The sequence below is a fragment of the Schistocerca americana genome, chromosome 8, assembly GCF_021461395.2.
Source record: "Schistocerca americana isolate TAMUIC-IGC-003095 chromosome 8, iqSchAmer2.1, whole genome shotgun sequence".
Lineage (NCBI taxonomy): Eukaryota > Metazoa > Arthropoda > Insecta > Orthoptera > Acrididae > Schistocerca > Schistocerca americana.
Genome location: NC_060126.1, coordinates 449,165,153 through 449,309,331, shown reverse-complemented (window position 1 = coordinate 449,309,331; position 144,179 = coordinate 449,165,153). Strand labels below are relative to the sequence as shown.

Sequence of the window (144,179 nt, the reverse complement as noted above, 5' to 3'; positions counted from 1 at the left end):
TCAAATACACTTGGAAAACAAAGGTCACAAGTCCATAAGATCTTAATGGTCCCCTGATCGATAGGACAGTAATGAAATAAGCAAGGGAAAACCGCTCAAGGATTAGAAATATAAAACCTTTTATCAGTAACAACTGTGCCCTGTACACTCTTACCATGTATTAGGTATGTAACGACGCACAATTAATTAGTGTTACTCACTTACACGCGATCTCTGACTTTGATAAATCTTTCTATTGTAAGATTTGCCATCATACACATCAAAATGTTAAGGATTTTATACGAAAGCGAGACTCGAGAGCCGTGGCGCTTGTTAACTGGCGCGCCAGTCTCTTGGATGTCCATTATCGATCCTTCGATGTTTGTTATCTTTGCTTGCCTTGTTGTTTTCCGCATTCGCGGGGCGAGTGGCAGTTGACGTTTGCTCGGGCTACCTGCTGAGACGCCGCGAGGTACGAGGTGGAAGCAACCAACCACGATATGTGGAGTTGGTTGTACGCGGTCTGCCGGTTCAGCATGGAGCACATGTGTTGGCTGACTGCCTGTCTGCTCTCCTGATTTTGCTCGCCGTGCCTTGCGACCGCCTAGCTTGGGTTGCTGCCTGGTGTATCCTACATGAACCATGCCGGACGTCCGGCAGAAGTTAAGCAGCCTTGAGTTTCTTTAAAGAAAAGGAGCAAATGTATAAGACCGTTAGTAACCAATTTTGGTGGCCTCTTAAAGTGTGGCCTTCGCGTTTACACTGCCTTTGGGGAGAGCTAATTCTTTTTAATTAGTTGGGGGTTCCCTGTCCTTTATAATCTGTTGGGGGTTTTATTTGAATTTTCTCTTTGGGGTTCCTTCCTTGCGCTTGGTTAAATGTTTACTTGTATAGCGGGAAGTGACTCCTGGTTAAAACTCGGGGAAGGTGTTCGATGTTACTGCTGATTCCGGAAATTGTCTTTTCAATTTAGTGCTGTCATCCCTTAGAGTGACCTGGTTTTAGATTAGGTTAGATTAGATTAGTTTACGTTCCATAGATCCGTGCTGAGGAGATCCTCGTGGATGTGGAACATGTCAATTTTTTTTTTTAAAGCTGAAATAACAATACTAATAGTATGAATATATACAATACATCATTTGTTTCTATTAAAAAATTCGTCAATGGAGTAGAAGGAGTTGGCCACTAGTAAGTCTTTCAGGCTCCTTTTAAACTGATCTTTATTTGTAACTAAATTTTTTATGTTTACTGGCAAATTATGGAAGATGAGTGTTCCTGAGTAGTGGACCCCTTTTTGAACTAAAGTAAGTGCTTTTAAGTCCCTGTGCAGATCATTTTTGTTCCTGGTATTGTATGTATCAACTGAGCTGTTTGTTGGAAAAAGAGATATATTATTTAACTCCTCGTTAATTAATGCTGGTTTATGTGTACTTAATTTTGAATTTTCCATTTTAATTAATATTTTGGAGCGCAGTATAGCACTAAGGCAACCTCATTGTATGTCACCTTGTACCTCGTTTTAGTACCTTAATTTTCAGTGGCATGAGTTAGCTTCACTACCGATTTTACTGATGTGCTCCCTTCAAAATTTTGTCTTGTATAAGTTTGCCCCATGTGCGTCTGGGAACACAGAGATGAGCTTTAGTGTGACTTCAGTGCCAGTCAGTTAATGGAATCTTCATTTTGGCTTGGTTTCCACTGAAGAGTTTGAGTGGAGCGTAGTGTGTTTGATTTGTTATTCATTTAATTACTGTAAGTTTGCTTGTTTAATGGGGAGCAAGAGATTTAAAGACTGTTGATATGAACTCCCCTAGTTCCGGGATGCTGCTAATTCGTTCCAAATGACCTACTACTTATTCAATGGCAAGGCTGTTGATTAGTTGGTTCCTGCGAGTACAAACTCACGCTATTTATTTGTTACCAAAATTGTTGAAGTGTCTGTGTCGTGATTCAATCACTAGCTACGTGTTTGAGCTAAATTGATACAAACCTTAAAATTTGTTGCCAGCAGAAACCCTTAAGACAACTAAGTTTTGTCACTGCTTATGTTAACCTTTACTGGGAGCAATATTTCATGTAGTTAAATTATGCTTTCAAATGTGTATTTCTCTGATGTAATAAACGAGTGATAAAAGAAAAAACCAAAGGGGCCTGGTCCTTCCCATTGTGTCTGGTTTGTAACGCGTATTAACTCGTTTTGGGGACTAAATGTTTTTGATTACGGAAAATCCGACTCCATGCTTTAGTTTCCACAACCAACCCACTAACGAAAGTACTTAATGTGGACATAGTAAACAAACAACAATAAATAGCCTACACCTAGTTACCTTCGCTCGCTCTTTATTGTTTACACGAATTACTAATCGCACGCACCTCGGCGTAGCCATAGTCATACATCTACACGACCCGGACTTGTCAGAGCATGATTTCGTTGGGCGCCACGGCGTCATTTCTGTCATAAATAGTAGATACGTAATTAACAGTTAACCGACTGAAAGAAATTCAAAAATGGTTCAAATGGCCCTGAGCACTATGGGACTTAACAACTGTGGTCATCAGTCCCCTAGAACTTAGAACTACTTAAACCTAACTAGATTAGATTAGTTTTTCGTTCCATAGATCCATGCTGAGGAGATCCTCGTGGATGTGGAACATGTCAACCTTTTTTTTTTTTTACCTGAAATAACAATACTAAAAGTATGAATATATACATCATTTTTTCTGTTAATAAATTCATCAATGGAGTAGAAGGAGTTGGCCACTAGTAAGTCTTTCAGGCTTCTTTTAAATTGATCTTTATTTGTAACTAAGTTTTTTATGTTTGCTGTCAAATTATTGAAGATGAGTGCTCCTGAGTAGTGGACCCCTTTTTGAACTAAAGTGCTTTTAAGTCTTTGTGCAGATCATTTTTGTTCCTGGTATTGTATGTATGAACTGAGCTGTTTGTTGGAAAAGACAACAAATTTCATTAAGGAGTAAATATACTGAGAGGCAGTGGTTAGTATACCCTGTTCTTTGAAGAGGTTTCTGCATGACGTCCGTGAATTTACTCCACAAATAATACGTATTACATGCTTTTGGACTCTGAAAACTTTTGTTTGACTTGAAGAGTTACCCCAAAATATTATACCATATGACATTATAGAATGAAAGTAGGCAAAGTATGCAAGGTTTTTCATTTTTATGTCGCCTATGTATGCTAACACTCGAACTGCAAATACAGATTTGTTAAGGCGTTTCTGCAGTTCTGTGGTTTGCTCCTCCCAACTGAATTTATTATCAAGTTGTAATCGCAGGAATTTAAGACTGTCAACCTCTTCTATTTGCTCTTCTTCATACTTTATGCATATGCTGGGTGGAAACCTCTTACAGGTTCTGAATTGCGTGTAGTGAGTCTTTTTAAAGTTTAATGTCAATGAGTTGGCTTTAAACCATTTATTAATATCCATGAAAATATCATTAGCAGAGATTTCTAGAACTACACTCGAGATACTATTGCAATACTTGTGTCATCTGCAAACAAAACGAACTCTGCTTCTGGCAGTGTAACTGATGAGAGATCATTAATGTACACAAGAAAAAGCAATGGCCCTAAGATGGATCCTTGTGGGACACCAAATGTAATTTCTTCCCATTCTGATGATGACTGATGACTTAATTCACTAGTCCCTTTTACTGACACCCTTTGTTTCCTGTTAGCTAGGTATGACTTGAACCAATTTGCAGCACTGCCTGTGACACCATAGAATTCTAATTTATTTAAAAGGATGTTGTGGTTCACACAATCAAATGCCTTTGACAAATCACAGAAAATACCTGCTGCTTGTAATTTGTTATTTAATGAATTAAGTACATTTTCACTGTAGGTGTAAATAGCCTTCACGGTATCAGAACCCTTCAGAAATCCAAACTGTGTTCTTGATAATACGTTATTTGTGGTCAGATGGTTGAGAAGCTGCCTGTACATTACTTTTTCTAAAATTTTTGAGAATGCTGGCAAAAGTGAAATCGATCTGTAGTTTGATGGTATCTCTTTATCCCCTTTCTTGAATAGAGGCTTAACATCTGCATACTTTAGCCAGTCAGGAAATGTCCCAGTTATAATTGACTGGTTACACAAGTAACTTACAATTGTACTAAACTCACAAGAACACGTCTTAATTAACTTTGTTGATATTTCATCGTAGCCGGCCGCGGTGGTCTCGTGGTTCTAGGCGCGCAGTTCGGAACCGTGCGACTGCTACGGTCGCAGGTTCGAATCCTGCCTCGGGCATGGATGTGTGTGATGTCCTTAGGTTGGTTAGGTTTAAGTAGTTCTAAGTTCTAGGGGACTGAAGACCACAGCTGTTAAGTCCCATAGTGCTCAGAGCCATTTGAACTATTTTTTTATTTCATTGTAACCACTAGAATGCTTTGTTTTCGAAGATTTTATTATGGAAGTTATTTCTTTTGGTGAAGTGAGTGACATATTCATGTAGCTGAAGCTATTTGTAAAAGCTAGTTTCAGATATTCAAGGGCATTATTTACTAATCCTGACAATCCCATTCTATCAGTAACGGATATAAAGTACTTGTTAAATAGATTTGTCACACTATGCCCATCGGTTACTAATGTCATCTACCCTTAATGCTATTTGCTCCTGTTCCTTTCTGGTTCTACCAGTCTCCTCTTTCACTATATCCCATATTGTTTTTATTTTGTTCCCTGACATTGCTATCTTCTTCTCATAGTGCATTTGTTTGGATGTCTGAACTACTTTTTTTTAATATTTTGCAGTATTCCTTGTATTTAGCTAAGTCATCAGTATTGGAGCTATTCTTGGTCGACAGATACATTTTCCTTTGTGTCTTACAGGAAATCTTTATTCCTTGTGTAATCCATGGTTTTATTATAGACTTCTGCTTAATTTGAGTAACTTTTAGAGGAAAACAGTTTTCAAACATGGTACTGACGTTGTTCATGAATGTATTATATTTTTCATTCATGTCATGGGTACTATAAACATCTTTCCAGTTCAGATCTTTGAGCAGTTTTCTAAAACACTCAATTTTTGGTTGACTGACTACTCTCCTGTACTCAGACTTAAGTCTTGATAATCTGCTCAGAATTTACATCTAAAACAAGGAGCTGCATGTCATGATCTGATAGTCCATTTATTACAGGTTTTATGGTATGATTTTGTTCCTTTGATTTGTCTATAAAAATGTTATCAATGGCTGACCTTGAGGATTTAGTGATCCTAGTTGGAAAGTTTACAGTGTGAATTAGATTGAAAGACAACATTACTAGCTACAGTAAATGTTTACTGGAAGATTGCATTAGAAATTCTGTATTAAAGTCACCAGCAATCAAAATTTCTTTGTTTCTTCCTGTTAAATAACCCAAACGAGCTTCTAGATGATTTATGAATAGATTATAATTTCCTGCAGGTGCTCGGTAAATAGTTACAATTATATAGGATCTGTTATGGAACTCTACTTCTGTTGCACATGCTTCTAGATGCTGGTCTAAACAGAATTTATTAATGTCAATGTTCTTGATTTTATGGCAGTTTTTAATAAATGTGGCAGCTCCTCCTCCATCCATATCTACTCTGCAGAAGTAGTAAGCTAGCTTAAATCCTGAAATGTCTAACATATATATGCCAGTGGTCACTTGATGTTCAGAGAGGCAGATTATGTCAATTTGGTTAGATGAATTCATTTCATCAACACAAATGAGTAATTCATCAATTTTATTTCTGAGTCCCAGAATGTTCTGGTGTAATAAAGATAACTGATACTGCAAACTAATGGGATTATAACTGCTTTGGCGAAGATGTACTGGCAGTTTCTGATTACTTTCTGTTAAACATTGTTTCAATGGAATCCGTATGCTAAAATCTGACTCTTGTTCATCTGTTTTCTCAAACTGAGTGCGTCTGCCAATATCTCTTAACTCATTTTCTTTCCCCCTTCCCTATAGTAAAAAAGGCATACCTCTGACATCTGTGACCACTGGTATTTTACCACTTGTGACAGTGGCCCCCCTTACATTTTCTGCAATCAACCCAGACAGTTTTCCCTTCCCTTTCCTATTGAGGTGAAGGCCATGCCTAGTGTAGTCCCACCTATCGATAGCATCCACAGGAATCAAACCAATATGGGACCCTATATCCGTCCTAAGCAGCCACTCCAAGTTCACCCTCCTGACGGAAGAGTTCAAATGAGGCCGATCATGGCGTCTCAACACAGACAGAAATCCCAAACTTGTATGCTTCGTGGCTGATGCTATCTTCACCAGGTCACTCTCTATGGAATATTCAGTCTCTATCAATGCTATTTCCTGGACCACCCACTATAACCATGGTATCCTCCTTCGTGAAATCTTTGCATAAAGAACCTACATCCTCTGTTATCTGATCCAGATCTGAACTAGGCTTGAAAAACTTTTTGACCTGGTACTCTGGACCTAGATTTTCCTGCAGTAGTTGGCCAACACCTCTACCACGGGAGCTACCTAACAACAGAACTTTCTTTTTCATTACAAATTTCCCTACCTTTTTCAAGTCCTTGAAAGCTTGTTGTGCCCTTTCTACAGCTTCCATGCCCGACCGTAGCAGTCGCGCGGTTCCGCACTGAGCGCCTAGAACCGCTAGACCACCGCGGCCGCCTCTGAAGGAAATTCAACCAATGTTGAAGAGTCTGTTATTACAGTTTTTAAAATTAACTTAAAAATTAATCAGTTTCTTAAATTTCAACTTCGTTAATTAACGATTAACGGTCTTGTGCACAGCTATGGTGGTTGTTTACTTAAGTCTCTAAGTCTCCCAACCGAAGTAACTAACTTTATGGTAGGGTTGCCTTACTTAGCTGGGAATTCGTCGGAACACTCTTAGATGGGGCTGCAGAAATGAAGTTAAAAATTTATTTAATATACTTTCTACCTGGGTCACAATTTCATGGAACTTGTTGCGACAGAAATAGTTGGAACACCATAATTTTCGGAGGATTTCACTTTTTTCAGCAAGTCTTCTTTCCGTTTTACGTGTTTGTAAAACTCCATGCAAGTCAGCCTGTAGTAAAACTGGCACTGTAAAATTGATTCCACTGTCCCTGGCAGCAGTCGATTTCCTTCATCAGTTCACTGTACCGACATCAGCGAAAATGCTCGTTCCACAATGGCGTTGGGTATGAGAATAGAAAACAAATACTCGCATAATTTTAGCAGTTGGTATTTACTTGCAGGATTTCCGGTTTTCTTAAGAAAGTAAACCTACTAGTAAACCCACCTCTTTCCCATGGAGAGTTTAGACTTTCATTCTTCCGAGTCATGCTTAGATTCTAAAAAAAATGTTCAGATACATAAATTCCTGAAAATAATTGTCGCCTGAAATCCTTTCATTGTTTTTAGACAGTTATGTAATAGTGTTTTCAGTCATTACCTAGTCCGGGGTTTCAGATAGCGTCATCCAATCAAATAGTTGATATTTATTAAAAGAAATAGCCAATTTCTCTAAGTAAGCGAATTCTGTGGGGTAGAAATCCATTGTCTCTTCCTCAGATTTCCAAATCAAATGAATTATATCTTGGTTAAGGTTCATATTCTTTAATTTTTGCTACTCCATCTTGGTTTGCATGCCAATAAAATTGATTCAGACATTTTTTACTGTCGAATAAGATATTTCTTATTTCAATTATCGAGACTTCATTGTTCTCCACGCCTTTTATACATATTTTTTAAAGCAAAGGATAGTTTGACTGTAGAAATATGAAAATATCTGTTATTATTCTAGGTGGGCTGTCTTCCGAGTTAAAAAATTGTTTCAATGGAATCCAAAGCTTAAGAATTCTGTCAACTGCGGACATTAACGACAGCCATCTTGTTTCCGACTGAGATAACAGTCCGGTGATTGACATCAACGTATATGCAGAACTCTTTCAGCTTCTCAGTTCTTACTTAGTGTATTGAATAATAATTAACTTCAATGTCAATTACGTCTACAGCAGGGCTTGATATAGTATTGTCGAGAATATGGGCAGGGCATTCAATTCCTTAACATTTTTCCTAGTTCTTTAATTTGGTGAAACACATTCCGCTGACCACATCAGTGAAGACCTTCGACGCTGGTATTGGTATTGTCTCCAAAAAAACGATTAATTTATCTAACGGAATTTGCAGTTGTCTTAAAGCGTCTAGACAAAACTTTGCAGTTGTCTCCCATGTCTCGTTATTCAGCGAATCAAACTTCAACACCTTATGCTGGGTTCCGTCAGTTTCAGTGAAGTATTGAACAACTGAAGGAAACATATTTTCAGCCTTGTGATTCGATGCGTCGGTACCTATGCCTTAAAATGAAATAAAATGTAACGTCTTGCAATTGTTTTATACATTCGGAGACGGAGTGTGGTGTGAGAATATTTTTAACAATCGCTGTAGATTTGTTCCTGGCTGTAGACTGCTTTTCGGCAACTTTGGAGTTAGGATGCATTGCGGCATTCAGTTTTACGGTACAGTCAAGACACCTGAAGGAATGGTGATGCTTGACAACTTTATACGTTGTTAGTTCTGTAGCGGCAACGAACAATTGTTCCTGGGCATCTTCTTTAATCACGATTGTAGAAATAGGTTTTGATGCCGATGCTACTGCGAATCAATTAGTATGATTCTTCGTAGAAATGTGATGCCTCACATTTGCCTTACTTTCGTGAGTTACTCAAATGAAAAAGCTACAGATCTCACACAACGCTTCCTGATCCGTACGTCCTTCCTTGAAAAAATACCACTCCTTTGTGTAATCAACCGAAAAGTGATAATTTCTTTCTCCATCCTTAGGCAGTTCCTAAGCTATGATAACTTTAATAGTTTGTAAAAAGTCGACCATAACACTTCAGCCATCGAAATACACGTCACTATACACTTCACGCCCTAGATATCAGCAGTAAACACTTCAAACTTGCGCAAGTTGTTCGTATTACGATTGGAAAGAATCGTCTTATCAGATCACTATTCAGGTGGGAACTGCCCGATTCTTTGGTATGGAGCTACTTACATAGTTTCAGCCCGGAGAAGTCTGGTATTTTCTCGAATGATAGCGCTGGATCTAGAAGGTGCCTGCATCATCGTTACGGGATTGGAAACATGTGACGCCATCTGTGAGACAAACTTTTCAACCTAAACTTATTGACATAAATAAAACCGAGGCTGCTTTTACAAGTTGCGCTAACAGATGGCGTTACTTAGTACTTGAGCTAAGCTCGTAGCAGAATATTGCAACATGGGAACAAAATTGGGTCACGTCGGGATAAGAACGTGCATAATGATGGCAGCCCTGCCTCGTGCTCATGGCGTCCTGCTTCATCTGAAAGAACCTATCTACAATCCCATAATTTTTTCTGAAAATTAATAATTTCAAGTTATATAAAAATTATCATCCAAGGACACTTCCGTACCTATTGAAAATGTACTAATTCCCATATCTCTAACGTCTCGGAACAGATAAAAAATCCTGAAGTATATTTATACTCTGTTTAATTAGAAGCCGCTCGGGATAGCCGCGTGGTTTGAGGCGCCTTGCCACGATTCGCGTGGCTCACCGCGTCGGAGGTTCGAGTCCTCCCTCGGGCGTGGGTGGGTGTGTTTGTCCTTAGTGTAAGTAAGGTTTTTTTTTTTGGTCATCAGTCTACTGACTGTTTTGAATTCCTTTCCTGTGCTAACCTCTTCATCTCAGAGTAGCACTTGCAACCTACGTCCTAAATTATTTGCTTGACGTATTCCAATCTCTGTCTTCCTCTACAGTTTTTGCCCTCTACAGCTCCCTCTAGTACCATGGAAGTCATTCCCTCATGTCTTAGCAGATGTCCTATCATCCTGTCCCTTCTCCTTATCAGTGTTTTCCACATATTCCTTTCCTCTCCGATTCTCCGTAGAACCTCCTCATTCCTTACCTTACCAGTCCACCTAATTTTCAACATCCATCTATAGCACCACATCTCAAATGCTTCGATTCTCTTCTGTTCCGGTTTTCCCACAGTCCATGTTTCACTACCATACAATGCTGTACTCCAGACGTACATCCTCAGAAATTTATTCCTCAAATTAAGGCCGGTATTTGATATTAGTAGACTTCTCTTGGCCAGAAATGCCTTTTTTGCCATAGCGAGTCTGCTTTTGATGTACTCCTTGGTCCGTCCGTCATTGGTTATTTTACTGCCTAGGTAGCAGAATTCCTTAACTTCATTGACTTCGTGACCATCAATCCTGATGTTAAGTTTCTTGCTGTTCTCATTTCTACTACTTCTCATTACCTTCGCCTTTCTCCGATTTACTCTCAAACCATACTGTGTGCTCATTAGACTGTTCATTCCGTTCAGCAGATCATTTAATTCTTCTTCACTTTCACACAGGATAGCAATGTCATCAGCGAATCGTATCATTGATATCCTTTCACCTTGTATTTTGATTCCACTTCTGAACCTTTCTTTTATTTCCATCATTGCTTCCTCGATGTACAGCTTGAAGAGTAGGGGCGAAAGGCTACAGCCTTGTCTTACACCCTTCTTAATACGAGCACTTCGTTCTTGATCGTCCACTCTTATTATTCCCTCTTGGTTGTTGTACATATTGTATATGACCCGTCTCTCCCTATAGCTTACCCCTACTTTTTTCAGAATCTCGAACAGCTTGCACCATTTTATATTGTCGAACGCTTTTTCCAGGTCGACAAATACTATAAAAGAGTCTTGATTTTTCTTTAGCCTTGCTTTCATTATTAGCCGTAACGTCAGAATTGCCTCTCTCGTCCCTTTACTTTTCCTAAAGCCAAACTGATCGCCACCTAGCGCATTCTCATTTTTCTTTTCCGTTCTTCTGTATATTATTCTTGTAAGCAGCTTCGATGCATGAGCTGTTAAGCTGATTGTGCGATAATTCTCGCACTTGTCAGCTCTTGCCGTCTTCGGAATTGTGTGGATGATGCCTTTCCGAAAGTCAGATGGTATATCGCCACTCATATATTCTACACACCAACGTGAATAGTCGTTTTGTTGCCACTTCCCCCAATGATTTTAGAAATTCTGATGGAATGTTATCCATCCCTTCTGCCTTATTTGACCATAAGTCCTCCAAAGCTCTTTTAATTTCCGATTCTAATACTGGGTCCCCTATCTCTTCTAAATCGACTCCTGTTTCTTCTTCTCACATCAGACAAATCTTCACCCTCATAGAGGCTTTCACTGTATTCTTTCCACCTATCTGCTCTCTCCTCTGCAGTTATCAGTGGAATTCCCGTTGCACTCTTAATGTTACCACCGTTGCTTTTAATGTCACCAAAGGTTGTTTTGACTTTCCTGTATGCTGAGTCTGTCGTTCCGACAATCATACCTTTTTCGATGTCTTCACATTTTTCCTGCAGCCATTTCGTCTTAGCTTCCCTGCACTTCCTATTTATTTCATTCCTCAGCGACTTGTATTTCTGTATTCCTGATTTTCCCGGAACATGTTTGTACTTCCTCCTTTCATCAATCAACTGAAGTATTTCTTCTGTTACCCATGGTTTCTTCGCAGCTACCTTCTTTGTACCTATGTTTTCCTTCCCAACTTCTGTGATGGGCCTTTTTAGAGATGTCCATTCCTCTTCAACTGTACTGCCTACTGCGCTATTCCTTATTGCTGTATCTATAGCGTTAGAGAACTTCAAACGTATCTCGTCATTCCTTAGTACTTCCGTATCCCACTTCTTTGCGTATTGATTCTTCCTGTCTAATGTCTTGAACTTCAGCCTACTCTTCATCACTACTATATTGTGATCTGAGTCTATAACTGCTCCTGGGTACGCCTTACAATCCAGTATCTGATTTCGGAATCTCTGTCTGACCATGATGTAATCTAATTGAAATCTCCCCGTATCTCCCGGCCTTTTCCAAGTATACCTCCTCCTCTTGTGATTATTGAATAGGGTATTAGCTATTACTAGCTGAAACTTGTTATAGAACTCAATTAGTCTTTCTCCTCTTTCATTCCTTGTCCCAAGCCCATATTCTCCTGTAACCTTTTCTTCTACTCCTCCCCTACAACTGCATTCCAGTCGCCCATGACTATTAGATTTTCGTCCCCCTTTACATACTGCATTACCCTTTCAATATCCTCATACACTTTCTCTATCTGTTCATCTTCAGCTTGCGATGTCGGCATGTATACCTGACATATCGCTGTCGGTGTTGATCGGCTGTCGATTCTGATTAGAACAGCCCGGTCACTGAACTGTTCACAGTAACACACCCTCTGCCCTACCTTCCTATTCATAACGAATCCTACACCTGTTATACCATTTTCTGCTGCTGTTGATATTACCCGATACTCATCTGACCAGAAATCCTTGTCTTCCTTCCACTTCACTTCACTGATCCCTACTATATCTAGATTGAGCCTTTTCATTTCCCTTTTCAGATTTTCTAGTTTCCCTACCACGTTCAAGCTTCTGACATTCCACGCCCCGACTCGTAGAACGTTATCCTTCCGTTGATTATTCAATCTTTTTCTCATGGTAACCTCCCCCTCGGCAGTCCCCTCCCTGAGATCCGAATGGGGGACTATTCCGGAATCTACTGCCAATGGAGAGATCATCATGACACTTCTTCAAATACAGGCCACATGTCCTGTGGATACACGTTACGTGCCTTTAATGCAGTGGATTCCATTGCCTTCTGCTTCCTCATGTCGTTGGTCATTGCTGATTCTTCCGCCTTTAGGGGCAATTTCACACCCCTAGGACAATAGTGTCCTGAACCTCTATCCGCTACTCCGCCCTCTTTGACAAGGCCGTTGGCAGAATGAGGCTGACTTCTTATGCCGGAAGTCTTCGGCCGCCAATGCTGATTATTTTTTTAAATTTAGGCAGTGGCGGGGATCGAACACGTTTTGATTATGAATCAAAGACGCTACCCCTAGACCACGGGTTCCTAAATAAGTTTAATTTAGATTAAGAAATGTGTAAGCCGGGGGGCAGATGACCTCAGCAGTTCGGTCCCATAGGAACTTACCACGATTTTCCGAAATTTAATTGAAAACGTATTCACTAAACCAAATATTCTATGATTTTATAAGTCTGTTTCAGTTTTAACCTTACCATTATAGGTCTTTTAATACCTGTGGCGCACTGGAAAGCTGCGCTACACAGTTTTAATACGGTCTTTCAGGATATTATCTATTTTGCGCTGTAGTACGTATTTAATGGAGTAACCAGACTGTTATGTCATAACACGAGGGATAACTACCTTATTCTTTATAAGGATAAATGCATCGTCGACTCTGCAGCCAAATCTCACTGACGATCACGGACAAGAATTGCTGTTTACTCACATATTTAGTTTAGTAAGATGGCAGCATTCATTTAAGTCGGTACACATTTTTAGCGATAATTCGTTAAGTTTTTTCAAGGTAGAAAGTTCTCTGAAGTTATCAGAGTTTTCGTAAGGCTTAATGCAAATATCCCTCTAAATTGCTTGTTCTATTTTAACTTTCTTTTGGTTACTGTTTTCAGGCTATTTACACTGATTTACATCTGTTATTTTTGCTTTACAGTGATTCTACTTTGATTTTGTCGACTCCACGAGGCAGTCTACTAGATTGTGAAGAGGACTTTGGCAGGAAGAAGAGTAACTATCATTCACCTGGCAACCACTGCAACGCATGCATGCTGCCTGCACAAAGTATATGAAAGGAATTGTACAATGTTTAAGAGTTGAAATATCTTATTCTCGAATTTGTGAAAAATAAATATATGTTGCCACAATACTTCGTATTTCGTACACAGCTCATTTACCTTTCCATGTTCTTCGGTAACGACATCAGTCGTAACTGAAGAACTTGTAATAATGTTTTACTGTAACAAGACACTGACACAGAAAAATGTTTTTCCCCTTAAAAAATAATACAATGATTCCTCATCACCATGTTCCAGCTTCAGCAAACTACCTGCATTTCCTAACTCGACACGATGTCTATCAAAAGCAGGTCTTCTTGTGGACAATTAAGTGAAATGATTGTTTTTTCACCAGACGGCTGAGATACGTTGCCCGATTAATTGCTTAAAGGATTTCGTCAAACATGCTGTTTTAGGACACATTACAGTACAATTTAAAATCGAGGCACAATGTGCCTAAATACACTCCTGGAAATGGAAAAAAGAACACATTGACACCGGTGTGTCAGACCCACCATACTTGCTCCGGACACTGCGAGAGGGCTGTACAAGCAATGATCACACGCACGGCTCAGCGGACACACCAGGAACCGCGGTGTTGGCCGTCGAATGGCGCTAGCTGCGCGGCATTTGTGCACCGCCGCCGTCAGTGTCAGCAAGTTTGCCGTGGCATACGGAGCTCCATCGCAGTCTTTAACACTGGTAGCATGCCGCGACAGCGTGGACGTGAACCGTATGTGCAGTTGACGGACTTTGAGCGAGGGCGTATAGTGGGCATGCGGGAGGCCGGGTGGACGTACCGCCGAATTGCTCAACACGTGGGGCGTGAGGTCTCCACAGTACATCGATGTTGTCGCCAGTGGTCGGCGGAAGCTGCACCGGACCGCAGCGACGCACGGATGCACGCCAAGACCGTAGGATCCTACGCAGTGCCGTAGGGGACCGCACCGCCACTTCCCAGCAAATTAGGGACACTGTTGCTCCAGGGGGTATCGGCGAGGACCATTCGCAACCGTCTCCATGAAGCTGGGCTACGGTCCCGCACACCGTTAGGCCGTCTTCCGCTCACGCCCCAACATCGTGCAGCCTGCCTCCAGTGGTGTCGCGACAGGCGTGAATGGAGGGACGAATGGAGACGTGTCGTCTTCAGCGATGAGAGTCGCTTCTGCCTTGGTGCCAATGATGGTCGTATGCGTGTTTGGCGCCGTGCAGGTGAGCGCCACAATCAGGACTGCATACGACCGAGGCACACAGGGCCAACACCCGGCATCATGGTGTGGGGAGCGATCTCCTACACTGGCCGTACACCACCGGTGATCGTCGAGGGGACACTGAATAGTGCACAGTACATCCAAACCGTCATCGAACCCATAGTTCTACCATTCCTAGACCGGCAAGGGAACTTGCTGTTCCAACAGGACAATGCACGTCCGCATGTATCCCGTGCCACCCAACGTGCTCTAGAAGGTGTAAGTCAACTACCCTGGCCAGCAAGATCTCCGGATCTGTCCCCCATTGAGCATGTTTGGGACTGGATGAAGCGTCGTCTCACGCGGTCTGCACGTCCAGCACGAACGCTGGTCCAACTGAGGCGCCAGGTGGAAATGGCATGGCAAGCCGTTCCACAGGACTACATCCAGCATCTCTACGATCGTCTCCATGGGAGAATAGCAGCCTTCATTGCTGCGAAAGGTGGATATACACTGTACTAGTGCCGACATTGTGCATGCTCTGTTGCCTGTGTCTATGTGCCTGTGGTTCTGTCAGTGTGATCATGTGATGTATCTGACCCCAGGAATGTGTCAATAAAGTTTCCCCTTCCTGGGACAATGAATTCACGGTGTTCTTATTTCAATTTCCAGGAGTGTATTTGACATCGTCACAGTTCATAATGATTTATACCAAGACAAATCAGAATATCTTGAGAAGGGTATTCATGTTTGTTGTATTCAATGAAGCAAGTCTAACGCCAAACACACAATGTAGCATTGAGCGAACCGCTTACACAAAAAAAGCGTTTGTGAACAAGGTAGCTGGCATGCACACTTGCAACCAATCTACTCACAAGTAATACGGGCAATGCAATGTGAAACATGCAAGAGATATTTATTAATAGACTGTGTACATAATACACAGATTTGACAGCCTAGTGCGTGGCACTATGTGCAAGTCCTATTATCTAACTCAGCTAACACCAATGAAAGTTAACTATGGTATCTAATCTACAGAGGGTTTGTTCAGTCTGCTGTCTGTGACATTTATCAAGTACAGTCTTCGAATATTTCGGTAGATACTCGGTGTTTAACTCTCCAACGATCACTCGTATACAGCGTTTGCTATTACGATAGCTTATTGTTATGTATCCTCTGATATCTGGGATGTCCTGGGGTAATGAGGTAATTATGAATCTCCGGAGATCCAGTAGTCTTTATCTGTAGACTACTTAGCCGTACCTTAGTAACTTTCCCGTGGGTATACCACCATTAACATCATTGTTATTTAATTTCGGTAATGTATCCTTGATGCCATACTAAATAAATAAATAAAATAACGGAAGCCACTGTTGATTTGCGTCGGCTGATGATAACTGTAGACCGGAACTGCACGAGCTATGAAATAGATTCGCAATTGAAAATATGGGGGCGGTTTGCCTATATTTATCCACTATATGGGGAAAAATTTTCGTTTGCGCTCTACTTAGTGGAATTGAGTGGCGATGTATCGGAACTGATTGGTGTTGTGGGGCGGCAGGTGAAGAAATTGACTGTTGTATAAATATTTGAATGTAGACACATTTCCTATTATTTAGAATATTATTTATGCTGTCTTTCGCCGTTCTCAACACTGGCTCTCTAACTACAATATTGGCAACCAGAAAGTGATTAGCAAAACGTGAAGCCTGTAATTAGAATTCCTAGTGCCCACTTCATCTGAGAATACACTTATAGTTACAGCTTATATCTCTGATGAATTAGGAGATTGTCTGGGATTTATAATCAAAAACGGTCGTGGAAAATCGTTCTGTATTCTGAAAGTCACAGATGAAAACAAAAGAATCCACACAATCTAACTAACAGAACAGTTCAGAGTCTAATGCGCTGATGCAACTATAAATGTCCAAATTAAATGTTTAAATGAATGCTCGCCATAATTTGATGATAATGTTTCATCAAATGCCACGCTAAATAATGGTAGAATGTTTGTCCCGCGGCGGTACGTGAAAATACGACAATACGCAAACTGAAGATCGATAATTAGTCATCCCACAATTAACACTTCACTCGAAAATGATTTCACGGTTACGCGTATCCCGAGTAACTTAATACGGCATCCGAGGCTGTTTATAGCAATGATACCGACGGGACGCGACTCGCGACACAGATGGCGTGCTATTCAGCGTCTGGAGAGAACTGGGGCCTTGCTTCCTCGCGCCGCGTTCTTATATATAAAGCCGCGGTGCGGACGGCTAAGGGAACGCCTGATCAAGTCGGCTCTCCCGACTAGCCGCTGGGCTAGTAATGCACCACATTAAGTTACCGAATAAATCATAGCTTCTTTTGCTGATGGCCGATGAAGCTCTCAATTTAAATGTGCATTCAACACACAGGTAAGCAATCATAATAAAAGTTTGACGTGGCTAAGTGAAATATTTTGGGCGAGAGAATTAATTTAATTACACTGTACGCAGTAGACGAGCTCTGAACTGACCCTTTGGAGATACGCTATCGCTATAGTTTTATAGGTATTCAAATGAAACTTCTCACATCCTTATGGTTATAGCGGATCTCCATTCTACTTAAATATAAACATCCTAGCCTTAGTTATTAGCCGACTTAATCTACCTTGCTTCCTTAATGTTTAAGACAAAAACCAGAAAATCATGAATTTCAACTAAAACCTTAATTTGTGAGATCCAGAAGACTGTGTCTATTAAATATTTATGAAAAAGGAATCTAATTATAAATTTTGAAGTCTCTAGCTCTTTTCTGTTGCGCCAATGATTTTTACAGAAAAAGTCCAAATTTCGAAAATGGCTAAAGTTATCGAACTGATATTCAACACATATTAATTTAGTGTTACTCCTGACATACAAGAAATATTTTAGGTTATTTGCTTGATTTTTAAAGTATTGCGCAACATTTATGACGTCAGAGCTAGTTACAGCGGACTGGCTGGCACACAATGGAAAGACTGATGTGAATTTATTACGGCGTGAGTAGGCTGCTTCCCTACATCACCCTCTACTTAAATTTTTTGTTTTTGAATGTTAATGAACGAAAAAAAAAATTTAATTACAAAAAGGGAAGCAAGAGTACAGCTTAACTTCCTACGAAAAATTAAAATTGAAATGTAAACATATAGAAACATTAAATGAAAACGGATAACCTACTTCAACTATTTAAATTGTTGGCATGTTCACTGCCTCTTAAGCAACATTATCCCTGAAAATTTAAGCAAAATCAGTGAAACACTTTGGCATACATATTGCCTTAGACGAACACATAAAAATATGTAAAATTATGAATATCTTAAATCCATTAAATACATTTTTACATACACAAATTTACAGAAAATAACACAGTTATTGATGATACAACAACAGATGATTATATCTTAGCAGTCTTTTCTAAACCTGAAAGAAAATTTCACAAATCATTTTTACACACGTGGTTGTAGCCGCTTTGGCTGGCGTTCTACACTTCCATTCACAAGGGTAGAGGAGGGGAAGTTGCTATGGTGTGCGTCCTTCTCGTTCACTCTAAATTACATGGGGAAAGGGGAGGGGTCACTTTGAGTTGCGTCCAAGTCACTCCACGTTTTCACGCAGCTACCAGGCTGCCATTATCTGGTTTGTCCTGTAGAACAAACAAAAAGAGTGCTGCAGACCCTGTTCACTTAATATCTAAGGGTGGGTTACAATGAAATGGGGATATATACATTTTATCCTTCAATATGTTACTGGAACAAAGTTAACAGAACCGTTTTAATTTTACTCTCACGGTTACTTGACTGTCATAAAATCGGTAAACAAATGGCCCAAAACGCCGTTAGTCACTTACTAGAGAAAATTTAAACTCAAAGGCATACAATCATGAATGCTATTTAATTTCAATTTATTATTTCTGGGCCGGAACACTGAACCAATGCTCGGTACATTCCTGACAAATCTGTATTTTATTTACTTAGCTGACTCACCTTTGATTACCTTATTCTTAGAGATAGTATGAGTATATTTGATTAGTGGTTGTTTTCTCAGCTTCTTTGTACATGGGAGTAACTTTTGGTAATAGTACAGTTCTGAGTGTTCAAAACACACTACGTTCAGTTGACTACTAAATTCACTTATTGGTCCTCTGCTGCTGTGTCAGTTCCACATCTGCAATTATGTACTTATTTCATCGAAGTGTATTTATGTTGAGCTATAAATAATGTTTCACGTCTGTTATTATGTCACTTATTTTCTTTGCTAGTGTATGAACTTATGTAATACTCACTCCATTAAAATTTAAAGCATAGGATAGCACATTTATTTCATATCTATAGTGTATTGCAGCTGATCAATTTGCCCACGTGGCAATCCATCTCCACTCGATCGGACGCTGAAACCTCAGGTAGTCTCTCTCGACCTACCACTAAAATGCATTAAGTAATTATGGACGAGCGTAATGCTAAATTCCTTAAACCTATAGGACACCATGAGCTGCTCTGTCTCATCTAACATAAGGGTACCTATGGTCGCATTCCAACTCATAACCTCAATACGTGTAGGTGTGTCCTGTCACACACTACACCAAATAACGGCCAGCTCCAACCTTATAAATACTTCAGGGACGTGTCCTTCACGTCTCAACCATAAACACTACTCAATTCTGTTACACTGCCATTCCTTGCTACACAAGGTGAGTTCATTCTTACAAGTTATCTGCACATTTTTCATAACACTAAGCACTCTCTCTTACTATTTAGTAGTTGGCTCTAATGCGTACACTAGGGTCACTGCCACTTCAGATCCTGCTTGAACACGAATTTGTACATCTTTTTTAAATTACTGTTGGTGAACCATTTCCAATAAAACAATATACTTACAATATTACCAGGGTTCTATACATACTTGTTACTCAAATACATTTGTATCTTAATTAGTCATACTTCTCTGTTGTTTATGTCACAGTTAGGTTTGTCACATTAGGTATTTTCTTCACTAATCGGTGGATTTAATGGTTACAGAACTCATGGCTTGATAGCCATGACGGAAAATTTTCATGTGTTGGAAAGAAGAGGTAAAATTTTTGTGGATAGGAAAGATGAAGAGTGAGTGAGACCTGAAATTGGAAGAAGATCTCACACAGCTGGGACTGCACAGCTGCCACACTGTGTAGAGGTTACAGAACAACCTCCTCCCTACAGCATTCCTTGGTTTCAGAAAATTTTCATATTGGAAAGAAGGAGTCGAAATTTTTGTGGATAGGAAAGATGAAGAATGAATGAGACCTGAAATGGGAAAGAAGATCTCACACACCTGGGACTGCACACCTGCCACACTGTGTAGAGGTTACAGAACAATCTCCTCCCTATAGAATTCATTAGTTTATTATTGGCTTGATAACCATAACGGAAGATTTTAATGTGTTGGAAGGAAGAGGTCGAAATTTTTTGTGGATATGAAAGATGAAGAATGAATGAGACCTGAAATGGGAAAGAAGATGTCACACAGCTGGGACTGCACAGCTGCCACACTGTGTAGAGGTTACAGAACAACCTCCTCCCTATAGAATTCATAAGTTTATTATTGGCTTGATAACCATAACGGAAGATTTTAATGTGTTGGAAAGAAGAGGTCGAAATTTTTTGTGGATAGGAAAGATGAAGAATGAATGAGACCTGAAATGGGAAAGAAGATGTCACACAGCTGGGACTGCACAGCTGCCACACTGTGTAGAGGTTACAGAACAACCTCCTCCCTATAGAATTCATAAGTTTATTATTGGCTTGATAACCATAACGGAAGATTTTAATGTGTTGGAAGGAAGAGGTCGAAATTTTTTGTGGATAGGAAAGATGAAGAATGAATGAGACCTGAAATGGAAAGAAGATCTCACACAGCTGGGACTGCACAGCTCCCACACTGTGTAGAGGTTACAGAACAATCTCCTCCCTATAGAATTCATTAGTTTATTATTGGCATGATAACCACAACGGCAGATTTTAATGTGTTGGAAGGAAGAGGTCGAAATTTTTTGTGGATAGGAAAGATGAAGAATGAATGTGACCTGAAATGGAAAGAAGATCTCACACAGCTGGGACTGCACAGCTGCCACACTGTGTAGACGTTACAGAACGACCTCCTCCCTACAGCATTCATTCATAACCTTTGACCACGCCACGTCGATCTGAAAATACCTTATGATGCCGTTTTAGATCCTGTCTCATTTCTTCCTTCTGATTAGCTGAAATTTTATCGATTTCTTGCAATTTAGCTTCTATTTTGTCCAAAATAATTGCTTCTTCTTCTTCTGTGTTTAGCTTACTTGTACTAAGATTAACACCTTCGTCCCAATACCTCCCATTTTTCAGAACTCGTATAGGCAGCTCCCAATTGTCATCATTAGTTACTACATGTTTATCAACAAAAGGTACCGTAATTACTCTGGTTATCGGCAAGACCATTTTTAACTGGCTTCTTTCAAAGTCAACAACACTCTGATATTTTGACAAGAAATCTATGCCAATTAAAACCTCAATACTGAGATTGTTTTCAATTAAACATGGATGATGAATTAAATTACCATTAATGTTAAAGGGCAGCAAAGCTTCTTGCTTTACCGTTCTTGACACCTTGCCAGTAGCACCAACTATTCTTAGTCCTGATACCCTCATTACTGTAAGTTTGTCTTTACCAGGTAATGCATCAAAGAAAGACTGAGATATTGCACTCACCTCACTTCCACTGTCTAAGAGACAACGTTCACTGATACCCAACATATTCACTATTATTATAGGGTGGCTTGTTCTAATTTGTACAGGTGGTTCCTCAAACTCATCCAATAGTTCCTTTTGGATTTGTCTCCAACTAAAGTGATCGACATCTGTCTTCATTACATTTAGGTCACAGTGTGTAGCGGTTTCCTGAATTACATTTTCAGCTGCCTTTTCCAGTCGGTCTATTAATTTCAAATCGAAACACCGCACGACTTCATTACATTTAGTTTGCTGAACATAACCCAAATTACTGTAGTCTGAGCGATTCTGCGCCTCCAGACCGGGCATGACACTAGTTACAGCCAAACCACTTTCACCATTCTCGTCGGGTTCCTTCTCAAGTGACAACTGGTCACAGCTGCTGGGTTCATCGACCCCCAACAGGCTACCCTCTACATTCTCACTTATCTCCTGTCCTAAATCTATTAGTACATTATCAACATCCTGCACAAGCACTTTAGATAAGAGCACATCATCCTCATCGTAAATATAAGCATTAATTTCTTCTGCTTCTTCACCTGACAATTCAGTATTTTGTAGCTCCTCCCTATCGTTACACTGCTGCGCCTTCTCTTTCTCTTCCCACTTAGAAAGCGTCTCTAACACGGTATCTATCAAATATTGTGAGTGATCTAATATTTCTACTGTATTCTTAGATGCTACCGACTCTTCATCCACATGTTCAGTCTGAGTATTCTGATCTGTCTTACCAATTCCCGTAACTACTGGCTTAGGAAAAGTAACCGCCTGGTGAGCGCCAGTGTCCTCATAGACGGGAACTAGTTTTCCTGCCTCGGCCTACTACTGTTTCCTTTATTTTCATTATAGTTAACTGGCACAGCATTGCTTTCCATACTGTTATTTACCTGCATAATTTTGTTTGGAACAAAATTATTATCATTTGGATGCCATTGTTGGTTCTGATAATCTTTTCTCCAATTCCTACCTCTCTTAGGATGACGAACACCTACTGTTCTGATGTTTACATTGCCATTTTGCTCGTTCCTAAAATTACTACTATTGTTATTAGCATTTCTGTTATTACGTGCTTGCTCCTCATTGGCAGCAACACGTTCTACACGTTCCAAATACTCAATGAAACGATCCAGATTGTCCCTAGGGGCAGATATAATTCTAGTTTGCCAATACCATGGCGGTTTGGCTTCAAGACCTAGTATAATCATTTCCGGTATTAGCTTTTCCGCCAAATGTGACAAACGTGAAATCCATGACCTAGCAAATTCTTTAATAGATTCCTTGCCTGCATTGAAGTGTTTTCCACTCCAAAATTCTCTCAACACTTCATTCTGCTTATTGCTAGACCAATACTCATAAATGAAAGCTACTTTAAACTCCGCTAATGTTTTACACTTCAACATAACATCAGCTGACCAACGCATGGCGTCACCTGCCAAATGGCTTCTAATAAATGAGATTTTCTCTCGTTCAGACCAAGTTGGTGGAATCACATCTTCAAAATCGTTCCAGAAATCTAGCGGGTGGATATTTTTATCTGGATCGAACCGCAAGAACTGCCGACACCCGATAAAAGCGGCGTTTGCAGCTACAACTTGTTGTATACTACAATTACCAGAAGTTACTAAAGCTACTTTATTTTCAATGTTAGCAATGTTAGTACTAATTTTTTTCTACTCTCATTTCAACATTGTGTATCGTTTGCATAATATGAGTAGTATCAGTTTTGATTGCGTCTACTTCTGCTTGACGTATGTTTACTTTTATGTTAACATCTTTAAACCTATCTGAGCACAGTTCAGATTCCGCCTCGATCTTTTCTGTTAACTTGAGCTCCAGCTTCGCATCTTCCATTTGGAAGTCTTTGCGAACCTCAGCAACTTCGGATTTTACTGTTTTATACATTTCAGAAAATTATTGAGCCACTTTTTTCTTAATATCCTCATGATTGTAATCAATTTTATAATTCAAACTGTCTAGATCCTCTTTCAACTTATTGCAACCAGCCTTGAAGGTATCGTCCATTACCTCCAATCGTTTATTAAAATTAGTTTGGCTGGCCACAATCTCATACTTTAATTCAGCATTATTGGATTCTAATTTATTGTCCATTGCCTCAAACCGTTTATTAAAATTTGTTTGGCTGGCCACAATACTATTATTTACCTCAATTATATCAGATTTTAATTCAGCATTACTGCTTTTGACCTGTTCACTTATTTCAGACTTTAATTCAGCTGTCATTTTTGCATTACTGGCAGCTATTGCTTGTAATATAACATTCAAATCAATAGCCCCAGCATCTTTGGGTTGCTCACTAGCTGGCTTTTTATCACACTCAGGTGACGAAAAACTAGCTCCAACACCAGAATCATCAAAACTAAATGAAACTTCTGATTGATCAGTTATATCTAACTTATCCTTTTTAAACTCTACCACCTCTGATGACTGTTTTGTTTTTAATTCATCGGATAAACTATCATCCAATAAATTTCTGATGTCTGCTTTACTACAGGGGTCTCTATTATTGAATCATTGCCCCTTTTCACACTACTGTCAGGAGACAATACTTCATATTTCACTTTAATATTACTACTTTCATGAATATTTACACTTGAACTGTTGTCTGGATTTACAGTCCCCTCAACAGACATAGGTTCTGATTTAAGTTTAACCTCAGTATCTTTTAGCGGTTCCATTGCGACAGTCTTTTAGTGCAGGTTAGTAAAATTTTTAACAGCTTACCACTTAACTTACACTCCTGGAAATGGAAAAAAGAACACATTGACACCGGTGTGTCAGACCCACCATACTTGCTCCGGACACTGCGAGAGGGCACGTCCGCATGTATCCCGTGCCACCCAACGTGCTCTAGAAGGTGTAAGTCAACTACCCTGGCCAGCAAGATCTCCGGATCTGTCCCCCATTGAGCATGTTTGGGACTGGATGAAGCGTCGTCTCACGCCGTCTGCACGTCCAGCACGAACGCTGGTCCAACTGAGGCGCCAGGTGGAAATGGCATGGCAAGCCGTTCCACAGGACTACATCCAGCATCTCTACGATCGTCTCCATGGGAGAATATCAGCCTGCACTGCTGCGAAAGGTGGATATACACTGTACTAGTGCCGACATTCTGCATGCTCTGTTGCCTGTGTCTATGTGCCTGTGGTTCTGTCAGTGTGATCATGTGATGTATCTGACCCCAGGAATGTGTCAATAAAGTTTCCCCTTCCTGGGACAATGAATTCACGGTGTTCTTATTTCAATTTCCAGGAGTGTAGTTCCTTCTGCAGAACGTATGGCGTTGCCGGCGTGGTGTACCAGGATTACTGATGCGACGCAGCTCGCTGAATTGCAGACGGCACTCCGACGTCTATTGTGTGTTTGCGTGGCCCGCAGCTGCAGGCACGGCTCCTGCTGCTCCGGCGGATGACGGCGATGAGGCGAAACTGGCTTCTTGCAATGCCGGCAGCGCCGCTAGACTCAGTGCCAGCTCCGTCAATCCCGATGCGTCGTGAATACAATTGCGTCGTCCATATACACACGTAATACTTTCACTGTTCTAATACTCAGTTGCGTGTCGCATTTCACTCGCGAATCCGAATAGTTAAAAATCACTTTCACTTTTACTCAGTTTGTTTCCCGGCCGATGCACCATATGTGGGGCGGCAGGTGAAGAAATTTACTGTTGTATAAATGTTTGAGTGTAGAAACATTTCCTATTATTTAGAATGTTATTTATGCTGTCTTTCGCTGTTCTCAAAACTGGCTCTCTAACTACACTCCTGGAAATGGAAAAAAGAACACATTGACACCGGTGTCAGACCCACCATACTTGCTCCGGACACTGCGAGAGGGCTGTACAAGCAATGACCACACGCACGGCTCAGCGGACACACCAGGAACCGCGGTGTTGGCCGTCGAATGGCGCTAGCTGCGCAGCATTTGTGCACCGCCGCCGTCAGTGTCAGCCAGTTTGCCGTGGCATACGGAGCTCCATCGCAGTCTTTAACACTGGTAGCATGCCGCGACAGCGTGGACGTGAACCGTATGTGCAGTTGACGGACTTTGAGCGAGGGCGTATAGTGGGCATGCGGGAGGCCGGGTGGACGTACCGCCGAATTGCTCAACACGTGGGGCGTGAGGTCTCCACAGTACATCGATGTTGTCGCCAGTGGTCGGCGGAAGCTGCACGTGCCCGTCGACCTGGGATCGGACCGCAGCGACGCACGGATGCACGCCAAGACCGTAGGATCCTACGCAGTGCCGTAGGGGACCGCACCGCCACTTCCCAGCAAATTAGGGACACTGTTGCTCCAGGGGGTATCGGCGAGGACCATTCGCAACCGTCTCCATGAAGCTGGGCTACGGTCCCGCACACCGTTAGGCCGTCTTCCGCTCACGCCCCAACATCGTGCAGCCCGCCTCCAGTGGTGTCGCGACAGGCGTGAATGGAGGGACGAATGGAGACGTGTCGTCTTCAGCAATGAGAGTCGCTTCTGCCTTGGTGCCAATGATGGTCGTATGCGTGTTTGGCGCCGTGCAGGTGAGTGCCACAATCAGGACTGCATACGACCGAGGCACACAGGGCCAACACCCGGCATCATGGTGTGGGGAGCGATCTCCTACACTGGCCATACACCACTGGTGATCGTCGAGGGGACACTGAATAGTGCACGGTACATCCAAACCGTCATCAAACCCATCGTTCTACCATTCCTAGACCGGCAAGGGAACTTGCTGTTCCAACAGGACAATGCACGTCCGCATGTATCCCGTGCCACCCAACGTGCTCTAGAAGGTGTAAGTCAACTACCCTGGCCAGCAAGATCTCCGGATCTGTCCCCCATTGAGCATGTTTGGGACTGGATGAAGCGTCGTCTCACGCCGTCTGCACGTCCAGCACGAACGCTGGTCCAACTGAGGCGCCAGGTGGAAATGGCATGGCAAGCCGTTCCATAGGACTACATCCAGCATCTCTACGATCGTCTCCATGGGAGAATAGCACCCTGCATTGCTGCGAAAGGTGGATATACACTGTACTAGTGCCGACATTCTGCATGCTCTGTTGCCTGTGTCTATGTACCTGTGGTTCTGTCAGTGTGATCATGTGATGTATCTGACCCCAGGAATGTGTCAATAAAGTTTCCCCTTCCTGGGACATTGAATTCACGGTGTTCTTATTTCAATTTCCAGGAGTGTACAATATTGGCAACCAGAAAGTGATTAGCAAAACGTGAAGCCTGTAATTAGAATTCCTAGTGCCCACTTCATCTGAGAATACACTTATAGTTACAGCTTATAGCTCTAATGAATTAGGAGATTGTCTGGGATTTACAATCAAAAACGGTCGTGGAAAATCGTTCTGTATTCTGAAAGTCACAGATGAAAACAAAAGAATCCACACAATCTAACTAACAGAGCAGTTCAGAGCCTAATGCGCTGATGCAACTATAAATGTCCAAATTAAATGTTTAAATGAATGCTCGCCATAATTTGATGATAATGTTTCATCAAATGCCACGCTAAATAATGGTAGAATGTTTGTCCCGCGGCGGTACGTGAAAATACGACAATACGCAAACTGAAGATCGATAATTAGTCATCCCAGAATTAACACTTCTCTCGAAAATGATTTCATGGTTACGCGTTCCCGAGTAACTTAATACGGCATCCGAGGCTGTTTATAGCAATGATACCGACGCGACGCGACTCGCGACACAGATGGCGTGCTATTCAGCGTCTGGAGAGAACTGGGGCCTTGCTTCCTCGCGCCGCGTTCTTATATATAAAGCCGCGGTGCGGACGGCTAAGGGAACGCCTGTTCAAATCGGCTCTCCCGACTAGCCGCTGGGCTAGTAATGCACCACATTAAGTTACCGAATAAATCATAGCTTCTTTTGCTGATGGCCGATGAAGCTCTCAATTTATATGTGCATTCAACACACAGGTAAGCAATCATAATAAAAGTTTGACGTGGCTAAGTGAAATATTTTGGGCGAGAGAATTAATTTAATTACACTGTACGCAGTAGACGAGCTCTGAACTGACCCTTTGGAGATACGCTATCGCTATAGTTTTATAGGTATTCAAATGAAACTTCTCACATCCTTATGGTTATAGCGGATCTCCGTTCTACTTAAATATAAACATCCTAGCCTTATTTATTAGCCGACTTAATCTACCTTGCTTCCTTAATGTTTAAGATAAAAACCAGAAAATCATGAATTTCAACTAAAACCTTAATTTGTGAGATCCAGAAGACTGTGTCTATTAAATATTTATGAAAAAGGAATTTAATTATAAATTTTGAAGTCTCTAGCTCTTTTCTGTTGCGCCAATGATTTTTACAGAAAAACGTCCAAATTTCGAAAATGGCTAAAGTTATCGAACTGATATTCAACACATATTAATTTAGTGTTACTCCTGACATACTAGATATATTTTAGGTTATTTGCTTGATTTTTAAAGTATTGCGCAACATTTATGACGTCAGAGCTAGTTACAGCGGACTGGCTGGCACACAATGGAAAGACTGATGTGAATTTATTACGGCGTGAGTAGGCTGCTTCCCTACAGTGTCAGCTGCAAACAGTGCCTGAATGGTAACATCATCTACATCTACATCTACATGACTACTCTGCAATTCACATTTAAGTGCTTGGCAGATGGTTCGTCGAACCACAATCATACTATCTCTCTACCATTCCACTCCCGAACAGCGCGCGGGAAAAACGAACACCTAAACCTTTCTGTTCGAGCTGTGATTTCTTTTATTTTATTTTGATGATCATTCCTACCTGTGTAGGTTGGGCTCAACAAAATATTTTCGCATTTGGAAGAGATAGTTGGTGACTGAAATTTCGTAAATAGATCTCGCCGCGACGAAAAACGTCTTTGCTGTAATGACTTCCATCCCAATTCGCGTCTCATATCTGCCACACTCTATCCCCTATTACGTGACAATACAAAACGAGCTTCCCTTTTTTGCACCCTTTCGATGTCCTCCGTCAATCCCACCGGGTAAGGATCCCACACCGAGCAGCAATATTCTAACAGAGTACGAACGAGTGTAGTGTAAGCTGTCTCTTTAGTGGACTTGTTGCATCTTCTAAGTGTCCTGCCAATGAAACGCAACATTTGGCTCGTCTTCCCCACAATATTATCTATGTGGTCTTTCCAACTGAAGTTGTTCGTAATTTTAACACCCACGTACTTAGTTGAATTGACAGCCTTGAGAATTGTACTATTTATCCAGTAATCGAATTCCAACGGATTTCTTTTGGAACTCATGTGGATCACCTCACACGTTTCGTTATTTAGCCTCAACTGCCACCTGCCACACCATACAGCAATCTTTTCTAAATCGCTTTGCAACTGATACTGGTCTTCGAATGACCTTACTAGACGGTAAATTACAGCATCATCTGCGAACAACCTAAGAGAACTGCTCAGATTGTCACCCAGCAGCGGTCCCAGGACGCTTCCTTGTGGAACACCTGATATCACTTCACTTTTACTCGATGATTTGCCGTCTATTACTACGAACTGCGACCTTCCTGACGGGAAATTACGAATCCAGTCGCACAACTGCGGCCCGCAGCTTGATTAGAAGTCGCTTGTGAGGAACGGTGTCAAAAGCTTTCCGGAAATCTAGAAATACGGAATCAACTTGAGATCCCCTGTCGATAGCAGCTATTACTTCATGGGATTAAAGAGCTAGCTGCGTTGCACAAGAACGTTTTTTTTCTGAAACCATGCTGATTGGTATCAATAGATCGTTCCCTTCGAGGTGATTCATAATGTTTGAATACAGTATATGCTCCAGAACCCTACTGCAAACCGACGTCAATGATGTAGGTCTGTAGTTCGATGGATTACTCCTACTACCCTTCTTAAACACTGGTGCGACCTGCGGAATTTTCCAATCTGTAGGTACAGATCTATCGGTGAGCGAGCTGTTGTATATGATTGCTAAGTAGGGAGCTATTGTATCAGCGTAATCTGAAAGGAACCTAATCGGTATACAATCTGGACCTGAAGACTTGCCCGTATCAAGCGATCTGAGTTGCTTCGCAACCCCTAAGGTATTTACTTCTAAGAAACTCATGCTAGCAGCTGTTCGTGTTTCAAATTCTGGAATATTCCATTCGTCTTCCCTGGTGAAGGAATTTCGGAAAACTGCGTTCAATAACTCCGCTTTAGCGGCACAGCCGTCGGTAACTGTACCATCGGCATTGCGCAGCGAAGGTATTGACTGCGTCTTGCCGCTTGTGTACTTTCCATACGACCAGAATTTCTTCGGATTTTCTACCAAATTTCGAGACAATGTTTCGTTGTGGAACCTATTAAAGGCATCTCGCAATGAAGTCCGTGCCAAATTTCGCGCGTCTGTAAATTTTAGCCAATCTTCGGGATTTCGCGCTCTTCTGAACTTCGCATGCTTTTTCCGTTGCCTCTGCAACATCGTTCGGACCTGTTTTGTGTACCATGGGGGATCAGTTCCATCTCTTACCAATTTATGAGGTATGAATCTCTCAATTGCTGTTGCTACTATATCTTTGAATTTGAGCCACATCTCGTCTACATCTGCATAGTCAGTTCGGAAGGGATGGAGGTTGTCTCTTAGGAAGGCTTCTCGTGACACTTTATCCGCTTTTTTAAATAAAATTATTTTGCGTTTGTTTCTGGTGGATTTGGAAGAAACGGTATTGAGCCTAGCTAGCTGTCTAGTGACATTGCTGTCTACCATACGACTATGTACACAGCAGTAGCGAAATTAATCGTGGAAAAAAAAAGAACGACGCACCCCGAAGGAATTGCCAAATTTACCGACAACCGGTAGCAGATGTGATGTACATACAAATGATTACTATTTCAGAAAAATTGGATGATTTGTTCTAAATGCTGAACTTCACAAACTGAGCAAGTCAGTAACGCTATGGTCCACCTCTGACCATCATACAAGCAGTTATTCGGCTTGGCATTGATTAATAGAGTTGTTGGCTGTCCTCCAGACTACCATTGTGCCAAATTCTGTCCAAATGGTGCGTTTTTTTGTATTTGGGGGAGGGGAGGGAGGGGGAAAGGTAGGTTATGTTTTCTGGCTGGTTTGATGCGACCTGCCTTTGATTCCTCTCCTGTGACGATCTCATCATCTAAGAACAGCACTTGAAACCTACGTCCTCAATTGAATGTATTCGAGTCTCTGTCTTCCTATACAATTTTTGACCTCTACAGCTCCCTCTGGTACCATGGAACTTATTCTCTGACGTCTTAAGAGATGTCCTATCGTACTGTCCCTCATTCGTGTCAGTGTTTTCCAGGTATTCCTTTCCTCTCCTATTCTGCACAGAACCTTCCCATTCCGTACCTTTGAAGTCCACCTAATTTTCCACATTCGTCTGTACCACCACATCTCAAATGCTTCGGTTCTCTCCTGTCCCGGTTATTTCACTACCACACAATGCTGTGACCCAAAGGCACATTCTTTGACATTTCATCCTCAATTTAAGGCCTATGTTTGATACTAGTAGACTTCTCTTGTCCAGGAATGCCACTTTTGCTTTTAATGTCCTCCTTGCTCCGTCCGTCATTCTCTATTTTGCTGCCTAGGTAACAGAACTCCTTAACTTCATTAACTTTGTGACTATCAATCATCATGTTAAGTTTCTCGCTGTTCTAATTTCTGCTACTTCTCATTACTTTCGCCTTTCTTCGATTTACTGTCAACCCATACTCTGTACTCATTAGACTCTTCATTACATTCAGCAATCATGTAATTCTTCTTGACTTTCACTCAGTGAATCGCATAATTGATATCCTTTCACCTTGAATTTTAATTCCACTCCTGAACTTTTCATTTTTTCCATCATTACTTCTTCGATGTAAATATTGAACAGTAGGAGCGAAAGACTACATCCCTCTCTTACATCCTCTTTAATCCGAACACTTCGTTCTTGGTCGTTCACTTTCATTATTCCCTCTTGGTTCTTGTATATATTGTACATGACCCATCTCTCCATATAGCTTACCCCTACTTTTTTCAGAATTTCGATCATCTTGCACCATTTCACAATGGCGAACGCTTTTTACAGGTCGACAGATCCTATGAACGTGTCTTGATATTCGTTCAGTCTTGCTTCCATTATAAACCGCAACGCTAGAATTGCCTCTCTGGTGCCATTACATTTCCTAAAGCAAAACCTATCGTCATTTAGGACGTCCTCAATTTTCTTTTCCATTTTTCTGTGTATTATCCTTGTTACCAACTTGGATGCATGAGCTGTTAAGCTGATTGTGAGACAATTCTCTTGTAGTCATCGGAATTTTTCCGAAAGTCAGATGGTATATCGTCAGACTCATACATTCTACACACCAACGTGAAGAGTCGTTTTGTTGCCACTTCTCCTAATGATTTTAGAAGTTCTGATGGAATGTTGTCTACCCCTTTTGCTTTTTTGATCCTCAGTCCTCAAAAGCTCTACTAATACTGAATCACCTGTCTCTTCCAAATAGACTCCTGTTTCTTCTTCTATCACATCAGACAAATCTTCCCCCTCATAGAGGCCTCCTATGTACTCTTTTCACCTATCTGCCCTCTCTTCTGCATTTAACAGTGGAAGTCCGGTTGCACTCTTTATTCTACTACCCTTGCCTTTAATGTCACCGAAGGTTGTTTTGACTTTCCTGTGTGCTGAATTAGTCCTCCCAACAACCATTTCTTTCTTCATTTCTTCACAGTTTTCATGCATCCATTTCGTATTATCCTCCCTACACTTCCCATTCATTTCATTCCTCAGCGACTTGTATATCCCTATTCCTGAATTTCGTCCAACATTTTTGTAATTTCTTCTTTCATCGACCGACTGAGGTTTTTCTTCTGTTACCCATGGTTTCTTTGGAGTTACCTTCTTAGTACCAATGTTTTTCTTTACAACTTCTGTGATTTCCCTTTGTAGAGACGTCCATTCAACTGTACTGCCTACTGAGTTATGCCTTATTGCTGTATCTATAGCCATAGGGAGCTTCAACTGTATCTCTTCATCCCGTTCCCCACTTCGTTGCGTATTAATTCTTCTTTGCTGATCTCTTGAACTTCAGCCTTTTCTTCATCACTATTGTATTGTGATCTCAGTCTATATCTGCTCCTGGGTATGCCTTACAATCCAGTTTCTGATTTCAGAATCTCTGTCTTTTCCAAGTACACCTCCCCCTCTTGTGATTCTTCAGCTGAGTATGCGCTATTACTGGCTGTTACTTATTACAGACCTCAGTCTTTCTAATCTCTCACTCCTTTCCCCAAGCCCACATTCTCCTTGACCTTTTCTTCTAACACTTTCCCTACAACTGCATTCCAGTCCCCCATGATCGTTTGATTTTCATCTCCCTTTATGTACTATATTACCATTCCAGCATCCTCATACACTTTCTCTACATCTTCAGCTTGCGATGTCGGCATGTACAGTCGTGGACAAAACGAGCGAGACCCCTCGACTTTTCGTTATGCTGATCCGCACAGCTTTAAAGTCTGCTACACAGCGTAACACGTAAAGCGACGAAGTGCTACCATCATACTATGTGAGTTCTCTCAGCTGATGTGCTGAGATTGCTAGCACTGGAGAAACTTGCGCTTCGAAGACACCACAGCATCGTCTGCCACCACTTCGTGGGGAACGAAATACCTCAAGTATAAGCCAATGTGCACATATCTGTGACTATGACTTGGATCTAAAATGTGGTTATGGATAGTACGTATGCTCAGATTGCGAAACTAACATCATGGATAAAGACAAGGGGAAATGAATTAGGCGTCCTTCCTCTTGCGTAACATCAAATATATTTTAGTTATTCTTTCTTAAATGTTCTGCACAGAAAATCATTCACCAGAAGTGAATAACTTTTTAGTAACACCAGATGATATTAACAGCTTTCTGGCGCGGGTTAGCCGTGCGCTCAAAGGCGTCATATCGCGCACCGCGCGGCTCCTTGCGCCGACAGTTCGAATCCTTCCCCGGGCATGGATGTGTGTTGGGTTAGGTAGGTTGAAGTAGTTCTAGATCTAGGGGACTAATGACGTAAGCAGTTTGGTGGCATAGATGTTAGAGCCATTGTTTGACCTTTCGCATAAATTTTCTTTAAATAAACGGCCATGTCTTTAGATTGCGTTGACATAGCTCACTTTTTTACACCACCAAGGGACCGTAAACCACAGGAAGTGCGATACATTTCCGCTTATTATGTTCACCCGTACTCGAGATAAACGGGTTTTAAGGATTGGCTAGACAGATAGACGATCAAGAAAGTGAGACTAGTAGGGCTCCATTTTTACCGTTTTACGTGACGAAATCCTAACAACGAAAATAGCTACCACAGTTACTGAAGATGAGGGCCGCATAATAATTTCCCCTACTCTTTATTTGAAATGTTCCAGATGCAGTCGATACATCAGCATGTAAATCGTAGCTACGCTTTCGATCCAAATCACGTTTATAGGAATTCAAATAAAATCCATTTGCCTACAGACGTGGTAATTCAGATGACACTATTAATGCCACCGCGTTTCAGATGTGCGAGCATTCACATGGCTCTGAGCACTATGGGACTTAACATCTGTGGTCATCAGTCCCCTAGAACTTAGAACTAACTAACTCAAGGACACCACACACCGTATGCCCGAGGCAGGATTCGAAACAGCGACCGTAGCGGTCACACGGTTCCAGACTGAAGCGCCTGGAACCGGACGGCCATACCGGCCGGCTGCGAGCATTCCCATTGCCAGCTACCTTAAGGAACACCGGGTAATGAACGTTTTCTGGCTGGGGCACGTCTAATGGAGAATTCGAAACATTGTAGAATACGTTTGGCAGCTACGTCGCCGTTTATTTCCTGGGGTGGTGCAGAATTATCCTACTAAATTTACTCTCTAATAACAGTTTTTTGTTATTTCGATAAACATCCCGAATGGTTGTGACATAAGCGGTGACATAAAGGTAGACAATTCATGTTTTTGAGTCCAGAAAGCTCTATGCAACAGAAACTGCAGATCATTTTACCATTTTCATTGCGAAATTGCCGGCTTATTCGTGTCTGGGGTAATAATAGAGGGCTGTTTGCCAGGGTTGTCTGCTAGCGTAGTGAAAGGTGTTTGTTACTGCAAGGGAGGTCTGGTTTGTTTTCACTTCTAATCTCGATGGAGGTACATAGACTATCAGTAAAGTAATTTTAAGAAATTCTCGCGCCGTCAATAGGTTTTATTGCAACCTTTATTCTGTACCGGCGCCCTGTGGATGTCGATATGAAACTGTTGTAGAATTTCGTACTTGTTACTGCCTATATTTTCCGCTTCTGTCAATAACTGAATTGACTTAAGTGTGGCACTGAACGATTTTTAACTGAATTTCGTTATGAATCTTCACGCATTGCTAAATTTGCACACTTTCATTGTGGGTCAGCAATGGTAATCCAGTATGGCTGGCCTGAACGTTGACACAGACCATTTCGCGGCCGAATGCGCGTAATATTTTGCTAATTCGTAACGATCTGGGGTACTCTGTCTTACTAAAACAGTTATCTCGATAAGCCGAAATTCATTTTCATTAGTACAGCTCATACTAATTAGCGTTTCTTCTTTCATTTATATCTTATATTTAGATGTTGTGGTTAACACACTAATCAGCATTGATATAGTCTTACACATGATTGAAAACAGTGTGACAAATTTCGGATAGTTTTTCAATTTCACGCCTGTGCATGGTATGTTGGTAGCACTTGGTCGCCTTTCCTGTTATGCTGTCTAGCAGACTTTAAAGCTGTGCGGGTCAGCAGAATGAAAAGGTGAGGGGTCTCGCTCGTTTTGTCCACGACTGTACATCTGAAATATCGTTGTCGGTGTTAGTTTGCTGTCGATTCTGGGAAGAGCAACCCTATCACTGAACTGTTGACTTTAACATACCCTTTACTCTACCTCCCTATTTATAGCGAATCCTACTCCCATTATACCACTTTCTGCAGCTGTTGATATTACCCTAGACTCATATGACCTGAAGTCCTTGTCTTCTTTCCATTTCATTTCACGGACCCCAACTACACTCCTGGAAATGGAAAAAAGAACACATTGACACCGGTGTGTCAGACCCACCATACCTGCTCCGGACACTGCGAGAGGGCTGTACAAGCAATGATCACACATACGGCACAGCGGACACACCAGGAACCGCGGTGTTGGCCGTCGAATGGCGCTAGCTGCGCAGCATTTGTGCACCGCCGCCGTCAGTGTCAGCCAGTTTGCCGTGGCATACGGAGCTCCATCGCAGTCTTTAACACTGGTAGCATGCCGCGACAGCGTGGACGTGAACCGTATGTGCAGTTGACGGACTTTGAGCGAGGGCGTATAGTGGGCATGCGGGAGGCCGGGTGGACGTACCGCCGAATTGCTCAACACGTGGGGCGTGAGGTCTCCACAGTACATCGATGTTGTCGCCAGTGGTCGGCGGAAGGTGCACGTGCCCGTCGACCTGGGACCGGACCGCAGCGACGCACGGATGCACGCCAAGACCGTAGGATCCTACGCAGTGCCGTAGGGGACCGCACCGCCACTTCCCAGCAAATTAGGGACACTGTTGCTCCTGGGGTATCGGCGAGGACCATTCGCAACTGTCTCCATGAAGCTGGGCTACGGTCCCGCACACCGTTAGGCCGTCTTCCGCTCACGCCCCAACATCGTGCAGCCCGCCTCCAGTGGTGTCGCGACAGGCGTGAATGGAGGGACGAATGGAGACGTGTCGTCTTCAGCGATGAGAGTCGCTTCTGCCTTGGTGCCAATGATGGTCGTATGCGTGTTTGGCGCCGTGCAGGTGAGCGCCACAATCAGGACTGCATACGACCGAGGCACACAGGGCCAACACCCGGCATCATGGTGTGGGGAGCGATCTCCTACACTGGCCGTACACCACTGGTGATCGTCGAGGGGACACTGAATAGTGCACGGTACATCCAAACCGTCATCGAACCCATCGTTCTACCATTCCTAGACCGGCAAGGGAACTTGCTGTTCCAACAGGACAATGCACGTCCGCATGTATCCCGTGCCACCCAATGTGCTCTAGAAGGTGTAAGTCAACTACCCTGGCCAGCAAGATCTCCGGATCTGTCCCCCATTGAGCATGTTTGGGACTGGATGAAGCGTCGTCTCACGCGGTCTGCACGTCCAGCACAAACGCTGGTCCAACTGAGGCGCCAGGTGGAAATGGCATGGCAAGCCGTTCCACAGGACTACATCCAGCATCTCTACGATCGTCTCCATGGGAGAATAGCAGCCTGCATTGCTGCGAAAGGTGGATATACACTGTACTAGTGCCGACATTGTGCATGCTGTGTTGCCTGCGTCTATGTGCCTGTGGTTCTGTCAGTGTGATCATGTGATGTATCTGACCCCAGGAATGTGTCAATAAAGTTTCCCCTTCCTGGGACAATGAATTCACGGTGTTCTTATTTCAATTTCCAGGAGTGTATATCTAGATTGATCCTTTACATTTCCCTTTTTAGATTTTCTAGCTTTCCTACCACACTCCGGCTTCTGACATTCCACGTCTCGGCTCGTAGAACGTTATCGTTTCGTTAATTATTCAATCTTTTTCTCACGGTCACCTCCCATTTCTCAGTCCCCTTCCAGTAATTCGAAGGGGAGGACTATTCCGAAATATCTTGCCAAAGGAGGGATCATCATGACTCTTATTCAATTACAGGCTGCATTTCCTGTGGATACACGTCATGTATCTTTAATGTTATGGTTTCCATTACCCTCTCTACTCTCATCCCTTTGTCGCTGCTGATTCTTCTGCCATTAGTGGCACCACAAGGATAAGAGAGAGGCTGAATTTCTGTCCGCTCGTCCGCCCTCTTTTACAAGGGCGTTGGCAGAATGAGGTTGACTTCTTATCCGGAAGTATTCGGCCGCAAATGATGATTATTAATCCTAATATAAGCGGTGGTGGGTTTTGAACCCGGGACCGAGGACGTTTTGATTATGTAACGTTCCCTGGCAGCACACACACTATTAATCAAAGGAAATGACATTTGATTGTACTATGTACGCTATGAAGCAATTCGTATGTACCGTAATTGTTTAACAAAAAAATATTATTTAATTTTGTATAAAGGACATTCATTATTATTATAATATTATCTGTAACAATATTCTCGATGCATTTATGATTGTAATATTTCTATACTCATAATGCAATTACGAAATATGTCAATATCTGCGATAAGAAAAATGTAAAATACAGCCACTGAGGGGAGTAATGTTGTAAGATTGCAAAGAGACATTAACGGTCGGCAGTGGTATAAATAGGAATACATAATGTGCATTCTTTGTCGTCTTCCTCGAGAGCTGAGAGAGAGAGAGGAACCTGTGACGTAGCATTTTATGAATGAGTAGACTTCTTTTGTCTGTATCTATCTTTAGCCGCCATTAGAGCAGAAATTACAAACTAATGTAAGTTGAATTATTGTTGTGGTCTAAAAACATTATAATTTATCAAAATTGTGTTTTACTAATGTAAATTAGCTTGCCCATGTCATCTATAATATTTCTTTAAAGAATTTTCAGCATTTTTAGCAATTATCGCTGGTGTTGCTGGGCTGTGCCGCGACCGAACGATTTGCAGCGGCGGCACATTTAAAAAAATTGTTCCGCTAAGAAAAATTAACCAAATCCGTAAATCGGGAGCAGATAAAACTAGCAGTGAATTACGAAAATATTTTTCTTTTACAGCAATCCTGAGACTGACGGAATTTATTACTGGTTTCACATTTGTGCATTCATAGTCGGATAGTTAACGTTGAAGTTTAACAATCTGTTGGTTCTTTCAATTTCTAAAGCAAATAACTTGAACGTATATTGAAGTGTATTTTATCAATGATAATTAAACGTTCAGGTCGGCTTGGCAATATTTAACCATTTTCTACTAACAGAGACAGTCTTGTGTTCCATAGCTAACGCCGGGAAAGAATTCAGTAACTATTTAAAAAACCACTGCATTTAGAAAATGTGTGCCAAGGCCGAAATATGTAAAGAATTTAATTTATACAATTTTCAACTAAATGTTTTTAATCAGTTAATATGAATTTATCAGCGTGAGAGGGTTGACTAAGGTTCACGTAATTTTAAATGTGCTTAATTCTGTCAAAATGAATTTTTATTACCACACGTAAATAAGGGGTTCTACACCAAAGTTCGTACTGAAAGAAAAATTAACAAAAATATTTAAAGCAACATTTTCATCCATTTTCAAATCCATTTTCATTTTTTTTTTACAAAATAAATAAATAAATATTTTAATATAATTTCATTAAAATTACTAACCAAAGACGCTACACCTAGACCACCTGCGCAACTCCAATTGGCACGTTAGATAGTCAAAATCCTGCGCTCGTTGGAGGTCCTTGCCCTTAATGCTCCGAAAGTTCTCCTTTGGGGAGAGATCCGGCAACTTTATTGGCCGAGGTAGCGTTTGGCAAGCACGAAGGCAAGGAGTAACAATCGTCACGGCACTACCTTGTCGAAATATAAGCCAAAGACGGCTTTGCCATGAAGGGCAACAAAACGGAGCGTAGAATGTCAACGACTTACCACTGTGCCAAAAGGCGCCGCAGATGATAACCAAAGGGGTCTCGCTATGAAAAGAAACGGCACCCGAGACCGTTACTCGTGGTTTTTTAATTAAAAAAAACTTTACCAACATCCGTATGTTTTGGTTTATTTTGTTTTATATCTCAAATGCTAGAAGTTTCGGCAACTCAATATTACCATCTTCAGGCCCCATACGCTATTATCGTATTAACAATCTTATTGAATGTGCCATAAGACTGGAATAGTAAATCCGATCGTTATGCAACAGATTCCTGTGAACGGGTGACAGTGACTGAGCCTACTTACAGTGGTTGTCGGAGTGTTCGGTGAGCGACAGTGCGGTAGGTACCCCACTGCTGTCTCCAGATACGATACCGGCCTGGAATCTGACTGACAGGAGTAGAATGAGTCCGGTTTCGAACTGAGCCCCGATGACCAACGAAGACATCAACCCGACTGTCTTAGTGCAGCAACAGTCCAAGAACATGGATGCAGCCAGGAAGAGTCATCGACCCAAGTAGACACTACAGAAATGGGCCTAAAAATATACATACCCTTGTAATTTGCCCATTATCTCAGTTAACTAGCCCTGGATGTTCTTTATATTTATCAGACTTCGTGGTTAGTGTTGGGATAGTCTACAACTCTTTATAAAATTAACTATCACTTTCACGTAAATATTTTCTCACACAACGAAGAATGTAACTGACCAATATTAACTTCAAATCAAGCCAGTACATTAAGTAATCCAGTCAATAAAGTCGAACTACCAATCAACTCCAAAACTGCAACAAATTACTCGTAACATAGATTTCCTTTTCCTACATAATGTTGCGTCGTCATTCCCTAACTAACATAAATCCGTATTATTCCAGTTGAAATTAATACCAACAAATCAGGCCTGCAATACCGAACACATCTGAATACAGTACGAGACTCTGTTAATACAATGTTGCATTCATATCATTCTTCCAGTGATCCCAGTCGGGGGCTCCTTGACAGCCGCCCCACATAGCGCCGCGGTCGCACAGGTCGCTGGTAACGCCCGACCACGAGGTCACACTAAGGGCAGCGTTGCCCCAGCAATTACAACATCAGCGGAAAAAAAAATCATATCTGAGCACAAAAAAGTGAAAATCCACCTGTTCATTAACTTTGTGACCATCAATCGTCAGCCGGCCGTGGTGGCCGAGCGGTTCTAGGCGCTCCAGTCCGGAACTGCGTGACTGCTACGGTCGCAGGTTCGAATCCTGCCTTGGACATGGATGTGTGTGACGTCCTTAGGTTAGTTAGGTTTAAGTAGTTCTAAGTTCTCGGGGACTGATGACCTCAGGTTGAACCGTCAATCGTCAAGACTCTGAAAAGTATCGTACCAGCTGCCTCATTCTGTCACCGTCAGTACCTTCAAAAATTTGTCCCATAAATAATGGCATGCAAATATATTCGCTCTCTTTTTAACATGCAGCTTACTTCTCATTCCCACCAACTCCCCTAACTGCAACTCGGTCAGATCCACTGCCCCATCCCGTCAAGGCGTACACACTCATCCACTTCCACCTACTCATTTCATTCAATCATTCACATCAACTCATTGTGATTATTTCCTGTGTCTCTGTCAATGTATCTCGTCTCACAGCCATAGTCTCCTTCGTTCTGTCCTAGTAATAGTCCCCTCTAATCTCCTCGCACTTCACTCTCTCTCGCTCTCTCTTACTACTATCTCATTCATTCCTTACCAGTTTTGCTGTCTCTTCTCACTGTCAACATATCTCGCTTCCTCGTTGTCATTGTCATAGACTCTGGCTGTCATTATCATTCTCTCTCACCCACTTGCATTTTCTCCTTCTCTTTATTACTCGCCCACTGGTAGTAGTACAGTTGTCACTTCTACGGATCTCGCTCCGTCTTCTGCCACCAGCACCCATAATGGCGGTCAAAAGTCTGAAGATGGTGCGAGGAAAGGGCCGAAAGCGTTTGCCAACAAATAGATTATGTTCTACTACAATTTCAAAAGAAAAATTTAAAATATTCACCAAAATTTGCGAAAAGTATATAACATAAAAATATTGGGACTCGATGTTACTATTCGTTTCGATATATCGATAAGGCAGGGAAAGTAGTGTCGACAATATTTATCTGCATATTTTGAAGAAAATTGACTTATCGGCTATCGATATTTTATTAACACGCTTGGTATTGACAAGGCAGTTGTTTATCCCTCGCCACCAGTGGGGTGAAATTGCGCTGCAGCGCCCCTTAGACATCCATCGGCCGCCAAAGATTACAGTTTTCCGTTTTCTGTAGATACCTTTATGAATATCAATTTGTGACAAATTTGCATAACTACTTTGTGGTGCGTTTTCTTCTTTTTCTTTTCGTCTGAGAATCCTGTTAGAAACTCACTTGGCCATCAGTGACCAATGTAATCATGAGGTGATGTAAAATCTCTGTCTTGCTGAACGATGTGGTTTTGAGTTTCTGACAGTCCGAAGCATTACTCTGGCTTTCATCTCGTTGTTGTTGTACGGAATTGATGAATTCTTTGACCTATGATGAAGGTACTTGTACTGAGGACCACTTTTTGAAGCACTGATTAACATATTACAGTACATAACTATCTTCTACAAAATTTCCTCTTCCACTGTAACATTTCTTGAATCCAGTTGTTCAACTGCTATTGCATGACGTATACGATCTTGAATTTTAGCCTTCAGTAAATCTATGGACTTTTTGGACATAAAAACAAACATGTTGTTATTTGTCATGCAGCAGTCATGACACTGCTCAACGTACCTGACAGACATACGATTATGGTGTAATTTTCCTGCGCGCAATAGTTTTTCCCTAGTGTACAATGTACTGAGTGCTATATACCTACCTTCAGAATTTCGTAGCAATAATCCTATACTGAAAATTGGACAAACAGATTATATTTCTATCTCTGTTCGTCAAACGTTTGATCACAGCAAGAAACACGCTGCCCATTACCAGCATCACAACTCAATTTTCACTGCCTAGTTGGTTTCTGGCAACTATCATCTCTTGGAAATACACCACATTGCGGTAATTCACTGAAATTATGACTGGCAAGTAACATGTGTCGATTCCTTGTCTACATCAGCCCAACAAAATATCGCAAGTCATTTCCAAGCAATGCACGTGTAAGGGAAGAACCGGTCGTAGTGACGCTGCTGCTTTTGTTTCGATTGGAATCGTTTACTCATGCTTACATGAATAAGCAACAACGTGCTATGTGTATTTCACGGAATAACTGTCTCCGATACATCTGGTTGCACACTGCTACAATACCCACATAATCATCCACTAAATTTAAAGTTAATAGCATTTTTTAACAAAAATGTGTTTTGTTGAAATGTTATTACCGAATACTGCCAACAAATGAAATCTCTTTTTCTGTAAGTGTCTACGTTGTGATATGAATTTTTATAATAGCAATATATAAACCAAATTAAGCTTGCCAAGTAACCTACTGTAATTACGTCTTGAGATGTATAAAATCTGTAATGGATGTACAACCATGATCATAGCAGAGGTTTTTTGTACAGGTTTTCCTTTTTTTTTTTTTTTAACTCTAGCATTAGTTTCGTAACAGAATGTGAAACATATCCGTTGATGGAATTGTTACTTCTCACCGTTGTTTAATGAACAGCGGGAACACAGCTTCTACATATACAAGAACCCAGCTTACATCAATGCCTTTGTACACTACCCATCATAAGATCGAAACATGTGTAAAATACTCATTTTTGTTGATTTTAGACGCGATTCACATCTCAATTTTTGTTGATTTTAGACGCGTTCCGCGTATTACCATTAAAGCAGGAGGAACCCACAAGGGAAATCTGTGAGATAATTGCGAACAGGAATGTGTACTCAGCAAAATTTGTCGCAGAATTCACAAAATAGAATAAATTTCAACAGTAACAGTCACTGCAGAAGTACTAGGATCAGCACAAGCGTATACAAGCAGACACATTGAAACATACTCTACAAATTTTGACAACACTCATTACCTCCAAAACAGACCAGTGTAGTGCGCAGCTTAACCTGTGGAAGTTGGTCTGCTTTATGAAACACAAAAAATGAATAACTCTTTAAATACGGGGCAAAGAACCGACACATCAAGCACAAAAACTGCAAAACATCGATGGAAACTGTACGTATATACCAGGACAGACATGCAGTGTATGATATCTCTATCAACCTCACTATGCTTCACATAGAAATTAAAGCGAAAGAACCTAGATAGAAAACTGTGAAACACTTTTTCACAAAGTAAAATACCCAAATGCGTATTAAAAGAACAGGTTCTTAAGCCATATTTATTTCATTAATTTAGAACAGTTATTTTTTTCCCGAAATAGGTAAAACGCATACTGTAATCAAGTCGATCACAGGTCTAATATTTGAAATAGGTAGTAAATACTTGTCTAACATTACTAATTCCTGACGTAGGAATGAATCTAATATCATTATGTACAGGTAGCATTTCTCTTTTTCATAATATCCACAGTGATCGAGATATGTATAACAAAAGATCATAACGTTCAAAAGTAATGCAATCCGACGTTGTGCCTTAGTTTCGTGTAAGGCCTGTTAGACCTACATCTACATCTACATTTATACTCCGCAAGCCACCCAACGGTGTGTGGCGGAGGGCATTTTACGTGCCACTGTCATTACCTCCCTTTCCTGTTCCAGTCGCGTATGGTTCGCGGGAAGAACGACTGTCTGAAAGCCTCCGTGCGCGCTCTAATCTCTCTAATTTTACATTCGTGATCTCCTCGGGAGGTATAAGTAGGGGGAAGCAATATATTCGATACCTCATCCAGAAACGCACCCTCTCGAAACCTGGCGAGCAAGCTACACCGCGATGCAGACCGCCTCTCTTGCAGAGTCTGCCACTTGAGTTTATTAAACATCTCCGTAACGCTATCACGGTTACCAAATAACCCTGTGACGAAACGAGCCGCTCTTCTTTGGATCTTCTCTATCTCCTCCGTAAGACCGATCTGGTACGGATCCCACACTGATGAGCAATACTCAAGTATAGGTCGAACGAGTGTTTTGTAAGCCACCTCCTTTGTTGATGGACTACATTTTCTAAGGACTCTCCCAATGAATCTCAACCTGGTACCCGCCTTACCAACAATTAATTTTATATGATCATTCCAATTCAAATCGTTCCGCACGCATACTCCCAGATATTTTACAGAAGTAACTGCTACCAGTGTTTGTTCCGCTATCATATAATCATACAATAAAGGATCCTTCTTTCTATGTATTCGCAATACATTACATTTGTCTATGTTAAGGGTCAGTTGCCACTCCCTGCACCAAGTGCCTATCCGCTGCAGATCTTCCTGCATTTCGCTACAATTTTCTAATGCTGCAACTTCTCTGTATACTACAGCATCATCCGCGAAAAGCCGCATGGAACTTCCGACACTATCTACTAGGTCATTTATATATATTGTGAAAAGCAATGGTCCCATAACACTCCCCTGTGGCACGCCAGAGGTTACTTTAACGTCTGTAGACGTCTCTCCATTGATAACAACATGCTGTGTTCTGTTTGCTAAAACCTCTTCAATCCAGCCACACAGCTGGTCTGATATTCCGTAGGCTCTTACTTTGTTTATCAGGCGACAGTGCGGAACTGTATCGAACGCCTTCCGGAAGTCAAGAAAAATAGCATCTACCCGGAAGCCTGTATCTAATATTTTCTGGGTCTCATGAACAAATAAAGCGAGTTGGGTCTCACACGATCGCTGTTTCCGGTATACATGTTGATTCCTGCGTAGTAGATTCTGGGTTTCCAAAAACGACATGATACTCGAGCAAAAAACATGTTCTAAAATTCTACAACATATCGACGTCAGAGATATAGGTCTATAGTTTTGCGCATCTGCTCGACGACCCTTCTTGAAGACTGGGACTACGCGTGCTCTTTTCCAACCATTTGGAACCCTCCGTTCCTCTAGAGACTTGCGGTACACGGCTGTTAGAAGGGGGGCAAGTTCTTTCGCGTACTCTGTGTAGAATCGAATTGGTATCCCGTCAGGTCCAGTGGACTTTCCTCTATTGAGTGATTCCAGTTGCTTATCTATTCCTTTGACACTTATTTCGATGTCAGCCATTTTTTCGTTTGTGCGAGGATTTAGAGAAGGAACTGCAGTGCGGTCTTCCTCTGTGAAACAGCTTTGGAAAAAGGTGTTTAGTATTTCAGCTGTACGCGTGTCATCCTCTGTTTCAATGCCATCATCATCCCGTAGTGTCTGGATATGCTGTTTCGAGCCACTTACTGATTTAACGTAAGACCAGAACTTCCTAGGATTTTCTGTCAAGTCGGTACATAGAATTTTACTTTCGAATTCACTGAACGCTTCACGCATAGCCCTCCTTACGCTAACTTTGACATCGTTTAGCTTCTGTTTGTCTGAGAGGTTTTGGCTGCGTTTAAACTTGGAGTGAAGCTCTCTTTGCTTTCGCAGTAGTTTCCTAACTTTGTTGTTGTACCACGGTGGGTTTTTCCCGTCCCTCACAGTTTTACTCGGCACGTACCTGTCTAAAACGCATTTTACGATAGCCTTGAACTTTTTCCATAAACACTCAACATTGTCAGTGTCGGAACAGAAATTTTCGTTTTGATCTGTTAGGTAGTCTGAAATCTGCCTTCTATTACTCTTGCTAAACAGATAAACCTTCCTCCCTTTTTTTATATTCCTGTTAACTTCCATATTCAGGGATGCTGCAACGGCCTTATGATCACTGATTCCCTGTTCTGTACATACAGAGTCGAAAAGTTCGGGTCTGTTTGTTATCAGTAGGTCCAAGATGTTATCTCCACGAGTCGGTTTCTGTTTTCCACATATTCCTTTCCTCTCCGATTCTGCGCAGAACCTCCTCATTCCCCACCTCATCATCCACCTAATTTTCATTATTCGCCTGTACCACATCATCTCAAATGCTTCGATTATCTTCTGTTCAGGTTTTCCCACAGCCCATGTTTCACTACCATATAATGCTGTGCTCCTAATGTATATTTTCAAAAATTAGTAGACTTATCTAGGCCAGGAATGCCCTTTTTGCCAACACTAGTCTCCTTTTGATGTCCTCCTTACTCCGTCTGTCATTGCTTATTTTGCTGTCTAGGTAGCAGAATTCCTTAACTTCATCTACTTCGTGACCATCAATCCTGTTTTTAAGTTACTCTCCGTTCTCATTTATGATACTTCTCATACTTTAGTCTTTCTTCGATTTCCACTCAATACATATTCTGTACTCATTATATTGTTCGTTCCACTCAGCATATCTTGTAATTCTTCTTCACTTTCACTCGGGATAGCAATATCATCAGCGAATCGTATCACTCATATCCTTTCACCTTGAATTCTAATTTCACTCCTGAACCTTTCTTTTATTTTCATCATCGCCTCATCGATGTACAGACTGAACAGTAGGAGGGAAAGACTACTTCCCTGTCTTACACCCTTTTTAATCAGAGCGCTTCGTTCTTGGTCGTTCACTCTTATTATTCCCCTTTGGCTTTTATGCGTATTATATTACTCGTCTGTTCCTATACCTTACTCCTATTTTTCACAGAATTTCGAATATCTGGCACCAATTTATATTGTCGAGCACTTATTCCATGTCGACAAATCCAATAAACGTGTCTTAATTTTTCTTTAGTCTTGCTTCCATTATCAACCGAAAAGTTAGAATTGCCTCTCTTATGTCTTTACCTTTTCTAAAGCCAAACTGATCATCATCTAGCAGATCCTCAATTTTCTTTTCCTTTCTTGTGTATATTCTTGTCATCAATTTGGATGCATCACCTGTTAAGCTGATCATGCAGCAATTCTCGCACTTGTCAGCTCTTTTAGTCTTCGGAATTGTGTGGATGGTATTTTTCCAGAAGTCAGGTGGTTTGTCGCCAGACTCATACATTCTACACACCAACGCGAATAATCGTTTCATTGCCACTTCCCCCAATGATTTAAGAAGTTCTGATGGAATATCATCTATCCCTTCTGCCTTATTTAATCTTAAGACCTCCTAAGCTTTCTTAAATTCTGATTCTAATACTGGATCCCCTATCTAAATCGTCTGTTGTTTCTTCTATCACATAAAATATTTTCCATCATAGAGGCTTTAAATGTAGTCTTTCCACCTCTCCGCTCTCTCCTCTGCCTTTAACAGTGGAATCCCGTTGCACTCTCAATGTTACTATCCTCACTTTACATTTCACTGAAGATATTTAGACTTTTCCATACGCTGAGTCAGTCTTTCCTACAACCTTCAGTTACCCGCTGTTTCTTCGCAGTTACCTTCTTTTTAGCTATGTTTTTCTTTCCAACTTCTGGGATAGTCCTATTTAGAGACATCCATTTCTATTCAACTGTACTGCCTACTGAGCTATTCCTTATTGCTGTATCTATAGTCTTAGTGAAATTCGATCGTGTCCCTTTATACGTTAACACTTTTGTATCCCACTTCTTTGGGATCTGATTCTTCCAGGCTAATCTCTTGAACTTCAGCCTACTCTTCATCACCACTACATTGCGATCTGGGTGTACTTCTGCGCCTGGATACGCCTTACAATCCAGTATCTGAATTCGGAATCTGTGTGTGACAGTGATGTAATCTAATTGAAATCGTCACGCATCACCCGGTCTTTTCCAAGTATACCTCCTCCTCTTTTGATTCTTGAACAGAGTATTCACAATTGCTAGACGAAATTTACTACATAACTCAATCAGTCTTTTTCCTCTCTCATTTCTTGTCCCAAGCCTGTACTCTCCAGTAAACTTTTCTTCTACTCCTTCCTCTAAAATTACATTCCAGTCCCCGGTGACTGTTAGGTTTTCATCTCCCTTTATGTACTTACCGTTTCAGTATTCACATACACTTTCTCTCTCTCTCTCTTTTCATCTTCAGTCTGCGACGTAGGCATATGTACCTGAACTACCGTTGTTGGTGTTGGTTTGCTGTCGATTCAGATAAGAACAACCCTGTCACTGCACTGTAACATACTCTTTGCTCTACCTTTTCGTTCATAACGAATCCCACTCCCGTTACACCATTTTCTGCTACTGATGATATTAACCGATACTCATCTGACCATAAATCCTTGTCTTCTTTCCATTGCTCTTCGCTGACCCCCTACTATATCTAGACTGAGCCTTTGCATTTCCCTTTTCAGATTTAGTAGTTTCCCTACCACTTTCAGGCTTCTGACAGTCTACACCCCGACTCGTAGAACGTTATCCTTCCTTTGATTATTCGTTTTTTTTTCATGGTAACCTCCGACTTGGCGGTCCCCTCCCGGAGATTAGAATGGGGGACTATTCCGGAATCTTTTGCCATTGGAGAGATCATGACACTTCTTAAATTACAGGCCACCTGTCCTCTGGATGCACGTTACTTGTCTTTAATGCAGTGGTTTTCATTGCCTTCTGCGTGCCGCTGATCATTGCTGATTCTTCCGCCTTTAGGGGCAGTTTCCCACCCTAAGGACAAGAGATGCCCTCAACTTGTCAGCTTCTCTGCCCTCTTTGGAAAGGCCATTTGGCAGAATGAGCGTGACTTCTTATGCCGGAGGTTCTCGGTAGCCAATACTGATTCTTAATCAAAATTTAAGCGGTGGTGGGTTTCGAACCAGGGACCGAGGACATTTTGATTACTGGTCAAAGACGCTACATCCCATTTTTCATTTTGTTCGGTATTTTTCATTGCATTTGGTCTGAGCGGACATCACCTTACATCCGTACACTTTGATCGCTGATTCCTTTACTATGATTTGTTTACAGGGGGCAGCTAGCTCCCTGACCGAACATCTCTCAGACCACAGCTGCACGACCGTAATACAATCTTTGTTTCAGGAACGGAACATCGGAATTATGAGGAGTGTAGTAACAGGGAGGTGATATTTGTGACCTGCTCATGTAGACAGTGCGGCAGCGCGGTTCTTTCCGTCCCTTTTCGACGAACCTGCACCTACCTGTCAACATTGTCTTAGCAGATCATAAGTAGGAAAGCCGTGCGAAACCTACTGTACTTCAACGTGAACCAGGCTGCAATTAAAGTCACTAATTTACGTTTCGGGAGAAAATTTTCACATGAAATGAAAGGTTGGAAATTTTGTCCTTAATTAATATGAAATGATAATTAAATGGACACCCTAGCTGCAAACAGGCGTTGATGTACTTCATTCGGGACATGCTGAAAATGTATGCCCCGGCCGGGACTCGAAACCGGGATCTCCTGCTTACATGGCAGACGCTCTATCCATCTGAGCCACCGTGGGCACAGAGGATAGTGCGACTGCAGGGACGTATCCCTTGCACGCTCCCCGTGAGATACACATTCCCAACATGTCCACACCACTACATTCGTAGTACGCCTAATAGATGTTTGCCCATCATACTCATTAATCGTGGCAGATTAATCTACCAAGCCCCGTACGAGTTCGGGCATAGCGTGTGCGTTCGCACAAGAAGGTCAATGGCCGGGAAGCCATATTTAACTATATATGACGGTAGTATCTGTTCCCGAAAGAACAGTTACCGTGGATGCCCATGCAGCTTTGCTAGAAATGAAATGATAATTAAATGGACACCCTAGCTGCAAACAGGCGTTGATGTACTTCATTAAGGACATGCTGAAAATGTGTGCCCCGACCGGGACTCGAAACCGGGATCTCCTGCTTACATGGCAGACGCTCTATCCATCTGAGCCACCGAGGACACACAGGATAGTGCGACTGCAGGGACTTATTATCCCTTGCACGCTCCCCGTGAGATACACATTCCCAACATGTCCACACCACTACATTCGTAGTACGCCTGATAGATGTTTGGCCATCAGCATGTCCCCAATGAAGTACATCAACGCCTGTTTGCAGCTAGGGTGTCCATTTAATTATCATTTGATTTCTAGCAAAGCTGCATGGGCATCCACGGTAACTGTTCTTTCGGGAACAGATACTACCGTCATATATAGTTAAATATGGCTTCCCGGCCATTGACCTTCTTGTGCGAACGCACACGCTATGCCCGAACTCGTACGGGGCTTGGTAGATTAATCTGCCACGATTAATGAGTATGATGGGCAAACATCTATTAGGCGTACTACGAATGTAGTGGTGTGGACATGTTGGGAATGTGTATCTCACGGGGAGCGTGCAAGGGATACGTCCCTGCAGTCGCACTATCCTCTGTGCCCACGGTGGCTCAGATGGATAGAGCGTCTGCCATGTAAGCAGGAGATCCCGGTTTCGAGTCCCGGTCGGGGCGTACATTTTCAGCATGTCCCCAATGAAGTACATCAACGCCTGTTTGCAGCTAGGGTGTCCATTTAATTATCATTTCATTTCTAACAAAGCTGCATGGTCATCCACGGTAACTGTTCTTTCGGGAACAGATACTACCGTCATATATACTTAATTAATATATCCTGAAAGTTAGGTGAACAAGTATCACTGCCAAGAGTCTTAACACAGTCACTCACAATCCCTTTCACTCACGTTAGCAAGTTTATGGTGTTGCATTTCCCGAAACGTAATAGCTACAAAAATACGGATTGTTTTTGATTGAGAATGCTCGCCAAATATTACGTCGGTCGGTACCAAATGCAGTCACAGTTTTTAGCCACCGACCTACTCAATACGCCACGCTGAATATATGTCATTTTTCGTCACAAAATTCACTTAAAAATTCCGAAATTTCTACACACCCATCGGAATTATTATGCCGTCACTTTACAACACTTTCGATGTATGAAACACTGCTAGATCCGGCAACTTCTCATTTCCATCGGAACTACTACTACACACGTCCGAACTGTTTCATGGCTAGGCTCCAACCCTTCTCTAGAATACTCTCAGTCTTCTCTACCACCAGAGAAAGGCGCGCGAAGAGTATTGCTTTACCATTGGTCAGCTCACTCAACAGCCAATAGCAAAACAACATTGTCCCGCGTCAATCCGCGCTTTTCATCAGTAACCAGTCGCAAAATAGTAAACCTAACGACTGCACTTTTTACCGAAGTAATTATCTAACATGCTGACGTTTTTCTTATGCATAAAGTTATTTACTATTGTTATTTATACCTGAATTAACTTTCTCTTTACCATAAACTTACTTCACAAATCTATTCTACAAAAATCCCCTTTGTCCATATCCATACTTCTTCGAAATGTTCCTACTACATAACTCGTTAAACAATTATCTTCATATTAACCTTAAACCACACTCACGCATCATTCATACCGCTAAAACACATTTATAACATTTTACATACACAAAAAGACATAATAATACTTTACGAAAATACTAGAACAGTTTATGAAAAACATTCTATTACTTTAGTGCACTCTAGTGGGCACAATCTAAGCTAAAATCATAGTCCCCCTATATAATATTTTCCTCTACCGTCTGATAAATAAACTACGTGCGCGTCCAGTCTCGCGTCACCATCTGTCACTATCCAGACCTGAGACACATCTCCCACTTAACCGTCTCCAAGGCAGGATTGGTATACGGCGCTACGCCTCAACAGGGATACGCGCTAGTTCTGGGAGGAATCTTCACAACGGATTAACGACCAGATCCTGGTTCAATGTTCATTCTGAGAGTGGATTTTAGATGTCCCACGCTCGTTTAGGCAAATTTTGGGCTGGTCTCCAGATACCGCCTCAGAGGATACAATGTACAAAGAGGTAACATATCATAATCCAGAGAACAAAGTTTACATGTGAAAAATGACATAGGCCTGAGAACTCCAGGAATGTACAGAATACTGTGGCGGTGGACAGATTTAGGTTGCACAGACTATGCTTACTACTGAACACCACTGTATAGAATATGAGATGAGTTTCCCCAAAGGATATTCTCAGAAATCAGTGGGCACGCTCTGGTAAAAGGACACCAAATCTCGTTCGAAGAAACAACTATAATAGTATGGCAGTATCAACTTTGATCCACTTTGACCTTAATCAAGAAATAAACCAATAATTATAAATGAAAAGCACAATCTTTCTCTCCCTCCCCCTTTTCCCCTTGCCATCTCCCTATTTCCAGCCAACCATAGCGCACTATTAAAATCCAAAATGGCTTAAATAGCCCAACTGTGAAAAAGAAAATTTAAAAGCCATCCCCGAACGTCCCCTCCCCCCCCCCCCCCCCAATATCTACAACCAATCACCCTGTGCAGTATTCCTTATCTCCACCCAGTCACAGCACATTATTAAAGAAGTCCAAGATGGTGGAAGTAGGCTAGTTGTGTTAATGGAAAACATAAAACGCTCCCTTCCTTAGTGGAAACAGACCAACTATGTGGTTTCTACCCCACACTACCTCTTCACTCCAAACCATCACTATTTAGTATGGAGCCAAATTAAATTATTTCCAACGGACACTTCGCTATCTAAAATCAATCACAATGTAGTATTCAAAAAATAGCAACCAGCATGTGGTGCAAAATTACGTAACCCAGGAATTAAAGTCAACGATGTTCATTACTTCCGAAAGACGTTAAAACGGGAACAAATTGTATTATTTGCATGCGCATATATGCCCATGGAGTAACTAATTAACATAACTGCTAGGTCGAAGATATGCATTAAATATGCAAAAAGTAGCCTACACATTGCATAGTGTTCCACCTCCCTTCCTTCCTCCAGTCACAAAAAAATGGTTCAAATGGCTCTGAGCACTATGGGACTTAACATCTAGACCTTAGAACTACTGCCCGAGGCAGGATTCGAACCTGCGACCGTAGCGGTCGCGCGGTTCCAGACTGAAGCGCCTAGAACCGCTTGGCCACACTGGCCGGCCCTCCAGTCACAGCCCAGTATTAAAATACAAGAGCCAATTACAATGTAGCTTCGTCTGGGTTGCGTGCTCAAAAGTATTCGAAGGGGATGAATAATTCATATTAAAAAAGTAACATATGTCTCGTCTCTCCCACCCATTCAGAGCTTAGTATTACTATTACAGGTCAGCTCCGCCCATGTGGAGTGTTCTCAAATGCATCCAAAACATTTTATCAAAATACTTTTTGAAGTATTTAAACTGAATAAAATATTGAAGCTTATGTCAAGTATGTTTGCGTTACTGACTTCCAAACAAAAGTTTATGGACTAGCTCACCAAATGCATTCCTGAAGTTCATTCAAAGCTGTGTACCATCCACTATGTAATAATGGAACGAGTATGCAACATATCTCTACTAATAATTAAAATCCAATTTTCCTTATAAAATATAAATAACGAATTAGGAATGTGTACTCTTCGCTAGTAATTGGGGCTCACTTCGAAACAGGACTCAGCACTGAAAACAATTCTTCTCCAGTCAATATCATTCGTTGCAGAAGATGCGTCTGGAGATACTGTGGTCAGTGGCTGGATACCAGCTTCACTGTCGTCCGCCATATGGCTCAGCAACCAGGAGCAATGGTCTGAAGAGGCATTTATTATCATACTAGAACCTCCTTCTGGTTGTAATCTACTGCAACATAACAGCACAGCTGGTGTATCGACTGTATTCTACACCCTGTTTTGTTGTCTTTCATGGCAAGTCATCCTGGGCTTAAACTTCAGCAAGATAACGCCTACCTGCACACAGACAGAGTTTCTATTGCTTATCTTCGTGCTTGTCAAGCTCTACCTCGGCCAGCAACATCAGTGATTTTTCGCCACTTGAAACCGTTTGCAGCATTATGGGCGGGACCCTCCAAACAACTAGGGATTTTGACTATCCAAGGCTCCAGTTGAACAGAATGTGGCGTGATATCCCTCATGAGACATCAAACAGCTATCAATTAATGCTGACATCATTCTCCAAAATTTTTGAGTAAGTGCTACATTCAATAACACTACCTTTCCTTAGCGACAACAGTATATTTAGCAAGTCACATGTTGGGTTACAGAAGGGTTGCTCTACTGAGAATGCCATTTACATGTTCCCTCAACAGATTCTACAAGCATGAAATAATAAAACAGCGCTGGTTAGTATTTTCTACGACCTTTCTAAGGCATTCAACTGTGTGAATCACAGGACTCTCCTAGATGAATTGACGTTCTAAGGGATTGATGGTATAGTCAACCAATGGATAATGTCATATCTAACCAAAAGAATGCAAAAATTTTGTACTTAGTAATTCAAACAACATAGTCTAGGAAAATAGTGCTGACTGGGGAAAAGTCACGTATGGGATTCACCAAGGTTCAGTCTTATGTCCGTTTCTGTTCCTCATACATGTAAACGAATTTCAGTCTCTAGTACAACAAGCAGAAGTAGTTATTTTTTCAGATGCCACTAACATTGTAATCAGTCCAAGCACATGTACAGAAACAGAAGAAATGGTAAACAAATTTATTAAAAATATCAGTGAGTGGTTTTTTGTGAATGATCCCACCTCTAATTTTAAAAAGAAACAATATATTCAGTTCTGCACTCTAGTGGTACTACACCAATGATGAGTGTTACAAATGGTAAGGAAATAACAAATAGGGTGACCATTTCAAAGTTCTCAGGGAACCATACTGATAAGAATGTAAATTGGAAAAAAAATTTTTTTTGGAGCTCCTAAAACAACTTAGTTAGGCCACATTAGCCCTTAGAATCATTTCAGTAAGTTCACATATTGAGCATATTTTCAATCAATAATTTCATATGAATAATGTTCTGGGGTAACTCATCTTTAAGAAAAAAATTCTTCATTGAGCTAAAACGTTCTGTAAGAATAATATGTGGTGCTCGCCCACAATCATCTTGTAGATATTTGTTTAAAGAGTTGGGTAGTATATTTATTCCTTCGTGAAGTTCGTTGTAAATAATTTACTACATTTCAAAAGAAACAATCATGTGTGTAATAACAATATCATGAGGTAAAATGCTGTTCATTACTCCACGTTAAGGCTGTATTTAGCACAAGGAGGGGTGCAGAATGCTGCACAAAAACTTTTGATCACTTACCCAATCATATGAAATGTCTGATAGAAAATGAAGTAAAATTTGAAAACAAACTGCCACGCTGGTTTAGCCAATCGGTCTAAGGCGGTGCAGTCATGGACAGTGCGGCTGGTCCCGGTGGAGGTGCGAGTCCTCCCTCGGGCATAGGTGTGTGTGTTTGTCCTTAGGATACTTTAGGTTAAGTAGTGTGTAAGCTTAGGGACTGATAACCTTAGCAGTTAAGTCCCATAAGATTTCACACACATTTGAACATTTTTTGAAAACAAACTGACAAAGTTTCTGCAGGACACCTCCTTCTATTTGTAGAAGAACTTCTATCACTGTAATGTGTAAGAGTTGATGTGTAGGAATTACTAACACACATGTATACTTTTTTCTTTTTGTAATTAAAAAAAGACCTTAAAATACTCAGAACGTAACCATACATAGAAATGAAATTAATTTGTGATGTGAATGTAACATGACTCATTCCGCATCATTATGATCTATCATGCAAAATAATCCATGGAACATGTAACTAACTGACTAACTATCTAACAAACAAACCAGCTAAGCCAAATAACTGCTTGCATAAGGGCCAAAGATCGACCAACATGTTATTGACTTGCTCTGTTTATGCTCTTTCTCTCAAGAAAATCATCCAATTTTTCTGAAATCGTAATCTTTTGTTTGTACATGTACATCACATGTACTGATCTCCATCCTATTCGGACAATTCGTTTGTGGTGCGTCGTTTTATTGTGTTGGAGTTTATGTAACATTTCACATACTTTACATGCACAATGAGGCTTTAAATACACGTAACACCTCGTTCCTAACGCCTAATGGCTAATAGCTAACTGCTAATACTTAATGGCAAACTGCTAATGCTTAATGCCTGATACGTAAGCCCTAATGGCTAATGGTTGTCACTGAAGACTTAATACCTAATGATATAGTGTAATTCCTAAAACCTAACATCGAACTTTTAATGCTTATCAACTAATGTGTAACAGCTAACAGCTAGTAGCTGTGGACGATGCTGAAAAACTGTGTAGGATGATGTAGAAAATACATTAAAGTTCTAAATTTCCACTGTGTGTAACAGTATAAAATGTAATAGTTCCCTGTGAAAATTTGCTTAAAATAAAATTATCATATATTGTTTTTCCCTCTTATTCCTCAGTAACATATTAAAGTAATAAGTTAATTTTGAAACAGTTGCCTGTGAGTTAAGAAATGATTACTAGACAACTTAGGTGTGTACAGTAGCTATTTGTAATAAATACAGAGATATATGTGGGCATAAATGATGGTTACCTTTTTGACTTTGGAATCATACCTTTAATAATGTTATGCCAGGGATAAGCTTACGTTCAGATTAATCTTTGACTTCCACAGAAATAATTTAACTTGATACCATTATAAATTTTAATAGAGATCAATAATCACACCTGCAGTGATCAATGATCAGTTATGGTCAGTGATGACTGATGGCCATTGAACAGTGATAATCAGCAATCACTGATGGTTAGCAATCGGTGATGGTCAGTAATCAACAGGCATTATGCATAAGACTTTAGCGTTACCTTTTAGTGATAAGCGTTTGTCGTTTGGTGGTAACCACCGTAGTGTGAATGGTGCCATAAAATGGAGGAATATTGGCCATCTGTGGGAATGGTTGCCACATAGTAGGGGGATTTGTGAACACTTAGGTCGAATGGAGGGCACCTAGGGGAGTGGTAACCACCTAATAGACAAATGGTGACCACCTCGTTGTAAACCAGTGCTGCTTAAACTAAAAATTCTTATCAATACTGACAATAAGCAATCTGTGAGTATTTTAGTAAGGAATAGAGACGATTTAGATGCGGCAATATTCATTCTGCTTGCAATGTTCGAGAAATCTTACATATAATGATCAAATTTTTGTTTTGTTACAATTTTCTTAGAAGACCTGCATGTCTTACGGTAAGGATGCCAAAAGTGCTGAAATATTAAATGTCTGAAGCATCAGTGTGTTCTGAAAGTGTGAGAAATCTCACAAAAAATGAAAATTTTATTTATTGTCAAGATATCGACTCTAATAATGTCTTTGAAAATGCCACATCTCTCAATGTTATCGTCTTTGACTGTGTCTCTTCTGAATGTGTTTGTAAACTGTCGACGTCGTTTTGCAGTTGAAGTGATACGTCGTAAGAAAAGGCCTTATTCTTTCCTAAAATCAAACACCTTATTCCTTCCTTTCCTAAAAAAAATCGTGTTGTGCATGTTGTGATATCTTTTATTACACGTTGTAACAGTTGATTACAGGTTTTATTTTAGCGATCCATAGTTTCCTGAAATGCCACAGAAGTTTGCTTTCGGTAATACCTAACGTCTACTGTATATTTCATTATGCTGCATTATCTTTGCTCCCTCCTCGTAAAATGTTGATGAAAGAAAGAGATATTAGACGATGATAATACACATAATTCATGGAACTGAACGCACTTTACATATTTAGATACTGTTCCAACATATTCATTACATTTTTCATTCATTTTAGAATATATTGTAACATCATAGCTTTGGTAAGGTGATTAATTTGAGCCTTACAATATTTTTCTTGTACGAGACCTCAACTAAGTGCCCAATCAATTTTGCAGTCATTGGTATCGATTATGCTTTTCTAGTGATACATTATCTTCACTCTACCCTTACCCCTGACAATAATTTTGATGTAAACAGATTGTGACAATCCAAGCATGAACATCACACTTTTTGCACAAATTTAACACACTTCACGTATTTAGATACTGTTGCAACGTAAACATTACATTTTCTGTCGTGTACTGTAAGATCATAGGTGAGGTAAAACAATTAATATGAGCCTCATAGAGTTTTTTCTTGTACTTAGCTTCAAGTAGGTTCCCAGATAATGGATGTAATCGTTGCACATTTTACATTCCCGACGTATTTTGCAGACATTTTAGAACATTGTGAGATCATAGATATGGAAAATAATTAGTTTATAGCTCTGTTGTGTCTCAAACCATGTGTGCTTTACAGATCGAACTCTGAACGCTTCTACCCATTCATAGAAACCTGTTGGTGACAGTGAGAAGAACTCATGGCACAGAGAACAAACTTTTTAAAAGTGGAGCCATGTGTTGATGACATTATGTAACTCTGATGGGAAACAAAACTTTGGTTTTATTTCATGTTTTCAGGGTTTACGGAATAGTATTTACTATAAAACGCTTGTTCAACAACTACACGTTTCTAATTCGTTATTTATGCTTTATAAGAAATATTGCGGTTTAATTATTTATAGAGAAATATGTGTTTTACTTTTTTCCAATGATGTACTGTGAATGATACATAGGTTCTAATGGAATTTACAAATGTGATAGCTAAGCCGGTCCAAAAACGAATTTATGGATGTCAGAAATGCAGACATATTTGACAAAATTTTCGGTATTTTAGTCAATTCAGATACTTCAAAGCATTTTTTTGTTGAAAAATATTTTGGCTATATTTGAGGAAGTCCAAAGGGAACTACCTAGTAATGGTAAACTAGGCTGTAATTGTTGAGAGAGGAGAGATAGGTGTGATATTCTTTTATAAATAATTCCGGTCGTTTGGATACTTTTGAACACACGGCCCAGATGAGGCTACATTGAAACTGGCTCTTGCATTTTAGTACTAGTGTCTGACTAGAGGAGAAGAGAGAGAGTTGGAACACGGAGCAGAGTGTCCTTCATGTTATGTACGTAATGAATATCTTTGAGCTTATAGCCATTTCAATTACTGACTTCAGAGATATATACGCGTGTGTATATAATGTAATTTGACTCTCTTTCTATGACCTTTGGAAATAACGAATATATTTCACTTTAATCTGAGGGTTTCGTAATTTTTACCATATACATGCACCTATTTTAATACTAAGCTCTGATTACTCTCCATAACTTCTACAAGTGTGAAACTGCACTATCACCTTACCAACATATTACCTCAGGATCGATCCCTACAGGCTAATCAGCCACAGAATTTCCAGCAGGAAGTGCTAGTTCGCTTTTAAGCCCCACAGCAGTGAGTGCTAGCTCACTTTTAAGCCCTCGCTTACCTCCCACCAAAATGGGAAACGTACTTAAAACACACAAAATTGACTCCCATTCAAAAAATAAATAAGTTAAGAATTTGGCATATGATTTAATTACAAGCACTTATTTTGCTCTCTATCTGATGAGCGTGTCACATCTTACAAACAGTTTACCACTTTTAAATCGAGAGTGTTTTTAATACTGGCCGAAGTAACTTTTAATTAAATAAGTTAGAAATCATTTAATAACTTAGACGTATGTCACAAGGTTAAGTAGGGAGGTATACACGGAAGAGCCCAAGAAACTGGTACATCTGCCTAATATAGTGCAGGGCCCTCGTGAGCACGTAAAAGTGCCGCAACAAGACGTGGCATGGGCTCTACTAATGTCTGAAGTAGTGCTGGAGGGAATGGCACCATGAATCCTGCAGGGCTGTCCATAAATCCGTAAGAGTACAAAGGTGCGGAGGTATTTTCTGAACAGCACGTTGCAAGGCATCCTAGATATGCTCAATAATGTCCATGTCTGGGGACTTTGGTGGACAGCTGAGGCGTTTAAACTCAGAAGAGTGCTCCTGGAGCCTTTCTGTAGCAATTCTGGACGTGTGGGCTGTCGCATTGTCCTGCTGGACTTGCTCTAGTCCATCGGAATGCACAATGGACATGAGTGCATGCAAGTAATCAGACACGATGCTTATGTACGTGTCACCTGTCAGAATCGTATCTAGACGTATCAGGGGTCGCATATTACTCCAACTGCACACGCCTCACACCACTACAGAGCATCCACCAGCTTCGATGATGTTTGGTTGAATGGTTCGCACACTGACACTTGTTGATGGTTCAAATGGCTCTGAGCATTATGGGACTTAACATCTGAGGTCATCAGTCCCCTAGAACTTAGAACTACTCAAACCTAACTAACCTAAGGGCATCTCGCACTTCCATGCCAGAGGCAGGATTCGCACCTGCGACTGTAGTGACTTGTTGATGGCCCAGAATTGAAATCTGCAGCAATTTGCGGAAGGGCTACACTTCTCTCACGTTGAATGATTCTCTTCAGTCGTGGCTCGTCCCGTTCTTGCAGGATTTTTTTCCGGCCAGAGCGATGTGGGTGATTTGATGTTTTACCGGGTTTCTGATATTCATGGTACACTCTTGAAATGGTCGTACGGGAAAATCCCCACTTCTTTGCTACCTAAGAGATCCTGTGCCCCATCGCCCATGCGCCGACTATAACACCACCTTCAAAGCCACTTAAATCCTTATAACCTGTCATTGTAGCAGTAAACGGTCAAACAACTGCGCCAGATACCTGTTGTCTCATATAGGCGTTGCCCACTGCAGCGCCGTATTCTGCCTGTTTACATATTTCTAGTTTTTGAATACGCATGCCTACACCAGTTTCTTTGGCGCTTCTTTGTATAAGGAATGCCATACTCCTTTCATCTGCTGTGTAACCGTGGAGAATACGATGATGTGACATATTTACATAATTGAAATGATATAAAAATCTAATAACTCAATAAATAGAATGTTTATAAATCTGTGACTCTCAGGAATAACAACTTAAGCGCTAAGTGTTGAGCTTTTCTTAATTTTTAATGGTTTTTGTAAGATTATTCATTTACTCTGACCTCCTCACTTCTGTAGTTTTATAATATTGCTGTCTCTGTAGATGCACCTTAGTATAGTGAGTATACTGGTTTTGTGCCCAGTGAAACATCGAACTGTTACTAAATTTCGAAGTCTCATTGCGAACCCAGACATCTTTTCACAGAGCTCCATCCAAATGCTGGTACCGAAGCCAAACGTCTTCCCCTCACTGGAGAAACCCTCTTCCGATGCCTTAATTCGTATTCGCTAGCCAAGGCGGCCGCTCTGACCTCGGGCGGCATCTCGCAGCTACCGGCTTCGGCCCAGCCGCTTCCCTCATCTAGGCAAATATTTTAAATTCCAGTGATTTAAAAGAGTTCAGTCGGCTGATAGATCGCCAGCATACACGTTACATTATCCTGTTACAGACAATGGTCAAGAAGAAATATTGTTTCTTGCATATGATCAAACCAAACATAGGTGAAGTAACAGAAAAGTAAATGAAATGTTTAGAAAATTGGCTCTCAATACATAGCTTATCACTAAGAAAAAAGGATAGTTGATTTACTCCTGTACAGGAGCGCTTAGGAGAAATGAAACAGATGAAGTTGAATGTTGAAAATTTCAACAATATTCATTCCATGTGTAATTGCTGATTTTTGTAAAAGCATAATAAAATTGGCTCTCTTGCTTACTTCCATCCATTAACGTCGTAGAGAATAATTAACAACAACAATTCCACAGTTGGGTTGAAAGTATTAATCGATCAGAAACATTTTGTTGGGGTAATGTCCAATGTTCATCCTTTGTAATGGTACATACACCAGTATCTTTATCAACGACCTAGTTAGCATCATTCACTAGCCAGTGTGCCTTATCTTCTAGTATGTCCTCATTATGGGACGTTGTCCTGTCGCGCCGATAATGCTTTTAGTAATAAGCACGCGAACTCAATGTTTTGGGTGTACTTACCATCTGATGCAAGAGTCACAGGAGATGACCAAGTGAAATTGGTGAAATATTTAGAAGTCGTAGCAAGCAGCATCCCTCGCTGCTGTATACAGATTAGCGAGGAGGTGCAAATTCGAGAGTGGTTCGGGCCGAGCAGGAATGAATTTGTGGAACAGATGTGAACTTAGGCGATTCATGGGTAATACGTTGTACAGGGTGTTCGGAAACTCCTGTTGCAAACTTCTAGGACTTGTAGAGAGGATGAGTACTTCGATTAGAAACCCATGTCCGGAAACTTACCGTTTCTCTGCTACAGCCATTTGATAATATATTTTGCTAGGTAGGTATGCAACAGGGTAGTCATGGTGAGTGGTGATTACGTGGACGACTGATGTCATTCGATGTCTATCCTACCTCACCGACGCAGTTCGTGCCTCATTTATGCACGTGTGAGCGTTAGTGAAATACGGTTAAGTACATGTTTGCAGGATACACTGACATGATCCTTCTGAATCGGTCTCGGAAGACCTGCTCATCGCCTTTATCAAGACAGTACTCCACAACGTCCGACCCTGTCGCACACCGTTTTTGCCACAGTTAAGAAAGGCTTCGAGAAAGGGTACCTTCACCGTCAGCAGGCGTAGCCGTGGTGCTCCAAGGAGATGCCGGAAGCCAGACTGGAGGAGGCTGTACTGCATCATGTTAAAGAGAACCTCTCAACGAGTACATGAGCAATTTCTTTCACTATTAACGTGTGTTACTGTGAAACAAATGGTCTAATGCGTCACGGCTAATCAGTCAGTTGTAAAAGTGATCGTGTTACCAACATATTTTCCAATGGTTGTTAACACAGAAACGATAGGTTGCCAGACACGGGTTCCAATTCAGAATATTATCTGCTTACTGCCCTCGTTTGTAACGGGAATTTCCGAACATCTTGTAGACACGATTATTCGACTTAAAATGAGATTCCTGCTTTGATAACGTAAATAGACTGTAGTTCTTTGGAATCAGGGACCACGCTCTGTAAATTACTTGAGGGTGAAATTGTGGGAAATATTTACGCGTGTTTTATTGTTTGAAGTCAATAAACCGGGTAAATGGAGATCGTCTTTCACTGGAAAGTATCCCTGTCATCATTCGTGATTAATTTTATGTGGCATTAATAACACACACGTCACAAACGATTATAGTGACAGTTTATCTTTCCTGACGGTCGTGGTCTGCTGTATCGCCTCATGGTTTTATCGTCAAACATTAGAAACACAGTGATCCAGTTAGAATTTTTAACTGAGAATTTACAACCTCATGCAACAAGGCATGCTAAAAGGCACAACAATACATCTGTTCTCTTATGAAACTTTCTGTAAAGAACCAGTTGCAAAATGAAGTTAGTAGTTACGTTCACTATGAACAGTAATACCCTTCAAAGTCCATACTCCTAACTCATACAGAGAAAGTAGCAGAGTATGCAGGCATTGTATTATTTTATTACTTTCCTTGTGGACTGAAGCTGGTGGTAGACAATGAAAGTTTGAAGACAAACTGAAAACAGGTTTTGCTGGACAATTCCTACTGCTGCTGGTTAACGCTTTGAAGAGACTGAGGATCAGAGGTCATCAGGCTCCGAGAAACCACTGAGAATGGACTCTGCATACCACACTGTCTGCGTCTGGAGGTAATCCTGTGTACAAGTGTGGGAGCATTCTCTAAGTGCGTAGTGTGTATCTGAGACGGAACGTGGGTACCAATCTGCTATTTATCTATTGCAGCTGTAGAACTGACTACAAACCATATTCAGTGTGTCTGGTTCACAGTCCCTAGAAGTTATTGAGGCAGATATGATTCAGGCCAGGGGCGCCTCCCCAACTCCCAGAAGTGGCGTGTTAACCAGCCCGGATATCCGGATGGGGCGGGGGGGACAACTCGAAAAATGTGTGGAAGAACTTTACTTTTTAATTTTTTTTTTAGAAATGGTGTCACAATCTATTTAATTTCTTCTTTTAGACTCTATTTCTCACTAATTTCTTCGCAAACCAGTTGTTAGCTTACTGAGTAAGTCTTCCGTCATGCTGTTAACGAAATATGTCATCATTTCTTGATGATTTTCTCTTTCACACGCTTAAATTGTTTGCTTGTTCCTCCTTTTCTTCACATGTTTACTCTTCAGCGTACATAGACAACTTATGTGTATAATGTTCTCGCACAGCTGTCACGAACATTCAAAATGAAAAGAACATCTGTAGTTACGAAATTAGTTTAATTCTTTTTACACAACTTTGATATTAGCAATTTTTTCGACATATCTTCTTCATGTGCCGCGTTTGATCATCAGAAATCGACCCAATATTCACCGGACACTAGAAAACAAGAGAGAAAATAAAATAAGCAAGAAAAAAAAAAAAAAAAAGGTCTCAACAACTCTTGAGAAACAGTCTAATCTGTCTCTTCAGTTTCAAGAAAATACCACAGCAAGTGAGTATTCAGCGATGCATAATACCACACCAATAATTACTTCAAAAGTCTGAGGAAAGTAAAATAAACACACAGTAATATAAATCTTATAAGAGTAGCAAGAATAAGTTGTAATGGAAACCTGTAGGTATATAGCTTATGCAGTATGGAAAATGAGAGCCTTTAGAATATTTCACAACACATAAGAACAAGATATACGGACTATGAATTTTTCCATGGGTAGTGATTCCCTCTAATCATGAGGCAAAGCCGTATAACCATTTTCAGGGACTGAAATCGACGCTCGCCATGGAAGCGGAACTTCTCAAGGAGGTATGAGAGCATGGGGGAAACTGTGAACGGTACTAATGTGGAGTGTCCCTTTGCATTATTTTGTCAGGGGACTCTATTATGAGTGAGGAAAAGCTGAGTTGTGCACCCAGCAAGTAATGATGGAGACTGACCAGTAATACTGTTGGAGAAGAATAGGCTATGGCCCAACTCTGGTTTCCATACTAAGCCTTTCCATAACAACACAAGTAAATACCTGACTCTTCACAACAGGTCGGAGGGACAACGCCACACCCTCCCCTTTACGAAGTTCACTAAGAAAGAAATATTAACGTCATGCATTCACTCAAAAAACAGTATATGAACGCGAGTAACGTTTCCAAGACAGGAGACATGGAACGTACATCGAAAAGATTTGGATTTTGTGTTAAGTTCTATGGGACCAAACTTCTGAAGTCATCAGTCCCTAGGCTTACACACTACCTAACCTAACTTTCGCTAGGAACAAAACACACACACACACGGCCATGCCCAAGGTAGGACACGAACCTCCGACGGAGGGAGCCGCGCGAACCGCAAGATAACCTGGACCGCACGGCTACCCCGTGCGGCTGCAAAAGACGGATTAGACACCATATTAGGGGAGTGTATATTGCAGTATATAAAAAATGGAAATTGAATCTGACTGTGAAGTTATTTGAGTACATGTAACACATATAGGTGAAGCTTAGTTAATTATGGGATGTTCTCACTGGCCACCCGAACCTGAAAGATTCAAGTAGCTCTGTACATGAGGTAGTAATTGATAGCACCTTTCATTAACAAAATTAAAAGTGCCCCTGACGCGAAGGTTTTTGACACAAGGAGTCAGTGCCAACGCTCCCTACGGTACTGCAGTATATGTCGAAAAATTTGCTCCATCGAAATCCGACCATTCTGGGTGGTTAGCATTTTGTCCAGACAGCCAGTAAGTGTTGGGATCAGGTCACCTCTAAGAAGAAGTTTGAAAGGAAGATAGAATAGACAGAGTAGTCGACTTGGGTTACTTAGAGATGTGGTTCCATTAATATTTGCAGGCAGCCCAAAGGAGGAACGAGATATGTTTCAGCTAGTGCCATCGATTACTGAACTTCGCCTTTGTAGCTCTAACTGTTGTGCTGAATTGCACCAGAGCCTGTGTGAATGGGCCAGAAGTATCCACACGAATCATTTGAAAAAATTTGTTGGCCTCTTATATTTGTGGAACAAAATTTGCTGATTACCGCACTGAGCACTATATTCACAGGGTTTGCAGATTTTTAGATAATTTTGCTCGCCTGTTTGTATGTTTTAACAGTAATTTTCCACAATGTGTTCTGTGACTCAATAACTTTCTTGCACGGCTAAGATAAAGTCGTGGGCATGTCTTAGAAATTTGGCACCACAGCCATTGTTTGTTTATGTATTACTCCATTATCAGGGCAGAACTGTGCTTGAGTCACAATCTGCTGACAGTCTTGGCTAATGGCCTGAGGATTTTGCCATATATTTGCAGAAATGTCATGAGATTCTACCATTTGTACCTTATGATTCTGTTCATTGAGGTACCTGTTTGTTTTCCTTGAGAGTTGTATTACTTGAGAACAGAGTCACTCAGCTGTAAAGCTATTCAGGTCAAGTGGTTAGTAGGGGCCTTAAGGCTAGTCAGCCATGATGCTACATGATTCATTAAAACTTTGAAGTTTCTAAGTAACATTGGAAGTATATAATACCATAAAGCAGCCTAAACGTCTCCTTTTCTGTGATTAACACTTTGTTGCCTTATTCAGTTTCCAGATGTGTGATGTATAGTGATAGTACTAGAAATTTAATGTGTTTAATTTGTCCATTTCATTTTGAGGGAGAAGTGCTAGAGCACCCATTGTACTGTTTATGTGGGATAATATGGGAGGTGTTCCTACAGCAGTATTTGATCCTTGAGGATGTGCATCTGCAGATGTAGTTGAAGGAAGATTTTGATGCCACAAGCAGGCACAGTGATAGAATAAAATCCATCGAAGTGACAGTGTGTTGCTTCACAGAAAACAGAGTTGTTATTGTGTAAGCTAAAGGCAGTAGTAACCTAAGTACGTATATTGGGTTTATACTTATCCTTGTTGTTGCAGAATTTGAAGATAATGATACTGTACATGTTAATGAACAATTAGTGGATATAGAGATGACTAAGTTTTTCCAAAGACCCATAATAGCAAAATCTTAACATTTCCTCCTAATCTCAGAGTAAAAAGTAGATAATATTTTTCAGTTCATGCGAAGAGTGTAGGTCCGAGTACTATGGTCAAATTGCCAGTGTCTTCTACCCAGTAGCTTGTGGTGCTCTCAAAAAGTTCTTGTGAAGTGTGGTTCGTAACATACTAATCGTGCCCAGTGGCATCCCTATACATTAATTCCCGCCTCCGAGTTGTTACAACGTTGGACTAAGCGAGTTACAGTATACGCATGGAAGCTGATAACATGGTACCAGGGTATTGTGAAACCAACCTATTACATATGGAGAAGGCGTCAAGTGGGAGTCCTTAGGAACTGCTTATGAATGAAATCGAATACTTCCAAAGGGTAGCCTCACATCTGTTGTTGTCAGTGACAGAGCTGGTAATTATCACTTCACTTGAGCGATCAAGGTCATTTAAGTACCACACAATCGTTAGAGATACAAAATCAGGTTTAACAACCAATGGAACCTGTTGTATATCTATGGTCACACTTTTCAGTTACCTGCCACCTTTACCAGAACAACATATTTACATACAACTTACTCCCAACTCTGATTTCCTGACATTCCTTTTGAATTCGTTCCTGAAGATAGCCTGACCTACCTGAATGCTGCCATGGACTCGATACCTGTTGCCTCTCCAAATGTTAACCACCCAGATTGGGGAGATTTCGATGGAAAATGTATTTGGGCATATAAAGCAGTACCATAAAGAACATCAGCATAAGTTCATTGTGTAAAGACCCTCAATGTTATCCACTCTCTTTATTTTCATGGCATCAGAAGCCGTGTATTTCTATACCAAGTGTAGAGTTGCACAGACCCCACCTCCACTGATCTCCCATCTGCAGTCCTGTATCAGCAGTTCCGGTACTGGTGAGAAAGCAGTTTAACTCTTTGAAAATCTTGAATAAACTCTTGAGAATAGTGAGGGACAAGTACTAAATGGGATGTTCCTGAAATGGAGTATAAAAGCCGACGAGTTTCGGATTCAACCGCAAGAAAGAATTCGGGGGGCTGATTTCAGTTAAGGGGAGGATAGTGCAGCATCGAGAGCCGTAAGGCAAGGGCTCGTTGCTTGCCACAACCTGCTGGCGCAGCGTGACGCCACACCACCTGCGCAGGCACCGCAGCACTCATGTTCAGGCGACGATTAACGACATTATCACAACCTGGAACTCTCAGCACGTCGCATTCAGCATTCAATAAAATTTAGAATTGTCTTCAGGCGGCCTGTGACTTATCCTGCCCCACCTCCACCAAAGAACAACTGCGTCCCTCCACAGAATACGGATATAAAACTTCCTGGCAGATTAAAACTGTGTGCCGGACCGAGACTCGAACTCGGGACCTTTGTCTTTCGCGGGCAAGCACGACTCGTGGCCCGTCCTCACAGTTTTACTTCTGTCAGAATCTCGTCTCGTACCTTCCAAACGTTACAGATGCTCTCCTGCGACCCTGGAAGAGCTAGCACTCCTGATAGAAAGGATATCGCGGAGGCATGTCTTAGCCACAGTCTGGGGGATGTTTCCAGAATGAGATTTTCACTCTGCAGAGGAGTGTGCGCTGACATGAAACTTCCTGCCAGATTAAAACTGTGTGCTGGACCGAGACTCGAACTCGGGACCTTTGCCTTTCGCGGGCAAGTACTCTACCATCTGAGCTACCCAAGCACAACTCGCGCCCCGTCCTCACAGTTTTACTTCTGCCAGTATCTCGTCTCCTACCTTCCAAACTTTACAGAAGCTCTCCTGCGAACATTGCAGGACTAACACTTCCGAGTTAGAGTCTCGGTCCGGCACAGAGTTTTAATCTGCTAGGAAGTTTCATATCAGCGCACACTCCGCTGCAGAGTGAAAATCTCATTCTGTAAATATGGATATAGATGAAGAATGGTTAGTGTTACGTGTGAACCCTGCAGTCAGAACCTTGTGGCTTGATGTGAGATTACATGAAAAATCTTACCAAACTAATGTGTAATGTTTCTACAAAACTTGATTGCAATGTGAATTACAATGTATGGAGAGTACACGTGTATCGTTGAGACACAGTGTGTGGACAATGGAGCGTTATTATTCCAAAAAGCCACTTGCCTACAAGGCACATCCCCAACTTCACTCACAGGTTTAGCCGACGTGATAGCACACTCAGTCTTTCCTTTTCCAGCTCCAAAGTGCTTACAAAATCCTCCCTCGCAATCTCTACGAACCGTGGAATTCACCCCTAACCCTCTCCTCTATGTTAAGTAGTGACAAAACTCTCCTGCCATAACATTGTTACCAGCCTTTAGAACCGGGGTGTTAGCATGTCAGTTAGAAACGTGAATGGCGTTCTCGCTCAGTAACTCACCAGGCTTCTTGGGGCAGAGCATTTTCGTACACCTCCCAGGTTTTCCGTCCTCACCGCACCAACACGTGTTGCAGTCATGCTTGTATGATGTTCCAGGTTTGCAGGGTTTTCCTGGAACTGTCCAGAGGCAGCTGTTAGAAAAACTACTCTTCGCTGGTGGTACAGGCCAGGTTCATAATCAGACCCCAGAGGTAAGAAATAAAATAAGATGTAAAATATTGATTGGTTTTCAGTCAATGTGTCTATCACCAAATTTAGAAGAAAAAGAATTTTTCATTGAATTTTGTACGTAGTAAGATAGTAGGATATGTGTTATTATTATCAGTTACACAGAAAGTGTGGGTTACGCAAATATGTAAAAATGAATGTTTAGAATATCAGAATTTTCTGTTTTAGTAAAGAAAGTTGTTACTGGAAACAATACAGACCCAGTGCTGCAATGCCATTAAGGACTTAGTCTCTGGACAGCGGCAGGGGAGAGCCGGGCAAATTGACTATTATGGGCAAAGTGGCCGCAGGAGTGCTGGGTGCCACAAGTGCTGGCCTGACGCGGGAAATGCATGAACCTATTCTCCATGGAAGACCTGGTCACCCCATGAGGTCAAATCGACTGCGTCGCTCTTCATATTTTCAATAACGTTTATTTTTAGTAATCTTGACTTACGGTAAGTGGTCAGTTTGTGTATTTCTTGTGGAGAGGGATTGTGACTTACGTCTTTTTAACAAAATTGCGTTGAGACCGCCATACCTTGACTCCATAATGCTACTTTAGTAACTGAAAGTTCGGTCATGCTATTAGAGGGTACACCGCTTTTGTGTAATGGCGTCAATGTGGGCAAGGTGGCTATCTCGGCGGTGGCTTCTGACAACTTTGTGTAGGGGGAAACGTAAAAAGCAGCGGCCGAAAGAAGGGCTCCGCTGCGATATTTGCAGCAAGTTCTTATAAGAGTCATCCAGAAGTGGCAAATATAGAAAGAGAAGAAAAAGTAAATAGATGGAAAAATGGAATGCGCCGGAGAAACGAAAGGCAGTAAAAAGAAAAGAGTGCGAAGGACACAAAATCCAACCCTAGAAAAGTTCTTATCGACGACAACGATGAAGAGAGACAATGTTTGTACTGCGAAAAAAAAATTTCCAATTCAAGACCAGAAGAGCAGTGGATTTAGTGTCAGTTATGCTCCCTGTGGCTCCACGATCTCTGGAACACGGTATACATAATTTAATTCGAATCACGCTTTTACAATGAAATGTACTTAGTTTTTTGTTAGAACGGCTTTTTATACCTTATTTTTGAGTTTAAAAATAAGTGGTCACTTTATGAAAATCGAATTGTTTGAAGTACTTCATTTTATCGTCAGGTAATTAAATAATTCGATATTACTCTTCAGTAGTTACAGATTACAATCACTCATTTCTATGTATCTGTGTGTATTGCTGTTTGGCTTGAAAAATAGGAATACCGTAGCCTGAACACTTTACCCGGCTCTACCCTGTTGCTGATAATAATTTTCTCACGGACCAATTTCCTGTTGTACGAAATATTTGTGCAGTCATAACAAGATATTTTGTGAGTCACAATAAATAAGAGTTGTTTTAATTGGACTAATTTGTTTGACTATTACTTTCAGAAAGCTACGCGAGCGGAGTCGGTAATAGGAACTTAGCTCAATAGAAACAGAGAGCCCATCACAAGACTGGCACAGCGAGTATTGTGACTTGACACCTACGCTTCAATCAATTTTGGAGCAAGGAACTTCCACATCAACTACATTTGTTCAAGTATTTGGCACATTTATGGTCAGCCATTGAAGTGAATATTCGTCAGTGGACCCCCTCTGACAGGTATGCAGCACAGTGTATTTTTTCTGGTTTTTTTTCTTTTCGTGTTGACTTCAGAGCTTTCATAGTCTTGTGGACAAAGTGGTCAACGCAAAACTTTCTCTAACTCCGGTCTGGTTTGCAGGATATTAATTAAATTTGATTATTTGGTGGATACCGACTTAAAGAAGAAGTATCCCAGCGGGCGGAGAGGTTTGTGGACTCTGAAGAGGCTACGGGCTACGTCGGCGGCAGCGTACATCTACATCTACATCTAAATGACTACTCTGCAATTCACATTTAAGTGCTTGGCAGAGGGTTCATCGAACCACAATCATACTATCTCTCTACCATTCAACTCCCCAACAGCGCGCGTGAAAAACGAACACCTAAACCTTTCTGTTCGAGCTCTGATTTCTCTTATTTTATTTTGATGATCATTCCTATCTATGTAGGTTGGGCTCAAAAAATATTTTCGCATTTGGAAGAGAAAGTTGGTGACTGAAATTTCGTAAATAGATCTCGCCGCGACGAAAAACGTCTTTGCTTGAATGACTTCCATCCCAATTCGCGTATCATATCTGCCACACTCTCTCCCCTATTACGTGATAATACAAAACGAGCTACCCTTTTTTGCACCCTTTCGATGTCCTCCGTCAATCCCACCTGTTAAGGATCCCACACCCCGCAGCAATATTCTAACAGAGGACGAACGAGTGTAGTGTAAGCTGTCTCTTTAGTGGACTTCTTGCATCTTCTAAGTGTCCTGCCAATGAAACTCAACCTTTGGCTCATCTTCCCCACAATATTATCTATGTGGTCTTTCCAACTGAAGTTGTTCGTAATTTTAACACTCAGGTACTTAGTTGAATTGACAGCCTTGAGAATTGTACTATTTATCGAGTAATCGAATTCCAACGGATTTCTTTTGGAACTCGTGTGGATCACCTCACACGTTTCGTTATTTAGCGTCAACTGCCACCCGCCACACCATACAGCAATCTTTTCTAAATCGCTTTGCAACTGATACTGGTCTTCGGATGACCTTACTAGACGGTAAATTACAGCATCATCTGCGAACAACCTAAGAGAATTGCTCAGATTGTCACCCAGGTCATTTATATAGATCAGGAACAGCAGAGGTCCCAGGACGCTTCCCTGGGGAACACCTGATATTTCAGTTTTACTCGCTGATTTGCCGTCTATTACTACGAACTGCGACCTTCCTGACAGGAAATCACGAATCCAGTCGCACAACTGAGACGATACCCCATAGGCCCGCAGCTTGATTAGAAGTCGCTTGTGAGGAACGGTGTCAAAAGCTTTCCTTACCTGCGTAGCTGCAGGTAGGGTCACCCATGCCGATAAGGCCCTGACTGAGGAGCCAGGCCAAGTTGGTCCTGCGACGATCTGTCATTCCGTTTTCCCTATCGGTAAGAGCCAATGAGGGGAACGAAGTAACTCTGTGTCTTGGAAGGAGAGACAGCATTGGTCGTATTTTTTGTTTTATTAAACGCAAAATCGATTTTCGGTCACTTAGTGACCATCTTCAGTGCTGTAATATATAATTTAAATTGGTAGGCACTGGTGTCAACAAGCTAACAGCGATCACATTTGCGATCGCTGTTAGCTTGTTGACACCAGTGCCTATCAATTTAAATTATATATTACAACACTGAAGATGGTCACTAAGTGACCGAAAATCGATTTTGCGTTTAATAAAACAAAAAAATACGACCAATGCTGTCTCTCCTTCCAAGTATACCCATTATATGGTCGTGGAGCACAGGACACTCCATGGAGTCGCCAATCAACTCTGTGACTTATGATATCCTTAGATACTTCATTTTTTCCTGCCTAACATATGGTAACCACCGTCAGAATAGTCCCTACCCACCTATGTTGGAAGTTGTGCTTAGAACTAACAAACCTCTGAAGCAAAAACAAATTGTTGCAAATCTCTCACTTACCCCTCGGAATGATTTAAGGAACAACACTGTACGACGACGTGGCAAACGATAAATGGACTTTCGAATCGGTACATAGGATGTAAAGAATCTGTAGAAACCTGGGCGTATGCAAAGAAGTTTGCAAGACGCGTAGGAGAAATACAAAGTAAAAATTTCTGCAATATAAGATACAAAATTTTGCTGGAGAAGCCTTACATGAATTCGGAGAAAAAGCTATGTTTAATTGCGGTGTAAAAACTCAAAAGCGCGGATTTGGAACAGGATTTCTCAATTGAAAGGAGTTGTTTGAAACAGCCACCAGGTTTGAGACAGTTAATGAAAGAATGTACTAAACACAAGGGAAAGTTCAATGCGCCTACAAACGACAAAGAAGATGCTATAAATGTACTCCTGTATGACAGCCTAACGCAAAATCGTACTGGAAGACTTAAAATTCAAGGTAGGAAAAAGATAGACACTTGTAACCGACGATGGGCAATGAAAGCAGACACGAGGAAACCAAGGAAAGCCGACATCATTTCCACACAAAGGTAATCGAAGACACCTGGCATTCGGGAGATAGAAAGACAGCAAACGACATCGACCATCTATTAATCTGAAACACACATAGGAGTGTCATTGATATTCGTATGCACCGTGGTGCCGGCTCTTATCGTAACTTTGTGGTTGCACATATGGAAGTCAGACTGAAAACAAATCTCGGGAAACACCAAGGGCACACAGGAACAATCCTAATACTTGTCGGTATGAAGTGGAAATTAGCAGGAGGTTTTTAGTACCAAACAAAGATACACAGAAAATGAAGGTGATAGTAAAAACATAAGTGGATTTTGGACGGACTTCAACAATGTGTTTCAAGCGTCAACCAAAAACACTTTATCAAAATTAGTACAAAAGAAGCGGTACTGGTTCAACGACATACGTAAAACGGCGATAGAAGCTACCATCACGGCAAAGAAGGCGTGGCTACAGGAGAGGAAAGACGAGGAACTAGAGCAGGGCTACAGAAGAAACAGAAGGAAAGAAACAAAACCAAAAAGAAAAAAATTCCCGAAAAGTTTATGGCATCGTAAATTAGATCAGGAAGGTATACCAACTGCCGACCGAAGCACTTCACAACACCGATGGAAACATTGTGGTAGGTTCAAATGGTTCTGAGCACTATGGGACATTACATCTGAACCGGCCGGTGTGGCCGAGAGGTTCTAGGCACTTCAGTCTGGTACCGCGCTACCGCTACGGTCTCAGGTTCGAATCTTGCCTCGGGCATGGATGTCTGTGATGCCCCTAGGTTAGTTAGGTTTAAGTAGGGGACTGATGACCTCAGATATTAAGTCCCATAGTGCTCACAAGGGAACCTCCCCATCGCACCCCCCTCAGATTCAGTTATAACTTGGCACAGTGGATAGGCCTTGATAAACTGAACACAGATCAATTGAGAAAACAGGAAGAAGTTGTGTGGAACTGTGAAAAAATAAGCAAAATATACAAACAGAGTAGTCCATGGGCCACATATGCAGCATCAAGGAGAACATGAGCTCAGGAGCGCCGTGGTCCCGTGGTAGCGTGAGCAGCTGCTGAAGGAGAGGTCCTTGGTTCAAGTCTTTCCAGGAGTGAAAATTTTACTTTCTTTATTTTTGCATAGTTATTATCTGTCCGTTCGTTCATTGACGTCTCTGTTCACTGTAATAACTTTAGTGTCTGTGTTTTGCGACCGCATCCCAAAACCTTGCGATTAGTAGACGAAAGGACGTGCCTCTCCAATCGGAATCGAGAAAATTTGATCGCAAGGTCATAGGTCAACCGATTCCTCCACAGGAAAACACATCTGATATATTCTATACGACACTGGTGACGGCATGTGCGTCACACGACAGGAATATGTTGTCGACCCACCTAACTTGTACACTTGGCGAATGGGTAAAAACATTCTTCTACCTTGCCCGATTTAGGTTTTCTTGTGGATGTGATAATCACTCCCAAAAAAGTGATGAAAACGTAAGAGTTCGTCACATAAACTGGAAATAAAAAATTAAAGTTTTCACTTTTTTTATTTATTTATTTTTTTAATCTCATTTTCTTCGGTTTAGTTCGTTGTGTCTGCTCGGGGCGGACGCCGTAAGACATCTATTTATGTTCGTTGTTGATCGATTGACTTAGTTTTTTTATTAGAGAGGGCACGTAGCCCTCTGACCGAACGCGCTGAGCTACCATTCGGTGGAAGATTTGAACCAAGGACCTTTCCTTCCGCAGCTGTTCACGTTACCACGAGACCACGGCGCTCATTCGGTCCCAGTGTCCTTGATGTTACCTATCTTCCCATGAACTACTCAGTTTGTACATTTTGCTTATTTTTTCACAGTTCCAGACAACTTCCTCCCGTTTTCTCAATTGATCTGTGTTCAGTTTTTCAAGGCCTATCCACTGTGCCAACTTATAACTAAATCTGAGGGGGGTGCGATGGGGAGGTTCCCTTGTCAGAGCCATTTGAACCATTTGAACTTAACATCTGAGGTCATCAGTCCCTTAGACTTAGAACTACTTAAACTAACTAACCTAAGGACATCGCACACGTCCATGCCCGAGGCAGGATTCGAACCTTCGACCGTAGCAACAGTGTGGTTCCACCCTGAAGCGCCTAGAACCGTTCGGTCATAACGGCCGGCTGGTAGGTACATATGATATATTACAGGCTATGACTACATCCAACAGCAGATAATTATTTGACAGCTGTGAGACTCCACCTCATCACAAATCTATTTACGAGTCGACATTCGTCTTCCAAAATATTGAAAATTCACCACATCCCCCTATCTAGCCCTTCCTCCCCCCTCCTCCCCCCCCCCCCACTCCCTCACACACACAAACTATCGTATGAGCGCACTGTTCCGTCATGAAGATACCTAATTACTGTCATGCACAGTTTAAATGTCTCGTTGTGCTTCTCACCTCCGTTTCCCGGGGGACACAGCCGCTCGGTGCACAACCAACGCCTTCCGCCCACACAGTGGCACTCGTTGCAGTCTTGCCACTTCTTCTCACCTGGAGTGCACACTGGAAAAGAAAAGTACATGCTATTACAGTTCATAATAGCTCCGGTCTTTCCACTGCTTGTGGTTTGAGCTTTTTATTGGGATACGTTTGTACCGCTATGTGGCTGCTTTCCTGAAAATCCATTCAGCATTGTTATGACACTGTCGGGCAGTAGTGTGTATGTGGCTCAATTCCCGCATTGTCACTCCCTCCCTCGCACATTTTAAATCATTTTCACTTACATTTTAAAATAGGTCTTGTCACAGTCGTGAAAGCCTTCGTAGCCATCCTGCGATAGACAGTTAGGACATCGCGCCCGTAAAACGAGAAAGTGAAATGAGCTGGTATGTAGTACAGCAAAAGGATAAAGGACAATACAGCCAGTCATATATTAGGTGTAGTTTTGAGGTTGTACTGCTATCGAAGCGAGATTAGCGTTTCCATATGAACAAAGTGAACAGTGAAACAAGTCTCGTTAGTCCACGCAGGAAGTTTCATACATGGTACCTATTATGGGTAATCGACAAGTAAGTGTCATGTGCGCTGAACGGCTGTCACAGTGCCGCATTCACAACCCGAAAAAAATGTTCAGCTGGTTTTTCCAGCGCTTTGGAGGCCACCATCATTCGCAAGAAAGACAAGAGGCAGCTGTAGTCCCGAAACCGACGGCATAATATAGAGTGACTGCTGGTGCAACGACTAGAAGACTATCTCTAAACTAGTGTGCCAATTACTGCAACAGGCGAAGGCAAAAGCAACGCCCTTCTTTAATCAGTTCGGCATGAGCAATTATTTTATCCATTTCACTTAGAGCGTGTGAAAACTATTCGGTACAGCACCACCATGTCGGATTACGGAATGCTGAAGATCCGCAGCTAACAGCTAGTATTTTCTTTACGGCTGATAATGGGCTCTCAATTAAATACCATAACAGGCACGTGACAGCAAACGTAGACCCTCGAGTGATTACAGAAGCAGGGCATCAGATTCGCTGTAGATCCCGTGTGTGGGAAGGAAATGTGGGTAACAGACTCGCCGGGCTACACACTTTGCCAGACATATTAACAGGGTCTGTTTATCAGCATTTCATGCTCCTCAAATTACAGGCAGAAAAAGAGGAGATTGTTTCACGGAATATAAGGGACCGTACCGTATTCTACGACTCTTAGCGCAGCGAGTGGCATTAACGTTTAATGGACGGTGGCTTGGTCGCGGTCAGCTAACATGAACCTTCCTTTTGCCTCAATCGCTTAAATTTCTCGTTATGGGGACATTGAAAGCCTCTGCTGTTTTTCACATTCCCAAAAAACGTGTCTGTGTTACAAGAGAGCGTGTCCCACGGGCTTAAAGTTGAAAGTAGCCAAATGTGTTCGCATAAATTCGTGACCCTTTGGTAATCAGGAAGGAGGGATATGTAACAAACAGTATCAATCATACTGAACACCTTTAGTGCCAAAAACAATTGGTTGTCGTCTACACCTACATTTACATACACACTCCACAAGCCAACATGTGGTGCGTGGCGGAAGGTGCGTTGCACCATTACTGATCATTCCCTTTCTTGTTCCACTCGTAAAAGGAGCCAGGGAAAAACGACTTTCGATATGCCTCCGACGAGCACTAGTTTCTCTTCCATCGTCTTCATGTCCTTACGCGAAATTAGGGAATGAGATAGACTCTCTTGTATTAATAGCCACGTTAGTAAACTGCTACTTAAACAGAGAGTTTCATCGCAGAGTCAAGAGCAGTGGAAACCTAGCCGGCAAATAAAAGCTGAACGAAGCGTAAGGAGAGTAATGAGAGAAGCGTTCAATGACTCTGGAAGAAAAACCGTTCTGACTAAAAACCGTAAGAGACTTTGGTTTTACGTAAAATCAGTGATTGGTTCGAAATCACATATTCGGTCAGAGCCAATACTGACACCGAAACTGAAATTGACAGAGAGAAGGCCGAAATACTGAATTCGGTCTTCCTAAAATGTTTCGCCTCGGACGATCATAACACGGTCCCTCCTCCCGATAATTGTACGAAATTCGAAATTGTAGATTCTGAGATAACTTATCACCGAATAGATACCTGTAAGATTGTACAGAGGTTATGGAAAATAACTTGCTTCCCTTCCAGCTACATTCTATCGCAGGTCGCTGGAGCAACTAAGGGTACCTAGTGACCGGAAAAAGTGCAGGTAATCCCAGATTTCGAGAAGGATCTCAGGACAGATGCATGTAAGTATAGACCAACGTCGCTGACGTCAGTTTGTTAAGGAACATGTATAATTCTCATGTATTATAAAGTTTTAGGAGAATGAAAATCTTCTCTGTAAAAATCAACAAGGTTCCCGCAAACAGAAATCTTTGGAAACTCAGCTAGTAAGATACTCAGCACTGTAGAGATCGGCACTCAGGTTGATGCCGTCTTCCTTTACTTCAGTAAGGCTTGCGACACCTTCCCGCTTGGACGTTTAGAGAGAAAAAAAATACAAGCTTACCGAGTATCAGATCAGATTTGCGTCTGGTTTCAAAGCTTTCTTGGAAATTCAACATGTCGCTCCTAATAGAATAATATGTACATGTGTAAAGGAAATTTATGGAATATCTCAGTGAGATATGACAGGAACGTTACTGTTTACACTGTGCGTAAATGACCTAACTGAGTGCCTGGGATGCTCTTCACGGCTCTGCGCTGAAGATTCAGTTGTTTATAAGTAGGTAGCAAGGCTAGAAGAAAGTAACAATTTGGAGAACGACCTGGAGTGGGTCGATGAAAGGTGCAGGTTCTGGTGGTTGACCCTGAACCTAAATAAATGACATACTGCGCATACGTAGTAAAAAAAAAGTCCACTACTGTAAAACTACACTATTGATAAAAGTAGCTGGAAACAGCAAATGGAGGACTGTGACGCAAAATAAGAAGATTTATTACGTAAACAGTTCTAAGCAAAGAAGGGAAAGCAGAAAGGTGCAAGGAGTATACAGAGGGTCTATACAGCGGCGATGTTCTTGAGGACAATATTCTGGAAATGGAAGATGGAATGGGAGATATGATACTGCGTGAAGAGTTTGAGAGAGCACTGTAAGACCTAAGTCGAAGCAAGGCCCCGGGAGTAGACAACATTCCATTAGAACTACTGGCAGCCTTCGGAGAGCCAGTCCTGACAAAACTCTACCATCTGGTGAGCAAGATGTATGGGACAGGCGAAATTCCCTCAGACTTCAAGAAGAATATAATAATTCTAGTCCCAAAGGTAGCAGGTGTTGACAGATGTGAAAATTACCGAACTATCAGTTTAATAAGTCACAGTTGCAAAATACTAACGCGAATTCTTTACAGACGAATGGAAAACTGGCAGAAGCCGACCTCGGGGAAGATCAGTTTGGATTCCGTAGAAATGTTGGATCACGTGAGGCAATACTGACTCTACGACTTATCTTAGAAGAAAGATTATTGAAAGGTAAACCTACATTTCTAATATTTGTAGACTTGGAGAAAGCTTTTGACAATGTTGACTGGAATACTCTCTTTCAAATTCTGAAGGTGGCAGGAGTAAAATACAGGGAACGAAAGGCTATTTACAATTTGTACAGAAACCAGATGGCAGTTATAAGAGTCGAGGGGCATGAAAGGGAAGCAGTGGATGGGAAGGGAGTGAGACAGGGCTGTAGCCTATCCCTGATGTTATTCAGTCTGTATATTGAGCAAGCAGTAAAGGAAACAAAAGGAAAATTCGGAGTAGGTATTAAAATCCATGAAGAAGAAATAAAAACTTTGAGGTCCGCCGATGACATTGTAATTCTGTCAGAGACAGCAAAGGACTTGGAAGAACAGTTGAACGGAATGGACAGTGTCTTGAAAGGAGGGTATAAGATGAACATCAACAAAATCAAAACGAGGATAATGGAATGTAGTCGAATTAAGTCGGGTGATGCTGAGGGAATTAGATTAGGAAATGAGACACTTAAAGTAGTAAAGGAGTTTTGCTATTTGGGGAGCAAAATAACTGATAATGGCCGAAGTAGAGAGGATATGAAATGTAGACAGGCAATGGCAAGGAAAGCTTTTCTGAAGAAGAGAAATTTGTTAACATCGAGTATTGATTTAAGTGTCAGGAAGTCGTTTCTGAAAGTATTTGTATGGAGTGTAGCCATGTATGGAAGTGAAACATGGACGATAAATAGTTGAGACAAGAAGAGAATAGAAGCTTTCGAAATGTGGTGCTAGAGAAGAATGCTGAAGATTAGATGGGTAGATCATATAACTAATGAGGAGGTATTGAATAGAATTGAGGAGGAGAGGAATTTGTGGTACAACTTGACTAGAAGAAGGGATCGGTTGGTAGGACATGTTCTGAGGCATCAAGCGATCACCAATTTAATACTGGAGGGCAGAGTGGAGGGTAAAAATCGTAGAGGGAAACCAAGAGATGAATACACTAAGCAAATTCAGAAGGATGTAGGCTGCAGTAGGTACTGGGAGATGAAGAAGCTTGCACAGGATAGAGTAGCATGGAGAGCTGCAACAAACCAGTCTCAGGACTGAAGACCACAACAACAACAACATTACGTAAATCAACCAATGATAGGTTTTTGTAATAAATATTCTTTTTTCGTCACAAACCTCTCATTCAACACCCTTCCTTCCGCCTTGTGACTTAGTGATGTTTCTCCGCTTTCCTTTCATACAGTATAAATCTTCGTTACTTCGGCTCCCTGGTGACAAAAGCAGCCACCATACGAACACCAGCAATTTCCCAACTTTCGAATTCACTTTGCTCCGAGATGATGCACTCACAACTAATCGGAATACGCCTTGACTGACCCAAAGTATTGAGGATATTAGACAGGTGCTGTTCGCGGTCAAATGCCTGCAGCTGGCTGCAAGTGTCCGTAGTATGGTGACATGTTTATTTTGGATGATGATGAGAGGCGGGACAGGATGAATCCCAATGCAGGTACGTAGCCTGCTCCAAAAGAGAAGCTGAGCGTAAGGACCCCATCTGTCGGACGGGTCAGCATTAAGTGTATCACATACTCTCAGTTCGTGAGATATTGTGTAGAGGTTTGGAATTTAATCCGGGACTTAAAAACTGATCATCAGGGACATTACGCGGCCAGCCTTCCTTTCCTTTGCTGTAGAGGCAAGTGCCGTGTAACCGAGCGGTTACCCATCCAACCATTGGCTACGTCCAACGTTGCTTAACTTCGATAGAAAACAGTGTATCCAACAAGGTGAGGTAGTTGGTGTTTAGAGGTAACAGCGAGAAGTTACAAGAAATAAGATAATGAAGTGAAATCAGTATTAGAGAAGATGGATGGAAGACTTGGACTTGTTGGAATGATTCTAAGAAAATACGATGCATGTGTAATGAGACTCCCTTTGCAAGATGCTAATGTGACCAATACTATAGTATTACTGCAATTCTTTAAGTTCTTGTCAAGTAGGCAAGGGAACAGACATCGGATGATTTCAGCGATGCGGTTCTAGTATCGCACAGGTCGGCACAGGCTACATGAAAGTGTGACAGAAATTTTCAGGGAACTGAAAAGGGAATAAATGGGAGAATCACAACGTCGATACTCGCCAAACCTGCTCCTGTAAATTACTAGAGGCTGTATTCGAAGAATGTGCGGCCATTATGCTGCCACAAAAGCATACTCAGCGTGGACTGGAATACCTCCGACAAATTATCGAGACTTGCTGCGTCTTTTGGTATGAGCGATCCTTGATGGATCCTTGCAGAGTAAATACGTTTGGTTCGATTTCATACCTCTCGTGTCAGTTGGTTGGTTTGTGGGAGTGAAGGGACCATACTACAAGGCCTCGTGTCGGTATTGCATTGAAAATATCTGCACAACAATGCAAATGTCTTATTCGCTGTTCGTCTTATTTGAAACCAAACTTGTTCCACTCACTCACGGTACTTGATATTGGCAACATGCACATTTCCACATGTCCTCTTCAAGCCACTGTATGGTTTACCGCGGAAGGTACCTTGTACCACTACTAGTTATATCCTTACGTGTTCCACTCGCAAACAGAGGGAAGGAAATCGACTGTCTTTATGCTTTCGCACGAACCCTAACTTGCCTCACCTTTTCGGTCCGTGCGCGTATTGTATGTTGACAGCAGCACAATATCTTTTCGGTCATCTTCATATAATTTCTTAAAAACAATGTTTCTGGATAAGAATGTCATCTTCTCTCCAGGGATTCCCATTTGAGTTTACGATGTAATTCCATAATACTCATGTGTACGAAATCTACGAAATCTAGCAGTTCACCTTTGAACTGCTACAATGTCTTCCTTTGATCTGAACTGGTAGGGATCTCAAACACTCGAGCAGTTCTCAAAATAGAGCCCGAAATTTTGCTAGGGAACTTCTTGTTCGCGCTGTACATACGAATGCCAGGAGAAGTGACGTGACTCACGTCATATGCTGAGCAACAGTTACAAATAGGCGTAGCGTCACCTTGTTCTCGGCAGATCGCGACTGGTGTTGGCTGAGAGCTGACCATGCAGCGAAAGGCAGTTCAGCCTCGGTGGTACAATGACCTTTGTCGTTTAAGTTGATGTTTGCAAAGTACAATCTTGTATAGTCGCGTAGGAAGTGACTTTGTGCGCTGCTCCAAAGCTACGTTTAGAACCGTGACAACGACTGCAGGTTTAGACGTCGTCATATCAGATGAACAGTGCTTATGTTGTGGTACTGTGGTAGATAATCGCCGATGGCCTTCTGGTCGCGACTGACTATTGAAATTTAATAGTCGAGCAGAATCTTGTGGGGCCGGGCGCTACGGCGGCATCACAACTATCCTAACGGTTAATGTACCAGGTGTTGTTGTTGTGGACTTCAGTCTAGAGACTGGCTTGATTCAGCACTCCTGCGCAAGCCTCTTCATCTCTTCAGTATCTACTGCAACCCACATCCTTCTGAATCTGCGTAGTGTATTCATCTCTAGGTTTACCTCTAAGATTTTTTCCCTCCACGCTTCCCTCCAATTCTAAACTGGTGATCTCTTGATGCTTCTGAAGCTGTCATACCAACCGATCCCTTCTTCTAGTCAAGTTTTACCACAAATTTGCTTCTCCCAAATTCTGTTCAGTCCCTCCTCACTAGTTACGTGATCTACCCATCTAATCTTCATCATTCTTCTCTGGAACCACATTTCGAAAGCTTTTATTGTCCATGTTTCACTTCCATACATGGCTACACTCCATACAAATACTTTTAGAAAAGATTTCCTGACGCTTAAATCTATACTCGATGTTAACAAATTTCTCTTCTTCAGAAACGCTTTCCTTGCCATAGCCAGTCTACATTTTATGTCCTCTCCACTTCGACCATCATGAGTTATTTTGCTCCCTAAACAGCAACACTCATCTACTACTTTAGGTCTCTCATTTCCTAATCTAATTCCCTCAGCATCACCTGATTTAATTCGACTACATTCCTTTATCCTGGTTTTGCTTTTGTTGATGTTCATCTTATACCCTCAATTCAAGAAGCTGTCCATTCCATTCAACTTCTCTTCCAGGTCCTTCGCTCTCTTTCTTCTCCATACATTTTAATTCTTACTCAAAATTTTTCTTTTGTTTCCTTTACTGCTTGCACAATATTCAGATCGAATAACATCGAAAATAGGCTACAACCCTGTCTCACTCCCTTCCCTACCATTGCTTCCCTTTCGTACCCCTCGACTCTTATAACTGCCAGATAGTTTCTGTACATATTGTAAATAGCCTTTCGCTCCACATATTTGACCCCTGCCACCCTCAGAATTTTAAAGGGTATTCCAGTCAACATTGTCAACAGCTTTCTCCACGTAGGTTTGCCTTTCCTTAATTTATCTTCTAAAATAAGTGGTAGGGTCAGCACTGCATTGCGTTTTCCTACATTTGTAGGGAATCCAAACTGGTCTTCCCCGAGGTCGGCTACTACCAGTTTTTCCATTCGTCTGTAAGGTATTCGCGTTAGTAATTTGCAGCTGTGAATTATTAAACTGATAGTTCCGTAATTTTCACACCTGTCAACATCTGCCTTCTTCGAGATTAGAAAAATTGTATTCTTCTCGAAGTCTGAGCTCCGTAACAGGTGTGAGTGGCGGTATTTTTATATGCGGTGTCTTAATGCGTACACACATCAGTTTGCTGGTTGTTTTTTCTCTGATGTGAACAGTCTTCCGACAACCAGATCACAAGCTTTACGACATGACGTTTTCTGCAGAGACCTACTGCACCACTAACTGGACTATGCCTGTTAGTATGGACTACCTGTTTTGCATCTACGCGTCCACACTTCAACATCTGACCTGCTGCCCAGGGGAAAATAAACATTAATGGCTCGCTCTTGCCACATGCACTTAGAGGTACTAACCAACTTAAAAACATATGGCTTGTAATGACTACAATTATTACTCTGGAAATTACGCAAACACTGATGTAAAGTTTAGTAAACCGTCCTCAGCCACCAACAGAAATACCTGCACTTACAGCCGTTACAACCCATATATGAAACCCTGTCTGGGAGGATATTTTGTTTGATAAAAACTCACTAATGTTTTAAATGAGTCTCAAAAGCACCAAGAAGCGTAATTAAGATCTTCTCCCTCGTCCTCCTCTCTCTAAAAGCATCTTCCTTTGTTCTCATCTTGCTTCTTTGGAGTTGAACTCAGCTGCTCAATATGAATTGGCAACTCTTGTTGGTCTGAAAGTTACACTCCCTTTACAGCCAGGGTTGATGATATGCCGTAACACTCTTATTCTTCCCATGTTTTCGCCATTAAATGATCACAAAGCGTCACTGACCACCCATTTCAGAGTTTACCTCGCAAATATATGCTTGGGCACTCATGTTCGAAACATATTACCGAATGACCCATTGGGATTGTGAGTGTGCTCACGCAGACACTTTTGGGGGAGGTCTGGGTGAGCTAGGTCCCTATAGACTAGCTTGATGGCTGGCTTTTCAGCTTCAGGAAAGGAATTCTTGTGTTCGAAACACACCCTTAAAACTTCAGACTATCGGAATTTGTATCATGTATCAGATCGAGGTTGAAACAGTAACTGAATTGATTTTATGTAATTTGAGAGTTTGTGGCTCATGTGCTGCCTCTTTCATAGCTTCTATACCTTTTTCGTTACCCTAATGGACATTGCCACATTTCTTACTGAAGGATCTTCATCTATAATTATTTGCCCACTACAAATATTGCAACATAAAGAGTTAACATTAAAATTATCATATCCGATCATAGCCTAAACCACAAATGCTATTTGATAAAATTTCCTCGAATGATCCCAGTTCCTCAAACAGAGGACTTAATTTGGATTCACTAGTAAGGATGGTGGTCGAGTCTCTTGTTCTCTGATGTCACATTCTGATCATCTGTATCTACACTGATGGTGGATTCTTCCTAATGGTAATCAGATAATTTTGCTTTCCTATGGTGCTGGTTAGCACCAAATGTACGCTTCTCAAACAAGGTGGCAATTCTAGGCATGTTTATAACGTGTCGAACTACACCGAAGCACTTTCAAAGACACAATTCTGCGCTAAAGTCACCTATTTTCAAATGAAACGTAGTGAAGCGACAGACAAATTGAAAGCAGCAGGGTAACCAACATTGAGCACTGCATATCTCCTCTCAGTAGTGTAAACCCAGACATTTATGTGGTTCAGTTTCAGTCATAGCTTTATATAAAGAAATCGATATTCAAAATTAGGTAGCTTCACAGATACTCAAGTAATGCAATAGAATTAAAAATAAAATGTTTCCGATGGTCATACAGATAAATTATATACAATATTTGCCGGAAAAAGTGAACATTATAGAACATGTTTTGAAAAATACTAAAAATTTCCGACTTTTGTTTACAAGTTCCCCTCAAATCAGGAGATGCCAGTTATGAGGGAATTACATTAGGATAAGTGATAATATTTACGGATGAGTTTTCCTATTTGGCCCGAAAAATAACTGACAGTTACTGAAGTAGAGAGAAAATGAAATACACTGTGAAATTAACAATAAAAACTTTTCTGAAAAGAGAACTTTGTCAACATGGAATGTAAATTTAATAGGAAGTATTTTCTCAAGGTATTTAGAGTATTTCAAGGTGGGTGATAAAAAAATATAGACAGGAGCACAAGACTTTGTAACACTTAAATTTAAATTTGATCTCAATTACTTCTCTTTTTACACACACATATATAGAAGTATATGTAAATGCATACTCACCTGGGTATCCCGGCCATGGCAGGGAGCAGTTACGAGTAGTGCAACATGCCTTGGTTCCTTTAGCATTACAGGTGCAGTTGTTACAGTCGTTCTTGAATGTTATATTAGGCTTGCAGTTTGTTTCCACTGTGGACATTGTAAGCAAACAATTAACTCTTCTCAAGCAACGTAATGTTTCATGCAGTACACGTAATTCGAAACGAAGCAAAGTGGAGAGTAAAATTTTGAACTGATGCGGAGATACATCACTACATAATCCAATACATGGAACTTACAATGATAAATGAAACAGTAAAGATTACACATCACACACTATGCACGAAAAATCAATGGAAAGTCATGAGCAGTCCATTGTCATAAAACTCGGTGGCTCTGTAGTCACTCACAAGTAACACAAGTCCAAGCAGCCTTTGCTAGGCAGTACTGCAGTCGTAGAATTCAAGGGGGCAGTGGCAAGAAATTGATAATGCAAGATGGGAGTAGCGTGAGCTTGAAAAATGCAAGATGGGGGAACTAACCCAGTTATGCTGTTGGGAAACTAAAATGAAAATGCAAGATGATGTAAATAGCCCAGTAATGCTTTGTAGTCCCTCTAACATCGCAATCCAAATTACATGTTCAAAAACACCAAAATGACCTGAATTACCTATCAAATTACATAAAGGATGCAACTTACAGTATTTCCGCATCTGTATTATTTATCAAAGAGCTCCCTTTCACACTCACAAAAACAAACACACACACACACACACACACACACACACACACACACACACACACACACGCACATACACATGACACACACACAAACCGTTATGTTAATGTTACAAACACATCTAAATTATTTTCCTATAAAACACTGTTAACCAAAAACATAGTGTTCCATCTACTGGAAGAATGCAATTATTGTGTTATTTATAACTTAACCTTAGAGCATGATTGTAGACCCCAAAATTAAGTGCCACAGTGGTATATCCATGTCTAAATTGTCTGTAGTATTGTTCTATAAAACATTTGTTAGCTAAAATAATCTTTTATCTACTGTATGAGAGCAATTATTGCTTAATTTACTCATGACTGATAAAACAAACTCAAATTAAAGGGCACAGTGCTATTCCAAGTGTCAGTTGTTCTATAACAATGCTTTGCCAAAATGACACATTTCAATAATAAATGTCACTTCAACTTATGTGTAAATGACGCTATGTTACTGCTACTGCAAAAAGAAATTGGCTGGCACTGTTTTAAGAAGTAAGAAGATAATGCACCAATAAAACTATAATTAATATTATTGACTGGTTACCATATTTTTCTTCTTACTGCGTTTGACCTAGTACCTACTTGTGGTAGTGTTTTTATCCACTAACCCTAGATTTTGCGACGATTTATCCCAACAAACCACATTCAAAATCTGCATTTTATCATTTATACCGCATATTGTCGCAAGACGCAACTATAACTTCGAAATGTTTCAGATAAGATATATACATACAACATGGTAAAAGACAATGTTTGACACAGTTCCATACAGAGAGGAAAGTTCGATCTGTGTAAAAATCAACCTTTGTATCAAGATAAAATTATTTATGACACAATGCAAAGATTTTGACTACAGAACACATATGGGTGACTTATTATAATAAATAAGTGTAACTACAGATTTGCTGAGGAAAGGAAGTTTGATCATTGTACCAAAATAAAATTATATGTATTATTTATCAAAGTACTTAAAATTTTCAAGTACAAAACACATCTAATGTACTGTCATTACTTAACTGTTCTGTAACAGTGAAAAAAAATCATGTCTCTCCTGTTGGCACTATTGATATAACTTACAGGTTAAAGTGCACTTGGCAGTGAGCATAGTTTGATTACTGATTCTACCATACTTTATGGGGGGCAGGACGTCAAATGGGCCGACTTGGAACAGGAGAGGCATCTCAGGACATTTTAATTTCCAGTGTCTATACTTTTACAAATATATTCATAAAACTTTGTCAGCATCACCAGGAAGATTCAGGATTCACACTCATTGCAGTGGAAGTTCGAAAACATGACAAAATAATTTTTTTTACGTGCGAAATTTCATCATTTTTTCACTTACAAATGGCTGCATTTGCTGCTATAGGTGTACTTTTCTTCATAAGTTAGAAAGATTCTTCGGTGAATTTTACACAGCATACGTACCATACTCACAGGTGTCTCAAACTCTAGAATTTATTTAATTTATGAAAGAACGAATGAACTGTTCTATTTTAAACTTCATGTTTACAAAAAACAGAAATTTTATAGGTAATTACCTCAATTTTTACCACAGTTTTTAATAAATTTGGAAAATTCTAGAGTTTCATACACCTTTAAGTATGGTTTGTATGCTGTGCAAAATTCAACGAAGAATCTCTCTTACTTATGAAGAAATGTGTACCTATAGCAACAAATGCTGCCATTAGTAAGAGGAAAAAATGATGAATTTCACATGTAAAAAATTACTTCGTTATGTTTTAGAGCTTCCACTGCTATGAGTGTAAATTCTGAATCCTTCCTCGTCATGCTGACAAAGTTTTATGAATTTATTTGTAAAAGTATAGACAGTGGAAATTGAAATGTCCTGTGGTGCCTCTCCTGCTCCAAGTCGGCCCGTTTGACGTCCTACCCCCCTTAAAGAAACTGAAAGTTGTCAGTATTATTTATCAAATTAGTTAAAGAATTGCCATGATATTAAAAAAAACATCTATGACACTAATGCTGATTTAACTTATAGTTTATTGTGCAATTGGTAACAAGCATAGTTCAATCGTTGTACCATACTTAAAAGAAAGAAAAGTCGTGTTATTTATCAAAACACATGTGTTCTATTGTTGGTACTAGCAATTTAACTGACAAGGTAAAGTGCACTTGTGGAGGATGACGTATACTGTCACACGATGGAAACTACACGATACTTTGATGAAATGCCATTCTCAACAGTAATATTACACATTTGTATAAGTAATAAACGAGAGTTCCTATGATTTCAGCTACCCTTAATTAATTACTGTTCAAAGTGTCAAAAATCGACTCCATGCTAGGAAGAAAAATTATCTTTCAGTATAAAATGTTTGTCACCTACAGCCAACATCGCCAATTTATACTTTCATAAAGTGACAATTACATAACACTTTGAAGAAATACTGATTAGTAGTTTTAACATCTGAATTTAACATGTGTTTAATGAAACAGAGCAGGCTGTTACAACTTAACAACCAGTCACAACGAAATTGTAACAAACTGCTCCATACATCAACAGATACAGATAAACAAGAAATCAAAATCTATCAAGTTGCCATATAACCACTGCACACATGCACATTCGAATCGTTTTTTCTTCATTTTCAGACTCTATGTTTCTTAAATTTATTTCTGTGGTACCACAGAAAATCTCTGACAATATAAAAATGGATAATGTTTTGAGGAGGGGGTAATGATGGTCAGCTGACAAGGTGACTGCCAGTACGCTGAGCATGGTGATTACTATCACCCCAGATACTTATTGGTGGAGCAGTGATGGTCATTTGGCATGGTGACTACTATACCCCAGTACTTCTGGGTGTAGCAATGATTGTCACGTGACATGGTGATTATCAGCAGGTCAACAACAGTCAGTTGGTAAAGTGAATGCCATTACAACAGATACCATTGGGGCAATGTCACCCAGGTGACATGGTGACTACCTTTACCCAGACACTGCAGGGGTGGGGGAGCAATGATGAGTACGTGACATGGTGGCTGCCATAACCTTGAATGATGTTGAAACAGTGACGACTTGGTGACTGCTATTAGTCAAAAGCTGGTGATCACCTTTACCCCAAACATTTGCTGGATATTATTAAATGGCTGTAATGATCAATTGACATGGCGAGTACCAATGCTCTGGGAACTATTAGGGGCAATGGTGGTTAGTTGGCATGGTGACTGCCATCACCCCTGATCATGGTGACTACCATTACCCTGAATGTGTGGTGGAAACTGCTGGGGAGAATGATGGTCAGCTGAAATGATGACTGCCATCACCCCAGTGATGGTGACTATCATTTCACCAAATGCAAGCTTTTACTCAACAAGTGAAAAAATAATGTGTGGACTACTGGATCCCAAATAGTGTGGCAACACCAGAAGTTGACAGTCTATGTGCCACAACGTGGCAGAGGGTATCAGCTCCCAGAGGTTAAAACTGTATTGTAGCACCAGCAGCTGACAGTGTATCCATCATAACCTGACTTAATGAAATCAGAGATGGTCTGTATTATAACAAAATATATAACCGCAACTTAACTGTAACACCTTGAATGTCAGTGTGCAGACATTAACTCGGCTTGTCTGAGAAAGTCCATGTATATTAATGTCGACTTGGCAAAATATGATATGCTTGGAGATCATGACAATGCTCACACACAGAAGTCATCAAGTTTAATAATTATGACATTTATGCACCTAGTTAAAGTCTCATCTCATCTAACAGCTTCCAAACTAAGACGAATCTTTGCACAGTCCCCCATGACATCACACACGTGTGGAGGGAGGGGGGGGGGGGGGATGGATGGGATGGATACTGCATGTGAGGGAAGTCAGTGGGAACTGAGAGGTGATGTGTACATATGCTTAGTTAGCAAGCTCTAAGACGAATCAAAATGTGTTCTAAATTTAGGAGACATAACTGTGAGAGTTGATTAGACTTTATAAGGTCTGCACATGCATATTGATGCAATCTCAAAGCATGTTATATCTCGCCATGTCAGAATAAATGGTTGTGCACCTTTCAGAACAAAATGACACAGTGCAAACTTTCATTAGTATTTAGAGTCTTGCCACCAGTGCATTTTGCCAGTAGACCAGTAGATGCATATCTCTGAAAGACAAGTTCTATTTTGACCATTTTGGCAACTGTCAATGTGCCACAGCCTCTCGCACAGTCCATTTTTCGAATATTTCTTAGACATAATTATAATTTAAAGACAGCCAAATCGCGTTGGAAAGTAAGAGCAAACATTACCAAGATGTGAATTAGTCATGATAATGTTTCTGAAAAACATTGCAGTATTAGTGCGGAGTCGCATCGAAGCAATTCAGAGGCAAGCTGCTAATATTCTTACTGGTGGGTTTGATCAACAAGTGAGTATTGTTGAGAAGCTTCGTGAACTCATGTGGGAATCACTGGAGGCAAGATGTTGCTTTCGCGGAAAACAATTGAGAAAATTTAGAGAACCGGCGCTAACGTACATTTTGCGTAAGGACCACGAAGATGAGAGAAATTAGGGCTCGTGGGGAAATATAGTCATTTTCTCCCCGTTCTTATTGCGAGTGGTACAGGAAAGGAAGTGACTAAGAGCAGTGCAGCGAACGCTCCGCCACGCACCATGCGGTGCCTTGTGAAGCATCTACAGTAACATTTCGAACATTTGTGAAGACACGTCCGCACATAAATCCAATACACTGCTCTTACAACTAACAGCATGCATAAACGTTCGAGAAAATTGAGAAAATTGCAGCAGAAGGATTGATAAAGGAAACTGAAAGGGACTTCACGCACCACATTATGAACTAATGCCATACTGAAAGTCATCGCAATTCCACTGTTATAAATGATAAAGTTTATTTCTTATATAATCCCTGTAGATAGTTCTCTAAGTTTGAAATTCCCTTACAACTTAAATCTGTTCAGGCTGGCTAGAAGCAAGCCATATTACTGTGTATACTTTAGCATCTCTTTGCACTGGCTTCTAAACGGCAGCAGTAGGAGGTTGACAAGTCAGGCATGCAGGTTAGTGTGGAATACTTTTCTGCTACAGTGTCTCGGCTTTCTTTGCAGTCTCTGGATCAGTGTTAGATCACACGTTATCCCGGTACGTAATGTTCTTGTCCCACGGATTTTATTGTGCCATGTGTGAGGGAATTCTAGAACTGTCTAAATGTAGTTGACAGCAGTTATATTTGTATAGCCTGAGGAAAATTAATCAGAATGCAATCCTGCGCACACCAGAAGACGTTGCTCATTTCTTACTCAACAGATAACACTATTCTTTCAAACAATTTTTATGTCAAACCCAAATGATAACACTCCTTAGTCACATTTTGTTTCAGATGGAAAGGTCATAAATTTCTTGTCCAATACTCATAGAAAAGCCGTGTCCTTCATTCCGAGACATGTGAAGAACTTTTTTTTTTTGGTTGTTCTATGATGTGGTCGTGGGACTTCAAAGGTGCATACAACCGGCACAAACGTTTCGACAACCCAAATTGCGAAACATGTCTTGCGTATCACCGTATGCTGTCCCAAGATATTTGGTATGTCATTTACACTGAAAAGGACGTAGTGTCTAATGAAATCGACAACTCTTTCTTTGTTGACTCCCATGCTCAATTTACCATCTGCACGCTGAGTGAGCTGCAATTTCAGCAGCAAACGTCTGGTCCTTCAACAAGCAGACGTCTGCTGAAGAAGTGGCAGTTCACTTAGCGTACGTGTGGAATTCAACGACACAGTTTGGCAACACACCGTATAAAGTCCATGGATTACGATAATGTCGTTTTTATTGCATTGTTGTAGTTGCACTTACCGACTGACAAAAGTCAGCTACGAATACTAGCACCGCTCCCTCGGTATTATTCAAATGAGCAAGACGGTAGAACTTTCTTTTTTAGGGGACAAAAACAGCTAGGGTCATACGCTCCCTCATCAGAACTGTAGAACACGAAGACAAAGAAGAGCTATAAACATAGATAAACGGATATGATGAACTAAAAGTTAAATGGCTTTCGCCATATTGGTACGACAGAGTACAACGTCGTCGACATCCCGCGCGTCGTTCGCTGGGAAGGCCGGTAACTCAGACGGCAAACACAAACGAGAACGAAAATGGTTTAAAAAGGGCTTTCCATCAGGAAATGGCAGACCGTCAAAGGTGTAGCGCGATGATTTCAAAGTGGTGGGGGAGCACCACTTAATAAATGGCGATGGTCAAAACGACAGTACCCGATATGCAACCTAGCCAGAATGATCTCTTCACGACGAGAGGGTCGAGAGGTGGTCGTCGAAGCCGCTGGAAGGGGCTTAATAAAAAAAAAATAGTTCAAATGGCTCTGAGCACTATGGGACTTAACATCTATGGTCATCAGTCCCCTAGAACTTAGAACTACTTAAACCTAACTAACCTAAGGACAGCACACAACATCCAGCCATCACGAGGCAGGGAAAATCCCTGACCCCGCCGGGAATCGAACCCGGGAACCCGGGCGTGGGAAGCGAGAACGCTACCGCACGACCACGAGATGCGGGCAGGGGCTTAATAACCCGGAGTTTATTCCTATGAAAGGAGCAGCAGTGGCGAAGGAAAGTGACACCACCTACTGACATCCCAGCAACACAGAGATCGTCGGAGGGAATGGAAGAACTAGCAGGCCGAGGTACGAGGGCTGCAGCCTCGGTCGCAGCATCAGACAGAATCTCAGAGGTGGGATTTTCATTCATGCATCACCACCAGACGTGCTGCATACTGAAAACGTTAGACTGTAAAGCAGGAACCCCTGAGTGATTTTGCTTATCCGTTGCCGTTCTTGGTGTATGATGTAAGTAGTTATTCCTCTCCAGGTGTAGAAATTACAAGTGAAGATACCATAGGAGCGGTTAAAATATTGAGCTGTAGCCAGTCCCTTTACGTAGACTTCTCCACCTGAGGGACGTGGAAACGTCTTTCGATTGCCATATGGGTGTAAGCAGTGTGTGCACCTTGCGACTAGTCGCCGTGCGACTGTAGCTTGCCCCCCGCGGAAGTACAGACTAGATGTGCCCCGTGTGACGCGCGCCTCTACTTTTATGTGGGGCAAGTACAGTCGCACGGCTACTAGCCGGAGGGCGCACACGTGTAAACACACTATAATGCAGTGGACTCTTAGAACTACTCACCTTCTTTTATATGGGGGCAAGCCATCAAGGTGCACGCCCACAATCCTGGGCCGATGCACGTGCATGTGTTGCAGCAGTCTATCTGCTTCTTCTCGCCAGGTTTGCAGACAGGGCAGCCTGTACAACCCACACTTAAATTAATGCAGTTTCTTGTGAACAATCACAGCGATATAAAACGGACACTTTGTAGTTTTCAGGCATAAAACAAAAAGCTCCTCAGAAATACAGCTACATGCGAGGCACTTTTGACTGTACACCTCATAAATTGAAGAAAGGCATTTATAAATTTATAGCATTTGAACAGTTGGAGAAAGCTTTTGACAATGATGCGCGAAATACACGCTTTGAAGTTCTGAAGAATGATAGGGATAGAACACACGGAGTGGCAAGATATCCACAGACTGTACATCTACTAGACTGTAGTGATAAAAGTTAAAGGACCTCAAACGGAAGCAGTAGTTGAGAAGAGTATGAGACAGAGATACGGCCCGTCTTCAATGTCACTTGATGAATATGTTGATCGAACAGGGATAACTAATGAGAGATTTAGAAAGGAAATTAAAATTCAGTAGTAAGTTATGACTACTTTGTTTCCCGATGACATTGAATTTTGTCAGAGACTTTAAAAGACATTGGAAGATCACCTGAACGAAGTGGATAGTGACTTGAAAAGAGTTTGTGAAACGAGTATCAACAAAAGCAAATCAGCGGTAATGTAATGAGTAGAAGTTAAATCAGGCGATGGTGAGGGCATCAGATTAGGACACGAGTTGTGGTAATGGGTGAGTTATGGTATATTGGGGAGAAAAATTAATGACGATGTGCGAAGTCGTGAGAAATAAAGATGCTGATGGAAAACGTTTCTGATTTTTAGAAAACTTTTTTTGCTAGTGTCATTGTGCTTCATTTGTATATGTTGTTGTTGTTGTGGCCTTCAGTCCTGAGACTGGTTTGATGCAGCTCTCCATGCTTATCTACCCTGTGCAAGCTCCTTCATCTCCCAGTACCTACTGCAACCTACATCCTTCTGAATCTGCTTAGTGTATTCATCTCTTGGTCTCCCTCAACGATTTTTACCCTCCACGCTGCTCTCCAATGCTAAATTTGTGATCCCTTGATGCCTCAGGACATAGCCTACCAACCGATTCCCTCTTCTAGTCAAGTTGTGCCACAAACTTCTCTTCTCCCCAATTCTATTCAATACCTCCCCATTAGTTACCTTATCTACCCACCAAATCTTCAACATTCTTCTGTAGCACCACATTTCGAAAGCTTCTATTCTCTTCTTGTCCAAACTATTTATTGTCCATGTTTCACTTCCATACAAGGCTACACTCCATACAAATACTTTGAGAAACGACTTCCTGACACTTAAATCAATACTCGATGTTAACAAATTCCTCTTCTTCAGAAACGCTTTCTTAGCCATTGCCAGTCTACATTTTATATCCTCTCTACTTCGACAATCATCAGTTATTTTGCTCCCCAAATAGCAAAACTCCTTTAGTACTTTAACTGACTCATTTCGTAATCTAATTCTCTCAGCATCACCCGACTTAATTCGACTACATTCCATTATCTTCGTTTTACTTTTCTTGATGTTCATCTTATATCCTCCTTTCAAGACATTGTCCATTCCGTTCAACTGTTCTTCCAAGTCCTTTGCTGTCTCTGATAGAATTACAATGTCATCGGCGAACCTTAAAGTTTTCATTTCTTCTCCCTGGATTTTAATACCTACTCCAAATTTTTCTTTTGTTTCCTTTACTGCTTGCTCAATATACAGACTGAATAACATCAGGGAGAGGCTTCAACCCTGTCTCACTCCCTTCCCCACCACTACTTCCCTTTCATGCCCCTCGACTCATATAACTGCAATTTGGTTTCTGTACAAATTGTAAATAGCCTTTCGCTCCCTGTATTTTACTCCTGCCACCTTTAGAATTTGAAAGAGAGTATTCCAGTCAACATTCTCAAAAGCTTTCTCTAAGTCTACAAATGCTAGAAACGTAGGCTTGGCTTTCCTTAATCTAGCTTCTAAGATAAGTCGTAAGGTCAGTATTTCCGCACGTGTCCCAGCATTTCTACGGCATCCAAACTGGTCTTCCCCGAGGTCGGCTTCTACCAGTTTTTCCATTCGTCTGTAAATAATTCGCGTTAGTATTTTGCAACTGTGACTTATTAAACTGATAGTTCGGTAATTTTCACATCTGTCAACAACTGCTTTCTTTGGGATTGGAATTATTATATTCTTCTTGAAGTCTGAGGGTATTTCGCCTGTCTCGTACATCTTGCTCACCAGATGGTAGAGTTTAGTCAGGACTGGCTCTCCCAAGGCCGTCAGTAGTTCTAATGGAATGTTGTCTACTCTCGGGGCCTTGTTTCGTCTCAGGTCTTTCAGTGCTGTGTCAAACTCTTCACGCAGTGTCATATCTCCCATTTCATCTTCATGTACATCCTCTTCCGTTTCCATAATATAGTCCTCAAGTACATCCCCATTGTATAGACTCTCTATATAGTCCTTACACCTTTCTGCTTTACCCTCTTTGCTTAGAACTGGGTTTCCATCTGAGCTCTTGATATTGATACAAGTGGCTCTCTTTTCTCCAAAGGTCTCTTTAATTTTCCTGTAGGCTGTATCTATCTTACCCCTAGTGAGATAAGCCTCTACATCCTTACATTTGTCCTCTAGCCATGCCTGCTTAGCCATTTTGCACTTCCTGTCGATCTCATTTTTGAGACGTTTGTATTCCTTTTTGCCTGCTTCATTTCCTGCATTTTTATATTTTCTCCTTTCTCAATTAAATTCAATATTTCTTCTGTCACCCAAGGATTTCTACTAGCCCTCGTCTTTTTACCTACTTCATCCTCTGCTGCCTTCACTACTTTATCCCTCAGAGTCACCCATTCGTCTTCTACTGTATTTCTTTCCCCCCTTCCTGTCAATTGTTCCGTTATGCTGTCCCTGAAACCCTGTACAACCTCTGGTTTAGTCAGTTTATCCAAGTCCCATCTCCTTAAATTCCCACCTTTTTGCAATTTCTTCAGTTTTAATCTACAGTTCATAACCAATAGATTGTGGTCAGAGTCCACATCTGTCCCTGGAAATGTCCTACAATTTAAAACCTGGTTCCTAAATCTCTGTTTTACCATTATATAATGTATCTGATATCTTTTAGTATCTCCAGGATTCTCCCATGTATACAACCTTCTTTTATGATTCTTGAACCAAGTGTTAGCTATGATTAAGTTATGCTCTGTGCAAAATTCTACCAGTCGGCTTCCTGTTTCATTTCTTAGCCCCAATCCATATTCACCTACTATGTTTCCTTCTCTCCCTTTTCCTACTGTCGAATTCCCCTCACCCATGACTATTAAATTTTCGTCTCCCTTCACTACCTGAATAATTTCTTTCATCTCATCATACGTTTCTTCAATTTCTTCGTCATCTGCAGAGCTAGTTGGCATATAAACTTGTACTACTGTAGTAGGCATGGGCTTCGTGTCTATCTTGTATATATGTACATATAATTACATGTGTATACAAATGCATACTGACCTGGTTTCCCAGGCCACGGCTGGGAGCAGTTACAGGTAGTGCAACACGCCTTGTTGCCCGCCAAGTTACAGATGCAGTTGTTACAGTCCCTCTTGAGTACGGTATTGGGCTTGCATTTTGTCTCCACTGTGGACATTTTAAGCAGAAAACAAACTCTCATACGTCGAAATAATGTTTTATGCAACACATTGTCTTGGAATGTGAAAAATCCGAAGAATAAAATTTCTAACTTTTGTGAAGATACATCAATACATTATTGCAATACAGAGTTCGTACTATTGATGGTATCTATAAACATTTGGCAGAACTGTGAAACATGTGACAGAACTGAAACTTTTTGAACGAGGGTCATAGTGGAAGTCATGGCCATTACAGTGTTATAAAATACGACGTTTATTAAAATATCATGTTTTATATAATAATCCATGTACACCTTCTCAACGAAAGTTCCTCTACAGCTTGTCAATGCAGGCTGACCAGAAACAATAACCTGCAAGTTTCTCGATGTACTCTAGCATTTCACTGCACTGGATTCTCAGCACCATCAGTCGAGGTTGACAAATCAGGCATGCTGGACGTCCTTCCAACCAAAATGTCTTTGTAGGTAACTTTTTAATTTTCTCAATGTTCGCTACTTTGTTAAAAAAGCTTAGTGTATTTATGAGGAACTACTGGAAAAATATTTCTTTATTTATAGGAACCAGTTTCGACAGACTTTGTTATCATCTCCAAACCTTAAAAAGTCGTTTTGTTATGAAAGATGTTCATTTTCAGTTAGAATTCAATGAAACATATTCATTTTAATTTGTACCTCAAGCCAAGTTGTCATGTGGATAAAAACAGCACATTATAAAAGATTTGTCACAACTAAAATATTAAAAAACATAAAGCAACTTGTGCAAATGGTGTCACGTCCATATATACAACTTACAGGTGATTGTAACGTCACAAAACACAGTACACAATAGCACATCTGCACATCTGTTTACATAAGCTGGACATATTCTATTTTTTATGACCAGAAGATGATAGAAAACTCTGGTTCTTTCAAATAAAGAAATATTAATGTGAACTAGACATATGAATGTGTTTAGCTAGTAAAACAGATAGCCCCTTCTCAAAATGAGAAAATTCAGAGTATTAGAAAACAATATTGTAAACATTATGGTAGAAACGCTGGAGAAGTCAGGGAAATCAGTATTGTATAAAAACCAAAGAATATGTTTCAACTATTACAATAATATTGCTGGGCGAGAGCGTGCAGAGAGAGGAGCAGTTTCTAGCCTCACGTTATCTGTGGTAAAATGTGTGTGCTGTGAAACGATGCTCAGAGGCATAATGAAGAGTATATTACCCGAAGTATGGCGAGGTATTGTATGTGGACGAGCGAGCACATATCTTGTAACAATAAAAAGAACTCAAGGAGATTTCGTAATTAAAGTGTTGGAAGAAGAGTACTGAGCGGCGAAAATTATTAAAAGGTAGCTTGTTGCTGAAGAAGGGACGGTTGCTATTAATTATTACCACAGTACGCATTATGATGCACCAGTTTCAACCCACCTGAAAGCAAAGTCGAGGCATTTAATGGTTTAGTTATGTATACCGCTAGCCAGTATCATAATTTCACTGTTCTGAACATTGTAGTGTTTGTAGTTTAACTGTAATTGACTTGATCGTTGTTCATTATCTATACCTAATCTACATCGTTGCTTCGAAACCCACTTAAAGGCGTGTGACGGTAACCCATGCCACGTTATTAAACCACGGTGGGTCTTTTCCGACCATAATCGACTTACTAGGCACATAATTCTCCAGACCACTATTTACAGTTTGCTTGAACGTTGTCCATAATTCCTCTACGTCCATCTTACTGGAACTAACTGATGTCAGTTCACTGTCTAATTGAGGTGCTAAAAACTGTCTATCTGCTCTTTGTAGAAGAAACACTCTCCTAGCCTTCTTAAATGATGTAATAACTTCGTAGTCATAATTGCTACAATGAAATGGTGACCGCTTGTACCATTTCGATAAGGTCCGATCTGTTTGTAGCTACAAGGTCTAAGGTATTTCCATTGCGTGTGGTCTGTCGAACTAGCTGCTCAAGACAGGCTTCACAAAACGTGTTCAAAAGTATTAATCATGACTGACTCTCTGTGCCCCCTGCAATGAATCCGAAGACATTCCAATCTGTACTCGATAGGCTAAAATCACCTACAACGAGTGTCGCGTGATCTGGTATTGATGCGCTGCTGACAATAGGCATTCTTTGACTGACTCTAGAACTGCCACATCAGAATCGGGTGGCCGGTAGAAACATCCAACAGTTAACTTTATTTCACTTGACCTGTTATACGCGAACACATAACTTCAGTGTCACACTCAACTTCAGCCTCAGTGGAGACAATATTTTTGTAAACAGCAATGAACACTCCCCCTCATACGGCTTCTAATCTGCCGTTCCGACATACGTTCCATGACTCACTAAATACCTCAGAGCTTTCCATTTCAGTTTCCAGCGAGTTCTCTGTCCCGAGAATAATCTGAGCGCAAGAACTTACCTGGAGGGCAGTTGATTCGGGAATTTTGCTACGAATAATTCGACAGTTCCTAACAAAATTTTGACAGTAGAAGTGTTGTGGCGTAGCAAGACAGCCACGCCACGGAAGTAGCCGAAAGGCACGCGTTTAACAGGCAAGAGATAGGTCTGTAACAGGATACGTAATGAATGCTATAAAGAAAGGTACGTAGCTTCTGTAATACTTAACTTTAATCCATCCTTGGTACAACGCTATTGACGATATAAGTGAGACTCCATAGATACATGCAATGTTACTAATGGCGCCTTGCTAGGTCGTAGCCATTGACTTAGCTGAAGGCTATTCTATCTATTGGCTCGGCTAATGAGCAATGCTTCGTCCATGTAGTCGCTAGCAAAGTCGTCCGTACAACTGGGGGAGTGCTAGTCCGTATCTCGAGACCTGCCTTGTGGTGGCGCTCGGTCTGCGATCACACAATGGCGACACGCGGGTCCGACATGTACTAATGGACAGCGGCCGATTTAAAGCTACCACCTAGCAAGTGTGGTGTCTGGCGGTGACACCACAAGAAGTGTCTTTAATCCGAACGGAGTTTGATTTCCATTTCTGCGTATCGACTAAGTGAGTATTCATCAGAGTACCTCAGTCTACAGTATAGCCTAAAAAAAACCTCAAGTGCACTCCACAAGTACACTGCTACCTGAGTAGCTGCTTCCTTTGTGTAGTGCACCCCAGACTTATCAGGGTGAGTCCTAAGAATTCCCAACCGATAAAGCAGGTCTAGAAATGTGTTGTAAGACAGAGTTGACGGATCCTTTGGTTGAGACCATACACTCGGCTTCAAACCAAAGGAAGTCGATCAACTCTGGGAACAATGCTGCAAACTGCGAGCTCTTCTTGCACCCACGTGTGAGGTCAGTAATCTTCAAATGGTCGACATGGCTCAAACCACTATGGGACCTAACATCTGAGGTCATCAGTCCCCTAGACTTAGAACTACTTAAACCTAACTAACCTAAGGACATCACACACATCCATGCCCGAGGCAGGATTCGAACTTGCGACCGTAGCAGCAGAGCGGTTCTGGACTCGGTAGCGTAGAACCGCTCGGCCACAGCGGCCGGCAGCAATCTTCACCATCTTCACTAGCCGCCTGTATGAACTGAGGATGGCCTGAGAACCCATGCTGCAGGAGTCGTTGTATCGACGAGAGCCACAACTTGCAGACATTGCACCTTGCACACACGACAGCCGCAAGCAAGGCTGCTCCACACCCCGGATGAGGCCACACAGCATCCCTACCGAGTGCACATTGGCTTTTTTTTCTAGCCCCGAACGCAATCTACCTAAGCGGCTCTATAGCGCGCCTACCGTTGGAGCTCCCAATAACTTCAATCATGCTCATAAATTAAGGATAATGCTGATACATGGTGAAACAACACTCTGGTGGGCGGTTTTCTGGTTTAAACCACCTCGGGTTATGACTATGCGGTGCACTTGACCTGCGGTCATCGCACGGTGGCGCTGGCAGCAGTCCACATGCGCAGACGTGTGTTGGTGCATGTCAGACTACGGTGCAGCGAGTGAGCAGACGATTTCAGACACGCTAATGGTGACCGTGTGTTGAAAACACATGCTGATGAGGTTATGAGGGGTAGGGCGACTGGAGGCTGGTCAAACACAGCAGGTCGTAGCACGGACTCTCCGTGTGCTCAAGACAGGAAACGTGTCCAGTACGGGACGTCCACAGTGTACAACACCACGAGAAGACCGATATCTCACCATCAGTGCCAGCAGGCGGCCACGGAATACTGTAGCTAGCCTTGCTCCGGACCTTACCGCAGTCACTGGAACAGTTGTCTCCAGCCATACAGTCACAGACGACTGAACAGATATGGTTTATTCGCGTGGAGACCTGCAAGGTGCATTCCACTGACCCCTGGTCACATGAGAGCCCGTAAGGCCTGGTGTCAAGAACACAGTACATGGTGTGGGGTGGGATTATGATTGGTGTACGTACACCCCTGCATGTCTTTGACAGAGGAGGTGTAACAGGTCAGGTGTATCGGGACGTCATTTTGCACCTGTATGTCCGCCTTTTCAGGGGTGCAGTGGGTCCCAACTTCCTCCTGATGGATGATAACGCACGGCCCCATCGAGCTGCCATCGTGGAGGAGTACCTTTGAACAGAAGATATCAGGCGAATGGGGTAGCGTGCCTGTTTTCCAGACCTATACCCCATCGAGCACGTCTGCGATGCTCTCGGTCGACGTATCGCTGCACGTTTTCAAACCCCTACGACACTTCAGGAGCTCCGACAGGCACTGGTGCAAGAATGGGCAGCTGCTCGACCATCTGATCCAGATTATGCCAATCCGTTACGGGGCCTGTGTACGTGTGCATGGTGACTATATCCCAAACTGATGTCGGGGTACATGCGCAGGAAACAGTGGCGTTTTGTAGCACATGGGTTTCTGGACGGTTTTGTCAACTTATCACCAATACCGTGGACTTACAGGTCTGTGTCGTATGTGTTCCCTATGTGCCTAAGCTATAAGCGCCAGTTTTGTGTAGTGACACGTTGTGTGGCACCACATTCTGCAATTATCCTTAATTCATGAGCATGAGAGTAGTAAATCCCTCTCCCGGGTGCGTGCTCTGACACTGCTGAAGGAGCGGCTGTCACAGGGTGATTGGCGAAGCCAGACGATCACTGTCCACATTGGCCCTCCGCCTCGATTGACACGAACGCTTTACCACCCGCCACTCACCCTGCTGTGAGTGCGGATACACTGCGTCGTGTTTTAGGAGGTGTCTCGGCAGCAAAACCAGTGGGCGAGACAAGGGGCACCTGAGGTGTCCCATGCGACGTGCCGGATTCTCCGTCACCGCTACACCCCGAGGCAGCAGCCAGAAGGTGACTAACCGTAGCCAAAAGCGCTTTCAGCCATTCGCGGACTGCGGCCAGCTCCCCCTGCGTCCGCACACAGCATGCACACATTCTAGCCATCCTAGCAAGACTAAAGAAGAACTATAGAAGCAGATAGAATCCTAGATATGCAACTTGCTGCTGCCCAATATGTCACCAACAGACGCTATTGATTCAGTGAGCTATGTGGCTGGCTGTCCAGAAGAAACGGAAACTGAGCTACAGACTGCCCGAATTTATACTTATAAAATGAGAGCTTACACCCACGAAATTTAATAAATCTACCATGAGGAAAAGCCTTGCCCATGAATCACGGACCTTGCCGTTGGTGGGGAGGCTTGCGTGCCTCAGCGATACAGACGGCCGTACCGTAGGTGGCAACCACAACGGAGGGGTATATGTTGAGAGGCCAGACAAACGTGTGGTTCCTGAAGAGGGGTAGCAGCCTTTTCAGTAGTTGCAGGGGCAACAGTCTGGATGATTGACTGACCTGGCCTTGCAACATTAACCAAAACGCACTTGCTGTGCTGGTACTGCAAACGGCTGAAAGCAAGGGGAAACTACGGCCGTAATTTTTCCCGAGGGCATGCAGCTTTACTGTATGGATAAATGATGATGGCGTCCTCTTGGGTAAAATATTCCGGAGGTAAAATAGTCCCCCATTCGGATCTCCGGGTGGGGACTACTCAGGAGGACGTCGTTATCAGGAAAACGAAAACTGGCGTTCTACGGAACGGAGCGTGGAATGTCAGATCCCTTAACAGGGCAGGTAGATCAGAAAATTTAAAAAGGGAAATGGATAGGTTAAAGTTACATATAGTGGGAATTAGTGAAGTTCAGTGGCAGGAGGAACAAGACTTTTGGTCAGGTGAATACAGGGTTATAAACACAAAATCAAATAGGGGTAATGCAGGAGTAGGTTTAATAATGAATAAAAAAATAGGAGTGCGTGTAAGCTACTACAAACAGCATAGTGAACGCATTATTGTGGCCAAGATAGACACGAAGCCCACGACTACTACAGCAGTACAAGTTTATATGCCAACTACCTCTGCAGATGATGAAGAAATTGAAGAAATATATGATGAGATAAAAGAAATTATTCAGGTAGTGAAGGGAGACGAAACTTTGATAGTTATGGCTGACTGGAATTCGAGAGTAGGAAAAGGGAGAGAAGGAAACATTATAGGGGAATATGGATTGGGGCTAAGAAACGAAAGAGGAAGCCGCCTGGTAGAGTTTTAAACAGAACATAACTTAATCATAGCTAACATTTGGTTCAAGAATCATGAAAGAAGGTTGTATACATGGAAGAATCCTGGAGGTACTAGAAGGTATGAGATAGATTATATAATGGTAAGACAGAGATTTAGGAACCAGGTTTTAAATTGTAAGACATTTCCAGGGGCAGATGTAGACTCTGACCACAATCTATTGGTTATGAACTGTAGATTAAAACTGAAGAAACTGCAAAAAGGTGGGAATTTAAGGAGATGGGACCTGGATAAACTGAAAGCACCAGAGGTTGTACAAAGTTTCAGGGAGAGCATAAGGGAAAAATTGGCAGGAACGGAGGAAAGAAGTACAGTAGCAGAAGAATGGGTGGCTCTGAGGGATAAAGTAGTGAAGGCAGCAGAGGATGAAGTAGGTAAAAAGACGAGGGCTAGTAGAACTCCTTGGGTAACAGAAGAAGTATTGAACTTAATTGACGAAAGGAGAAAATATAAAAATGCAGTAAATGATACAGGCAAAAAAGAATACAGACGTCTCAAAAATGAGATCGACAGGAAGTGCAAAATGGGTAAGCAGGGATGGCTAGAGGACAAATGTAAGGATGTAGAGGCTTATGTCACTAGGGGTAAGATAGATGAAATGGGAGATATGATACTGCGTGAAGAGTTTGACAGAGCACTGAAAGACCTGAGTCGAAACAAGGCCCCGGGAGTAGACAACATTCCATTAGAACTACTGACGGCCTTGGGAGAGCCAGTCCTGACAAAACTCTACCATCTGGTGAGCAATATGTATGAGACAGGCGAAATACCCTCAGACTTCAACAAGAATATAATAATTCCAATCCCAAGGAAAGCAGGTGTTGACAGATGTGAAAATTACCGAACTATCAGTTTAATAAGTCACAGCTGCAAAATGCTAACGCAAATACTTTACAGACGAGTGGAAAAACTAGTAGAAGCCGACCTCGGGGAAGATCAATTTGGATTCTGTAGAAATATTGGAACACGTGAGGCAATACTGACCTTACGACTTATCTTAGAAGAAAGATTAAGGAAAGGCAAACCTACTTTTCTAGCATTTGTAGACTTAGAGAAAGCTTTTGACAATGTTGAGTGGAATACTCTCTTTCAAATTCTAAAGGTGGCAGGGGTAAAATACAGCGAGCGAAAGGCTATTTACAATTTATACAGAAACCAGATGGCAGTTATAAGAGTCGAGTGGCATGAAAGGGAAGCAGTGGTTGGGAAGGGAGTGAGACACGGTTGTAGCCTCTCCCCGATGTTATTCAATCCGTATATTGAGCAAGCAGTAAAGGAAACATAAGAAAAATTCGGAGTAGGTATTAAAATCCGTGGAGAAGAAATAAAAACTTTAAGGTTCGCCGATGACATTGTAATTCTATCAGAGACAGCAAAGGAGTTGGAAGAGCAGTTGAACGGAATGGACAGTGTCTTGAAAGGAGGATATAAGATGAACATCAACAAAAGCAAAACGAGAATAATGGAATGTAGTTGAATTAAGTCGGGTGATGCTGAGGGAATTAGAGAAGGAAATGAGGCACATAAAGTAGTAAAGGAGTTTTGCTATTTGGGGAGCAAAATAACTGATGATTGTCGAAGTAGAGAAGATATAAAATGTAGACTGGCAGTGGCAGGGAAAGCGTTTCTGAAGAAGAGAAATTTGTTAACATCGAGTATAGATTTAAGTGTCAGGAAGTCGTTTCTCAAAGTATTTGTATGGAGTGTAGCCATGTATGGAAGTGAAACATGGACGATAAATAGTTTGGACAAGAAGAGAATAGAAGCTTTCGAAATATGGTGCTACAGAAGAATGCTGAAGATTAGATGGGTAGACCGCATAACTAATGATGAAGTATTGAATAGAATTGGGGAGAAGAGGAGTATGTGGCACAACTTGACAAAAAGAAGGGACCGGTTTGTAGGACATGTTCTGAGGCATCAAGGGATCACAAATTTAGCATTGGAGGGCAGCGTGGAGGGTAAAAATCGTAAAGGGAGACCAAGAGATGAATACAGTAAGCAGATTCAGAAGGATGTGGGTTGCAGTAAGTACTGGGAGATGAAGAAGTTTGCACAGGGTAGGGTAGCATGGAAAGCTGCATCAAACCAGTCTCAGGACTAAAGACCACAACAACAAGGGTAAACAATTAACTTGCCGCTCTATAGATCTGTATCAGCCGAGAGCTGCAGCTTCACTGACTGTCTTACTAAACGAATAGGCGCTTGCTTTCAAAACAAAACAAATGAGCAAAGACTGCGCTGAATCAATTTACACTAACAAAAACCGGAGCTTGAACCTCTTAAACGGAAAAACACGCATGAAATTTAATAATTATAAGACGAGGAAAACCCAAGATAAGATAAACGTATAACTTGCCGCTCTTTGGATCTGTATGAGCCGAGAGCTGGAGCCTCACTGGTGTAACTAACCATCAGTACGGTCCAATCATTATCGGCGAGTAAATTAAGTGAAAGAGGTAATGTCATTTCATCTGAGAGAAATTTAATTGCACATGTCAGTTAACATAAATTCTGGCAGTTCATGAAACTAGTGCAGTAATGATTAACTAAAGTAAACTAATTAAAAAGAATATCCCGTGAATTAATGTGAGTATTCAATTCTGACAAAATCAGTTGTTATAAAATCAGTTGTGTGTTTGAAGATATTACATGTGTTCCGATTTTCGTAACGGTGGTGTTGTGAAAGTGTGTATGGTTACTGAAGTTTTACGAGTTTTTCTGAAGTAATATCTACTCTGAAATGGAGATTAGTCGTGAGTACTTCCTTCACAAAACCTGACGACAAATAGCACTACAGTGATTGATGTCACTTAGTGGATCTGTTACATGTGCTGCTAGTAGTTAATCGATATTTGGCTTTATTAATTACAGAGTAATCCAGTGCACTACTAATTAAGTTAAATGGACTTTATAATACTTGGATTTACCATTCACGCTCGAGCATGTGCCTACTGTTCTGCTACTGTCTACCTACACAACTGTGATTATTACGTCATTTTAGGATCAGTATAATATCCAACTATTACTAACTTTTGCTCAGTTATGAGCTGGTGACTGTGAGTTATTTCCTGTAACCAAATTTCATATAGTTTCAGTGACATACTCAAAATTACAGCTAACTACAGTGCAATGTTTATTTCCACACGAAACTTATTTTTAATCTTTGTCACATACGATATGTATCTGTGCGATAGCGATCAAGATACAGTCCTTATTGGATTCTAATGGTTAGCATTATTCATCGGAATCGACGAATTTTCTTCAAATTGCGGAACATTAGGTAATACGAGTCACTGAATCGATACGTATCTGTATCTGTATCGATATGTATCTGTGCGATAGCGATCAAGATACAGTCCTTAATGCATTCTAATGGTTAGCATTATTCATTGGAATCGACGAATTTTTTTCAAAATGCGGAACATTAGGAAATACGAGTCACTGAATCGTATAATTAGAGATGAGTGCGGGTAGGTTATAACCATTTCATACTTCCGTTTGTTTCTGATTCATAGTGATAAAACCAACATCAACCGCTTTTCACAATACTCATGGAAAAAGCGTCTCCTTCATTTCTAGACCTCTGACGAAAGTTTTGGGTTATTTTACGATGTTGTCTTGCGTCTGTACTCATGCATACAGATGGCACAAAGATTTCGATAACTCGAGCTTCGAAAAGTTTCTTGCACATTAATGTGCCCTGTTGCAAGCTTTTTGTTATTTCATTTACTCTGCAACTGATTTTAGACACAAACTGCCCTCTTACGTGTCAGTATTCAAATGAGCAAAATCTCGACGTATTGCTAAAGGAACTGATAAACTTCGTGAGACAGAATCCAAGCGATAGCATTCACCTACTGTGCAACTCCACCAGCCCTTCTTATATTCGAAGTGTTTTAGGCTGGAGTGCGCCCCGATAGCTGAGTGGTCTTGCCGGCACGGTAGCTCAGCGTGTTCGGTCAGAGGGTTAGCAGCCCTCTGTATTAAAAAATCTGAGCTAATCGATCAACAACGAACTTAAACGGATGTCTTACGACGTCCGCCCCGAGCAGATGCAATGAGCGAAAGCGAACAAAATGAGATAAAAAAAAGTGGTCAGCGCAGCGGCCTGTCACACAAAGGGACCCAGGTTCGATTCCCGGAGGGGTTGGAGATTTTTCTCCGCTCAGGGACTGGCTGTTGTGCTGTTCTCATTATCATATCATCATCAGTAGAAAGCAACGGGAAGCCACCACTGGAATCACTTCCCTAGACTCTTCTGTGATTGCCCTCTCTGACGAGGCTTCCCACATGACAGGACCTGCCATAAGGCAGAGCCCAAATGTTTTTTTTTAGGCTGGCAGAGTAAAGCAGAATCCTATTTTCAATCTTGCTTATCGGTTGCCATTCATGAAGGATGATTTAAAAAATAATTCGTTTCCTGGCGTAAAAATTATAAGTGACGTTACCATACAGTGGTTAAATAAAACATTCAGCTGTGGCTGGTATCACTCTGTAGACTTCTTAAGATGGAGGACGTGGAAACTTATTTCGATCCGCCATATGCATAAGGCAATGGAAACAGAGAGCGACCCACCTTCTTTTATATCGGGGCAAGCCTTCAACGTGCACATCCATACTCCTGCACTTGTGCACGTGCAGTTGTTGCAACAGTCTATCTGCTTCTTTTCGCCAGGTTTACATACGGGGCACCCTGTAAAACACATACGTAAAACTGATGCAATTTTTTGAGCAATGACAACAAGATGAAATGCACAATAGACAGCTCCCGGGGAAAATACACTCCTGGAAATGGAAAAAAGAACACATTGACACCGGTGTGTCAGACCCACCATACTTGCTCCGGACACTGCGAGAGGGCTGTACAAGCAATGATCACACGCACGGCACAGCGGACACACCAGGAACCGCGGTGTTGGCCGTCGAATGGCGCTAGCTGCGCAGCATTTGTGCACCGCCGCCGTCAGTGTCAGGCAGTTTGCCTTGGCATACGGAGCTCCATCGCAGTCTTTAACACTGGTAGCATGCCGCGACAGCGTGGACGTGAACCGTATGTGCAGTTGACGGACTTTGAGCGAGGGCGTATAGTGGGCATGCGGGAGGCCGGGTGGACGTACCACCGAATTGCTCAACACGTGGGGCGTGAGGTCTCCACAGTACATCGATGTTGTCGCCAGTGGTCGGCGGAAGGTGCACGTGCCCGTCGACCTGGGACCGGACCGCAGCGACGCACGGATGCACGCCAAGACCGTAGGATCCTACGCAGTGCCGTAGGGGACCGCACCGCCACTTCCCAGCAAATTAGGGACACTGTTGCTCCTGGGGTATCGGCGAGGACCATTCGCAACCGTCTCCATGAAGCTGGACTACGGTCCCGCACACCGTTAGGCCGTCTTCCGCTCACGCCCCAACATCGTGCAGCCCGCCTCCAGTGGTGTCGTGACAGGCGTGAATGGAGGGACGAATGGAGACGTGTCGTCTTCAGCGATGAGAGTCGCTTCTCTCTTGGTGCCAATGATGGTCGTATGCGTGTTTGGCGCCGTGCAGGTGAGCGCCACAATCAGGACTGCATACGACCGAGGCACACAGGGCCAACACCCGGCATCATGGTGTGGGGAGCGATCTCCTACACTGGCCGTACACCACTGGTGATCGTCGAGGGGACACTGAATAGTGCACGGTACATCCAAACCGTCATCGAACCCATCGTTCTACCATTCCTAGACCGGCAAGGGAACTTGCTGTTCCAACAGGACAATGCACGTCCGCATGGCAAGCCGTTCCACAGGACTACATCCAGCATCTCTACGATCGTCTCCATGGGAGAATAGCATCCTGCATTGCTGCGAAAGGTGGATATACACTGTGCTAGTGCTGACATTGTGCATGCTCTGTTGCCTGTGTCTATGTGCCTGTGGTTCTGTCAGTGTGATCATGTGATGTATCTGACCCCAGGAATGTGTCAATAAAGTTTCCCCTTCCTGGGACAATGAATTCACGGTGTTCTTATTTCAATTTCCAGGAGTGTAGTTGCATTCGAGACATTACTGGTCCTACATTGTATTTGAAATTGGAGAAATGAAACCTTGCTTTCACATCATTAGCAGATTTGGAGAAAGCTTTTGACAATGATGACCGAAATAGACTCTCTGAAATTGTGTACGTAGTAGAGATATAATACAAGGAGCGAGATGTTATACACAGTTTTTACGTAAAGTAGACAGCATTTTCAAGAGTCGAGGGATCTGATAAGAAGGAAGCAGTTAAGAAGGGATTAAGATAGAGCTGTATCCAACCGCCGTTGTTATTCGATCCGTTCTTTGAGGAGACAGTAAGGGAAAGCTAAGAGAAATTTGAAGTTGAAATTAAAATTCAGTAAGAAGATAGAAACTCTTTAAAGTTTCTCATTGACACTACAGTTCTGTAAGAGGCAGCAAACAACTTAGAAAATGACTTTAACGAAGTGGATTGTGTGTTTGAACAAAGGTTACAAAATGAATATCAACAAAAGGATGTCAAAGATAATGGAATTTATTCTAATAAAACCAGACTATTTTTGGAGGAATTAGACACTAATAGTAAAAGATGTGTTTTGTCATTTGGGCAAAAGATTAACTGCTGATGGCCGAGACAGAGAACAAAATGAGGACTGGGATTTACAAAAACAAAAAAAAAGAACATTGCTGAAAAGATACATTTTTTACCATCAAATATAAATTTATGGAACTCTTTCCCGAACTTTTTTTTAAATGCAGCCTGATACTAAGTGAAGTGCAGATAATAAACAGTACAGAAACCCCCTTAAATATATTATTCATGTTAAAATATTTTTTTTTTTTTGCAGGAACTCTTCTCTTGATATTGTCAGACTGTGCTATGTATATAATATATGAGTAGATTAGTGAATACTGACCTGGGGGCCAAGGATATGGCAGGGAGCAGTCATAGTTTGTGCAGGTAGCCTTTTTGCCTGTAGTGTTACAGGTGCAGTTGTTGCAGTTCTTCTTGAAGGTTGTATTTGGCGTGCATTTCATTTCCACTGTGGACATTTTAAGCAAATAATAAATATACATTTTGTATTGCCACAAAATTTTTCCGGGGATAAACGTAGATTGAATCCGGACAAACTAGAGACGAAAATTTACAACTAAAGCATCGATGCGTCATAAGACGAAACCAATACGTAGCACTTAGTATTGATGGTACACATAAACGTTTGCCATAATCGAAAAACGAAAAAATTCCAGCACAATTAACAATAAAAAACGGAAAAGTACGTCACAGTGCACAATCTGCACGAGGGACATACTGTTGTAAAATTAATTAACATTTCTTCATTAAAACATACACATCTCAGCATCATCTTGAACAATTTCCATCTCCAACTAGGTTCAATTGGGACCATAAGCCGCTCCAGCTAGTTCTGTCTTCCAACCATATTTCTGTGTTCACTCTGGAGCAGTCCTCACGTCTTTTCTTTACACACTCCACAACTTTCAGCCATCCATCGCTTGGTCTTCGTCTTGGTCATTTTCTTCGCATCTCCATTTCCTTTAAGTTTTTGGGAATCCTTTTGTTTTTAATTCTCTTTAAATGCCCGGACCATCTTAGCCTTGATGTTTCTAACCTGCTCTGCAAGGGTTCCGTACCCGTTCATTCTTAATTCTCTGTCTTCTTTCTATACCTACCCTACGTCCGAGGAAGTTCATTTGACACACCTGTATTCTGCTTATACCAGATATAGAAGTATGAAACGGGAATTTGATTGCAATAATTATACGTCTGTTGTTTGAAAGTGATAAACAATATTTTATTGAAAATAATCTACATTGCTATTTATACATTTCTCTCACCTCTCTAGCAGGCTATGAATGCCACGTCATAAAAAGCAGTTCTTCTTTTGAAACGAACTAGTCAGCGAGCCATTTTCGTACATTTTTATGCGAACTGAAACGTTGTTCAATAAGAACGTGCCCCAGTGACGCAAACAGATGATAAACGGAAGGAGCCAAGTCTGGAGGACAAGCCACATGCCCTAGTATTTCCCAACTGAACACCTCGATCGTTTTGCTGAACATATTTTCTGTGTGTAATGGTGTTGCCTTTTTCCATATTACGGTCGTTTTTTATGTAATGCTCGATTTAAATGGATAATTTGCTGATGGTTTCGATCAGTGTTAACGATTTCACGAGGATTTAGCCGTTCATAATAGATGACACACTTCTGATCCCACCAAACGCAGAGCATTGTCTTCTTTCCAAAGCGATTTGGTCTTGCAGTGGATGTCGGTGGTTCGCCTGAGTTCATCTACGGTTTATGACGCTCAGGATTCTCAAAAAGTATCCATTTTCCGTCACCTGTCACTAATCGATGGAGAAACGACTTTCTTCTCTATCTGGCGAGCAGCAATTCACAAGTGGTCTTTCGAGTTGCTTGCTGTCCTTCATTCAGTTTATGTGGAACCCATGAGCCCACTTTCTGCACCTTTCCCATAGCTTTCAACCGACGAGAAACGGCCTTCTGCGTCACATTCAATTGTTCAGCGAGTTCCTGTTGAGTTTGAGTATCATCTTTATCCAATAGGGCCTGTAGTTCGTTGCCGTCGAACTTTTCCGGTGGTTTCCCAAGCTCGTAGCTGCCCACATCAAAGTCACCACTTTTGAATTTTTTTGATCACTTGAAACGCTCTGTTTTGCCAAGAGCATGTTTTCCGAAAGCTTCGACAAGCATTCGATGCGATTCTGCAGCAGTTTTCTTCAAATGATAACAGAAAACCAATGCTGTCCACAAATCGTAGTTCGTAGGCACAAAATTCGACACGTTTACGGATTTGAAATAGACACCAATTTGTGGAACTCGGGTTACTGTGTGTTGAAATTAGTCGTCAGCCGTCATAGGAAGCAGATGGCGCTGCAGACGCGGTCTCGCGGGCACTGCACTGACGGCTAGCGCCATCTATTGAGAAATTCCGGTTTCATACTTCTACACCTGGTACTTGTATTCTTCATTACCCATGTTTCAAATGCATTGATCAGTTCTGGGATACAGTAACTTCTGTATATTACTTCTTTGGTATTTTGTGGGACGTCTTTGTTCCAAACCAGGCTCCTAACACTGGCTGCCTGTCTGCCACTTTCACTGATCTCTTTCCAGTTTTTTAGATATTCCTCTATCACACTTCCCGAGTACTTGTTGCTTTCCACTTCCTTCAATTGTTCAACTCAAATCCTCATTCCGCTAGTTTATCTACCTTTCTTTCGAGTCATAATCAGAATCACACATTTGTTGAAGTTAATCTTGATTCCATACTGTCCTACAGTTTCTTCCCAAGCATCCAGCATCTTCATTGTAACAAGGATCTCAGATTTGTAGACATTACATTTCATTGCATACTGTCTCACAGTTTATTACCAAGCATCCAGCATCTTTATTGTGATCTTGTATGAGAGAATGACTAACGTGGCAGAAAAATTTGCAGAAGACAGAATGAAAGCAATGGTGTTCTGCGATTACTTGATGATATGGGAAAACAGGAAGGAGGAGATTCAGGAGCAGCTGGTTGCTTGGGAAGAAACAGTGAGACAGTATGACAGGAAAATATACACAGATGTATATCTGAAAACTCACTTGCAGCCCGAAGTCTTTTCCGGATGTCTAGAAATACTTAGGCGTCTCGTTCTGGATATCCTCAAGCATCTCGCAGCGTTGGCATCGAAAGGACAATAGTCGTACGGTGTCAGTTCAAGCCAGTAGGGAGGTTCTGGCAGACTTTCTTACCAAAAGGATTGTTTTACGTCACAATCCCATGAAAAATGTTATATCATGCATCATCCTACTGCAAGAGGATCTTCTTCCGAAGATGTTAATTGTGAAAAGAATCAGGGAGTTCTAAAAATCAGTGTGTGAAGTTGACAGCGTTTATGCCTGTCTAGGTTGAAGGATATCACAGAGACAGCAAACCTATTCACCCTAAAAGACGTTGCTCATAACTTACTGAAAGACCACACTGTCCTTCTTATCTTTTCTTACGGAGAATTCAAATGATAAAATTGCATACTACATTTTGTTTCACTGTCAAAATAACAGAACCTGCGTCAGTTGCTTGTCGCGATACTCCAATAAATAGACTATCTCATTTCGAAATTAAGGTTTTTGCCATTTTTTATAATGTGTTCTTCGGTCTACAAAAGTACATAGAACTGCTAAAACTGCCTCAAATTTTTCGACGGGCCGAGCTTTGCAACAGTTCCTGAATAGCATTATATCCTACGTTCTATGACAGATTTGAGTAGCTCTTTTCAACAAAGATTTCAACGACAGCAGGCTGAAGAAACAAAACCGCTGTTCGCTATTTTGGAAATATAGCTCGTGATCAGGTGACATACAATATGTAGTTTGTATACTGCGATATAATGAAGTGGCTTTTTCCTCGTATTGTTGAAATTGCTTGTACCGATTAAAAAAATGTCTCTGTCGACATTTAGCGTAGATCTCATACATGGCAATAAGCAAATGAAGTAGATGTCTCAACTGTATATTAATATTTGAAAATTCATAAGGGGACTAAGCACTCACATGCTATTAAAATAAATGCAAAATGAAATGAAATGTACCTTTAAAAGGACCCACCATCCACGCAACTCCACTAGACCTTGTACGTATTGAAAACGTCCATACAACTTCGTGAGACCTAGCACGTATTGAAAATGAGAAACAAAATGAGAAACTGGAAGCGTAAAGCAGGAACCTCTTTGCGATTTCCTTATCCTTTTCCTTTAACCAAGTATGATTTAAACAACAAATTCCGTAACATAAGCAGAAATTACAAATGTGGATACCAGACAAGAGTTAAAATATTTAGATATGATCTACTTGACTCCGTAAACTTCCTCAAATAACGGGCGTGGAAACATAATACGATCCGTTTATAGAGGAGTATGCTCAACGTGATGTTACCGTAAGGGGCACTGAGAGCTACACCCCTTCCACCTTGTCGGGGCACCTTCGTTATTTCTGAAGAAGGTTTGGGGTTTTTTGTATGATGTGGTCTTCTATCGTGCACGCAGGTAGTAACAAACGTTTCCGCAATACTAACTAAAAATGTCCGCAGCTCGTGGTCTCGCGGTAGCGTTCTCGCATCCCGAGCACGGGGTCCCGGGTTCGATTCCCGGCGGGGTCAGGGATTTTTCCTGCCTCGAGAAGACTGGGTGTTATTGTGTTGTCTTTATCATCATCATTTCAGCCTCATTACGGTCGGAGGAAGGCAATGGCAAACCACCTCCATTAGGATCTTGCCTAGTAAGGCGGCGCGGGTCTACCGCGTCGCTCCCCTACGCTCTGTAAAGGAGTATGGGACCCGTCATCATCATCATCATCATCAACTCTGAAATGTTTCCGTATCATGATATTTTATCCCATGCTTTGTTGCGATTTCCTTACATTGAAAGATCTGTTGTCTCCAATGAACTCGGTAGTTCTTTCATTGTTGAGTACTGTGGAAGAAGTTCAAAGCAGCCCACATACGAGGCTCATCTTGGATGTCGTTTTGCCATCTTTCAAGTGTTTCACTCACTTTTCGAAACTTGACTCCCATTCACATTTTTCCGCATGTACTGTGAAGTCTGCGTCTAATAACAGTATCAGATGCTTACCTCTTCAACAAAGAATTCAACGACAGCACTCTGTCGAAACGAAACCGATATCAGCTATTTCGGAAATTACGTGGATGTAGTTGCAGTTACCAACTAATAAAAAGTTGCTTGTGACATTGAAGTTGTCCCTCGGCAGTACGCAAATGAGCTAGACAGCGCAGCTGCACATTACATATGATTTTGGACTAAAGCCCCGATATGCCGCTAAAAGGACTGCCAAAAGTACTGAGACATAATCCAAGATCTATCTTTACCAGAACCAACGTTCTATGGAACTTGCCCAGATGTAGGGCGTATTAAAAAAGTAAACACGAAATGAAAAGCAAGAACTCCTTTGTGATTTGCTTACCAGTTGCCATTCACCAAGGATGGCTTAAATAATGAATTACTTGCCTGGACTACAAATTATAAATGAGGATACCACACAAGGAATAAACATTTAGGTACGACCAAATTGATTTTATAGACTCTTACTGACGAATGGTGTGTTAAACTTTATTCTGTCTGTTACGTAGGTGTAAGGGTAGTGTAGTTGATAGTTTAGAAGATACTCAGAGCTACTCACCTTCCACCTTATCAGGGCAAGTCCTGTTGGTGCAGACCCATTTTCCGTTTAGGCTACAGTTGCAGCAGTTACAGTTCACCTGTTTATGTTCGCCGGGTTTACACTCAGGCACCGGCCAACCTGTACAGTCCCAGACATGAAACTAATGCAGTTTGTTGTGAACTGCCACAACAAATGAAATGCACTTATATATACTTCAGGTTAAAATATAGGATTCCTGAGAAAGAAAATGTTGATCTTATGCCTTGTGCTAAAATGGGAAAAAGCACACCAACATTCATAGCATTTGTGTATTTGGAGAATGCTTATTACAATGTGTACTAAGATATGTTTTTTGAAGTTCTGAAAGTAGTAAGGATATAAAACAGCGAGCGAGATATCATCTACATTTTGTACCGAAAACTGAGTGCACTTACGAGAATCGAAGGAAATAAATAGAAATCAGTAGTTTAGAAGGGAGTGAAACAGTTATTTTGCAGCGACATAACCGGCCCTGGGTTAACACAGTCAGCCGTGTAAGCAAAGAGACGAGTGTATTGCTTTTGATTGAAACTAAGTCCAATATTTGCGACGCGCCTGTTGCTGCAATTGGGAGATAATCATGTACAAATTGTGACCTGCACCTAAATGAGAGGCGGAAGGAGAATTTAAGGGGGCCACAAGCACAAAAGGCAAAATCCCGGAGTTTTCTGTAATCTGAGGGGCACATTTGTTTGGTTAAAGTCTGTTTACAGACTACGGAAGAAATACAGGACTATAATTTATGTAACAGTTTCCAGAAAAGTAAAGTTATTTGTTTCATCAGAACTTTATGGAGCTGAAAAAGTAGATAATTGAGCTTCTTCTATACCTAGGAAATGTGGAAAATTCTTAAGTAAAACATTTTGTGTGCCTCTTGAGCGTCATGCAACCATAGAGACGGAGAAGCTAAACATATAGGGTTTATAGCATCATTTGCGTGTAGAGTGAACATAGAGAAAGGAGGAGTTACAACATATGTAAAAGTTGGACGCAAAGCCAAAATCTTAGAATCATGTACTTCTGGGCTGTTACTGTAGAATAATGTTGTGTTTGATATTCCTCGAGCTCCATCTGTATATAGCAGTCACTTTATAAACGTAGCAGTAAAAATATGATTAAGTGCTTCAGTTGAAAAAACAAGTGAAAATATTAAAAATGTCATTCCACAAGCTATAAGCAACTAGAAGCAATAAAAGCATCGTTCACTGAAATTAAATGATGTATAGAAATGCTAATACGCAAAAAGTCATATGGTGTTGATGAAAGTGCAAACAAAATTCTGAAAAGTCGAACTAAATAAGTAATGTCTTTAGTGATATGTGTAACGCATTATTGGCACAGGACTTTTTTCCAGAAAGATTAAAGTGTGCAATTGATAAAACTCTATATACGAATGCGACACGATAGAAATAATTATTATCGAATTTCCTTACTGATGCCTTTTCCAAAATATTCGGAAAAGTAATGTGCTCAAGAGTAGTCTCACAAGTAAGTATAGACTGTTTACTTGGCACGTCACGGTTTGGATTCCAGAAATATTGCTCGACTGAGAATGGTATCGATATGTCAAGCCAACAAATATTACATGCATTAAAAATAATCATATATTTCTAGTTGGTATTTTATGCCCTCTTTCCAAGCAGTCTGATTGGTTAGATCATGTTACTCTCTTAGAAAAACTTGCGTTCTATGGAACTGATGGCTTTACACATAACTGGTTTGAATCACACTTAACAAACAGAAAACAAAAAGATTTTTTGAATATTTCAAAGAATGTTGAAAGGGAAAAAATGTTACTAGCTGCTGAGAAATAATTCCCACGAGGCTCACTTTTTGGACCATCCCTATTCTTCATACATGTGAATGGCTTATAAATAAATAAATAAATGAGCTCTCCTTTAATTTTGAGAAAATATTGTATTCAGTTCTATACAAGAGGCACAGTCAGACTAACAACTACTGCAGCGCATGAATAGGAGTCAGTAAACACGGCACAGTCGCAAAATTTTTGGGTGTACATACTTGTGAAAATTTGAACTGGAAGAAGCATATTAATGAGTTGCTCAAACAATTAAGTTCAGCTACTTATGCTCTTCGTATAATCGATAGTCTGGGAAACAAATGAATCAAGCTTCAGGCATAGTTTCCACATTTCCAATCCATTATGACTTTTTCTTTTTTTGAGTCATCAGTCCTCTGACTGGTTTGATGTGGCCCGCTACGATTTCCTCTACTGTGAAAACCTCTTCATCTCAGAGTACTACTCGCAACCTGCTACCTATGTCCTCAAGGATTTGCTGGATGTATTTCAATCTCTGTCTTCCTCTACATTTTACACCCTCTACAGCTCCCTTCTTCTTGTCAGTGTTTTCTATACACAGGGTGGTCCATTGATAGTGACCGGGCCAAATATCTCACGAAATAAGCATCAACGAAAAACATACAAAGAACGAAACTCGTCTAGCTTGAAGGGGGAAACCAGATGGCGCTATGGTTGGCCCGCTAGATGGTGCTGCCATATGTCAAACGGATTTCAACTACTTTTTTAAAAAATAGGAACCCACATTTTTTATTACATATTCGTGTAGTACGTAAAGAAATATGAATGTTTTTGTTGGACCACGTTTTTCTCTTTGTGACAGATGATGCTGTAATTGTCACAAACGTATAAGTACGTGGTATCACGTAACATTCCGCCAGTGTGGACTGTATTTGCTTCGTGATACATTACCCGTGTTAAAATGGACCGTTTACCAATTGCGGAAAAGGTCGATATCGTGTTGATGTATGGCTATTGTGAACAAAATGCCCAACGGGCGTGTGCTGTGAATGCTGCTCGGTGTCCTGGACGACATCATCCAGGTGTCCGGACCGTTCGTCGGATACTTACGTTATTTAAGGAAACAGGAAGTGTTCAACCACATGTGAAACGTCAAAAGCGTCCTCCAACAAATGATGATGCCCAAGTAGGTGTTTTAGCTGCTGTCGCGGTTAATCCGCACAGCAGTAACAGAACAAATTGCGCGAGAAATGGAATCTCAAAAACGTCGGTGTTGAGAATGCTACATCAACATCGATTGCACCCGTACCATAATTCTATGCACCAGGAATTGCATGGCCACGACTTTGAACGTCGTGTACAGTTCTGCCACTGGGCACAAGAGAAATTACGGGACGATGACACTTTTTTGCACGCGTTCTATTTAGCGACGAAGCGTCATTCACCAACAGCGGTAACGTAAACCGGCATAATACGCACTACTGGGCAACGGAAAATCCACGAAGGCTGCGACAAGTGGAACATCAGCGACCATGGCGGGTTAATGTATTGTGCGTCATTATAGGAGGAAGGATAATTGGCCCCAATTTTATCGTTGGCAATCTAAATGGTGCAATGTATGCTGATTTCCTACGTAATGTTCTACCGATGTTTCTACAAGATGTTTCACTGCATGACAGAATGGCGATGTACTTCCAACATGATGGATGTCCGGCACATAGCTCGCGTGCGGTTGAAGCGGTATTGAATAGCATATTTCGTGACAGGTGGATTGGTCGTCGAAGCACCATAGCATGGCCCGCACATTCACCGGATCTGACGTCCCCGAATTTCTTTATGAGGGGAAAGTTGAAGGATATTTGCTATCGTGATCCACCGACAACGCCTCGACCGACAGCGCCTGACAACATGCGTCAGCGCATTGTCAATGCATGTGCGAACATTACGGAAGACGAACTACTCGCTGTTGAGAGGAATGTCGTTACACGTATTGCCAAATGCATTGAGATTGACCTACATCATTTTGAGCATTTATTGCATTAATGTGGTATTTACAGGTAATCACGCTGTAACAGCATGCGTTCTCAGAAATGATAAGTTCACAAAGGTACATGTATCACATTGGAACAACCATAATAAAATGTTCAGACGTTCTGTATTTTAATTTAAAAAGCTACCTGTTACCAACTGTTCGTCTAAAATTGTGAGCCATATGTTTGTGACTATTACAGCGCCATCTGTCACAAGTGGTCCAACTAAAACATTGATATTTCTTTGCGTACTACACAAATATGTAATAAAAATAGGGATTCCTATTTAAAAACAAAACGCAGTTGATATCCGTTTGACCTATGGCAGCGCCATCTAGCGGGCCAAACATAGCGCCATCTGGATTCCCCTTCAAGTCAGACAAGTTTCGTTCTTTGTAGTTTTTTCGTTTGACGCCTATTTCGTGAGATTTTTGGTCCGGTCACGATCAATGGACCACTATTTCTTTCCTCTCCGATGCGGAGAAACTCCTCTTTGCATACATTACCAGTCTACCTAATTTTCAACAGTCTTCTCTAGAATCATATTTCAAATGCTTCGATTCTCTTTTGTTCTGCTTTCTCCACAGTCCATGTTTCACTATCATACAGCGCTGTGCTCCAAACGTACATTCTCAGAAGCTTTTTCTTCAGATTAAGACCTCTGTTTGATATTAGTAGACTTCTCTTGGCCAGGAATGCCCTTTTTGCAAGTGCTTGACTGCTTTCTAGGTCCTCCTTGCTCCGCCCGTCACTGGTTATTCTTTTTACCTAGGTCGCAGTATTCCTCAACTTCATCTACTTCGTGATCACCATTCCTGATGATACGTTTGTCGCCGTTCTCATTTCTGGTACTTCTCATTACTTAAGTCTTTCTTCGATTTGCTCTCAGTGCATATTCTCTACCCATTAGACTGTTCATTCCATTCAGCAGATACTGCAATTCTTCGTCACATCCACTGAGGACAGCAATTTCATCAGCGAATCTTATCATTGATATTCATTTACTTTGAGTTTTAATTCCATTCTTGAAGCTTTCTTTTATTTCCATCATTGCTTCTTCGATGTATAGAATGAACAATAGGGAGAAAAGATGTACCCCTTTCTTATAACCTTTTTAATCCGAGTACTATTATTGTTCCCTCGTGGTTCTTGTACGTACTGTATATTACCCGTCTCTCCTAGATTTTAACCCTATTTTTCTCGGAATTTCGAACATCTTGCACCGTTTTACATTACTGGACACCTTTCGCAGGTCGACAAATCCTATGAAAGTGTCTTGATTTTTCTTAACTCTTGCCTCTACTATCAACCGCAAAGTCAGAAGTGCCTCTCTGGTGCCTCTCCCTTTCCTACAGCCAAACTGATCGCCATCTGACAAATCCCCAGTTTTATTCTCCATTCTTCTGTTCATTATACTTCTTAGCAACTTGGATCCGTAAGCTGTTAAGCTGACTGTGCGATAATTCTTCCACTTGTCAGTTCTTGCAGTCTTCTGAATTGTACGGACGATGTTTTTCCGAAAGCCAGATGGTATGTAGAAAGACTCATATATTCTACACACCAGTGCCACTTCCTCCAGAGATTTCTGAAATTCCGATGGAATGTAATCCATTCCTTCTGTCTTATTTGATCTTCAGTCTTCCAAAGCTCTTTTAAATACAGATTCTAGTACTGGATACCCTGTCTCTTCTATATCGACTCGTTTTTGTTCTTCTATCACGTCATCAGACAAGTATTTCTCCTCATAGAGACCTTCAATGTACTCTTTCCACGTATCTCCTCTCTGCTGTGCATTTATCAATGGAATTCTCGTTGCACTCTTAATGTTACCACCTTTGCTTTTAATTTTACGGAATGTTGTTTTGACTTGTTTATATGCTGAGTTAGTCCTTCCGACAATCATATCTATTTCGATTTATTCATAATTTCCACGTAGCCATTTCGCCTTAGTTTCCCTGCACTGTTGATTTCATTCGTAAGTGACTTGTCTTACTGAATTCCTGAATTTCCCTGATAATTTTTGTCCTTCCTTCTTTCATCTATCAACTGCAGTATTTCATACGTACCAATGTTTTCTTCGCAGTTACCTTCTTTGTTCCTATGTTGTCCTTTTCGATTGCTGTGATTGCTGTTTTAGAGATGTCCATTATTCATCAGCCGAACTGCCTACTTGAAGTATTTCTTAGCATAGCAGCTGAGTTCTTCGAGCGCATCTCTTCATACCTTTGTACTTCCGCTTCTCACTTCTTTGCGCATTTATTCTTCCCGACTAGTTTCTTCAGCCTCAGCCTACTTTTCATCACTACTAAATTGTGATCTGAGTCTATATCAGCTACTGTCTATATGAGCTATCTGATTTCGGTATCTCTGTCTGACCATGATGTAATCTAACTGAAATCTTCCCGTAGCTTCCGATCTTTTTTCAGTATACCTACTCCTCTTGTGCTTCTTGAACCGAGTTTTCGCTAATAATGTATCATAGAATAATTTTCTGGGGTAACTCGTCAGGTACAAAGTACTGACTGCTCGAAAGCGAGCAGGAATTATAACATATGTTTTCACCCTCGGTGGTAATGCAGGCACCTGCTCATCATCATAATCCATGTAGCTGCTAATGAGGTTCGTCATAAACAGTCCATCAAAATTTGAGATTACAAGCGATGTTCATACCCACCGCACTACAAGATTAATGGACTAAAACTACTCCATCAGCCGTCAGTGGCTCAGGAGGGAGTTCAGCGTGCAGCAACATAAAGTTTCGATAACTTGGCTAGTATAATGAAATGTCTAACAGGGATCGGGGCTGGTTTAAAATCTAACCTAACATTGTTTCTCCTGACAGCATCCTTCTACTGTATGGACGAACTTTTATTTGAAAACTGCTGGTCTGCAAAAACAGAAGAAAACCTAGTTTTTAAGTATAGTTGTATGATGGAGACTAAAAAATTATATGTTCACCGGCACTAGTCGCATATGAATATCCTGTAAATCGATTCGTTACACAACATTTCGCGAAAAGGAATGTTCAAAGTGTCAATGAATTATGTAGCTAACTAATAAATATCTGACAAACTGACTTAATATTGAAGTGGTTTGCTAATTAGGTGGTTCAACTTTCGTTTATGTACGTATTTTCGAGAAGTCAGTGTCGAGACTACGTACAAACTTTGCAGCAGATCGAAGCGTGTGAAATGCAATGTCTTACTTCGTTTGAGCTAGTAAAAGAGTTATTTCAACGATTTAAATATTCGCAGAAAAGCGAACAATCTAATAACTAAAACGTTCTTATGGTGATAATTCAGTATTTACAGGGTGTTTCAAAAATGACCAGTATATTTGAAACGGCAATAAAAACTAAACGAGCAGCGATAGAAATACACCGTTTGTTGTAATATGCTTGGGACAACAGTACATTTTCAGGCGGACAAACTTTCGAAATTACAGTAGTTACAATTTTCAACAACAGATGGCGCTGCAAGTGATGTGAAAGATATAGAAGACAACACAGTCTGTGGGTGCGCCATTCTGTACGTCGTCTTTCTGCTGTAAGCGTGTGCTGTTCACAACGTGCAAGTGTGCTGTAGACAACATGGTTTATTCCTTAGAACAGAGGATTTTTCTGGTGTTGGAATTCCACCGCCTAGAACACAGTGTTGTTGCAACAAGACGAAGTTTTCAACGGAGGTTTAATGTAACCAAAGGACCGAAAAGCGATACAATAAAGGATCTGTTTGAAAAATTTCAACGGACTGGGAACGTGACGGATGAACGTGCTGGAAAGGTAGGGCGACCGTGTATGGCAACCACAGAGGGCAACGCGCAGCTAGTGCAGCAGGTGATCCAACAGCGGCCTCGGGTTTCCGTTCGCCGTGTTGCAGCTGCGGTCCAAATGACGCCAACGTCCACGTATCGTCTCATGCGCCAGAGTTTACACCTCTATCCGTACAAAATTCAAACACGACAACCCCTCAGCGCCGCTACCATTGCTGCACGAGAGACATTCGCTAACGATATAGTGCACAGGATTGATGACGGCGATATGCATGTGGGCAGCATTTGGTTTACTGACAAAGCTTATTTTTACCTGGACGGCTTCGTCAATAAACAGAACTGGCGCATATGGGGAACCGAAAAGCCCCATGTTGCAGTCCCATCGTCCCTGCATCCTCAAAAAGTACTGGTCTGGGCAGCCATTTCTTCCAAAGGAATCATTGGCCCATTTTTCAGATCCGAAACGATTACTGCATCACGCTATTTGGACATTCTTCGTGAATTTGTGGCGGTACAAACTGCCTTAGACGACACTGCGAACACCTCGTGGTTTATGCAAGATGGTGCCCGGCCACATCGCACGGCCGACGTCTTTAATTTCCTGAATGAATATTTCGATGATCGTGTGATTGCTTTGGGCTATCCGAAACATACAGGAGGTGGCGTGGATTGGCCTCCCTATTCGCCAGACATGAACCCCTGTGACTTCTTTCTGTGGGGACACTTGAAAGACCAGGTGTACCGCCAGAATCCAGAAACAATTGAACAGCTGAAGCAGTACATCTCATCTGCATGTGAAGCCATTCCGCCAGACACGTTGTCAAAGGTTTCGGGTAATTTCATTCAGAGACTACGCCATATTATTGCTACGCATGGTGGATATGTGGAAAATATCGTACTATAGAGTTTCCCAGACCGCAGCGCTATCTGTTGTTGAAAATTGTAACTACTGTAATTTCGAAAGTTTGTCTGCCTGAAAATGTACTGTTGTCTGAAGCATATTGCAACAAACGGTGTATTTCTATCGCTGCTCGTTTAGTTTTTATTGCCGTTTCAAATATACCGGTCATTTTTGAAACACCCTGTATCTTGTCAATTCCGGGCACAACATGAGCGTCACTCTATACGATGTTCAATTTGTTACTCAGCAATAGATGTCGCTAAGCGATTCTGGCTACAGTAAAGCGTAAGGCGACCATTCAGAATAGTTACTATATTCTCAAAGGTTACCTGTCGGTGTACTGAGGTTCAGAACACATAGTGACACATTTAACATAATTGTAAAATACACTGGTACGCATAGCTTAAGGTCGAAAGTAACTTTCGCATAATGTGTCACTGCTGTTTCACGACATAGATAGCTTGGCGAAGTTTGAATCATACATAGGAAGAACTGCTGCAGTATAGTACAGAAGGCAGTTGAGAGATATACGAAACCAGACGAAGAAAAATGATTTTTTTTTTCAGAGAGAAAAATTTCTCTGCAAAAATGCAATTTACGATGGCCCCCTGGACATTAGAAAAGGCGAAACTTAGTTTGATCACCACGGTAGACAGTGCACGCTCCGTAAATGTGCTCCCATGGTGGCAAATGGGTTGTAAAAGGTTCCTGTGATAGGGCCTTCCATTCCTCCACCAGAGCGATTGACAACTGCTGGGTGGCTTTTGGTGCATGTGGAGTGCTTCGACACATCGCCCGCTTGCTCGATGGGATTTCAGGCGGATTAACGAGCGGGCCGGTCCATTCGTCGAATGTCCGCTCGTTCCAAGGTAACGTTGTGCCCCCCGCACCCCACCCACACATTGTAAAAATCGAACCATCAAACGATCGCCTTCAATGATGTTCCTGGCTGTATTACGTGTTCCTATCTCTCACCATATGAAGGTACGTTATGCACGCAGAAACATTTCTGTTTGTCTCACTGCGTGTTTCTTTCTGTGACCTTCTGTACTGTACTGCAGCTGTTCTTTTTATATACGCTCCAAGTTTCATCGAACTACTTTATTTGGTAGCGACACACCAACGAAAGTTAATTTAGTCCTTACGTTTTACACATCAGGATACTTATAGCAAAATGTAGCACCCGTTTGGTGGTTGGTACCGACATTATACAAACAGATTTCATTTTACGGCCACAGGCTCTCTCTCTAAATGATGAGAAACATATTAATTGCCGAAATAACTATGTTTATCATGACGCGTTTCGGTGCGGAACTTGATCACAGATCTAGAGCATGAAATGTAGGACTTAAAGATAAAACGTTAAAATGAATGCACGATAGTAACACAGTAAAAACGGAGAAACATATCTATTACAATCAGAGCAAAGTATCATGTCATTTAATACTCCATAATGACACCAGTGCCCAACTGATGTAGGCAATTCGGCACTGTTCAACGAAGACAGTTTCACCAGTAGACGGCTATAGTGACAGTAACATCTATAACATCAGGAATAATCGTTCTGTGAGATACAGTTGTTAGAAACTTCAAAAATTATTTAGATTCTACAGATAAGAGAAATGACATAAAAGTCTGTACCAATAAGGCCATAGCTGCAGCACTCCAAAGCAGCTGTAACACGACTGTCGGAAAGCGGTTTAAATCGAAATAGAACAGCATTCAACCATAATATTTAAAAACAGCGGGTTAAGGTTATTACAATTACACTAAAAAACATCGAGGTCTTCGGTCACTGGAATTTCATTCCAAAACACCAATAGCGGAGGTCCTCACCCCCTCCCTACCCCCCCCCCCCCCCAACCCCAACTGCAAACGGAACAAAGCACAGCGATAGCGTAGGCACCAGGACAATTGAAGATCACAATTCACACCGTCAAACACAGACTGAAGTGTACAAATGTAATTAAAAGTTCTTAGAGTCGCAGCAAGTCTTTTAGGTTGTTACCTTGCAATAATTGATTGCTTTTCTAGACATATTAACCTGTACTAAAGAAACAAATTGAAAGAGTTTCACAATTCCGAGCTCAAATGTATTATTATGGAAAACAACTCATAATTCTTTCTAGAGAATTGAAGGGAAAATAATGAGATACAGTAGTTTTCGCTAAAAAAACAGGTCAGAAGAATCCAGAATGAGATTTTCACTCTGCAGCAGAGTGTGCGCTGATATGAAACTTCCTGGCAGTTTTAATCTGCCAGGAAATTTCATATCAGCGCACACTCCGCTGCAGAGTGAAAATCTCATTCTGGAAACATCCCCCAGGCTGTGGCTAAGCCATGTCTCCGCAATATCCTTTCTTTCAGGAGTGCTAGTTCTGCAGGTTTCGCAGGAGAGCTTCTGTAAAGTTTGGAAGGTAGGAGACGAGGTACTGGCAGAAGTAAAGCTGTGAGTACCGGGCCTGAGTCGTGCTTCGGTAGCTCAGTTGGTAGAGCACTTGCCCGCGAAAGACAAAGGTCCCGAGTTCGAGTCTCGGTCGGGCACACAGTTTTAATCTGCCAGGAAGTTTCAGGTCAGAAGAAGTTAAGAAACACAGGGTAATTTGAAAGTGCAGTTCCATTTACACAATGTTTGAAGATAATACCAACAACACTCAAAACATTTCTTCATAAATGAGAACAACTTACCAAAATACTTTTTACCAGGACCTCTGTCAAATGGAAATTTTCCTCATATCATGGCTCTAGGAGATTTTCTTTGACAGGAAATAGTAAATACTTCAACGATGTTTAAAATAGTTCAAATGGATATAAGCACTATGGGACTTAACATCTGAGGTCATCAGTCCCCTAGACTTAGAACTACTTAAACCTAACTAACACATCCATGTCCGAGGCAGCATTCGAACCTGCGACCGTAGTATCCGCGCGGTTCCGGACTGATCAACGACTTTTCTAGTTTTAGAACTACAAAAGGTGAGATTTATCCCGTCCAGAGGCTACTCAATAATTTTTCAACCGATTTAATCGATTGGTAGAATTTTTAGGTAATTTGACTCAACATTTTAGCTACGGGAAGACTGTTGGGTATTGACATTCAACCGGTGCTTCTAATTACTTTTACGATTTGACGCAAGGACCATTCCACCTACCATTACCCACTTAACATCACTATTTCAAATTATAGTTGGTGCTGCGTAATATTCAGATGTTATCTTCAAACTGAATAGGTCTCATGAATGGTTTTCGCTATCGAGTCAGCCTTCAGTCCCTGTTGCAGCCTTATTTCCACAATGTGCACCAATTTTGTATTTTCTTCACGAGGTAGATTGATGCACGTGCCTCTTTGTCAAAACGTTTAACAAATGGAAAGAAACAAACTCTGCGTTTCTTCAATACTGTTATGCACAGTGATCTGTTGTCCAGAACTAAGGGAGAATTATTGCGAATGAGCGACAGTGAAGAGGTGGCAGCAAGCAGCACCGGTCTCCTTATGAATGGATCGAAGACCGAGTATCTGATGATGACCAGGACTCATATCTATTTAAGAGACGAGACCTATTCCTAGCACTGGTAGTCGGAACCCGACTTTAAAAGGGTTAATAATTTTAAATATCTGGCAGTAATCTTCATAGAGAACGCATCGTGTAAGGCAGAAATCAAAGTGAGGATTCAAGCCGTAACGTGATCGAATTTCAGTCTGAATCAGCTTTTTAAATGACGCAGCCTCTCGAGGAATTTCAAACTCCAGCTTTACAAAACACTGATCCACCACAATGGGCTATGTGGTTGCGAAACGTGTAGTATCCGGAAAAAAAACTTAAATAACCTTCTTGTTTTCAACTGGAAAGTATTGAGGAAGACCCGTTTTCCGGTACAGGTTGAGATCACTAGGGAATGGAGGCTCCGGTGTAATTGTGATCTGGTTGATATCTAAAACAGACCAGATGTTGTAGTTTTGATGAGAACCAAACAGGAAATATCGCTTGGATGGAGACACGACACACTAAACGTAGTCAATGAGTGTTGCTACCTGGGCAGCAAGCTAAGCAGGCAGAACACAATTCCCATAATGTAGGCTCCAACACAGCTGGGATTTAAGTACCAAAACCGCTGGATGATGATGTCATTTCAAAGAAATGGTTCCAATGTTACGCTAAATACCGGGAAACGTTAAGAAGCCATTGCATTTTCAAGCGACACTGATCACAATTAGTGATTGTAGGAGCTAAAGAAAAGATATTACTTACCCTTATACTCATAAAACGAATGCTGGACGTTTATAGTTGTACTAGTGGTGTGATTATAATTTTGAAAGATTCAGTTCCTTGCTGAGGAGAGTGTTTGCACCACTGTATGGCTCTGAGCGCTATGGGACTTAACTTCTAAGGTCATCAGTCCCCTAGAACTTAGATCTACTTAAACCTAACTAACCCAAGGACATCAAACACATCCATGCCCGAGGCAGGATTCGAACCTGCCACCGTAGCGGTCGCGCGGCTCCAGACTGTAGCGCCTAGAACCGCTCGGTCACCCTGGCTGGTACCACTCAATGAATATGGAAAATTGTTTCGTAGAAAAATTTATAGTCTTATTTGACAGACGTTACCATCTACCTTTGGATTCAGTGCAATCATATGCTACGTAAAAAACGACGATCATCTACTACGTTGGGAGAAGACTGTCTGGATTTATTCTCCTGACGTTTTCCATGTATAAACACGTTCAGCATTAAAGGTAAATGGAAAAGCAATCCCTCCGTAACACGTTAAATTTTCCAATTTATAAACAGAAAAGTAACCTGTCCCTATCACGTAAAATTTTCACCATTGGCAATAAGGGTTTTATGCTAATGCAACAGTAGAAACTCTTATATGCATTCACTAAATTTTGATTAGGGTTTGCACTAGCAGCTCCGTTGCGGATCTTTTGGGTATGTGGTTGAAGTAGTACTATATTGCTGACATACATACAGAGACACATATTTGGCTCAACAGTCATCTCCAAGTAAGTATTTGCAATAATAAAGGCAAAAATCCTCTTTTGTGTCTTGATCTGTCAGTAAGTTTAGCGTCAAAATTTAGTATTTCTGGCTGACTGTTGCTGGTCTTCATCTCGAGTCCAACTTACCATACGAAGCGTACGCCACGGTTGCCATGGCGGCACCTAGGAGGAGGGCGAATGCCAGCACCGGTGAGGTCGCCATGTCTGCCGACGTCGTCTGCCCAGCGGACCACTGGCCGGGCCTTTTATACGCCCCCTTGTCCACCTGCAGCTGCCCCCACCACCGGTCGATGAGTCTGCTCCAGACCGTCACTTGAGGATAGGGAGACGATAACACAGGTATCTGCTGGTGTACTGAGGTGTCTCTACAGGTGTCAAGATGAGTATTCCACATTTCTAAATTATTATTCTCGTAATAATAGCGTTAGCAACCCTTCGGGGCTGGAATGTGTTTCGTCGCTTTTTTTCTCTCTACAAGACTGCCACTCGTTCTCTCGTTCACATGACATTATAGTATTTTTGGGCAGCTAGAACAACTTTGCATCCTTCTTCGAGCTTTTCCTGCATTTAGTAACATATTAAGTTATTTGTACAACAACACGAACACGATGAAATACGCTGAAGTCAAATACTGTATAAAAAAGGAGGTGAACGAACACCATATAACATCTGTCCAATATTACTTTCCCCGCCGTTTTCAAAATTTGTAGAAAACATCAAACAGAAGTGGCTTCTTAATCATCTGTTTACAAATATTCCAAGGTGCTTCTTGAGGAATAGTAAATATTTTAGGAGGTGGTAGCATGGACTGATTCTAATAAAACACTTCAATCAAAATGTGAGTAATTTTTATTGACTACATGCATACAGTCATTATAGTGAAACCCAAACAAATACTTACAGAAGATCTGAAGCAAAGGAAAATGATTAAATTTGAAGTCGATATTCAAAAATGCAACCTCTGATATCAATGCACTTTCGAATTCTGCCGGCCGGTGTGGGCGAGCGGTTCTAGGCGCTTCAGTCGGGATCCGCGCTGCTGCTACGATCGCAGGATCGAATCCTGCCTCGGGCATGGATGTGTGTGATGTCCTTAGGTCAGTTAGGTTTCAGTAGTTCTAAGTTCTAGGGGACCGATGACATCAGATGTTAAGTCCCATGGTGCTCAGAGCCATTTGAACCATTTTGAATTTTGAATTCTCTTGACAATACCACGTGTGGCTCTTCTGCAGTTGTCCCTGCGCTCTCTCACGAAGGCAGTACTACTCATAATCCGAATGACAAACTTATTTGTTCTGTTTACTTTTTCTGTTTGGACTTTATCTTTCAACCACACCAACACGCAAAAATACACATAGGCAAAGTCCGGTGATTTTTTTGACCACGAAAAGTGCCCATTTCTGCCGATCCATCTTCCTTGCACTGTTAACACTACATGACGCGTCGCCAGACGACTAGTATGTTCACGTGCCCAGTCATGCTGGAAGCTCCTTTTCGAGAAAGTCTTCGGTAAAGGGGCCCTTTAAGACGATGCTGCAACACAAGCCCAATCTAATGATCGTCTATCGTATCACACTACACTTTGCATAGATGTTTGGTGTTATCAAAAGAATTCGAGACTGCAGTGAAGTCGAAGACAGAAATTCTGAAAATCAACTTTGAACAAATTCATTCGTTCGCTTTCATTTAATATCCTCTTTGTGTATTTGTTTGGGGTTACAGTCTAACAACTGTATCTCTGGAATCAATTAAAATGGCCAAATGTAATGAGGAATGTGTAATTCGAGATAATCATTGCTAAACTGTCCTAAAATATTTACTATTCCTTCTGAAATACCACGTATATTTTCAAAACCGTGGTTTGAATCCCTAAAGGGTTGTGATATCGAGAAGACTGTTTACACGTATAGCGAGAATGTGCTTAAATAGTTACACGATAAATTACGGGTTACTAGTATATCCTGTGACTTATCAAAGGCACTTGACTATTAATCGCAGTCTCCTTTCAAGTAAATCTGTGTATTGTGGTGGAATGCTGTAGACTGGATCAAATTTTATGTCATTGGCAGGAAACAAAGACTGTAATGGTAAACAGTATTTTACTGGGCTACTAGAAACTGATTGCATTTGATGTACCACATGATTCCATCAAGGGGCCCTTCCTGTTTCTTTTGTGTATTAATCTCCTTTGGCAGTAACATTAGGAGATGAAAACCTTATTTAATTTGCAGTTATATATACTTTCCGATACATAGCGAATAAATTACTGTTTTAGAAAAACAGATTAACGAACCCTTTATGGACATTAACAAATTTTTCCTTGCCAATTATTTGTCAAAAATTCTGAAAAGATACGTTACTTGCGGTTTACAACATATAAGAAGTTTCCTCGCAGTACATGTCTAAAATATTATAAGAAGTAAGTAGAACAATGTGACAGAAAGATGACAGAATTATATTTATTGCCAAAACCGTTAAATTTTGTGTTTTCCTTCTTTGTGCCAATTTTCTCATTTAAGTAGCAAAATAAATTTACATTCTATGCAAACATTTTATGAATTCAAGTGCATATCTGCAGACGTGATAAAACAGTTTTTATTTAAAAAGTCTTAATGATTGCTTGCCTTGTCTCCGTCTCCCTCCTTTCTCTCTCTTTTCCCTCTCTCTCGTTTTTGATTTCGGTGTGTGTGCTTCACTTTCTTCCGTATCACTCTTTAAGCCACGGTGTGTGAGGGGAGAGAGGATGGGAAGAGGCAGGGAGGAAAGGGAGAGAGAGAGAGACGAGAGGACGGAAATAGAACGGGTAGAAATAGTGAGCGAGAGAAGGAATGAAGCAGAGAAGAGGAAAAGAAAAAGAATGTATCGGGTAGGGTGTGAGAAAGAATGACAAGGCAAATGAGGAGAAGGAGCAGTGGAAACAAAGCAGTACTTCAGGATCACACTAAGAAAGGAAAAAGAATCTGGTATTATGTATGAGAGATGTATTAAGACTGATTATTCATTTATTGTGTTCAAGTAGTTTTTGGAATCATTTACATTGAAGCAGGGGATCTACATACCAGTCATATACAAAATATATTTCCTCAAGCTTCTCAGTCGGAGAAACACGTACGCCGAAGTTAAAGATATAGTCTGAATAACAATAACATTATTAAAATCAGAATAAAAATACGAAAACGTATGGTAGCGGCCAATATTCGTAATAACAAATGTATAGTACTTTTGGCGGCAAGTTAGTTTCGTCTGAATAAAAGTAATCACGGCAGAGAAGAAGGTTGGAAAGACAGTACGTATAAGGTTGAAGTAAAAGATTTCGAGGAAGTGTTATCGAACGACACAGAGAAGATTGCGCTTTCATCAAAACGATTTTTTCACTGTACTCTTCACAGAGTAGTATTTTAATTAGAGATAAACAAGAATAGCAGACAGTAGGAAAGCAAAATGTGTGGTAGCCTTTACATTTGGCCGCTCATATTAAAATATGACGCTGGGACGTATTCTAAGAGACATACTTGCAGAAGTATTACACACAAAACTAGCGAACACCAATTACAACTAGCCAGAGCTCTTCAGCACAGTTCCTCTCGGAATAATCATCGAATATTCTCAGAATTATGTACAATATTACTTTGAAGTGTAAAGCATGTATACTGTAGTGTGTTGAAGAACAACGAAATAAAAATTTGAAAACGCGTGTTCTATCTAAGTGATCCGAAGTTCTTTGCTGAAGAGGGAAACTAATGTGGATGCTGTTCGGGTTTAGGGGTGAAAGAAATTTTCCTAATTTGGAGTAACAAATCTTCCTTTTTGTAGGAAACTTAATGTAATTAAATTTTATACTTTGATGCGGTGGAGGCCACGGTTTTGGGGTTATTCAAGAACGTTCATAGAGCTCCCTCATACCATTGTACAAATGTATGTGACTGCATGAATTATTTCCCACATTCGACCTTGTTTTAGTCTTCATTGACTGGCCTTATTACGCTGCCGGATTCGTCGAGCACTTACAAATTGTAAAATTGACCATTATATAAATTTTACCTAAAATTGTTGTGAATTTTAACAGCATAAACTAAAAGATTTCGTCGCTGCATTCGTCAGGCTTACGAAAATACTGTGCTTGTAACGGTTAAGTTTGAATCGAGATGTCAACGTAATTGATTGTAGAGTGGTGTTTACAAAAATTGTTTTTCTTTCATGACATTCACGGTACGTTTAAATTAATGTTAACGAAATAGTCCACTATTATGGTGGCGTAATAGTCCGATCAATAGAGACCAAAGAAGGCTGAATACCAGGAATACTTGTACAGCCGGAAATTTTTGTACGGTGGTAGGAGGGAGTACCACGAACGACATACTAGAAATAATGGCTGGTGAGAGATGGGTGTGAGGCTGGAGGTGAGTTTAAAGGTCACTTTTGTACATTTTTGTTGACTAAATCGAAAAACGTGGCCTCCGGCGTATCCAAGGTGAAAATTTAACTACATTAAATTTTCAGCTTATTTTTTCTGTAGGAGTATCAGTTTGCGCTTATCGAGCCAGAGAATACGAAAGCCGCCCGTGGGACAGCTTTAACATTACGGGTCGCATAATCCTCTGTTCAGTACACTGATCAATGATGTACACCAAATATTTCGTGAGCTGGCCCTAGAGGCAGGATTAGCTGATACGACTGCGCTTCAAATTCTGAAGTAACACATCGGAATGAGAAAAACTGCGTCATGTTAGATGAGACATGTGCCAAATCGTACGATCCAATCCTGAGACGCCGTCATTACGAGTTACCAAGGTGATCGAAAGTTTGTCGGAATCTCAACAATGTGGATGTTGATTCTCATGTACGATTGTGATTCTGTTACCCTAATGCAGGGGTGTACAGACTTGCTGGTATAGCGGCCGCGGACCCTTCTCTGTGACTTCGTAGCTGACTCACAGAAGAGAAAGGGAGAGAGAGTGAGAGAGAGAGAGAGAGAGAGAGAGAGAGAGAGAGAGAGCAGCACCACGTACAGAAAATGCAGTAAACAGACTTCCTTGTTATCTCCTTACGCTATATTCCTCTGAGATTGCTACAAAAACTTCAAGGGAAATGGTATTCTGCACTGATAACACAAAAAGCTGTTTCTCGGTCCGATCCAGCTATCCCGAAACTGCCGCTTATCGCCCTTTAATTAGCCCTTCCTACTTAGTGCTAACTTAACTATCTATCTATCAATGTATCTATCGCTTGCGCCTGTGTCCCGCATTGTGCGCGTGGATGACGTGGTTAAATCGGATTTGGCATGTTAATTGGAAGGGGTGGCCGGATGCCCTTCCTGCCGCCACCCCGTACCCCACGGGACGGAATCAGAGTACCCCATCTGCTGCGTCTAGTGTAAATCATGGAAAAGTGCGGATGTGTGTCAAATATCTGTGAGTCGTGTAACTGAGGCGGGATGTGGGGACCAGCCCAGTATTCACCGAGAGGGATGTGGAAAACCGCCTAAAAACCACAACTATCATAGGTTTAATTTTAGACTTTCCCCAGGTGAGGACAGCGAATCTTTCCAAGAAAGCTTATGAGGAGGAAGACAAATATACCGCGCAAAATGCGTTCAGGTCTACAATTTTTCCTACAGGGCCGAAGAAAGCGGCCAATTGTAGCATGCTCCGAAAAAAAAAAAAAACCGCTCTGCATCGTGTATATGTCTTTGTGCGTGTAATTCGTTCCTGCAGATCTTCCTCTACTTGAAGAGGCGTCCAGTAGATTATATTCATCATGTGCTCTCCACAGGAAAGGTGTTCTTGTGGTAAACAGGCTTTCTGAGCGGGCGCACCTGGCTGGTAAGTTCTGGAACAGCCAGAACAGAGTTCGCAGGTTGCCGCTGGTGCGGAAATGCTACCTCGCCTGGAATTTTCAACGTCACGCTCGCGATAGCTAACTCCGGTGCTACGTGTTCCCCTCCAGACGCCTAGGACCTGGGACGTGCCTATCGGACGTTACGCGGCGTGGTCGCGTACGTGATTGGAACAATTCTCAGTAGGAATGCCAAAAGAAAACAACGTGTAGAATGTGAAGTCTCGTGTAAATCGAACTCAATAGTGACAGAACACTAGCTTCGTTGGACAAGGAAGGGAAAGATCGACCACGGCCTGTTCGAAGGAACCAATCTGGAACTGGATCTACAGCAACACCGAAAATTGAATGTGAATAGTGCGAGCCAAGTAGGTAACCAATGAGCCATCTCGCTCACTGACTGGCTGCAAAGACTGAAATAGGACTCGCGCAACAAGTTGCGAATATTGAAATTGACCATCGCATATGTATTGAGGAGCCGTAGTTGTAACACGACCGCTTACTATTAAATTAGCAATTCACCCATAATGTGACTCCTGCGAAAGGATTTGAAATGATCGTGAACGTGTGTAGTGAAAATGTATCGGATTGTTTTCCATTTCTCGAAACATTTCTATTGAAAGGAAGCAATAGCGGAACACATGGGAATCAAATAAAATTTGCATTAGTAGCAGTAACTACGTAAAAGGGAACGGTGCCCAGCCTAATTAAGCAGATTGGTACCAAGTACTAGCACTGTTCACAAATAAAATTAAATAATGGTACTTAATTTACTTAACACTGAAATTCTGTTTTGCAAGTAAGATACAAAGCAGGAGTGCAGTTTAGCAAGCAATGTGACAACAATTTGGCTTGAAGAACACGGAAGTAATATTATTCGTTTTGGCAACAACTAGCTCTCAATAACACTTACTATCTGTACATTATAGTAGAAAGCTAATCAACATTACACATAAATGATTACTAATAGTTCAGGAATACTAACTTGGACAAGAGATACTTTTATCGGTTTAGTTACCGGAAAATACTGTCACTGAAATGTTCTCTATTTTGAGTATTGTTTGTTTCCTCAAGGAGAGTTCACACAGCAATTAATGCTAATGCTGGCCCTACAAATTCCATAAGCCAGTAACTATTCTGAATAATCCCAGTTTCATGCTAATAATTTAAGTGCTGTACTGACATTTCAATTAGAGTAACGTTTAAGCAAAACAGTTAAGATCATTTCCTTGTAATTGTACTTTGGTGGAACTTCAACCATCCTTTTAATAAAACATCTTGCAATATTTCAGAAACAGGGCACACTGAATAATATATTAAGTTTAATATTCCACAAAATGTGGTTAAAGAAAGCAATTATTTTTCAGAAATGAAGAGATTAAGTGTGGGTTTTGGACACAAAGCTTAAAGAAAATGGGATTATTATTTGAATAAGAAAACAAATGGCTGATCCTTGCAAGTTTACAGTACTCAGCCAATAATTGGAGACGAAGGTGGCGGCTTTGACGATTTTCTGTGGCTAATCAGAAAGGTACCAAAGGTGTTCATGGCTCTAGCCGTATATCAAGCTCTGAAAATTCATGCCAGCGTGTTTTCGTAGTACAGAGGCAACCAGTGTATGCCATGAATAACATGCCAAACTGCTTCCGCATCCGAGACTACATTATACAATCTCGCTGCCCTTCCTTGCTCCTTCGCATCCACCTTTCCTGTTCCTGCATATCAGTTTCGTTGCAGAAGAACTTCCCTCTATGTTTCAGATGATTACAAATCTGCTTTCCACATGTACGAACAAGTATTACAAGTAAAGTTATAACATTTCAGTTTGTTTACACAACAACATTTTTAAAATTACATCCATAGATTAATTACAGTGACATAACTAGTGAATAAAACATTTATTTACAAAGATCCCACATTAAGTAAAAAAAGACACTGAAGTGTGCAACGCAGCTAGCTCTTTATTCGCCCGAAGTAATGGCCGCTATCAACGAGGATCTCAAGTTGATTCCGTATTTCTAGATTTCCGGAAAGCTTTTGACACCGTTCCTCACAAGCGACTTCTAATCAAGCTGTGGGCCTATGGGGTATGGTCTCAGTTGTGCGACTGGATTCGTGATTCCCTGTCAGGAAGGTCGCAGTTCGTAATAATAGACGGCAAATCATCGAGTAAAACTGAAGTGATATCAGGTGTTCCCCAGGGAAGTGTCCTGGGACCTCTTATGTTCCTGATCTATTTAAATGACCTGGGTGACAATCTGAGTAGTTCTCTTAGGTTGTTCGCAGATGATGCTGTAATTTACCGTCTAGTAAGGTCATCCGAAGACCAGTATCAGTTGCAAAGCGATTTAGAAAAGATTGCTGTATGGTGTGGCAGGTGGCAGTTGACGCTAAATAACGAAAAGTGTGAGGTAATCCACATGAGTTCCAAAAGAAATCCGTTGGAATTCGATTACTCGATAAATAGTACAATTCTCAAGGCTGTCAATTCAACTAAGTACTTGGGTGTTAAAATTACGAACAACTTCAGTTGGAAAGACCACATAGATAATATTGTGGGGAAGGGGGGTCAAAGGTTGCGTTTCATTGGCGAGACACTTAGAAGATGCAACAAGTCCACTAAAGAGACAGCTTACACAACACTCGTTCGCCCTCTGTTAGAATATTGCTGCGCGGTGTGGGATCCTTACCAGGTGGGATTGACGGAGGACATCGAAAGGGTGCAAAAAAGGGCAGCTCATTTTGTATTATCACGTAGTAGGGGAGAGAGTGTGGCAGATATGATACGCGAGTTGGGATGGAAGTCATTAAAAGAAAGACGTTTTTCGTCGCGGCGAGATCTACACTCCTGGAAATGGAAAAAAGAACACATTGACACCGGTGTGTCAGACCCACCATACTTGCTCCGGACACTGCGAGAGGGCTGTACAAGCAATGATCACACGCACGGCACAGCGGACACACCAGGAACCGCGGTGTTGGCCGTCGAATGGCGCTAGCTGCGCAGCATTTGTGCACCGCCGCCGTCAGTGTCAGCCAGTTTGCCGTGGCATACGGAGCTCCATCGCAGTCTTTAACACTGGTAGCATGCCGCGACAGCGTGGACGTGAACCGTATGTGCAGTTGACGGACTTTGAGCGAGGGCGTATAGTGGGCATGCGGGAGGCCGGGTGGACGTACCGCCGAATTGCTCAACACGTGGGGCGTGAGGTCTCCACAGTACATCGATGTTGTCGCCAGTGGTCGGCGGAAGGTGCACGTGCCCGTCGACCTGGGACCGGACCGCAGCGACGCACGGATGCACGCCAAGACCGTAGGATCCTACGCAGTGCCATAGGGGACCGCACCGCCACTTCCCAGCAAATTAGGGACACTGTTGCTCCTGGGGTATCAGCGAGGACCATTCGCAACCGTCTCCATGAAGCTGGGCTACGGTCCCGCACACCGTTATGCCGTCTTCCGCTCACGCCCCAACATCGTGCAGCCCGCCTCCAGTGGTGTCGCAACAGGCGTGAATGGAGGGACGAATGGGGACGTGTCGTCTTCAGCGATGAGAGTCGCTTCTGCCTTGGTGCCAATGATGGTCGTATGCGTGTTTGGCGCCGTGCAGGTGAGCGCCACAATCAGGACTGCATACGACCGAGGCACACAGGACCAACACCCAGCATCATGGTGTGGGGAGCGATCTCCTACACTGGCCGTACACCACTGGTGATCGTCGAGGGGACACTGAATAGTGCACGGTACATCCAAACCGTCATCGAACCCATCGTTCTACCATTCCTAGACCGGCAAGGGAACTTGCTGTTCCAACAGGACAATGCACGTCCGCATGTATCCCGTGCCACCCAACGTGCTCTAGAAGGTGTAAGTCAACTACCCTGGCCAGCAAGATCTCCGGATCTGTCCCCCATTGAGCATGTTTGGGACTGGATGAAGCGTCGTCTCACGCGGTCTGCACGTCCAGCACGAACGCTGGTCCAACTGAGGCGCCAGGTGGAAATGGCATGGCAAGCCGTTCCACAGGACTACATCCAGCATCTCTACGATCGTCTCCATGGGAGAATAGCAGCCTGCATTGCTGCGAAAGGTGGATATACACTGTACTAGTGCCGACAATGTGCATGCTCTGTTGCCTGTGTCTATGTGCCTGTGGTTCTGTCAGTGCGATCATGTGATGTATCTGACCCCAGGAATGTGTCAATAAAGTTTCCCCTTCCTGGGACAATGAATTCACGGTGTTCTTATTTCAATTTCCAGGAGCGTATTTACGAAACTTCAGTCATCAACTTTCTCTTCCGAATGCGAAAATATTTTGTTGAGCCCAACCTACACAGGTAGGAATGATCATCAAAATAAAATAAGAGAAATCAGAGCTCGAACAGAAAGGTTTAGGTGTTCGTTTTTCTCGCGCGCTGTTCGGGAGTGGAATGGTAGAGAGATAGTATGAGTGTGGTTCGACGAACCCTCTGCCAAGCACTTAAATGTGAATTGCAGAGTAGTCATGTAGATGTAGATGTAGAAGTTATATATGTCTAGACAATATCGACATTGGTGTTACAAATGCGCGCCGAGCTATATCCCTAGGTGATCGGATGCAAAGATTGAAAGAGGCCTCTTGTCTTATGGTGTGAATGTTGAGACTGACCACGACACATCTACTGAGAACTCGCAGTCGCTTGAGGTAGTGTACGGACTCAGCGCAACCAAGAAGTATGTGTTTCACCGAAGTGGGTACCAAGTAATAGTACGCTGCAGCGCAGTAATGATAAGAATCGTATAACAGTATTACCTCTGAATTGCACAATTAGCTATTGGGTCAATAAATCAAATGTATCAGTAGTTCCAGAAGTCATGATATAGTATGCAGGAGGTCCTGTGTGCTTTTTCTGGATATTCTTACACCACATGGACTTTTTTGTTTGTTTATGTATGTATTTTGAGCACTCATTTTTCTTTTGGTTTTTTTTTCGTAAATTTTATGCTGATCTTTAGGAAGGTAGTATCATCTGTCTTTGTCTTCTGTCGTTCATTTCATATATCTTTTGTACTTTAACCTCTTGTGTTAACTGGTATCATTTCCTCCCTCTTCTTCGTTTTCCTTTCGCCACCCTTTCTAAAGTAGCGTCTTCTCCTCTTCTAACGAATTACATTTTATTTATAAAATCTCCAAGTTGTTTGTCTTTTCCCATCATTCCTTCTGAATACCTTTTCGTCCTGCACCCCTTCTGTCCACAATATCTTTGCCATCATCCTATATACCACATATGAAACGCATCGAATCTTACTTTCATCTTCCTTCCTTACCATCGAAGTTTCTGCTACATACTACACCACGTTCAAACACAGAAAAGAACCAGTCTTTTTTTCGTTTGCTCGTTCAATTTTCTACTCAGTAGCTTTTCTTCCAGTCGTATATTTGCTCATTTGAGGGTTGTCTATTCAATGAAATACCTAGGTGTTACAAGTACGAACAATTTAAATTGGAATCAACACATAGAAAATATTGTGGGCAATGCGAATCAAAGACTGCGTTTCGTTGGCGGAGTACTTAAACGATGCAAAAATTCATTAAAGGAACGGCCTACACTGCACTTGTCCATCGTCTTCTGGAGAACTACTGCGCGGTGTGGGTTCCTTACAAGATAGTATAATACTACAACACAGTGCTCTAGAATTGACAATTAATTAATTAATTCTGTATGCACTTTGTTAATGCACTTTGTTAATTTCACCACCTAAAAAACCGGAATGTATTTACGAAAAACCATTAGAAAAATATATCGTGAAACTTTGTGGCAGAAACGCTGCCAAAGTCGTTGAAATTGGTATCGTATAAAATCCTAAGAAGGTGTTTCAGATGTGGTAATAATATAGTTGGACGCAAATGCGCGCAGTGAAAGAGACGGAAAGAACAGATTAGCTAAAAGTTATCGGTGTGAAGTATGGACGCAGTGTAGACGTAACAGAGTGTGTATTGTCGGAACGGTATTTTAAATATGGCAAGACGTCGTAAATAGTTGAGCGAGTTTATATCTGGTCAGAGTACAAAACACGCTAGAAAAATTGGTAGCTGAAGGACTGGAAGAAGAGTTTAGTGTGCCCAAAGTTTTTAAAATTTGCCTGTTGCGGAAGAAGAGCATGTTGCCACTACTGTTGCAACCGAACGCATTACGTCGCACCATCAGCAACTCGCCTAAAAAAAGATCGAGCCATTTAGCTGTTTAGCTATGTATAGGACTTGTTATCAACGGGTGAGATGCAACATTTTGAATATTACAGTGTTTTGAGTTAAACTATAACGGACTTGAGTGGTACTGATTTCCACTCCACTAATCATCAATAGGATCCTATCTTTCCACCGATATTACCGAGTGAGTCCAAGTGAAAGACATAACATCATTTCATTTGAGAGAAATTTAATTTCACTTGTAAGTTAACTTAAATTCACTCAGTTCATAAAACCAGGTGCAGTAACAATTAACTAAAGTTCATTGGGCGTTATTGTGCTCATGCTGCAACCTAACACAAACTAAGTAATAACTGTGCAAACTAAAAGTAACCTCATATTACTGGAAAAGTAAAGTGAAGATTCCATTTTTACTATGTTTGCAAATATGTGATGTGTTTTGGTTTTCGTAACAGCGATGTAGCAAAAATACTTGTCGTTATTTAATGAAACTATTACGAGTTTTTTTAAAGTAATATTTAGTATAAAACAGTGATCAGTCACGGGTTTCTGCTTCACAATACTGGACAACAGACAGCACTACAGTCTGCGATGTTACTCACTACATCTCGTATCACGTAAAGCTAGTAGGTAGTAGGCATCGAGTTTTATTACTTACAAAGTATTCCAATGATGCACAGCTAATTACCTTAAACGCATCTTGTCCTGAGTGGTTTTTTCGTTCAAGCTTGCGCGCGAGCATTTTTGCACAGAGTTAGCTATCACAGAGCATTAAACCATTACTGTACGGAAGAGTAATGCTAATTTTCGTGGCTTAACAGCAACATTATTTTCATTTGCAAACGACTCTCATTTTGTCTCTCAATACAAATACAATGTTAGATAATTCGTACAAAGGAAGAACAGTATTGGGCCAATGATCGAATCCCGCGAGACTCCCATTCTACTCGTAAGATCATCCCACGCAGGAGACGTATCGTCTCTGTGTAACTCGAACACTCTAGGCCAAATTTTTGTGGGCTGGTTCTTAACAGGCACGTCCTCAACTACAACCTCCAGAAAATCGTATCTTGTGTAATAGGTTATTAGGATGACACAGTCTAATGTCTTCCATAACTCACAGCTTAATACGTGATGCTTGATCACATAAATATTATATCGTGTACCTAGTAAATGTATAAATAGTTGTCTCAGAACAGTCTTTAGATCATTTCAGCTCATGGTTAATCATTTAATTACAACTTAATATTTTATAAGAAAACTACTATAAAATCACGATTCACGACGGAAGGCGAAAATAGTAAGAAATATTACAAAATCCAGATTATACTATTTCTTTTAGATTACATCAGGAAGAAATTGTGAAGTAAGAGACAGAAGACAGAAAATAAGGCGTGAAAAATGAGGCTCAATATCAGTGATCAGAAAGGAAGTTAAGGAACTACGTAATTTCAAAATATTCCTGCTGGGGAAACTAATTTCTAAATATTCTATGTAGGAGACGTTGGATGTAGGGTAGGATTTGTAGCAGCCGTTTCACTAACAAGGTCGGTACTAATTTTCGTTCCCATACTTTTATCATCCGCAAAAGGACAAAATTGGCAGCTTCTAACATATATGAAAAGGAAAACAGAATGACAAATATACTGCGTCTGATTGCTCCAAACTCGAAATGCAATTGCTGTGTGGCAGATTATAGAACTGACGCTGTGTGGTTTCCTTCCTGCAGGCAAAATGAAAACTCTGTGCGCGTTGTATCTGATACGCTAAAATTCCTTAACCCTGGAATGAGAATACCATACTCCTCAAATTCAAACTCTTTACCCACGTCACAAAAGGATTTCCAATGTCAATAATTTATCATTCATTGATTCAGACGTACTCTGCAAACTTATGTAAAATGCATGGGCGAGGATAAGTCATTGCAC

At 41.4% G+C, this 144,179-nt stretch overlaps 1 protein-coding gene and 1 non-coding gene across 2 annotated transcripts; both read right to left on the bottom strand.

Annotated features, from left to right (window-relative positions):
* Positions 1-49,508: 49,508 nt before the first annotated feature.
* On the bottom strand, positions 49,509-49,583 carry Trnat-ugu. Its single transcript has one exon. It is a non-coding gene; the product is annotated as a tRNA-Thr (tRNA).
* A 24,003-nt stretch (positions 49,584-73,586) lies between these two features.
* On the bottom strand, positions 73,587-130,428 carry LOC124545913 (protease inhibitors-like). Its single transcript, XM_047124873.1, has 5 exons — positions 130,353-130,428; positions 94,201-94,317; positions 86,262-86,387; positions 75,946-76,050; positions 73,587-73,591 (listed from the first exon to the last, which is right to left on the bottom strand). The coding sequence occupies exons 1-5, from the start codon at positions 130,426-130,428 to the stop codon at positions 73,587-73,589; spliced, it is 429 nt and encodes a 142-aa protein (XP_046980829.1).
* Positions 130,429-144,179: the final 13,751 nt, after the last annotated feature.

Bases quoted from the DNA above. Each gene is read 5' to 3' on its own strand.
- LOC124545913 (XM_047124873.1), bottom strand. From the start codon at position 130,428: ATGGCGACCTCACCGGTGCTGGCATTCGCCCTCCTCCTAGGTGCCGCC. The intron at 86,388-94,200 runs GTGAGTAGTTCT...CAATGTCCACAG, and splicing joins TTGCCCCCATATAAAAGAAG to TGGAAACAAACTGCAAGCCT. The intron at 76,051-86,261 runs GTGAGTATGCAT...TTTCTTTTCCAG, and splicing joins GCCATGGCCGGGATACCCAG to TGTGCACTCCAGGTGAGAAG.